This window comes from Malaya genurostris, chromosome 3, assembly GCF_030247185.1.
Source record: "Malaya genurostris strain Urasoe2022 chromosome 3, Malgen_1.1, whole genome shotgun sequence".
Classification (NCBI taxonomy): domain Eukaryota; kingdom Metazoa; phylum Arthropoda; class Insecta; order Diptera; family Culicidae; genus Malaya; species Malaya genurostris.
In genome coordinates, this window is record NC_080572.1 from 115,973,717 (window position 1) to 116,095,612 (window position 121,896).

At 35.6% G+C, this 121,896-nt stretch overlaps 2 protein-coding genes across 8 annotated transcripts; both read left to right on the plus strand.

The window, feature by feature from the left end:
* The first annotated feature begins 50,966 nt into the window (after positions 1–50,966).
* LOC131439245 (zinc finger protein 502-like) lies at positions 50,967–120,626 on the plus strand. 7 transcript variants are annotated; one of them, XM_058610015.1, is made up of 8 exons: positions 50,967–52,203; positions 80,312–80,407; positions 82,080–82,116; positions 103,549–104,097; positions 104,152–104,950; positions 106,084–106,625; positions 106,686–106,790; positions 112,433–120,626. In XM_058610015.1, the coding sequence occupies exons 4-8, from the start codon at positions 103,669–103,671 to the stop codon at positions 112,988–112,990; spliced, it is 2,433 nt and encodes an 810-aa protein (XP_058465998.1). In that variant the 5' UTR covers positions 50,967–52,203; positions 80,312–80,407; positions 82,080–82,116; positions 103,549–103,668; the 3' UTR covers positions 112,991–120,626. The 7 variants fall into 7 exon arrangements, with proteins under 7 accessions (XP_058465998.1, XP_058466001.1, XP_058465997.1 ...); XM_058610018.1 differs by lacking the exon at positions 80,312–80,407 and having other exon boundaries at positions 106,084–106,248; positions 106,336–106,625; XM_058610014.1 differs by lacking the exon at positions 80,312–80,407.
* Positions 84,679–85,577, plus strand: LOC131433944 (gametocyte-specific factor 1 homolog). The gene has a single exon (XM_058600564.1). The coding sequence runs from the start codon at positions 84,945–84,947 to the stop codon at positions 85,575–85,577; it is 633 nt and encodes a 210-aa protein (XP_058456547.1). The 5' UTR covers positions 84,679–84,944.
* Positions 120,627–121,896: the final 1,270 nt, after the last annotated feature.

Genomic DNA, 121,896 nt, shown 5'->3' on the forward strand with positions numbered 1-121,896 from the left:
TGGCACGGAGCGCCGTCTTGTTGGAACCAAATGGTGTCCAAGTCTTCCTCTTCAAGTAACGGGAGGAACCAATCGCTAATCATGGCGCGGTAGCGCTCACCATTGACCGTGGCGGCGGCTCCTGCCTCATTTCAAATAAAAATAACCCAATGATTCCGCAAGAACAAAATCCGCACCAAAACGTCACTCTCTGAGAATGTATCGGCTTCTCTATGATAACGTGTGGGTTTTCCGTCCCCCAGATGCTACAATTTTGCTTATTAACGTACCCGCCGAAATGAAAATGTGCCTCATCCGAGAAGATGATTTTTTGGCAAAAATCGGCGTCTTCTTCAAAGTAAATTGTACTATTTTCACGCGTTTCTTAAGCGTATACGCAACCATTTTCGTTCAGCGGAAGTATAAAACTATTGTTGTAATATGAAGTTCATGTACCGAATTATCGGTAATTTCTATTGATTACCAAAAGTTTTCGTCAACAAAATTACCGAACAACGGAATCGAATCTTCAGGAATCATCCCATCCAAAATTTCTAAATTTCATTTAGAGCCGAATTTCGGTTGCGAAATTACAAGATGAATTACAATAACGCCTCTACGAACAAAGCACATAACGTGCGGTGTTTGAATTCGAACAGGCAATGAAGAAAACAAAAACCAACACTGAAGCTTTGTTTCGAATTTGACACAAATGAACACGAATTTCTAATATCGTTTTTGCTTGAGAAAACCGAAACTGACCCAGGGTAGTTTCATCAAACAAACACTTTTCCCCAAACTGTGTTGATTTCGCACTTAGCAACGGGGGTTTGAGCAAACCTGATATAAAAACCAGGTTCGAAACTGACTCGATTTTCAGTTCAAATACGTTGAAACTAGGTTCGAAACTGGCTTCAAACGAACGGTTTGACAGCAGTTAGAGTGGAAACTGGATTAAGTTTGGCATCAAGCGAAAACGACATAGCCGTGTTGAAGAAATCAGAGTCTCGGTGTAAGTACGAAGGTGCGTTGCCGGTGGTAGATTTTGGTTTAACACGGTGCTAATTGAATGCAATATTATGTGAACTTATATCATGAAAGTTAGTTTACAGCTCTTCTTTTTTCAATATACTTTCAAAACAAAACTGAGCGATTTCTTAAATATACAGTATTGTTCACTGAAAAATCAATGTATTCCAAATTAATTGTCCATCGATCATGCCTTTCTCTATAGAAAGGTAATAGAATTGCTGGAAAATCCGACTTTCGAACGGAGACTCGGAAACCCATGTTATATACCATTCGACTCAGCTCGACGATTCTGTGTGTGCCTGTGTGCATCCTTTCAATGATTTTTTACCGCTCAATTTTCTCGAAGATGGCTGAACCGAAACTTAGGTTTGCTTGACAGCTACTGTTAGGCCAGTAATTAAGTTAGAAGATCAAATGACTGTGATCTATGGTTCCGGAGAAATAATCCGAAATAATCTTAACCGATTTCTAAAAGGAAGGCTCGTTTGGAAACTACTATTGGTTCATTAAACTGGTTTGAAGTTTAAATTGCTGTCACGGTTCCGGTGATATAATGGCATAATAAACGTGAACGTAAAAATTCATTACCGCTCAATTTTCTTGAATATGGATTAACCGATTTCAATAATTTTAAATTCGTTCGAGACTTTCACTTTCTGGAATAATTTTACAGATAAAAAATAAAATGATTTATCAATCACGTCACTTGTACGAATCTATTTCCGACACTTGTCAGCCATATTATCTTCATACTCTACCCGTATCCTGATATTAGTCTCGAACGAGCCTAAAATTATTGGAATCGGTTCTTTTAGAGCGTTCTATGCTCATAAACTTACCATCACTCGAAGAACGCCGCCGGTTTCTTTGTTACAAGTCTTGTGACATATTACCCCTTTCTCAATTAATTATGAGTACATAGTTTCAATCACCAATATTCTGAATTATCATGGGATTGTTAAACAGTGAAGAGATAACAGAGAGTAGGGGAACACATACTGGCATCATTATATGGGTATATGATACGGAAAAATCGAGCCAAATAGTCGTATAAATCTTCAATCAGGCAGGTATGGCTCATTGATGACCAAATGCATTGAATTTGAGTATACCGGATCATCGTTCATGGATACGGAAGTACCGGGAAAATGCTCTTGTGCTCCAAATCGGAAGTCACTACAATTTCTGAGAAACGGTTAGACCGATCTTCCCAAACACATATTTAAATGAAAATTTTTATTCAGATTCGGCTTCCGGTTCCGGAAATACAGGGTAGTGTGTATGGAATTGCAACCTGTCATATAGAACGATGATGCGAAAAACGTAATGATTCTTATAAATTTGGCTCAAAATTGTTTCAATTTACAGGTTATATGAGATGCTGGTCAAACGAACCGATTTCAGCCATACCGGTTCCCAGCTCCTGGTTCCGGAAGTACCGTAAATAGTGGTCAAAAACTCAAAAACGGAACCCTCTTCATTTTATTAGAGAAAGCTAAGCCGATTTGCCCAAACAAAAACTTAAAAAAGGTTTATGTCTATAAAAATAAAATGCATTAGACTTTTGTTCGGATCTGATTCCCGGTTTCAGTAAAACAGTGTGATATATGTTTGAATTTTTAAACCGTCATTTAGAGTGAATGTGAAAAACGAAAAGTTCCCATTAACTTGGATCCAAGCTGTTGAAAAAGCTTTTTTATGCCTAAACGAACTTTTTCGTTCTTATTTAATATTCAATGAAAAGTAATAATAATGAAAACATGAGCTATATGAGAAAGGCATCATTACACTACTAGGTGGATTAAAATAGGTTTGTTTCTCTATCGCAGTTGCAAATGTTTTGTCAATAAATACTATGTAGTGAAATATGATATGTAATGAAACTAGTAAAACAAGTATCTGTATTTTATTTTGAAGCGATCTGTAAAACTTTTAACAATGGCTTAGGTTTAATATATTTCGAAAATATAAGAAAACTGAGAATTTCTGTTGCAGTTTGAAAACTCAAAAAATACAAATTCACTAAATGAAAACAACTTATTCACGGATCGGCATTTTCATGCAATTTTATATAACTCTAGCACATCGTTGTGATGTCGTCACAGCTAAATTAGAAACAAACATCGCTAAATCAAGTTTATGTTCAAGTTTGTCACCACTCTAGGTCCTCCTCGCTTGTAGGGAATTCCTCTTGCGGTCACCATTCGTTCTTGTTCGTTTTCTGCCAATGAACTTCAAATGCTGGTGTGTTGCGTATGAATGCACATATGCATCGGCCGGTTACATGCACGCGTATGCATTCTCAACACGCGCTTCATACTGTTGGTTGGTTATTCGACAGTGTGGCATACAACTTCTTCGCCATCGAAGGACAAGTTGACAGCGGCTTGATTTTAATGGATGGTAATGAGCTTAAAATTAGAACTGACTGTGCGAATAACTCTCCAACGTTGGTGACTATCTACTTACATCTCGTCTTGTAGATGTTAGTTGATAGATGGAGAAAGTGCGAAAATGTTATTTTAAGCAATGGGGTGCTCAGTCAGGCGTATTGTCACGTAACAACTTATTAGTTAGCATGAATATTTTTTAATCACAACGGATTTGAAATTTTGCGATTATAAACAAAACTCAATCAAATCGAATGTCGAAAAATAAAAAATATTGATTTTTGAGTAACTGGTTTTGAGCTAGGGGTTTTTGATTTTGGTCGGTTAGGGGTTGTGGAAATGTAAAAAGCATTAACTTCACGTCTGCTTAGCGGTTTATGTAGAATCGTTAAGTGGGGATAGCAATTCAACATAAACTGCTAACGCAATGATGAGTCGAAAACGAAACGTAAAAATTCGAAAATCTTCCTACAAGTCAGAAGACGAAAAGGGCGAAATCTAAAATAATAATCATCAAATTCTTAAATCCCTAATTTGAAAAGTGTACAGTATTGATCCAAGCGACATCCAATCACCACATTGATTTTTTCTCATTTTTTCTAGTCGAAGCTGTACTTGACAGTTTGTATTTGTTTGTGTGGCAACGACAACCATATGGCCAGAGTGATTTTGATAGCCCCAAATATCCAAAAGGTCGTATAAAAAGGAATGATTTGATTTAAGCTGGTTTCAAAGTTCATGAAAAGCATTCTAAATAATCCGCATTTGAAGAAATTATCCACACAATCCATTATTCATCTATCATCGCGCTATGAACCTAGAGGAATTTATACGGTTGTTGCCAGAGGGCGAGCGTCAAGCTAAGCGCCTAATTTCGCGTGAGCTGATTACATTTGATCAAAGTAAACCTGTAAATGCGATACTTTACAAGCAAAACAAAATGCTGGGAAAATAAATTGAGGGCCACTAATCGTTTTGTTGTTTTTAACAACCGGGTTTTCTCTGCGTGTAACAATACATCGCATCAAATAGTTTTTCATCGTTTCGCGTTCAACCTTTGCCAGAAAAATATGTTTCTTCTCATTCCGATTGCTTCCTCCCTCTATGAAAAAAAAAAAGTCCAACGGAAGTCCTCCGTTGATCCAATACGTTGAACCATTGGTCCGATGAATGTTCAATAAATCATCCAATGGGAGGCCGATTTGGGATCTTCGTTTGGCGATTTTGAAACAGGCCATTGAACCGAGCGCCATTATTTTCGTTCAACAAACCCGGCAGACAGAGGTTCATTGTAGAGCCATTTTCAATATGATGAGTTGGAACCCAGTTGGACTAGTTTTACTGGAGAATTTTGGAAGGTTCTAATTACCTTTTTTTAAATAAACACTACATACCTGTAAAATACTTCCACTTCATTTAGAATAACAACACATTTCCACACTATTTTTTTAGGAAAGAAAACAACAACAAACCGTTCTAACAAACTGAACGAGTATTTTGTTCAGTATGTTGTTCAAAAAACGCTCAACATCCAACAAGACCTTCAGTGGGCTGTTATTAATAATACATCTCTCGTGACCACTGTTGCCAGTCGAGATAGTTATTCATTCTGAAAAGCTTCTCCCCTTATTACATGCGGTTATTTTTCATTCAAATATATTTAGAAAAATGCTATATCAGCCAAAACTATTGCTCTGAATTCAGATGTTTGTTTTGAAGAAAATTAGATGTTTGTTCTGAAGAAAATTTGATCAGATGTTTGTTTTGAAGAAACATGTTTTGACGCAATGGAACAGATTTTCACGAACATGACGATGATCACAAAAATGATTTTTTAGACTTTCGCAAAAATCGCATTTATTTCAAGGCGATTAGTTATGGTTCTTATTTTTATCTATATATTTACGATAAAAATAAAAGCGCATAACATTTTTACATTTAAAAAAGCCTCGAAACTATTAATTAAAATCTAGGATATTCATACTGATTGCATTTAAAACCGACATGACACACACATATTCAAGAAAAATATTATCAATAACTGGTTTGAAAATTTTCTAGAATATAGAATCATTTGAAAAAGATTTAACGCAGGTTTATGCTGATTCTTCACTTTGCTTTGTAAACCTTATGAAGAAAGTCCCACTTGGCAGGAATATGCTCTTATAGCAGGCTTTCGCTGAGTTTGAAGTTTTATTGCGAGATTCATGATGTAGCATTGGAGACAGTTTGAAGTTTTATTGCGAGATTAATGATGTAGCATTGGAGATAGCTACAAGTAGTTATTGATATTACAAATGTTACTTAGAGAAGTAGCAAGAAAAAACTAAAAGGATCAGCCCATTGGGTTGTTCGAGCCATTGATGTGGAACAAGGCAACCAAATATTCTAATGATCTACAATCAAACAGTTCAATCAATCGTCACCTTTTGAATCCGCAATTGCACGCAATTGCACCAACACCGAACATTGTTTGTTTTATAGCAGACGAAATTACACCAATATCCCAAATGTATGCAATTATATCTTTGTACATACTTGCGATACGATTTTGATATTAAAGCTTGTGTTCAAGTTTTGTATGCAAGCAGTTATTTTTATAGCGTTAAGTTTCTCTACCATTCTGCGATTTCGGTTGAAGCGATAAACTTTTTCTCATTATCAATCCAGTTCATCTTATATAAATTATAAATTAATCTTAAGCACTCAAAATTTACCCTGGGGTTGATGTAAATTTCTCAGGCGAAACGGCATATCATGGAATTTCATCCGAACTCGTATGACACAAGATCAGAGCATACCAATTAAAGTTGCAAATCGTTTCATGGCACTTTTTGTCTTGCTGTCTAGTAACAACCTACCTCTAGCATGCTACGCGTAGGACTGAAATGTTGGCTATAATTTCGCTTCTTTTTATAGATTCGCGTGATTCCAATAGCTTCGCTTTCGCATCGATTGACCAATCAGAGCGATGCTTTCCCTTTGATATATCGCTTACTCCTTCAAAACCGTCGTCTATGGCAGGGAAAACTGTTGTGCCGGAGATTTGTAGCAGACAAAATAGGACACTGCTCCCTACTAATCAAAATTTCAATCATTTATAATTGAAAATACGTGGTTTGATACATTCAAGTCGAAACTTAGAAATATTTCTAATCAAATAAAGAAATAATATTAATAATTGATACAAAATAGACTGCGCTGTAGGTGTTTAAAACCTGACCACATTTCTAAGTGTGTTTTTCCTTGAGTTTCTGATTTGCACCCCTATATAGAAAATAAAGCTGTGTTCCACATCAAAAATTTTCAGATACTTTGATTTTTTGGTAGCATAGATTCCAGTTCTCGATTGGAATGTTACACGGATACGACTTTAAGTTCGAAATTCTAGGATGATGCATGTTAAACACTGCAAGCCGCCATCGATAGTAACGGTGCAGGAAATGTAAAACATTTTTAAACGTAAGATACACCGGAAGTCGGATCCGCATGAAATTCAGGAATTACGCATGGGACCGCAGGACCTTTCATTTGAACCTAAGTTTGTGAAAATCGGTCGCGCCATCTATGAGCGCCGTTACATACACACATACGCACATACACACACAGATATTTTGCGTACTCGACGAACTGAGTCGAATCGTATATGGAACTCGGCTCTCCGGCATCGGTTCAAAAGTCGGTTTTCACAGTGATTGCATAACCTTTCTATATGAGAAAGGCAAAACAGGCAAATGGGGAACGTGCCATTTGAGCCAATTTGTTCTGAACTGCAATTGGAAACCAACATTTTCGATCCTCTCAATTCAACATTTTGTTTTAATAATCGTTATAAATCTAAAAAATAATATTTGAGAGTGTGGCTGCTATGGAAAAAGTAAGCTATCAGAGATATAGATTTGTTTCTTTGCATGTTTAAACCATGAATAGAGACATTAGCACTGCTAAAAATTAGTTACTAATAGCATCGGGCATTAGACGTTTTATGTATGTATGTATGTATGTATGTATGCGTGTGTTTGTTTATTAAAAGGATGCGTCTTACTCATTTCAGACCTTCAGGGAGTAACACAAAGCTTCCCCCACGTGACTCAGGTTGGCAATCCACTCCATCATCCAGTCATTTACCCCGATCCACTCTTTGCCCCTCCCCGTTGTCGATATACTTGAGCATAATACAATATAATAAATTAGAATATAATATAATATAATATAATATAATATAATATAATATAATATAATACAATATAATACAGGGTGATTTTTTAAGAGCTTGAGAACTTTTTTAAACAATAAAACGCATAAAATTTGCAAAATCTCATCGGTTCTTTATTTTAAACGTTAGATTGGTACATGACATTTACTTTTTGAAGATAATTTCATTTAAATGTTGACCGCGGCTGCGTCTTAGGTGGTCCATTCGGAAAATCCGCTTTTTTATCGACAAATTTTGTTCAGCGATGAGGCTCATTTCTGGTTGAATGGCTACGTAAATAAGCAAAATTGCCGCATTTGGAGTGAAGAGCAACCAGAAGCCGTTCAAGAACTGCCCATGCATCCCGAAAAATGCACTGTTTGGTGTGGTTTGTACGCTGGTGGAATCATTGGACCGTATTTTTTCAAAGATGCTGTTGGACGCAACGTTACAGTGAATGGCGATCGCTATCGTTCGATGCTAACAAACTTTTTGTTGCCAAAAATGGAAGAACTGAACTTGGTTGACATGTGGTTTCAACAAGATGGCGCTACATGCCACACAGCTCGCGATTCTATGGCCATTTTGAGGGAAAACTTCGGAGAACAATTCATCTCAAGAAATGGACCGGTAAGTTGGCCACCAAGATCATGCGATTTGACGCCTTTAGACTATTTTTGTGGGGCTACGTCAAGTCTAAAGTCTACAGAAATAAGCCAGTAACTATTCCAGCTTTGGAAGACAACATTTCCGAAGAAATTCGGGCTATTCCGGCCGAAATGCTCGAAAAAGTTGCCCAAAATTGGACTTTCCGAATGGACCACCTAAGACGCAGCCGCGGTCAACATTTAAATGAAATTATCTTCAAAAAGTAAATGTCATGTACCAATCTAACGTTTAAAATAAAGAACCGATGAGATTTTGCAAATTTTATGCGTTTTATTGTTTAAAAAAGTTCTCAAGCTCTTAAAAAATCACCCTATATATCACATCCTAATGCAATATAAAACGTGTGAATGTCTGTTGGATATCTGTTCTCTGTGATATAACATAATATAAAATAATAAGATATAATATAGCATTACACAACATATTCTAACAATATACTATAACATAATACAATATAACACAATACCTATACTTATAAAAATATTATAAAGTAATCAAATAGTTTGTATCTCGCATCTCATCCGACACAGTCATGACGGTGAAGTTCTTTCCATCGAAAAGGAAGTATGGCGGAATTTTTTTCCGGGTAACCGGAATTGCGTGAGAGTGGTACGTATGCAACTACGTAAAGCAATTACATCTTAAATTATTTATTATCAAGACGGGATACATCCGTGTAAAACGCTGATTACGTATGAAAATCAACTGGTTACATGTCAGTTTTGTGAACAACCTGCACACTACGGCAAACCTTGAACTGAAACTGCGAAAAATCTTAAAACAAAAACAAGGACCATTGCTCACCAACGGAAACTAGTGAGCGCAGTACTCCTGCTTCACCATCAAACCAACCAGCAACTGCAAATAATGTACAACAAGATACGTCTACAGCAACTAACAACGAGCCCAAGACTGCGAATTACAAGGAAAAACGGAAACCAACAACTATACCACCGATGCGGCAATGGATGACGAGACGAGCCACGAACAAAGTGCCTCCTCAATCATCGCAAGATAAAAATGGAAGCTCCTCTTCCCCTAGAAAAGGGTGACAACGAGATCTAATGGTAAAAAAAATATTTTATCTAATAAAAACATGGCTCAATCGGCCACGTAAAGCTTGTACGCCATTTGGCCTGAATAAATTTTTTTTTATAAAAAAAAGATTATAATATAATATAATACAATGTAATATTATATAATGCAATGCAGTATAATACCACACAACATAAAATATAAGAAGATAATATATGAAATAATATGCTATGATACAATGTATAACAGTTGATGTCGCAGTGTAAGTTATGCTCTTCTTTCGTCACAGTAATGCAGGAAATATAACATTTTTTAATAATAATAATAATAATAATAATAATAATAATAATAATAATAATAACAAACAACAGAACCACATGTTGCAATATACTATGATAAATATTGCACTTTATGATGGGCTTCAAACTACAAGCCATTTCGCACCCTCTCATTCTGCAACTAACGCCTTGATAGCACCTGTATTGACCAAATGCCATCATAGACGCTCGGGGAGGCATGAGATGGGAACTTGTGAGGACTTAGTTATCTCACCTTTTGACGACCAGTCAACGCAAAATTCTACAAGTTACCTAATTATATTCAGTTCGGCAACTGCCGAACATGCTTAACAGGAAGATCATACGAAAAGATAGTGTTAGTGATGAAACTTTTGTTTAGAAAAGTCTTCAATACTTAAGGGATTACATACCTTCCGGATCGAGAAAAGAATCCCAATCTTTTGATTACTCTAGGAAGATTGGAAATGATTTTACTTCGATGAATTGAAAAGCATCGAAAAGCATATGTTTTGCTATGTTCGAAAAAAAATGTTATCGTTATATGTGGAATATTGTAGATTGTACGGCTCCCGCTGCAAAACACTTCTGTTTTGCGTTGAGCACGATATCCCTTAAAAAGTTCTGCGTAAAAATTCAGAACACACTAACTGAATGACATAAGATTGTACTACCAGATGATAGTAAATTATGATTATGTTATCGGCATTACTGTATCCAGGCCAACCTTTTGCTATAACACGCGAAAACAACGTTAATAAAATTTCCCCGAGCTGGACTTCTTGCCACTGCGAGTTAGGCTTTATAATCCTTATAGGTAATACGTGAGCATGATCATTATTATGATCATCGAAATGGGAATAAAATTGATTTAATTTAATCACTATCTCCTGTAACTTTTTCCATGCGTCTACTGCTACGTATCGTATGTTATATGCGAAAATTTCTGCATGCAATCAAGTCTCCTGGTCAGACAAACTCAGACTGTATCACGAAAGAAGTATACGCGTTATAACTAATTATAACGTGGGAAACTATGTTTCCTAAGCCGTTTTTCCCATCCGAATAGATTAGGACAAGCCGATTGGACCAGTAGCACCGAGTCGCGATCGGTTAGATGATGAGAGAAATATTGAAATGAAACCGAAAAGACGTCTAGCCACAGGCGAAGAGTTTTATCTCCGGGCACAGATTGGAAAAGGGTGGACCCGGCGTAACTTGGCACGCTGGTGGCTGTCATCCGTTATCTTTTACTTTGGCATGCTAATAACAATCACTTTATCCCAGTCAGTGCTCAGCTGCGTTCACGGCAATGTGAAGGTGAATGCTGCCAGCAGCAGTCTATTGGCAAATTGATGCATTCAAGATCGATTAAAACCGGTGCGTATGTTATTAGAAAGTGGTAGCATACCTAGAGCGATCAGGCGAAATATCTGAAAGCAAATGATACCGCAGTAGTGATGATATCAAACTTGGAAAAGATTTAACGTGCCAACGATTCGAACTGATAATTATTTTATTTAAATTCACAGTAATCATATTTAACGGATGTGTTTCATTAAGTCGCATTCTACAAACATGATTTGTTCAATAGCTCATGATGAAAATAGATAAGTAATTCCAGAAATTCGTACGGTTGTTGAGTATACCGCATTCTGCAAATAGTGATTTGTACAATTTCTAACCAAACCCTTGCTACAATAAATATATTCAAGCGACGAGCGATTATTCAAAACTATTTAGAAAAGTGAAGGCAGTTTTTTGCAATCACTTTTTTCAAATCCTTCTAACTCGCAAACTGTTAATTGTACAACAATGGTGTTCAAAAGGACTTTGTAGAAAATCAGTTAGACCCATTAGGCAAAAAATTATGAAACACTATCTAATTCCAAATCTAATTTTAGGAAGTTTGAACCTTCAACTACTAATATATTATCGTCAAGTGCGTTCAAGAAGTGTTTATAATAATATACAAAAGTGTTTTTTTTTGCAACTTTCTCCCGCAGGCCAGCAATCAATTCGATCGGGAAAATATGTCGTTGGATGAAAGTGGAAGCTCCTCTCCCGGAGAAAAAGGGTAACTACGAGATAGTATTTAGAATATTTTTTTTAATCGACTCAATCGGCCACGTAAAGCTTGTAAGCAAATAGGTCTAATTAAAAAAAACTACTAACTAATTAGCACCACTAACTACTTTTTGATAAACTGCATTTGTCCCTTAGGAATCAGTACTGAATGATGATCCATTTTCTTCTACTGTATTTTGCTGGTATATTTCGATTCAATACAGATTATGATCAGGAACACTCCAATAACAATATATAATATTCACTGTTAATGGTATTCCCTTTCTCAAGATAGTCAATTTATGTTTTCCATAACACTTTTCAAGCCATTGCTTCGCTTGAACGGTATTTTTCCCATCAAGAAGCAGTGTAAAATTTAAACACGAATTTTTTTATCCATTGTTCTGAAAATAACAAACTAATAAATAGAATATCATGAAGCTGTCTTTTAAAGGTTAGTATAAACTGAAAAAAGGTGACTGCAATAAAACTAGCGCCAACTATGTGTTAGGCCCGGGACTTTTCAGCCCATGTGTTACAAAGCGGTGTATAAACTACTCTAATTGGTTTTAATGAACGATATAACGAAAATAACTCAAAACAATTCTTTTTGACATCAATTCGCCATACGCGTACCAACAAAATAATATTGTGAGAATTTTAAATAACCTCGAAGTCGTCAATTTGGGTTTAATAGTGGATTAAAGCATCAAATTTGAAGCCTTCTCGTCGAACCCATTCCAAAATACACATATGTAGAGATTAGAAACAGTATCGACTATAGTAACCATTGACATCTATTCATCAAGCTAGTTGATGTGCTCTGATTGACTCGTTCAAACAACGGTCACTTCAATCAAATTTATTATAAGTACTTATAAATAGCATATAATAGTGCTTTGCTTGTTTGAGTCTAATATTTTCAAACTTACTGGTTGTTGAATATCGATGATTAGGCTCAGAATTACCGTAATTTTAAACGCTTCTACACGGAACCACCCGCGATCACATTTCAACCAGAATATTAGTTGATTTTCTGAATTCGATTGGTTAAAATTTGGTACAACTAATCGATTGTTGTTTTAACTAAACTGTCATTTTTGTTTTTCGATTAGCAGAAACGATGGTTGAAACAACTAATTTAACTGTTTGAAAAAAAAAATGCTGTCAATTAGTGAGGACACATACCTTTCAAATTCAACAAATATTTTAGTTGAAATAACTGGTGTTGTTATTGAAACAAAGTTCTGTTAGTTGAAAAATAAATCGGTTTTATTTGTTTGTTTGTTTTGAGATCAGTAAAGATCTAAATTCTAAAAAAAAATACTTCTGATTCGATCGGAAATGATTGATGTAGAAAAACGTTTTTAATCAGCAAAAGTGCCCGGAGGGGCGAGTAAATTAGCGAAATTATTAAATTTACCTAAAATGATGCCTTCAAACGGTTGAACTAAAGTTATGCACTGATAATTTTAGTCAATTTATATGAGCTTGTGTGTATCAACCGCTGGGAATTGGAATTTTGCGACGGCAATTCAAACGCGCCTTCAATCGCAGCGCGTTCTGTGCGTTTGAAACCCTTCGCTCCTGTTACTTTTATAAATTAAATTCATGTCAAAAAGCGTTTTATTGCTAATGCATGAACATCATCATCGGTAACAAACAGCTGGAAGTAAAACAGTCTGCAGGAAGTAAATAATGATCGAATTTGAAGCATAAAATTTTTGCGCATACCTGAAAGATTACGAGATGATCATTCATTAACATTTTCTAATTTGTCACCAAATCTTTTTCAACTTAAACAAGGTTAACTTTATCACAACACCGCTGTTAGATAAACACTTGTTATCATAAATTTCTCAAATCGAATGAACACAATTTCACCAAACGCTTTAACCATCGATGTTGTTTTCATTGACATTTTGAAGCGACGCGAACAGATTTCAACTAAAAAAGTTGTTGATTTTGCATTGCAATTATTGTTTTGCTTTCAACTGTCTCCGGCATTTGACAGCATTCAAAACAACATATTTTTCAACTACTTGAATATATGCAAATCAAAAACCATTTTGGTTGAATCAAAAAGAAATTAGTTAAATCAACTATCGCAAAAATCAAAAACTGCGATATCGCAATTTTATGATCGAAGGGTTCTCCGTGTAACTAGATGATTTGAAGATGGACTTATATTATTTCTAGATAAACATTTGATAACGTTCTAAGTTTAAATGCCAATTCCTCTTTGTTTACTTTCTCTTTCAATTATAACGAAATACTTTACGATAGTTTTTTCAGTGCTGATTCAAATATGATAGCATAAGTTATTATTTTGTGCAAATAATTAAAGAAATAAATTACTAAGAATATCGTAATAATTGGCAGCGAAAGTAAACATAGAGAATCTGTCATTTGACCACCCAATCTTATCTTCATCGAGGAATAATACAAATCCATGTTCAAATCACCTAGTTAGAAGCGTATAGAATTACGGTAATTCTGAGCCTAATCTGTTAGTACAGCGTTGTCTGAAACCACATCATTCACCGGTGAACCAATATTAATAGCAAATTGCAGTGCAGTGAACACCCACACAAACGAACACTCATTTGGCATATTCACATACAGAGCCTCACTGCACACCGACCTGATGAATACTCGTCGAGCGGATGTTAATGCCAATATTATGCTTCATAAGACTAGAAATTGATTTAATTAGGGGACAATAATAGCAGCTTAGAGTTTTCCCTGGAATACAGTTCATTGTGTTTAACTATACTTAATGATGAAGAAGTATCTATGATTATCTCTATAACACAGCTTTGAACTGAATCTTAAAAAGAGCTTCTTGAAATAAAATCGACTGGGGTCCGCGTAGAAAAAAAAACCGCAAAACTGAAGGAATTTTTTTTTGATGCCGAAATGCACGAAACATCCAGATCTGCTTTTTTAAAAAAACATCGACTTTTGAACTTCGAAAAATTTTGAGATTTTCGAAATTGCCAGAGTTGACTTAAAAAAAATTCAGAATAACATCAGGTCTCGATGTTTCATGCATTTCTGAGACAAAACAAGAAAACCGGAGAACTTCAAGAATTCGCATGAAAAATGTAACTTCGGAAATCCGTATCAAGAAAAAACTTCGGTGTAATTATAAATTGGCCTGTCAGTTACCGTAGAATCAACAGCTAATCGGTATTCAATATACTCAAACGAACACGGTATGCAGCATACGGAAAATGGCATCCACACACAGCACGAAAGCGAGTATTCAGCGATCGAATAGATGTAACTCAGTATTGTCATCCACTCACTAGACCTGTTTCGTTGGCAGGCAGCCACCGACTAAAGTTAAAAATATAAACTGGCACATATTTATAGATTCCCTTTCGAGCGAACGTTTATACGATGCTGAAGGGAGTGATACTTTTTCTTGCATGACGTAAATCTTCTCTATATCGATCGAATCAGAATTACTTCTAAATGAAATTTGAATCGAGCGAAACCGCCAGCCGTGCGAGAGCAATCAAACGGACGACATCATAATGGCATGTTGTGATTGGATCGTGAAAACGTAGCTCGATTCAAACCAATTTTTCAATAGTATGCTACATATATATAAACAAAACGCGTTATATTTTTACGCGCTCAATTTTCTCATAGATGGCTGAACCGACTTTAACAAACTTATGCTCGTTTGAAAGCTATTATCGGATTATTGATCAAGTTCGAAGACCAAATGGCTGTGACTTTTGGTTCCGGAGATATAAAGGTATAAGTGACGTAACCGACAAAACCCGTTGTTTTTTACCGCTCTTATGTATATAAGGGTGCTAATATTTTGGGATCACCTCTAATTTCGTAAAGCGCTATTGATCAGAAGTGTATGCATCTCGAAAAAGTCCTCATGCATAATTTGAGCTAAATCGGACATGGATAAGGGGTGCTGCCCAGCGGTTGAAGTTTGAAAATTTTCGATCTTGAAAAAGCACCATAGGAATACATTTTTTTGATGCCAAAAATCTTAAAATTCCACGAAACGTCGAGATTTAGTGTTATCTCAAATGTTCTTGAAAAAATCGACTTTCTGAGACTTTTTGATATTTTTACCAAGTCCCAGGAAGTCGATATTTTCAAAAAAAATTTTTTCGAGATGACACTAAATCTCGACGTTTCATGCAATTCTAAGACTTTTGGCATCAAAACTTTTTTCGATTTCGGAAATTGATGGTTTGTATGAAGCCTAACATTGATTGAGCAAAAAAAATGAAACAGAGTTTATATTCATATATTTTTGTTTATGTTGATGAGCTAGCGTTCACACTGTGAAGTACTTTTTCACGCATAATGTAAAGCATTTCTACACGGAGAACCCTTCGATCATAAAATTGCGATATCGCAGTTTTTGATTTTTGCGATAGTTGATTTAACTCATTTCTTTTTGATTCAACCAATATGGTTTTTGATTTGCATATATTCAAGTAGTTGAAAAATATGTTGTTTTGAATGCTGTCAAAGACAGTTGAAAGCAAAACAATAATCGCAATGCAAAATCAACAACTTTTTTAGTTGAAATCTGTTCGCGTCGCTTCAAAATGTCAATGAAAACAACATCGATGGTTAAAGCGTTTGGTGAAATTGTGTTCATTCAATTTGAGAAATCTATGATTCCATAACAAGCGTTTATCTCACAACGGTGTTGTGATAAAGTTAGCCTTGTTTAAGATGAAAAAGATTTGGTGACATATTAGAAAATGTTAATGAATGGTCATCTCGTAATCTTTCAGGTATGCGCAAAAATTTTATGCTTCAAATTCGATCATTGCTTTACTTCCAGCAGACTGTTTTACTTCCTGCTGTTTTATACCGATGATGATGTTCATGCATTAGTAATAAAACGCTTTTTGACATGAATTTAATTCATAAAAGTAACAGGAGCGAAGGGTTTCAAACACACAGAACGCGCTGCGATTGAATAGTGCGTTTGAATTGCCGTCGCAAAATTCTAATTCCCAGCGGTTGATGCACCCAAGTTCATATAAATTGACTAAAATTATCAGTGCATAACCTCAGTTCAACCGTTTGAAGGCATCATCTTTCAACACTCATTTTAGGTAAATTTAATAATTTCGCTAATTTACTCGCCCCTCCGGGCACTTTTGATGATTAAAAACGTTTTTCTACATCAATCATTTTCGATCGAATCAGAAGTATTTTTTTAGAATTTAGATCTTTACTGATCTCGACTTAACATGATCATGATCATACAAAAATCAAAATCACTAAGAGATCAGATCAGTTCTGATTTCGTAATGATAATTTATTCCTTGGTTAAGATCACTTGAAATCAGCAGTGATCGGTGGTTTTCCCAGCCCTAATATAAAATACTGTTTATATTCCAACAACGATATTTATTTCACACCGAACTTATTTCAAATAGATCATGACGTGTATCAGTAAGTGTGATGTTCTCCTTTCCGCGGATATCCACTTATATTCCAGAAACTCGTTCGCGGCCTCTGACTCCACACAAGCCACCGTCCTTACGCACTGTCACCCACTGCTACACGCTAACCCAATCATACTCAATGTGGATATCACATAATTCAGGATACCACAGTAAGTATATTTTGATTATTTTCGCAAATCAATAACATTGTTCGAGTTGATTCAACTATTTGCAATGTCTAAAACAAATAAAACCGATTTGTTTTTTAACTAACAGAATTTTGTTTCAATAACAACACCAGTTATTTCAACTAAAATATTTGTTGAAATTGAAAGGTTTGTGTCCTCACTAATTGACAACATTTTTTTAAAACAGTTAAATTAGTTGTTTCAACCATCGTTTCTGCTAATCTAAAAACAAAAATGACAGTTTAGTTAAAACAACAATCGATTAGTTGTACCAAATTTTAACCAATCGAATTCAGAAAATCAACTAATATTCTGGTTGAAATGGGATCACTGGTGGTTCCGTGTATACTGAGCTAAGCAGAACTGTGCTACCTAATGAAATGCGAGGTGTGAAGTAACGACCAAAACCGTCGGCCGTGTTAGAGGAATCAAGAGGATGACATCGTTATGGCATGCTGTGCTTGGATCATGAAAACATAAGTCAATTCAAATCGATTGTTCAATGGTGTACTATTGAAATAATAAAACAACGTTTAATTATATTAAACCATCAATAAATGACTTAGTTATAAGCGATAACATGACCTACGAGTTGGAACAATTTGTGAGTGAAATTATTTTCATTTTTTAACACACCAAATTCTAAAAGAACCGAATGAAATTCAGAAACTTGATATGGGGCTGTAAGACCTTTCATTTGAATCTATGTTTGTGAAAATTCTATGTTTGTGAAAATTCACCCTGTAATTCCGAAATATTTGTCACACTCACATAAACATGCATACACACATGCACACACTAATGTTTGCTGATCTCAACGAACTGATTCGAATGGGTCCTAGTTCCTGGTTTCGGAAGTGTGACGATTATAATACATCATTTTCATCACACACAAGATTACAATACATCATTCCTCCAAATGCGACGATGCGCAAAAATATGGTAAATTTTTTCTTAATTTGGCTCAACACTTTGTACAATTTTTTTTTTTATTTAGTTGCTGGCCAAATTAACCTATTTCGATAGTTGATAGTTCCCGGTTTCAGAAGTATCGAAAGTAGTAAAAAATTCAGAAAATGGAACAGATTTCATTCTTGTTTTTTCATGGTTAAATGATTTTTTTTAAGAATCCCTTTGTAATATTTTTGAAAATATCAAGAAGGGCATCATCACACCACTAAGTGGATTAATTTGATAATGTAGCTCGTTGGCTTCCAACAGCTTCATCCTAAATTCTCAACGTATCAAGTTGAACATCTTCAATATGAAACCTTCCAGTTCATGCAAAACAAGTACAATTTCCAACACCAATGTTATTTAACCTTGTTACGATCGAGCGACTGAGGAAATTGACTTACAAAAAGATGTTTTCATGGTAGTGAAAATTATGTCGATCACGAATCGAGTGAGAATCTAAAGTGAGTTTGGTACAAGAGCCGTCCTATAAACTAAGGAAACTGAAGTTATTGCCTGTAATTTTGGATGAAAAACAATCAAACACATCATAAATGTCATAAATTACCTAATTAGGGGTTTGCAGTGCAGGTTTATTGCATCCTATCAGATTCGTTCCATACACCGTCTTGTGGGGCGCGCGTTTCAGTTTGTTTCGCACAGTTGTTTAATTTATTACTTTGTGGTTCTTCGAAGTGAGTAGAGACGAAAACGAAAAGTTGTTGCATGTTAAGTGGAATCATGGTCATCTTTAAGATAAACATATTTTTTCAAATTGAATTCAACAGCTAGGTACAATCGTACAGGAACCTATTTGTAAAACTTTGAATGAAGTGTAAGATGATTAATGTCAACTTCTAAATTGCCAAACCTATTTTACTTTGGTTAGTACAGTACTTGCTAGATTAAACAGATTCATATGGAATGCAATCATTCGTGCCGTAAATATCTGATCGATCGGTTGTAAATTCGCGTTTCTCCAATCGTGTATTGAGTTGATTTATTCCGTTATCAAGGTCATTTCATATTCAACTGTGTCTGCATTAGTGCGGTCGAGTGAAACTTTTAAACCCCCGAAAGTCCCTAAAAATCAATCAGAAAAATCACCAAATACTGGATTTGTTAAGTTCTCTGATATCGTGGACTGGATCATGACTGCCTTCAATATTTCAGAACCTCTTAAAATTCTATTAATGGCTTTCATTCCTACAGTTAAAACATTTTTGAAACAGTTCACTGCAAAATGGCCCCTTCTTTCAGCGATCGTATCCTTCGATGGCTAAGTCACCTCCCGAGGTCACGGATACAATCACTGTTATTCAGTGGAATTGCAGAAGTATCATAAAAAATTGACCCTTTCAAAGTATTAGTAAACAATCTAAAATGTGACGCATTTGCATTGTGCGAAACTTGGCTAACTTCTGAAATACCCTTAAACTTCCACGATATTAACATTATTCGCCTGGATCGAGATGATCCCTACGGAGGAAGGGACCTCCCATCGATACCAGGTATTGAAGTTGTCGCATGTCATGTTACAATCAAAGGCTAGGACCTTTGCGTTGCTTCTATTTATATTCCCCCAAGAGCCTCGTTTGGGCATCGGTGGCTTAGTGATATCATAAAGCTCCTTCCCGCACCGACGTTGGTTTTAGGAGACTTTAACTCACACGGTACTATGACAATCTTGAATACGGGAGAAATGACACGGATTCTTGCACCACCAGCAAGACCAAGTGCTCTGGATTTATCCCTTTGCTCGACATCGCTACGGTTGGATTGCAAGTGGAAGGTGATCCCTGATCCCCACGGTAGCGATCATCTACCTATCGTAATTCCAATCGCCTGTGGATTAGGACCATCGGAGACCATCAATGTTTCGTATAACCTCACACGAAATATTGATTGGAAATGCTACGCAAATTTGATATCTGAGAAACTAGAAACAACACAAGAACTTCCTCCGGAGGAAGAGTACACGTTTTTGGCTGGCTTGATTCTCGACTCCGCGATTCAAGCTCAGATGGAACGTGTACTCGGCGCGAAAACTAACATCCGTCCTCCCAATCCGTGGTGGGACAAAGAGTGCTCAGCACTGAACGCGAAAAGAACCTCAGTGTTCAAACAGTTTAGAGCCAATGGAACACCTGATAATTATCGTAATTACGCGACGTTGGACATGCAAATGAAGAACTTAATGAAAGCAAAAAACGCGTTGACAGATTAACAAAAGAAACATCAATGAGCACTCTTTGGAACACAGCCCGACGAATACTCAACAAAAACATCACGAACGAAAGCGAGGAATATTCTAACCGCTGGATATTCGATTTCGCTGAAAAAAAAAGTATGCCCAGACTCTGCTCCGGACCAGAGGATCTTCCGCGCGGCGACATAAAATACAAACGAAACACCGTTTTTGATGGTAGAGTTATCACTTGTGCTCTTATCGTGTAACAATAAAGCTCCGAGGTTAGACAAAATAAAATTCAACTTGTTGAAAAATTTGCCTGACTCTGCCAAAAGACGTCTATTTAATTTATTTAATAAGCTTCTTGAGGATAATATTGTCCCACATGACTGGAGACAAGTAAGAGCTATTGCCTTTCAAAAACTAGGGAAACCAGCCTTCGATCACAATTCGTATCGACCGATTGCTATGATTTCCTGTATCCGGAATTCGTTCGAAAAAATGATTCTGTTTCGTCTAGACAATTGAGTCGAGACAAATAGATTGCTCTCAGGCACATAATTTGGGTTCCACAGAAGCAAAGAAACGAACGATTGTCTAGCGTTGCTCTCAGCCGAAATTCGAATGGCATTTCGTCAACTACTAATGGAATATTTATTTACTAATATACATAATCAACAGACAAAATATGGTCCTAATGATTATTTCTAAGTATATTTAAAAAACTAGTTTTAATTCGACTGCGCGGGACATGGAAATCGAAACCCGTCGAAACAGCATTGAAAGAACGTTGCAATCCAATGATGGCGCCATTGATTCCATAATTAGTGCGGCGTAAAGGCATTCTGAGGAGGTTGTTGTTGCGAAGAGCTCGTGCGCGAACATTTATGTTTATTTGACAAAGAAGTGCTGAACAATCGACATTGTTCAACAAAACGTCGGCGATTAGCAATGCACGGGACAGATCATGTCGCACCTTCAGTGTATCGAGTCCGATAAGCAGTCCGCGGCTTTCATAACTCGGCAACTGATGAGGATTATTCCATGGTAACTGGCGAAGAGCGAAACGAACAAATCTGCGCTGTATTGATTCCATTCTGATATTCCCATTATGGTAAAGCGGGTTCCATACCGCCGAACAATATTCGAGCGTTGAACGTACAAGCGAGCAGTAGAGAGACTTCAAACAGTAGATATCTGTGAAGTGCTTAGCAGTTCTCATTACAAATCCCAGGCAACGTGAAGCTTTTGCAACAATGTACGAGATATGTTGCTTGTAGTTCAGTTGTTCGTCAAGAAAAACCCCAAGGTCCTTGGCACATGTGACTCTATCTATCGTAGATCCTCGGAGACAATAGTCGAAACGTATAGGTGTTCTTTTCCGTGTGAACGTGATGATCGAGCATTTACTGATATTTAATGTCATTCGATTAATCTCGCACCACTCCGAAAAAATTTCACAAAGAAAAAGGCACAAATCTCCAAATATCAAGGGGAACGTGCCATTTGAGCCAATTTGTTCTGAACATCCGCCCGATTTTCACGATCCCCGTCCCTGTCCACCATCTTCATTGGAACTAACAAGATCTTTTTTTTTGTCAATAACTTTTTCGTTCCCCCTTCCCTGTCTTTTCACCATCTCGATGGCAACTAATTAGATCTTTGCCGTTTCAGACATTTCGTTCCCACATCCCCTTTTCACCACGTTTTCCACAATATTTACTTCTCTTTCATTCATCACAAGGCAGGAGGCAAATGGAACACAATATTTGCATCCTTGCCGTAACATGATTCTTAAGAATTTCTAAGTACAAGTTTATTTTATTTTTGGCCATCGGAAGCAACCAATCCAAACACCATCACCACTTCTGGATGCTTGGTCCGAAACTCTAGCTGCTTTAATTCTATCAGTAATCAAATGTCTTTTAACTCCAGCTCATGGTTTTCCTTTTAATTATATATCCCAACTCTTCTTACCGTTGCTTCTGATACATTAGCTTTCTTTGCCATTTTTCTCCTGCTCCGAACGGGATTATGAGTTACTTTCATCTTAATTGATTGTATCAACCCGGGAGTTCTCGCAGATCACTTCCGCTTCCGACCACTTCCAGATTTTCTTGGTACTGTTGGGAGTCCAACTGACGTCTTGACATGAAATACAGTAGCCCTTAAACATTTTACAAGAGCTATGAAACTGACTTCTGGGCGTGATCTAAGAATGTCATCCTTGTCGCACATTTTTCAATAAATCTTCCTTAATAAAAACAAATTCAAATATGCCAATCTGTTTGTAAACAATAACTGACCACTAGAACAATTTTTTTTAAACTAAGGTAGGATTCCTGACGCATACTGTAATATAACTTACTATAATATAATATAATATAATATAATATAATATAATATAATATAATATAATATAATATAATATAATATAATATAATATAATATAATATAATATAATATAATATAATATAATATAATATAATATAATATAACATAATATAATATACGATAACATCATTCATTACAGTACCATATGCACCATTCCATAAGTTCCTCAAATGCCCTGATGTCCTGGTGCTCTCGCTCTAATTGTTTTAGTATTGTGAGTACGTTTATTAGGGAAATGTGGGTGTCCGATTGGCATCCTCCTGTGGATACGTGCTCCCTTACAACACAACACAATTTCTACTGTAATATATGAACAAATGAAATAAATGATAGCATTGTTAACGAATCGCTATTTGAAAAAATAAACAAATAGGGAGGCATGAGAACTTGGAGCACTTAGTTACCTCACCTTTGGACGACCACCAATGTCTTTTGTTAGTTTTGTTTTTGATTGCGAACTACATCATTTCAATTGTAAAATATTATAAAAGCCCAAAAGCGAACTTAATAAAATAATTGAACGGTAAAGTTTTAAAACGCTGTTCCACAAAGGTCAATTTTGCAGTATATTTCTTCTTAAATGGTCGTGATATAAGAAAATTGAAATAAATAAAATCTAATGAAAATATAATGTTTATATAAGTACCCAAGTAGCAACTGTAACTTATTGAATTTTCAAGATGTTTTACAATTGATTTAGAAATGTTATTTATGTTAGATATGCTTAGAAATATATATTAAAATTGGTTGTGCAACTTATCACTGTTAAGTTTCACAATACTACCGAAAAAAATCACTATAGAACAACTTTAAGTACATCTAAAACAATTGTGCAATAAATCACCAACTTGTTAATGTTTCACTAGAGGCTCTAAAAAAATATCACATCGTCATGTAAAACGGGAGTAACTATAACAGTTGTGCAACTTATCAAAAACTTTCCAAACGGCTGTCATAATTGTACCGGAAACAATATACGTCGGAATCGCTATAAATCTCTTGTGGAAGAAGAATTAGTGAAATGATTGATGCTCTCCGCAAGGCAAAAAAGGCTAAGCCGAATTGATAACGTTGCTGTAAAAAATATATTTCTGCAGAGTCCGCATTGTTTTTGCTGCCTCATGAATTTTTAGATCAGTGTGTGCAGTTTTCTTCAGTTTTAGAAGAACATTGATATAAAATTCAAAACTTGCAAAAAAGTGCAAGATTTATCTGTTTGAATTGAACGCAAAACTTGCATACATGAGTTTATTATCATAAAAGTTGCAGGAATACAGTGTTATATACGCAATGAAAACAAAAATCAATCAGATAATTTGTATTCGGTTTTCATCTCGCGAAAAAAGCAGACCTGACTTCACTTTTTAAAGATATTGAATGAAAAGTTAATTTCATAATAGTTACTCCCAAAGTTATACATTACCGCTTGTGCAACTTGTTTTTGCAACTCCAGCACACGGACTTACCAAAATAATACCTACAGTGCGTATCACAAAAGTCGGGCCCGCTAAGATGAACTACTGTATTGTTGTTTAATTCAACTAGAAGATTGAAACTGATAAAAAAAACAAAACGTGGAGCATTTCTTTCCGAAATATTAACATGGTAATGTTTCCTGTTATTTAGATAATATATGTCATTACGTTGGGTGAACCATTTTCTATTCATCTCACTGTTACCATCGATGTCATATTGAAAAATATTCAAGAAAAAAGATTTTTCAGGTTTAATTACACATTAATTTGATCAAAATCGTCTGAGAATTTTAAAGAATGTTTGAATTGTATTTTAAACAACATTTCGATGATTCTCATTAAAAATAATAGACTGTTATTTTCACAGAAATTGATTTAAAATCATCAGAACACATTAATTCAAAAGCGCTTGAAAATTTCGGGCGTACGAAAACATGTTTCACCATAAAAATGCTGTTCGTTGTCGATTTTTCATTTACAAAAACCCAATAGATCAATTCTACAATATGTTGCATTATAATTTTTCATGAATAGAGTATTTAATAAGAGTCATGTTTGTGTTAAGAGCCGTTGTATTGAAAATCAAATGTGAAACTTATTCATTAGTTTGCATGTTTATGTAAACGTCATTCCATTTCTTTTTTACATTACGTAGTAGATTGCACGAGTTTCACAATTGTTTTTTCGCTGATTTTATTACTGTCTTTGTGATGGGATCGACGCATGAGTTTTTGTATCAGTTGCACAATCGTTGTTAATAAATGTTCGTAATAACGGATGAACTTGAAAGTATGTTCAGTAGAAAAATACAGGACAGCAACCTAACATGCTACTTGGGTAGAGCTCATCAAGTTGGTATTATTAATGCAATATTATACTCAGTGCAAACTAATTTGTATATTCAAAACCGCTCATTATTCCACTTCAAATGTGTTACGTGAGCATTATTGTCTTATGAAAAAGCTTGTGTTAACTGAATTATTAATAACGAAGCAAGTGCTAATTTTTCCGCACCAAAACTGATGTTTACTTTAATACAGATTCGTACAAAACCGCATACCGATCCACCATCCCTAGGGAAAAGGCTAAGTGTTGTTTATGAAACAGCCTCAACATCATTAAGGTCACCTTTATCTTACGCAGCCCTTTGAGCCCTTCGATCAAACCACTTCTTACTTCATCGCTTGAAGTTGAAATTGCTCACCAGAGGTAGTTTCGTTTTATTGAAAATCATCAATGCTTGCTACGTACAGCTGAAAGCTGTGGAGCGGATGATTGTTCCGTAAAGTATAAAGTGAGTCTGAATTCGAACCATCCAAAACGGTTTTTTGATACTCCAAAATTAACTGTCGCCGTCTTCCAACAGCCCGAACGATTTATGGTAGGGAATACAACCAGTGGTAATGATTATAATTTTGTTGAAAGTTGCGACCTGCAAAATCTACATTAAATTGTAGGAGCGCTATCGGCTTTTGCCGAAAAATACTCCCGGATGGTAGTTGCGACTATGGACGTAAATAGTAATATTAAAACCAGAGCGTCTGATAATAATAATTACAGGCATTTTAATAAGACATAAATGGAAAACAGAATGCTCGAGGGAGAACCCATGATACAAGTGTTTTATAAGGGGCAAAAGGCCAAAGAGTTCACTGTTTTTAATGCTCTACCGAACTTAACGAACAAACAACACATTGTATTGTATTTAATATTCATTTTTTTTTCGCAAGCTTTGTCATGCAGGCTGGTATTAGATAACTATATCTATCAAAACTTTATCACGTGTTTACTATTAGATTGCTCTGTTTCTTATTATAAACTTATGGAATGTACACATGTTTATCTTTTAAGGCCACTACGTAGTTCAATTAATGTAGTTGTTTTCAGAGATGCACTTCATTTCTGCTACTTCATTCTCCAATCTTTATCCAGCTTGTAACTTTTTTGGGTGCTGATAAAAGTAAAAGTAAGCTCAATACGACTTGAAAAATAAAATAAATAAGCCAGACTTCCTTCTTAAAACATAGATTCTCGTATTTGTTTTTCTGCATCTGTTTGGTTTGAGTATGTTCCTAGTACACCCAAATCTTTATTTGCGAAGCCTTTTTTTGGACCTTTTTTTGCGAACCAAATTATAAATTCCGTAATCCTTTTTAACGAAGTAAATTACAAACAACGTAAACTTTTTTTACGAACCTACTTCGAAAAACCTGTTTTGATCCACCTAGTGGTGTAATGATGCCTTTCTCATATTACTCATTTATCATAAATACTACTATTATTAAAATTCGCAAAAACAGCTTTTCATTGAATAGAAATAAGAAAGTTTGTTCGGACTTAATCTAACGAACTCTACAAATCCTGTTTATCCTGTAGTTCCGGGACCGGTAGTAGTATGTACAACAAATTTAGGAATTCCTTTGAACCTATAAGTTTGTGAAAATCGATGTGGCCATCTTGAAGGAAAGTGAGTGAGACCCTTTTGCAGTTTTAATCACCATTTCCAATTCTTTCAAAACCGGATTCAGATGACCGAAATAGCCGAAGTTGGTTTGTTTGCGAGCAACAAATATGACCTACAAATTGGAACAGTTTTAAACCTAGTTAAACCTAAACTTACTATCTCATGCTTTATTTCGATTAAACCAATTAGACAAAATCTGTCAAACGAAGCGAACCTGCGTTTCTGTTACTTCTGCATATGTAAGTCAAACTAAACAGCATGAATCAGCAGCATAAAACATGTAGTAGGATTATTACTTTTATTATTATTATTTTTGACATTACACCACCGGCACGGTATTACTACACTATTTGCTGTGAAAATTGCATATTTTTTCAAATAAATTTGAATTCAATGACATTCGTTCATTCTTTCAATCGCACTTATCATAGAATAGCTAAAACTTTCATCGACCGCAGCACCGCCTTTTACCAACATCACACACCATTAGCAGAAATCCGTAACCGTTTCGATTCATTCATAGCGTGTACGAAATAGAACAAAGCACGCATCGTTTGTTTTGTGTTTTCTTCTTCTTTCGGTGATGTGTTGTCTTTATATATGGCGATTTGAAAACTTTGACACTCATTGCCCTGTAACTGCGGAACCGGAAGTCGGATCCGGATGAAATTTCACAGTATTTTTAAAGATAATATGAGCTTTAATTCAAATCAAGATATGTGAAAATCGGTTCAAGCATCGCAGGGAAAACGAAGTGAGTTCTATTTTTGGAGTTTTTCTTCACCACTTTCGGTGCTTCCAGAACAGGAAAAGGGGGGACCAGTAGTGCCGAGTTAAGCTTTTATGCTCACAAACTAACATGCTCTGCAAACTAGAAGAATTTATCAGACATTTTTATGGGATTGGTACCTGTTTTTGACCATCGTTTATGAAAAGCTACTAATAAAATTGGTAGTTTTCCACTTATCACGCTTCAGTTCTGGAACCGGAAGTCGGATCCGGATGAAATGTTGTACAAGATTTTAGGAAACTATAAGACCTTTCATTTGAATTTTAGTTTATAAAAACCGGTTGAGCCGTTTAAGAGAAAAATGAGTGCACACTTTTTCACTAATTTTCACATATTACCATGCAACTCCGGAACCGGAAGTCGGATCCAAACAGAATTCAATAGAAGGGGATTGTTAGTCCTTTTGTTTAAATCTAAGTTTGTGAAAATCGGTTAAGCCATCTCTGAAAAAAGTGAGTGCAAGTCGGATCGGAATGAAAATCAATAGCAGGCTATGGGACCATGAGACCTTTCATTTGAATCTTAGTTTGTGAAAATCGGTTCAGCCATTTCCGAGAAAAGAAAGTGCATATTTTTTTGCATACACACACATAAACACACCCACAGACATTTGCTCAGTTCGTCGAGCTGAGTCGAATGGTATATAACATTTTTCCCTCCGGGCCTCGGTTAAAAAGTCGGTTTTCACAGTGATTGCATAGCCTTTCTATATGAGAAAGGCAAAAAGAAGGAGTTTTTTGATACGCTAATATGTGCAATTGCTATATTTATATCTTGTTTTTTTTTTATTTTTTTTTTATTGGTTTCTACTGTAATTTCCATTCGGCTAGCAAGTGCAACTGAATGCTTCTGTGGTTCAGTCGATTAACGGACGTACTTTGTGATCCAAGTCGCCGCTCTCGCAATCAGTTTTAACTTTCTCATGTCATATAGAAAGGCTATACAATCATACATGTCACTCAAATTGATTTTCTCAGAGATGGCTAAACCGATTTTCACAAACTCAGATTCGAATGAAAGGTCTTATAGTTCCATATATCGCTATTGAATTTTATCCCGATCCGACTTCCGGGTCCGAAATTATATGACAATGAGTATCAAAACTTTCAAACTGTCATTCAAAATGAAGCAAAATCGGTACGCATCGATACGCATCGATACGCATCGGTACGTGCTGATACAATAGAAGGAGCACATAACATGATTAGTTAAATTTTGTATAGCGTGCAGAGTTGCCACACTTAAATCTAAATTAACTTGGCATAACTGTTCAAAAATTGAAAAGATTATGGTAGTTTATACAAAAGAAAGTTTTTGATTTTATTCAAGTTTGGTAATATGAGAAAAGCATCATTACACCATTAGGTGGATTAAATATGATTTTTTTTATTTCAATGAATTTCATGTACATGTTCTTGTTGAAACTGAAAAACGATGCTCCGTGAAAACATCATATGAGCTTTTCCGGAACGTATTTGATTATTAGGTGTCAGAAAACGAGGTTTCAGCTTATTCCGAAACTCAAGATGGCGAGTTCCGGTTTATAAATATTTCTTGAAAACCCTTACAATACGGGTGTTTATGCAGGAAATCGAGGTTTGAGGTCGTTTTAATTTTATTTGAAATTCTTACACATGAGTATTTACGGAACTGATTTGATGAGAAGATACCGAAAAACGATCATTTCAAAACCATAGATTGACGACTTCGGGTTTCTCGATATACATTGAAACCCCAAATCTTCCCAAATAAACACCGAACTCCGTGCTCGCAGAATGTCTAGCACTCTTAATATGATTCAAGTGATCTTATTATGATTTATGTGATTGTTAAATCACAGAAATTCACGATAGAAGTGAAAAACTTTCAGTATTTTGTAAATCGTACAATATTGATTCCCTACAGGTTCCGTGACAAACGATTTATTGGTTTAGTGTGCTTGAAATTTCGTGCACGCGATGTTCACCCTTGCAATATGCATATTTTCGTAAAGGATTTGACAAGTACGCAACGAAACATTGTATTTTTTGTTCTATTGATTGAAACCGCCTCAAAAACACTCATATGTTTTAGTCTTCTAATGTCATTTTCGGACATGCATACTTCTAATGCCAGCCCAAATAAATCATATAAGTAATTATGTTTACGTTCCGTCTTTGACACATCAGTGCATAACAGATGCACAACAGTGTACCTAGCAGATCAACAAAAACCGCTAAGCACACGTAAAATTTTTGCTATTTGCGGAACTTTTTTTTGTTTTGCACCGAAACGCAATATCTATACGAAAAAAAAAGACGAATCATAAACATAATCAAAACGGTCATGTTCCTAACACAAAGCTAGGCTTACCCCTGACATATAATAAGGATTTTCAAGGTATAACACTTAGTTGCATATCGCCATCTTGGACATCATCATCTACTAATCAAACCCGTTCCTAAAATCAGTGTTGGTGATTGCCGAAAATTTGACAGAAGCTGCTATATTGCTATATTGTATACAACTCTTCATACTCTGAGTATTTCACGCCCTTAAAAAAATTACAGTCTGATAATGATCGTTGCTGTGTGGAATTTCCCAAGAGAGAATCGCAAGTTGACAATTATAGCAGAAAATCGAATCGATGATTCAACTTGATGATTCTCATACTAGGTTGCAATATTTCAAAACCCTTATACAAAGGTTATATGCACATAGTTAGAATAAGCGGCAATAGTAAAATGATTCTATCGCAATTATCATCTGCCCATACAGAATCGGATCGAGAAACGAGAATAAGCGACCGTTTGTTGCTTCAGAGAGGATCCCCGCAGCAGCTTTGATTCTCAGAAATGTTATCGAGAGGAAATCGCTCTCGCACTGGTGTCTATTCTATGATAAATGAGCCATGCCGGGCTTTGTTGTTGCGATGATATCCGTCTCTCTTTGATGGCACTGATTCAATCGTGTGAAGAGTTGCCAGTGAGCGTTCTTTGATACGATAAAAGCTATCCTTGCCGAAAATACCTGTACAGTAACAGTTATCGAAGAATACACATTAACCAGAAGTCACCATATTGGATTTCCAAATTTTCTGATATATCGTTTTCCACCATGTACATGTAAAACTTGTTCCAAATATACTCATATTGTAGTGATTTTAAAAGAATATCAATAAACCGGAATAAGTTATCTCAAATTTAAACACGACCTCGAACAGTTTTCCAGAATTATCAATTAACCAGATGTCGTCATCTTGGATTTCGGAACGACTTCAAATATAAATCTATAACATATTCTTATCAAATCTTCTCCGGAAACACTCATATTGACGAATTTTGCGCTAAATCGTATTCAGAGTTGGTAGATTTTAATGGAACTTTCTGTATCTTCATGTACATCTTTGAAACAAAAAGTCACTTTGCATACTTTGATTTTCCAAAAATTATCTAGACTGTCTTTTGAAAAGGGTCAAACATTTTTCACAAATCACAAATTTTCATGATTTTCACAAAATTAGGCAAATTTTTGAATAAAAATATTGAAACAATTCTTCATCGGCTTCTTTAGAAACGACTAATTTTGTGAAAATCACTCCTAACATTTTGTTGTAGGATTTATCGATTTTAGACTATAGCCATTTGAAAAAAAATGATACAAATGTTTGACCCTTTTCAAAAGACAGTCTAGATCATTTTTGGAAAAAAAAACAAAGTATGCAAAGTGGCTTTTTGGAACAAAGTCTTCATGTACAGAAAGCTTAATTAAAATCTGGAAGGCTGCTGCCAACATTTTTAGATGGTTTCAAAGAATGTAAATAAACCGGGAGTCGCCATCTTGGATTGTGGAATAGGGGTAAGTAAGGGGTTTTAAGAAATATCCGTAAAGCGGAGGTCATCATTTTGAATTCTGTTACTCAGTTAGTAGCATCTGCCGACCCGCAAATACAAGATACGGAAAATAATACAAACTAACTAAAGATAATATTATTAATTATGTTAGTGCTAGAATTGAGCGTAGAAGAAGTTTAATCAAATGTCAAAACCTTATCCGTACGAATGTCAACAAACCGTTATCTTTCATCTCTGACAATACGAAATATCTATCAGCCCTTTTATAGCGCTCGATATGAAACAGTCAGTTCAACGCCTATCGAACTCACCTCATCCCTCATTTCCTCAGCTACAAGATATCAACAACAACACTCGCTTGCAATCACCACGAATGTTTTCAATTTCGTTCAATGTCCATTTTTACTAGCAGAAGTCAAGGGTTCCGGTAAATGTTCACGGAGACATTAATTTGTTCTCAGTATACATACGGCATTGGATCGAAAAGTAGCGCTAGTAATTCAACTTGAACCGCTAACGCACTGATAAGTCGAGCATGAAAAGTAAATATTTCAAAATAGTTATGTGCAATTAGAGAAAATCTTTACCACAATTAGAATACTGATTAAAACTATCAGACAGCAATCCGGAAATTTGTTTTCATCTGAGACATTAAGTTATGATCATTCAGGGGTACCGGTTTATCCTAAACGCACATGACTAATGTCATATTAAGCGTTTCGCCTTCGGCTCATCAGTGCATTATGTTAGACTGCTTATGTTGGCAGTCAGTATACCGCCAGTTTGTTTTAAGTTGCATCAAATAATTAGATTTCTGCAGATACTGAATCATTTAAAGCAATTGTATTGCCCTTCAAAAGGAATACACTGCCAAATGAAATCGAAATTTGAAAAAAGTGTCATTATCTCATGTTATTTGTTTAATTAGCGGTTCATATTTAACTACGAAACTAAGAAATATGAAAGTTTTCCATCGAATAATAGATCCAATAACTAATGGATTACTGTTACCACGAGTTAATAATACAAATAATTTAAGAGCCCAAAACCGATACTTTCTTTTGGAAAATTTCTCATTGTTAAAAAAAAACCACGACTTGTACATCTTAACACAAACAATCGGACAATTGGGTAAAATATTCAAAACCGTCCTCCATGCAAATCAAATCTACAATAACTTCATTCATCCTAAATTATGTTGTACATTGTTGGGTAGCGCCATTCTTCATTGTACCCCATCATCTCGATCACGATCTACAGCGCAAGCTCAAGACGCGAATTGATTCCTGCGTAATTTATGCTCGACAGTTCATGTCGCTTTTATGCTCCTTTGTTAGTTTTTAATACGAAAGTAAGTGCTTTTTATTAAATAAAAATGGCAAAATAATGATAAGACCTGAGTAAATATTGCGTTTAAATTATGAAGCTTAATGTATTTTCAGTCGCGGAGCACGTTTTTTTGTCTTCATATTTTTGGCTCTCGTAGAGTGGGTCGGTCGCGGGAGGAACGCAGTCGAGTTCAGTTCGATTTAATCATTTCTTCGTTCAGTCCAATGCTCGTAATGCTACATAAGAGAAACATATAAAGGATCCGAGCCGGAGGATAAGAGAGGCTGTACTACTGGCAGCATAGGATACAACCAACGCAAAAGTAATGCGAAGAGAGCTGAGAGCTCGTAGCTTTTTTCGTGGACTTTCGGTATGCGATCAACGTCTCGCGGTTGTCGCACCTTTCATGTCAAGCACGTTGTAAATTAAGTTAACAACTTGCCCGGTAAAAGGTCAATCGAGTATCAATCAATTAAGCGATTTGTTTGATAAGCCTGTCTTTTCTTTACTTCTTTCTTGCTCCGAACTGAAACACAAGAGCTGGAATTAATTTGCCCGAGTTTCCCTAGACTTTAGGACCGAGACATGGCAAGGCGAGCATCCCTCTCGAGGTTCGGTCAGGTTCACAAATTTTCCTTGCACTGACTGTCCATCTGACCAGGGCGTGTTGCTGTTAATCTGTTTTATTTCTTTGGGTTTTTTTTTGCTCGGACATTTATTCAAAAAGGAACTTATTCACACGCAGTGAAAACAACAGCAAATTCATAAAGACCTTCCTTTCACTTATGACCTCCTTTTGACAGGGCCCCAATTGGTCATGTGGTCACATTATTACCGCTGGCCTTTTGTCAGATTGTGGCGACCCTTGATGAAGGGAATGTTGATTTGACCTGCAGGGTTTGTAAAAATGATGTGTGATTTTAGATCCTGGCATGGGGATAATTACAGTACATATACGTAATCGGGCGTTGACAAATTTCACGACTTATAGCAGCGAATTCGTTTATTTTTATGCGTAGTAAATATGTAAGGGCTATTACATCATAATCTATTAAACTACTGCACTGTAAAGATTTTATACCAAGACCTACATCTTTTTGGTAACTGATACCCACTTTGAACTGGTTGATGATACTTCAAATTGTATTGACTGCAAAGGTACATTCTCAAGTGTCGGTAGCCGATCAACAGAGCATAATAGGATGCTCTCAAAATTATAAATGATTATGATATTTTTATCTCATCAAGTTATAGCAAAATGTTTAATTTCCCTTAGAATAGTACAAACACGTTTATCAATCATATTTTTGATTTTCAACACGAGTAATGCTATGCTTCAACAAAGAGCGCGCCAGTAACAAAAACATATTGAAAATACTTTATTAAATTAATAATTTTTCATTTGATTTTGAAATGACGGTCAGAATTTGAGAAAGTTCCTAAGTCCTCAAAAACCTGAACATTCTTTTCAATTGTAAAATTCTGTTTAATCCACCTAGTGGTGTAATGATGCCTTTCTTATATTACTTATATTTTCGTATATCATTAGACGATTTTCTCAAGAATTTTTTTTTGAAGCTTGAATAAAAAATATATATTTATATAAACTTTGCTTTTTAGTTTCGGAACCGGAAGTCGGATCCGGGTATAATTCAATAGCGCTCTATGGGATCATAAGACCTTACATTTGTGAATTTGTTTGTGAAAATCGACTCAGCCATCCATGAGAAAATCAAGTGCATATTTTTGTTACTCACACACAGACATTTTACGATCTCGACGCACTGATTCCCTCCGGGCCTCGGTTCAAAAGTCGGTTGTCACAGTGATTGAATATCCTTTTTATAGGCCACACAAACTTCGGATTTATCGGTTCGGAGGTACCGGAAGTGGTCAAACACTCCCAAATGGAACTAACTCACTTTTCTCCACGAAGAATGATTCGATTTCCTTAAACTTATGCCGTTTTTCATTGAAAAACACTGGTGGTGAAAATTGCTCTGGATTTGCACTTTCAAGCAGAAGTACAATTTTTTAACGGTGTTTTATTCCCATTTCTGCTCTAAAGGGCAAAATCAGAGCAATCCACGCCACCAGTGTTTTTCAATGAAAAACGGCAATAAAATCAAATTAAAGAGCTTGCAATCCTTTATAGAATTGGTAAATTTGATCTGACTACCATTTTCGGGATCAAAGAAGAGAGAGGGAATACTTCTGAGTCGACCTTCTCCGATTTGGATAAACTTTGCACATAGCTTCAGTATGGCAAACCATAAGTTTGAACCGATGGAGAGGTCCATCCGGCTCACGACTGATTTTTAAAAAGGGCGTATGTATTTTTGCATTTCACAAAAATTGCCTTTTTCAAATCGTTAATAGTACAAAAATGGAGTTCAGGAAGAAGTTGTAGGGAATCGATTGGGCACTCTAAAATAAATATACACTGGAAAAATTTTTTGATTTTTTTTCTCCATAATTACAAAATAATCCGAAAAAGTTAAATTAAAAAAGTGTATGGTTTTTATTTTTTTTTTTTATAATTTTTATTTTAAAGCTGTTATTAAAACCTGCAGATTGATGGCTATCCCATCTGTGCCTTTTGAAAAATGAAGAAAATACAGCTAAAACAGTTTACGGGTCTCGTTGTAATTCGGAAACCGTTCATCGTACAAAAATGGCGTCCAAGAACAAGTTGTAGGGAATCAATAGGACACTCTAAAAAATATATACACTGAAAAAAATTTGATTTTTTTCTCAATAATTTCAAAATGAACCAAAAAAATTAAATTAAAAAAAATCCGGATTTGATTTTTTTTTGATAATTTTTATTTTAAAGCTCTTACAAAAACTTACAGATTGATGGTTATCCCACCCGTGCCTTTTGAAAAAATGAAGAAGTTACAGCAAAAACAATTTACAGATATATTGTAGATATAGCAAGCAAATAAACAATTCATGGAAATATAAAAAATGGTGTTAAATATCCATGTATCTCGAGAACAGATACTTTTAGAAGAAAGGATATCATGAACAAGTTTATTGCCTTTAATCTGTAGAATAATATTCTACTGTTTAAATGATCATCTTTCAAAGAGAACTTAAAATTTCGAATATATCTGTAAATTGTTTAAGCTGTAACTTCTTCATTTTTCAAAAGACACGGATGGGATAGCCATCAATCTGGAGGTTTGAATAACAGCTTTAAAAGAAAAATTATCAAAAAAAATCAAAACCATGCTTTTTTAATTGAACTTTTTTGGATTATTTAGTAATTATTGAGAAAAAAATCAAAAATTTTTCTCGGTGTATATTTTGTTAGAGTACCCAATCGATTCCCTGCAACTTCTTCCTGAACGCCATTTTTATACTATTACCGGTTTCCGAGTTACAACGATTTGAAAAAGGCAATTTTGGTGAAATGCAAAAATTCGTACGCCCTTTTTAAAAATCAGTCGTGAGTCGGATTGACCTCTCCATCGGTTCAAAACTTATGGTTTGCCATACTGAAGCCATGTGCAAAGATTCATCCAAATCGGAGAAAGTCGATTCAGATTTTGTCACTTTTTCGTCTACTCATTCCTGGAATTGCTCTGTAATGACTTTTCTTTCCTTTGCTATGCTTTGGTCATGCTTTCAAGATAAGGAGTTATTCTAATTCTCAACTGTATATAATTTAACAAAAGTAGCGTAACTGAAAGTACAATCACCAACACAGGTTTACGAAACTTTGCGCTTTGTTGAAAACTTTCAAATTAGTTAATTATTTAAAATTTGAAGAATTTAAGCCTGGTAAACTCTGACTAATATATACCCATTTGCTGTGATATTACTTCGAGTCGAAGAATCGAATTGAAACTTTTAGAACAGATTTTATCGTTATACCTTCATTCTAGGTAGAATAATCTCAAATTTAATGTGTTAACTTGACTATTGAGATGATGATTAGAACAATCTCTCAAGCTACAGATAACATCTAAAAACTCAGAAAACTAATCTTAATTTTGAATGCCCCTTTTGTATTACCCATCATTTTGCAGATACCTATAACATACGGATCATAGACAGTTTTTTCAAGATTCATGAGATTGCTCATAAATACTCAATATGTACCTAAAACCGTGTCTCCCCAGACTTTGGTACTCTGAAACTAGCATCTCGAATCAGTACGTTGTTCTGTTGCTGATACTACGGTTGGTGCTATTCCTTTCAGAAGAGAAAAATAAAACATCACACAAAGAAAATAGAGTCGAAAATAAAAGAACAACACCACCGTTTGGTCCAAAGCTCAGGTCTGCTAAGCGGAAAAACAAAGTGTTGTTTATCTTTCATTTTCATTGTTGCTAGAGCACTTTCCTCCTGTACAGTGACGGGTATTATTCTTATACTTGGTTGAAGTGTGTGTTTCAACGAAATATAGTAGCAACACGATAGTTGAAAAGGACTTTTCTCGAGATATATTTATTCACATACGTTTTAAATATGTTTAGCTATTTTATTATTCACTATCACAATCTATTATATCTTAATAATTCGTATTTCTTGTCTTTATCTATAGAAAGGTGAAAGATTTGCTTAAAAAACGACTTTCGAACGGGGCCTCGGTCACCCATAAAGTTATATACCATTCTACTCAACTCGACGAGATCGGAAAATGTTTGTGTGTATATGTGTGCTCAATTTTCTCGGAGATAGCTAAAACGATTTCTACAAGATTTACCTCGTTTGAAAGCAACTATTGGACCGTTGATCAAGTTCGAAGATCAAATGGATGTCACTTCTGCAGGCCCGTACCCAGGATTCCGTTTCGGGCCCAAAGTTAATAAAATATTGTTACTAAAGATTGCTGATGTAACTAATTCTCGGTTTCACTTTTATGGGTGTTTCTAATAGACACTTTGAACTTTTCCACTAGAACTGTTATTTCTTTATGTTTACTATGTTTTACTATGTTTACTATCTTGTTATTTTTGTAACACATGACACCCCCCGCTCTGGGTACGTGACTGTGGTATCGTAGATATAACGGTTAACGTTACGTAATCGACAAGCGCGTTTTGTTTTACCGCTCAATTTCCTCAAAGATGGCTGAACCGAATTAACAAGCCTAGACTCGTTTGAAAGTTACTATGGAATTGTGGATCATGTTCGAAGATCAAATATCTGTCACTTTCGGTTCCGAAGATATAATAATATAAGTTACTTAACCGACAAACGCGTCGTTTTCTTTACCACTGACCCGATTTTAACATGTCTAAGCTAGTTTGAAAGCTACTATTGAATTGTGGATCAAATTCGAAAACAAAATGGTTGTCACTTCCTGTTCCGGAGATATAATAGTATAAGTGACGTAACAGCACATTTTGCATCGGCTGAATTTTCTCGAAGATGACTCAACGAATTTAGATAAATTTAGGCTTATTTAAAAACTAACAATGTTGATCAAATTTCAAAGGGTTACGGCGAATGTTTCCGGCTCAAAAGATGTAATAATATATGTGAAGTAACCGACAAATTCCTATTTTTTAATGGCTCCAAAATTTCTCGGAGATGAAAGATTCGATTTTTTCGAGACTTTAACTCATTTGAAAGCTACTTTAGGTTTTTTGATAAGCTCACAATACTAATAGCCGAAGATAGTATCTTTTAAATGTTTTAATGAGATAATTTAAACGGAAAGAAAAAGACATTATCACACCACTAAGTGGATTAAGAAGGGTTTTCTCTATTCTTGTTAGCCGCACCTCACTTGTCATCTCAAGTGCCAATTGATGTCACAACAACTTACGTTATATTACCAGTTAGTTTTCGTTTATAGTCCAATGGACTTTCTTTTCATAGGATCACCAGCGAAAATCTCGCTGTGTTGCAATATTGAGTAGCCATAGTACACAGAAACAAATAAAGAAATTTACACGGCATCTAAATCAGTGGTAACATGGAATAGACATCAGATAAATCGAAAGTTTGGTTGCAAATACGTTATGACGAGTTCACTCGTTGAGAGTTTCACCGGAAGTGTATTCGTACTGACTTTGAAATGTTCATGGAATTTCCCTTGAATGTGCATTTTATGGATTCTGGACCAAGATTCAGAAGCTGAATTCTGCACCGGAACTCTGGACTGTGATCTAAAACGGAATTCTGGACCTGGAACTGGTTTCAGAATCAGGATTCTGGAACTGAATTCTAGACCAGGATTCAGGCACTAAATCTTGGACCTGGAATTGGATTCTGGAACTAAATTCTGTATTTGAAGCCACAGAAGTAAGATTCTTGTGGTGCACGGCAGGAATTTCAATAGCATAGAGTAAAAATTGCATATAGCTGCTCTAGATTGAGTTTTCGCGTTCATGTGCGACGAGTGTTGTATACTGTCGATAGTTTTGTGGTAGTGGTCTGAATCAAAGGTAGCACAGCATTAAGTATGGACTTGATTACGTCGGAGAGGAATTTCCCATCAGAACAAATTCTATATGATGATAAGGTAAACTGATAAACTGATTTCGTAATACACCGAATAATTCGAAATGAAATTAATATTAGATTCTGATACAAACATATACACTAAATTAGGTCAAAATTCACTTATTTGATAATTAGAATATTGGGTCGAACGCAAATGTTGTGAAACCTGCAATAACAGTTATAAATCCGTTAGTGCAAAATTCATAATTGCACCAATAGTTGAATAAAAACAGTTTCTTCTCTTCTTACCAATTATCTCTCAATTTCGGCGACAGTGCTTTCCCCTTACCATTCAACTTATCAGCCAACATGTTTTCAATTAGCACTTTAACTTGAACATGAAGCACATTCTGCATGAATAAACATCGAAAACATGACGCCCAATCGATTAAAATGAGCGCTGAATGATCGAGCGGATTTTTCAAGCTTGCTAGTTGATTTCAAACAATCCATTGCAATCCTAATGGAATTGCTCGGGAAACTTTGAGGAAGGTTGCATTAACGTTATGACTGATCACAAAACAGTGTTATTTTTGATTATAACTATACTCTTAGAAAAAATGAAATATAGGCTTGACGTAAATTCAATCATGCCGTAATTTCATTGCATAGTTCACACCAAATCAAACTGCACAGTATGAAGGTTTGCTGAATCAAAAATGTGATCATAACTGTAACTGCTCTGCACTGACAGAGCTATGTCTATAAACGACAACACAATCATCAAATTCGTAGGCAGGATTACCAGTTATGCAGATATTCAAGAACGCTCCATAGAAAAACTAGCTTCTCGTTGATTTTCTCAACTTTTTATCGGCAACCATATTTGTGCAAAAAGAGTGTGGTTAAGAAACTTAGTCAAGAGTCTACCTATGGAAGCTAGCTGCAATAACATGTAAATAAAATTGTTGTGTCTGTAACGATGTAAACTTCAGATATATTACCTATTATTTTTTATTTAAAAGACATTTTTATTCAGGCCTATTTGCGTACAAGCTTTACGTGGCCGATTGAGCCGATTTTTAAAATTAAAAATATTTTGTATTCGATCTCGTTGTCCCCTTTTTCTAGGGGGAGAGGAGCTTCCATTTCCCTTCTGCGAGGATTAAGGGGCACTTTGTTCGTGGCTCGTCTCGTCGTCCATTGACGCATCGGTGGCATTGTTGATTTCCGTCTTCTTTTCGTTTTCCTTGTTATTCGCAGTCTTGATCTCGTTGCTAGTAACTGTAGAAGCGCCTTGTTGTACATTGGTTGCAGTTGCTGTTTGGTTAGATGGTGAAGGTGATTTTGAAACAGGAGCACTGCATTCACTAGTTTCCGTTGATGAGCGGTTGTCCTTGTTTTTGTTTGTTTTGTTTGTTTTCGTGGTCTCAGTGCAAGGTTTGCCGTAGTGTGCAGGTTGTTCACAAAACTGACATGTAACCAGTTGATTTTCATACGTAATCAGCGTTTTACACGGATGTATTCCATCTTGACCACAAACGATGTAAGATGGAATTGCCTTACGTAGTTGCATACGTACCACTCGCACGCCATTCCGGATACCGGGGAAAAAATTCCGCCATACTTCCCTTTCGATTGAAAGAACTTCACCGTACTGCGACATGTTTTCCCGAACATACCCATCGCTGGTCTGCGGGGGAAGGTCATGCACGCGTACTTCTATTGCATTGTCCACCATGTACACTGGGATTTTATATTTAAAATTGTCATGATCAACACTATGCACCTCGTTGTTAACCGAAGCGAATGCAATTGCATCGCTTTCACGTTTGAACATAATGTACACACAGTTAGACGCCTTGTTGAGATGCTTTCGTTCTTTAAGTAAGATTTCAATTTCATTTGCTGTTGGTCGAACTTTGCAGCGCTTGAAATCAATACAAATAGAATTTGGTCTTGTAGGCCAAGTTTCAGGCTTTGTTAAATCGTATTTGCCCATTTCATAGACACTGTATTGTCTTTGTTTCTGTTGTCTCGACCGTAAACGATTTGCGACTCGGTCTGATGAGATGCGAGCACAAACTAAAATTAACTATTATGAATTTAAGTGAATTAAAAGTGACGTAAAATTACACAATTTGTGTAATTTTACGTCACTGCAAAAGATTTACCCAAAAGTTCCAATTGAAACGATCATATTTCGTCCAGCAAATCATATACTTTCGGAAAGTATTTGAGTAAAGAATTACATCAATAATCAAAATGCATTATAATCATTATCATCATATTAGCTAGGAATGATTGTAATCGATTGTTAAATATAGATGTATAGATCACACAAAATCGGTAGTGATTTTGAGCTAAAATGATTCTTAATTCATGTAAGTTCAATCATTGGATGATTCGATCATCTTTGATCTTGGTGGAGGAAAACCACATATGATCAAGATAAGACATGACATGATCTACGTCAGAAATCGTTAGTTTCTTCTGTGTGTGATATTCAAGCTAAACTGCGTATATTATTCAGCTACATGACATGCTTTATGATTGAACATGTTTTTCTTATCATTATAATTATTGATAATCACAGCATAACACATGGATCAATAAGTCCCGATACTAAAGCAGAGATGGCGCTCGTAGTAAATCAGTAACCACGTCTTTCTAGAGTACTAACCTTTGCTTGGAACGGGTCAAAATTTTAAGTCGATCCGACCAGAAACAGCTGAGTTATCGAGGTTGGAGTAAAGTCGTTTTGTAGTTTGTTTAAAAAATGAAAAAAACCGAGTTTCGTGTTTTGATAAAACATTGTTTTTTAATGGGTAAAAACACCGTGCAAGCGAAACAATGGATTGAAAAATGTTATCCGGACTCTTGTCCATCAAAAGCAACGATTTGTCGGTGGTTCGCCGAGTTTAAACATGGTCGTACCGACACAAATGACGCGGAACGCTCGGGTAGACCTGTGGAAGCCGTTACACCGGAAAATGTGAGTGAAGTGAAAAAAATTATAATGAAAGATCGTAAAGTGAAGCTCCGTGAGATTGCTGAGATGACACAGATATCATATGGAAGTGTATTTTCTATCCTTCTTGAAAAATTGAGCATGAAAAAGGTTTTTTTAAGTGGGTGCCGCGATTGCTTTCGATGGAACAAAAACAGCAACGAGTCACCCTGCCACAAGTCGATGAAAACAATGGCGAAATTGAACGAATTGGGCTTTGATCTGCTTCCCCACCCCCATACTCGCAAGATTTAGCCCCCAATGACTACTGGCTCTTTGCTGATCTTAAAAAAAATGCTCCAGGGAAAAAGATTTGGCTCAAATGAGGAGGTCATCGCTGAAACTGAAGCTTATTTTGAAGCGAAAGATAATTTTTTTTATAAACATGGTATTGAAAAATTGGAAAAACGTTGGAACCATTGTATCACCCTAAAAGGTGATTATGTTGATGAATAAAAAAAATGTTGTTTCCATTGTTAGTCTCGCGACTTATTGATCCATGTGTTATATGTTAATTTTATTTGCTGGTGTTAGTGATATTCAAGGATGGCTTTTATCGTATCAAAGAATGCTCAGTCACAACCTTCCACGATTAAATCAGTGCCATCAAAGAGAATCGGAAATCATCGCAACAACAAAAAAACCGGCATGGTACATTTAACATAGAATAGACACTATTGCGAGAGCGAATTTCTCTCGGTGAACCGTCTGAGAATCAACGGCTAGCACGCTGCTGTGGGGATTCTCTCTGAAGCAACAAACGGTTGCTTATTCTCGTTTCGCGATCCGATTTTGTATGGGCAGTGGATAATTGCGATAGAATCATTTTACTATTGCCGCTTATTCTAACTATGTGCATATAACCTTTGTATAATTTGTGTCTATGAAAATGTATGTGAATGCTCCACACAAGGGTTTTTAAATATTGCAACCTAATATGAGAATCATCAAGTCGAATCATCGATTCGATTTTCTGCGATAATTGTCAACTTGCGATTCTCTCTTGGTAAATTCCACACAGCGGCGATCATTATCAGACTGAATTATCAGACTTTTTTTCTTTAAGGGCCATGAAATACTCAGAGTATGAAGTGGAGCGAAGAAATGTAGAAAAATTCTCTCGAGGTTCATGCATTGAGAGACTCGAATTCTTGTAGCATCTTCTACCGGATTGAAAATGTTGTATACAATATAGATAAAAATCGAGCAGCTTGTGTAAAATTTTCAGCAATCACCAACACTGGTGATATTACTCCGCCAACATGGTATTGCTGAATGAATTTTAAATACATCAAGAAGCACGAAATTTCGTACTTCTTGATGTATTTAAACAAATTTATTTAAACAAACAAACTTTTTGAAATTCTTTCATTCTTTGTGTGATTTAAAATCCACATCTGCTTACTACCTATCATTAGATTTCCGAAAGTTAAAAAATCTTTTGTTGATCACAACAGAAATGATGTCGTGCATTATTCATTTCCGAATTTGCAAGAAGAAGCTTTGACATCAACAAATACACTTTTTCCTATAGAATGTAAACGTTTATTGTGGAGATTTTTTCAGGAAATAGGGCAAAGCAGTACTATAATTAGGCATTCCAAAAATGCGTTCATTGAAAATATTGGACGTCACATTCCAACAACCCTCCCCCCTTCCCCCTGTCTCAAAAGGACACGTTTTGTGAAACACCCCCCTCCCCCTTGCGGCGTGACGTCTTTTATGGACAGCCCCTAAGCATTCTCCTACATACAAGCAGTATCTGATTCTTGTACATAATGAATAATAACGAAGAGATAAAAGGAAAGATTGAGAGTTGCATTGACAATATGCTTCGTCGTATAACAACTGTTTTGGCTGCTAAACTGCCGTTCGGTAAATTTTGACTTTTTGCTACACATATATTTCAAGAAAATAAAATAAAATCTGGCAGTTTGTTCGAAAACTTTTCGAAAAAATATTAAGTCAAATTGTCCCATCTGTAATATTCTTCGCATAACCGTCCCACAGAATTATATTTATGGTACATAGAAATAAACTGTGTTGGCTATAAACCATACTGATATAGATTCATAGCCTTTTAAGTAGAGATTATTTGAGAGTTTTCAAAATATTTTAATTTATCCTTTGGCGCAATCGTTGGCAAAGTCGATGTCTTTTTTCGCTCTTGGTCGATTCCTCGAGCCATATAATATGTAAGACAATTTTAAATTATCAGTTATTGTTTTTTGTTGTTTTTTTAGCAGATTGCAATAGGGGAAGATGGGGTAAAACGACCCCGAGGCATAATGCCCCTCTTGCTTTTCTCAAAAGTTACCAATTTTTTTCACTGAAATTTTAATGAAACTGAAAGTACGCCATAACAACATATCACTAAAAAAATTTGGTAGCGATGGTTCAATCTCATGTCATGTCTGGAGAACTTTAAAAAACAATCATGTCTCTGTTATAAGTAATTTTTGATGTTCGTTCCATAGCAATTTTCTAGGGTGAGGAAAACGATTTTAATTTTGCAACCAGTGAACTTCTTTGCCAATCATTCGGGTTTCTAAAATTAGTTCTAATACAGACGATGCATTTGCAATTTTATAGAAAAGTCGTCAAATTTATCGTCTCATATCTTTGGGGGCAAAACGACCCGAATTGTGTGAGACAAAATGCTCAAGAATTCGCTCAAAAAAAATGAAAAAGTTATAAAATCTACTCTAAAAATGACAGCTACTTTTTGTACAGAGGTATTGTATTGTGTACATATTGAAATGTAATTGACAATCGTTTCTTTTTACTATCTTAAATTATGACCAACTGACTTTAAAAACATAAAGAATCACGCTGAAATAATTGCAAGAAAAATTAATATAGATAAACCGTCATTGGCAGATGGTCTAATATGTAGTGTTTACCATCATTGATATTTTGTGTTATTTAATTGGTTCCCACTTGTTAATATTATCACAAAATCATGATAACAATGATGTATTCTACAAAAGCATACCTTGTCTTTGCCTTTTTCATATATAATGTTTATTCAATCACTTGAAAAATTGACCCGGAGAGCCAAGAGTCCTATGTCATTCGACACAGTTCTTCCAGCTGAGCGATGCCTGTGTGTGTATGTATGTGTGTGAATATATGTCAAATAATGTTTTTCATTTATCTGAGTGATGGCTTGACCGATTTTCACAAATTTGAGCTCAAATTAAAAATCTCATAGTCCCATAGGTTGCGATTGAATTTCATCATGCTTTCATAGAAAAAATGTGTTTAAAATTGCGCACCGTCATTTAGAGCCATTATGCAAAAAAGGGTAAAATTCTTCTTTGAATTTGAAAAGAGTTCGACGAGTATGCTTTAAACATTGCTGTTTTAAGACTTCCACTTTATAGAGGTTATTGCAAATTTTTACAATATCAATAAATTTGGAGCAGGTATGGCGAATAGATCCAAGATGACGACTATCTGAAATGACAATAAGAAATTGAAAACTGATGTTTTAAGACCTAAACCTAAATACCAATTTTCAATTTTCGATTTGTAGATATTCAAGAATTATATTAGTAGCAAAGCCTTAGTATTACATACCTTTTGTGGAATTTAAGTTTCTGTTTTAAAGACTTCGCAGATGATGCATAGCGTACAGAATCATTGCATGGCTGGTGCTACAATCCTACCTACGGTAAGAATCCTTCCAGGTCGGGGCTCGAACATGCGACAACTGGTTTGTAAGACCAGTGCCCTATGCATTGAACCACCAACCCTGGAGGAGTGTATTAAATATCACCCTCTTTTTTTTCACTAAAAAGCAGATATTCACAAGAAAGTCTATTTATGAATATTACTATAGACACTTCTTGAATGCGCTTGACGATGGTATATTAGAAATTAAAGGTTATAAATCCAAAATGACTGTTACTGATTTGTTGATTTTACATTTAATGAGTGAATTCTAAAATTGCATTTTTAATGTTATCACGATCGGTCATATTTCACACACAACACTGTAATTTTTTTTGTTTCGATTATAAAGGTTTTATCCTTGAGGTCATTCGCTTCTTTGAGCCAGAAAAACTTTCTGCGGGAGGTTGGAAATCAAACCCAGGTGGGCTGCGAGAAATCAAACTATTCTCGTCCGCTGAATTCTTCAATAAGATTCAGCTTTAAAACACAACACGACTGCAATCAACTTGCTTTACGTATTCCGAAAAAAGACATTATTCGTATCGTTCTAGATTCATGCTCTCATTCCAACGTTCGTTAATGTTCGAAATAATTCTGTTTCATCCATTTCTTTGTGATAGTTTCACAAAATACATTTAACGATTTGCCCATTGATCGGACTAGATTTTAAACAACCCCAGTGGTTCCTGTAAGGTTTAGAAATTATAACTCTCAAACCGCTCAAGCTCAATAAGTCCATTGAAAACACTACAAAAATCTTTCAAATCAGGGTTAGGTCATACAACTAAAGTAATCCCAGAATACCCAAATAATGAATAATATCTGGTATAGTATTGAAGAAGTAATGTAAGTTTTGTCACATCGTAATCGTAATCACGTGACTAAACCTACGAATTGTTGAAATTTATATTTATTTAGAATTCATACATTTAAATATGTTCATCATAGCTCTCCACGGTGTCAAGCAGTCATCCACACAAAACATCCTCCTCAATTCACTTCAAAGCAGTACCTCTGCTAAACCGCCCAGAATCACCCGCACAGCACCTGCTCATATTGCATCCAGACTGTCGAGTCGTTGTGTGCGTCCTTCCTCTGTTCACGATCACGGCCAAGACTGAAGCGAGGCTGGATTTGCTGGCAGGCGGCAGAAACCGGCACGCGGCGAAGAATAAAATGTCTAAAATAACAAATCGAATGCGCATGGGCAGGAGAAGCGCGTCCAAACGAGCAAAAAAAAAAACTACCAGCTTCGCGGTAGCAGTTGACTATAAAAAATTGACTGATTTTGTTGCACAAAAAGTAGTCGACACAAACGCTTGATAATGTTGGTCAAACCCCGCTCGGCTGCAAACCGAAGATGTGTTGAGATTTGGCATTGAACAAGTGAGCGAGGTGCAAGAAAGTGAGCAAGAGTCAACTCATCCAGGTTACGAGTTGCAAATGCAACTGCTAATCGGAGAGCAATGGAAACTCCCGGTATGCTTCTGACAATCGGCACTCATTTCCCCTCCCTGAAAGGAGACCGAAAGTGAAATGCTGTTATCAAATGTGTAGGTTGGTATCCAGCTTTCAAAGTCTCTACGAAATTTTGAAATTGAAGCTCGATTCAATTAGAACACTTGAACAATCTGAATATATTTTGAACTTCGACAGCAAAACAAAATTTTCTTTGTTTATATGGAATAACCGAACATATAAAACTGTTGCTCTTGACGTCATCTAAAGTCCATCTTTTCATATGTTTTATATGGGTACCTTGTGAGCTTATGACGAGTATAAGACTTTAAATGAAAGGTATATACCTGTGGAACGCAATAACAATGAAATTGTTTTAAAAAAATCTCAGTAAAACTATGAAGAGAAGATTTGAGATTACGACTGTGGAAACCCCAGACCAGTTCCGCAAGGTCGCGAAATCTCACTGTTTTTGAAAAAGTAAGCAGCATATCGGTTGGAGAAAATCGCGCGGATTGGCGCGAATAACTATATGAGAAATTTTTACTAATGCTTAGATGGACTATACACAAAAATGTCAAATGACAAAACGTGGAAGAACAAAAGGTCGAAACACTAAAAGGTCGAGGAAATAAAAGGCCGAGTGCGTCAAATGGTCGAACACAACAAAAGGTCGAATTAACAAAACGTTGAGAATAACAAAAGGTCGAATGCAACAAATAGTCGAATGACCATAAAGTCGAATACACCATAAAGTCGAAAGCAACAGAATCCCGGATACGACGGAAGGACGAATTCTGCCTGTGTAGCATTGCATATATTTGCTGAATGTCAACTGTTAAACTAAATTAATCTACAATGTTAAAAACAGCTTAAGAGTTCAACGGGTATAATAACGTCTAATTTAATGTAATAGCACAATAATGCAAGTTGTTTGTTCCCAAATACTAAACTGTTATTATTATCACTTTACGTAATGTCATTTCACAATTATTGGTTGAAATAAACGGTATCAATCTTCAATTGCTATAATATAAATCACAACAGAAAAGCTATTTTGGAAATATTAGCTCTTCGTCCTGCGTACCTGAACGTATTTAAAATAGCGCTACAGAGCAGAAAAAAAATTTTTTTTGTCATTCAACCTTTGGTTGTTCGACGTTTTAGTATAAAACCCTCAGATGAGACACGCTAGAGGAAAGGTCGTTTGTATCTGTTTGAAATTCAGATAAACTGCGTAATTGAAAGAGTTTCGGATTGTTTCAAATTCATAAGCTAAATTTCCAATCTGAGTAAACTCGCTTCGCTATTTGATGATTTTGATCGCATACATCTGAATCGCAAACACTTAAACACATGGCGTGATCACAAGTTGTTACGGCACGCGAGAATACGACACCTAGCGCTATATTTATATTTTTTATTCAATAATATAATAATATTTTTAGGCACACTGCTCAAGCTCTAAGATGCCAAGGGTATTTTCTAATCTTAAATGACGTCTAACTTAAAACTAGAATAGTATCATTAGACTATGTCATCTTAGATTATCGAAAATCCAGCTTTCAGCTGGCAATCGGCAGTGGTCGATGAATTGAATATTGCATGAGTCTTCCCGATGGCGCTGGTAAATATCTATGCTGGCCGCATTCTTCGGTTCATGTGGATCCGCGGGAAACACCCTCAGGCTACGAAGGCCCGGCGGGTGGCCCGCGTGCTGGTTTTCGACTGGAGCAGTCTTCCGTGGGCGGTGATTATAATTATATTTGTAGATAACCAAATCTTGAACACAAACTCAGCATAAAGTGGCTAACTATCGCGTCTCCGAACACGTCAGCAGGTCAATGCAATAAACTTAATTGAATACATGCAATGCAATAAACTTATGCAATTAAGTTTTGACATTCTGACTATCGATATAATTTATCCGATGCAAACCAAACACAAATCCAAATGAACATCAGTTCGCGTTTTCGAAGTTCATCGCCAGTGCTCGGCGCACGGGTCCAAGAGTTCTTTTTCCATTGACTTGGATGTTTAACTAAACATTCTTCAACTGTTTCATTTTAACAAAATACAAAGAAAACAGATGATTTCTCGAAAGTGTTAGACCATACGTGTCCCATAGAAAAATAAATTGTTTCCATCGATTTAATAGACGATAAACTTTAAACAAGTTTTTCTCGAGGGCACGTTCTAAAAAATACCAAACTCCAACGTTTTCAGTTTACAGCATTCCTAATAGCTCCTAAAAGGTTGTTGGGATCTCTCCAAGGAAGACTACGAAGAGCAAAGTGAAGAAATTTACACTGAATAGCTTCGATGCGTTGGATATCCAGTTGATAATAGGGACCCAGATGACAGATGACAGAAGGATCGTAGCACCAGCCATGCAATGGTTCTGTACACTATGAATCGGCTGCGAAGTTGAAACAGAAGGTCGAATTCCTCTACAGTAATTTAATACCATGGTTATGCTAGATGACAGAAGCGTATTCCAGAATAGAACGAACCAATGTGCTTTCAAGCAATATATGCTTTTTAAGTTCTTTGTGACACAAAAAATAATGTCTGTAGATTGTAGTAATTTTATTTTATTTTGCAAATTATGACACGATAGTTTCGAGACGATACGATAATTTTTTATTTATACTTGTGATTTTTATATTGATTATGATAAGAGCAATTTACGTGATTTTATAATAAAACAAATAAAGTTAGTGTTTACGCGAATTGGCAAATAATACTACGAGTATACTATGAACCTCAAATGTGTTTTTCAGCTATCTTGATGACTAGTATATGTATACGTATAGCTAGTATAACTGAGCAAAACACCCACTGAAATGAATGATAAATGAGAATGAATTTTATAGAAAGCGATAATTTAATGTGGCTTTCATTTTTCTTAGAAAAATCACGATATTCAGTGGTTCGAATGCATTCTCATTACTTTATTTTAAGTCAATCTTCACATACAACCAAATAGTTTGTATGAAGCTATTTAAAAAAAGGTTTTAAAACCAACTATATTCAAAGAAATATTGCATGAATAACGTATTGAGCATATCGGATAGCATTCTCGAAATACGCCTGGATTTATACTAACTAATACAATATGTGTTGCTCGTAGATCACGTCACAAGATGATTGAATAGTTCATGATACCAGAACTATTATACATTATTCATTCACAGAATAAATCATTCCTGAGCTATTTTTCACTCATTTGTGGATTCGGAATTGGAACAGTGGGTATTTGGGAAAAGTCAATAAAATTTTAGCGCTGGATTAACTGATCGTTTTAATATGTTAAATTAAGTGCATTATTGTGGGAAATAATTTTTCAATGAAGAACGGCACTAAACTGCATTTTTCTTTGAGCCATCAAAGCAAAAATGAAATTAACTTTTCACAGTGGATATGGCTTTACTATCGTAAAACAATCAAACACTGTCTTACTCACTTAATGTATCTCAATGCACGGTTACTCAATCCAAATCCTTCCCAACAACATCCCCAGAAATGAGTGGCCGCAATGCAAAAACAAGTCCGGAGAAGGAGAAACGAGCTCCAACGTTTCACACTCATGCTTTTTTAATCCCCGCTGCATATTCTCACGCGGCATGTTCGATGCTCCACCATCGCTCCAAAACGACCATACCAATATTGAAATAGAAAACAGAAAAACAGTTTATAATGTACTCTTTATCCGTTCGGTCGCCGGTCTCCGCAGAAATATTTTGATTTTGTTCTCAATGTGCGCCAAACCAACTTACTGCAAAAAAGAGCCAAGAGTTGGTTATGCTACTCTGAGTTTTTCCTGTATCCTTCTTTTGTGTATTTGAGACAGTTTTCCTCACCATTGCAACCGCCGTCGTATGTGTAGTTTTCTAACACTGTTTTTCCAACGTGACTGATGCATAAAGCGAATTTCCACCAAGAACAAACAAAAAAGATATTTTGTGTGATGAAAAGTTAATGCAAGTGATTTTCTTTTGTTCGAGAATACGCGACTTTCTTTGTCGCGTTTCGAGGCCAATGAAGGACAACAGAACTAGAACGAAATGTTATTTCTAGTGAACCAGGGTAAGCGAAGGTAAAGAGGATCGTGTTCGGACCTCTTCCAAACTAATTTCATGAAGAAAACTGCAGCATTGAATTTGTTATCAAAGAACTGATAGTTGATGAAATAAGTGTGATTTGATTTTCCTCTCTTGTAAGCATGGATGCTGAAGTTTAAACCTTTTACCAAAGGCATACCGACATTGCGTAGAGAAAAAATCATGAAAATGTAAAAAAAAATCATTGGCGAAAACGAAACGGACTTGGCATCAACTTTTTTCGTCTATCAAAAACGGAAGGGCAGCGGCAGCAAGAATGGATTAACATTCAATTCGGTTTATCTTGAGACTGAACTTCGATTATTTTCCAACCCGGAAAAAAGAACTTGCGAGAAAATGTAAATCGGATAAGTGGCGACATTGCGTTGATTTTTATTTCTGAGTTGTATTTTCGGACACATTTGGACCTTCCAAAAAAAAAGCGAGACCAGTTTGGGCGATTTTGTTCAGTTTGAAAGTGAATCATTTCTGCGATCAAAATTAACATAACTTCGGAAAAGTGAAAAATTACATTAAATTTCAAAACAACTTGTAAAAATTGTAAATACAGAAATAGATACAGTGCGTAAATGTTCAGTGTATCATATAAAAGTAATACTATTATACGTTCATAAAAATATTTTGGATGAAAGAATCACGTCCTCATGATTCCGATACAGAAATAAAGGGTTACAATAAACAAATATTTGAATGGTTCTACACTATTGAAGAACCACGAAGCAGAACAAGAAATAATCGATTTTGTGTCTGAGGAAGGCAAATCAGCTGACGACAAGCTCTTGCAAAAAATGGAGACAGAGGTAAGAATGTATTTGCATTTTCAGAATCTGTTTCTCACGCAAGTTTCTACTCGGACGAAAAGTATTTTTGGTTGTTTGTAGAATGAGGTGATTACTCTGCATTAAAAATTATGCTGAAATTTAGTGCGGAATCTAAGTGATGTTTTGGCTGATTTCAAGGTTATTTTGAAATCGCCGCCTAAATCAATGGATCTAGTTGCACGTGAAAGGTCTCCTCTTTAGCCAGAACGCTATGAATGTTTTCAATATCTGATGTTTACTTTTTGAGTTATACAAACTTTTATGTCAAAATATTTAATTTTTGGCAGTATCTGTCACAATTGAGCTTGCAAACAAAATATGTTTCAAGACTTAGGTTCCTGGTAATACCTTTTCAACAAGTCATTGTTACAATCCGTCTACTTTTAACGATTTTTTAGCTAAAATGTCATCTGAAAAATTTTTGTTTGGAATTGTTGTCTAATTTCGATACAATCAAAGTTATCATCCATCCACATATATATAGAAATTTGTCGAATTACATATATTTGTCGAAGGTTGCATATTTTTATGTTCACAAACTAGAAGTTAAAGACAAAAGTATTATATTTATGTACCACTATCTCAAAAATGAAGAAATGTGAAAAAACACAACTGAAATTCACAGAAAAAATATATATTATGATAAAAAAAATATATAATATTTGTCATTTCAGTCTCCACTCATATGAATGAAGCACGAAGCAGTTAATAATGATAAAAAACGTGTAAACATGTATTATTTTCAGACACCGTGATTTTTTTTCCGAAAAAGGTACTCTCGAAATTTAAAAAACCTGTTTTAATCCACCTAGTGGTGTAATCATGCCTTTCTCATATCAATCATACTATCATATATAATACTGTGGTATTCTTCAAAAGTCGGATCCGGATGAAATTCAGGAATTACGTATGGGACTACAAGACTTTTCATTTGAACCTAAGTTTGTGTGCCATCTATGAGAAAAGTTAGAACACATATTTTATTTTTTTGCACATTTTACCTCATAACTCAGGAACAGAAAGTCGGATCCAAATAATGCTCAGGAATTTCGTATGGAACTACAAGACCTTTCATTCGAATCTAAGTTTGTGAAATTCGGTTCAGCCATCTCCGAGAAAAATGAGTGCAAAAAAACTTTACATACACACATACGCACATAAACACACACATACACACACAGACATTTTGCGTACTCGACGAACTGAATCGAATGGTATATGACACTCGGCCCTCCGGGCCTCAGTTCAAAAGTCGGTTTTCACAGTGATTGCATAACCTTTCTATATGAGAAAGGCAAAACGTGCTTAATCCACCTAGCAGTGATATGATACCTTTTTTATCATCCGCATGTATTTTTCGCATGAATATTCTTCGGTGTTTTAGTTCTCATAACATTAGGATTTAAATGACCGTCGTTTCAAGCGGCAATTTAAAGTTCTATTCACTCATTATTCTGTAATGTCGAAACTGCAAATCGGATCGAATTTGAATCTAACCGTGTAATAATCGATTGAACTTTCCATGAGATGTCGAAATAAGTTTTACTTTAGAGTTTACGGTTATTTACGGTACTACCAGAACCGGTATTCAGGAACCAGCATAACGAAAAACGATTCAGATGGCCATAAATTAATATAACGAATAAATGGCAATAGTTTTGAGTCCAACTTTGAAGCTTTTTTGTATTGTCATCTTCTATATCGGTATGAATTTTAAAAACTCATCACTCTGAAATTCCAGAATCGGATAAAATTCATTAATTTTGTATGGGACCACAAATCCTTTAATTTGAATTTTTGTTTTTAAAATTCGATTTGGCTTTTTTTTGAGAAAACGATTGAGCTTTGACAAATGATTTGTTACTGGAACCGGAATTCGAAAATCGGTGAAGCCGAAGTTAGTTAAATTCACTTGAGAAGCTTGATTCAAACTGTTTAAAAATCAGTGTAGACATCTTTGAGAAATCGTAGCGCGAATTAAATTCTTGAATACATTCCGAGTGTAAAACTGAATACCACTAAAACTTAAATAAGTTTATTTGGTTATCGACTATTAAAATCTGCTAACCTGATTAATTTATGCGAAATAGACATTTTTATACTAATCATCCTGTATCACGTAAACCGGAAGTTGAATCTGACTAAAAAGCAAGATGTTTTATAGGATCTTAAGACTTTTCATCTGAAACTTAGATGATTCATAGATTTCATTTGAATCTTAGATCGGTTCAGCCATCTATGAGAAAAATGAGTTACACTATTTTAATATCGTTTGACATATCATCCTGTAGCTCAAGAACCAGAAGTCGGATCCAGACGTAGTTCAGAAACTTTGTTTGGAAGCATATGTCTTTTCGTATGAATCTGAATTTGTAGAAAATGGTTGAGTTATCTCCGAGAAAATTGAGTGAAATTATTTCCAAATAAACATTTGCTAATCTCGACGAACTGATTCGAATGGTATATGGGTGTTATGTTCTGCCAGCATTTCTTGCTGTAAGTAGTTAATATCAATAGATTTATGGAATTGCTTTCAATTCGAAAATGCTGCCATCGTCTGGTTTACATATGCCATATTCGAACGATTATGTTGCAAAAAAAGGAACAGTGCTCAAATCGGTCCGAGCCAAATTGCCATGAAAAAGGATGCTGTACACAGTGTTTTTGGTACTTAGAAACAATTGTATGTAACAGTATACAAATCGTTATTTAGGGGTCAGCCAAATTTTGTTCTAGGGCACATAACCGTTTTTATTATTTTTACGTTTTGTCTTTGACGCATCAGTGCAGAGCAGTTCAAATTGAACTGCTTAGTGCTAAATTTTGTAGCTGTAAAACCTCCGTCCTACCCAGCGAAAGACCGCAATAGGGTAAAACCGGGTCTAAATAAACTTCATAAAATAAAATAAATAAAAAAAACGTTGGGGTCTTGTTTTTTATGTGTAGAAAATGTGGGTAAAATTTGAAAAAATTGGTACAGTAGTTTTTGAATGACGATGGACACGAACTTTCAAAACCTGTTTTCGAGAAAAACGCGTTTAAATTTTTTTGTCTATAAAATCAAAGGAAACTATTTATTACTCAAGGGAGCCCGTAGGGTATAACATTTCAAAAATGAAACATTTCAAGAATGTTTTGTCAAGTTGTTAAGTCGATCGAAACAGAAATCTTGGGCCTGTGTGCCGAGCTCTTACTTCTTCGCAGTATGAGATAAGCAAAAATAAAGGCCCATAACTAGCTGAGTATTGTTCCGATTGGCTTGAAAATTTCACAGAATATTCTTGAAATGTTTTACTATGAGAAAATAATAAATGATTTTTCAAAAGTGTTACACCCTACCCGCCGCTTTAAAAGTACTTAATGAAAGGGTGTAGCCGGGTTTACATATAAAAACTGCCCCTAAACAGAAAAAACATTGATATACGCTGTTCGAAAGGGTTTATATTGGAGATGATTTTCCCAAAATTCTAACCCTTTAACTGCCATATTGGTGGAAAAATCTCCAGAACATGTTAGGAATTATGGGAAACCTTTCTGATTTCTTTCAGAATTTTGCAAAATGTGTTTCATGTGAAAAAAATGTTTATTCGCACTCACAATTTTGGTACCACTCTAGATTTTACATAAAAAATAAATCATTTATAAGTACATTACGCTGTATTTTTTCAGATTTAAAAAAATGCGGACGGGTATAATATCAGACTTCCAAAAAAATCATTCAAAAAACCATGCGCTTCCATCAAATTGTCATCATTCGATGGAGACACATGGTATTTAGTTCTAAAATCATATATCACATGCTCTTAGAACTTGATACCATGCGTTTCCATCTAAAACTTGAGTTCAGGGCTTAAGAAAGATTTTCATTCCTAAAGTTATTTACTCACACCCGTACGTCTGTCTCTATTTAGCTAATAATGATGTAGGGAACCAGTTCGTTTGAACGCAAATGTGAGATTAAAATTTACTACAATGTAATTTTAATCTACCATTTTTGCTATATTTAGTAAAAATTCTAAAGGACAATTAAATTATAATACTTTTGCAGAAAAAAAGTATTCCCAGATACCAAGCGCAAAATCAAGAAAAATTCGAAAATAAGCTAAATCTAAAAAAACTAACAGTTTTAGGGTAAACTGTTCGTTGACGTTCTGTATCACATGGTATGAATAGCCAAGTTGTCTGAAATTCCTTAACAAGACAGCTAAAATCAAACGAATTAAGCTCATAGAGACGGATTAATCAAACTGGGATCAGACTGACAGTAAATCCGTCGAAATAAAAAAAAGACTTTAAAATATAACACTTTCCACAGTTCGTACTCGCATCTCACACGACACAGTCGAAAATCATTTACGGTCGCAAATCATTTACGGTCGAAACAACAGAAACAAAGACAATACAGTACAGTGAACAATAGAGTGTACGGAATGGTCAAATACGATTTAACAAAGCCGGAATCTTGGCCTACAAGACCAAATTCAATTTGTATAGATTTCAAGCGTTGCAAAGTTAGACCAGCAGCAAATGAAATTGAAATCTTACTTAAAGAACGAATGCATCTAGACGCTAATAATGTAACTGAGATTCAATTCAACAAGGCGTCTAACTGTGTGTACATTATGTTTAAACGTGAAAGCGATGCAATTGCATTCGCTTCGGTTAACCACGAGGTGCACAGTGTTGAGTGTGACAACATTGAATACAAAATCCCTGTGCACATGGTGGACAATGCCATAGAGCTACGCGTGCATGACCTTCCCCCGCAGGCCAGCGATAAGTTCGTTCGGGACAATATGTCGCAGTACGGTTGAAGGAATTTTTCCCCGGCATCCGGAATGGCGTGCGAGTGGTACGTATGCAACTACGTAAGGCAATTCCATCTTACATCATTTATGGTCAAGTTGGGACACATCCGTGTAAAACGCTGATTACCTATGAAAATCAGCTGGTTACATGTCAGTTTTGTGAACAACCGGCACACTACAGTAAATCTTGCGCCGAAACTGCGAAAAGGACATCTTCAACCAAAGACAACCGTTCAACAATGAAAACTAGTGAGCGCAGTGCTCCTGTTTCACCATCAAACCAACCAGCAACTGCAACCAATGTACAACAAGGCGCATCTAAAGCAACTAGCAACGAGCTCAAGACTACGAACAACAAGGAAAACGAAACGAAGACGGACACCAACAACAATACAACCGATGAGGCAATGGATGACGAGATGAGCCACGAACAAAGTGCCCCTCAACCCTCGCATACGTACAGCTACGATCGACATGTCATCAGGATAACGGACGACAAACATTTAAGAATGGTTCTTGAATGTGATTCGGAAGACTCAAGAAAAAGAGAAACATTGCGAGCAAGGTGGATCGATCAAATGGAGGGTGACGCACGCAGTATCCCAGTCTTGGAAGGCTGACAAAGAGTGGTCATAGTCTGTATAGAGACGACTTCTAGATACAGAATAGGTGGGCTTGAGCTGATACGTGAGAAAAGTACTCCATGAAACACCAGAAAAAGACCACTAAGTGGAAGCAAATGCGATCCAAATTCGATTTTTATACATAGCAAATCCGTTCGATTTTTATACATAGCTTAATTTCTCATTTATTCTTAGTTAATACATATTTCGATCAAAGCAATAAAACAATACGATTTTCCGTAACTGTTTCATAAACGGGTCCTTTTCAGCAAACAGCAAAAAACTGGAAATATTAAGTTTAAAAGAACATGTTGTTTGTATAGAAAATCGACGATGCCAATTAATACGTTCTTTTTGGATCTTCGGGGCTTGCTGCAGACGCTTCGACACGATTTCTATCTGGTTCATAGTATTTCTTAGGACTGCTAACAGCTAACGTCAAAACCTCCAGACTATGCCCCAAGATGTTTCCATAGATTTCCCATAATTCCTAAAATATTCCTGATTTTTTTTTTCAATTTTTTTGCTAAAGAGGTATTTCAAGAATTCAATATAAAATGACAATCAGAAGAACCACCCTAACTCCACCAATTTGGCAGTTAAAGGGTTAAAATTTTGGGAAAATCATCTCCAATATAAACCCTTTCACACAGCGTATATCAATTTTATTTCTGTTTAGGGGCAGTTTTTATATGCAAACCCGGCTACATCCTTTATTACTGAAATCTTGAAAAATCAATAGAAATCTATCGACATCCATCTAGTGGTGTAATAATGCCTTTCTCTTGTCATCCAAAAAGTCTCATTGAAACATTTTTTATTCAGTAATGATTTTCAACACGAATTTGAGATGATGTTTGAAACAAATTCATCCAGATAGATTCGAATAATTCACGATCATTGGTCACTTACAGAATAAAAACCCAATTTTTCGATGACGTCATATATACGGTTATATCTCCGAAACCGGAAGTATCTGCAATTTGATCTTAAAATTTGATCAATGATCCAATAGTCGCTTTCAAACGAAAGCGAATTGTTGAAATCGGTTCAGCCTTATTCGAAAAAATTGAACAGAAGGAAAAAAGTGCAGTTTGTGTCGGTTGCGTCACTTATATCATTATATCTCTGGAACCAAAAGTAACAGGGGAGACGGGTATATCGTGATGAGTAAATCGACGCCTTTCACGTAGCCCTCCCGGATTGGAATCCCAGCTGCACACACAGGAACAGGAAGTGTTTCTGATCCGAGTGGCGAATGACCTTATGGTTAAAAACTCCAAAATTGAAATTAAAAAAAGTGACAGCCATTTGATTTTCGAATCTAATTCACATATGAAGATTAGCTTTCAAACGAGCCTAATTGTGCGTTTTGTGGGTAATGTCACTTATATCATTTTCTCTACGGTACCAGAAATGACTGCTACTTGATCTTTGAACAACCTAAATCATCTACCTAAAAATAGCTTCAAACGAAATTGCAGAAATAGGTTCAGCCTTCTCCGAGAAAAGTGTGTGGACAGAAAAAAATGGGTTTTTGTCGGTTACGTCACTTATGCCATTATATCTCCGGAACCGGAAATGACAGCTCATAGATCTTTAAAAACTTCATTGATAACCCAAAACTAGCTTTCAAATTAGCATAAGTTTGTTAAAATCGTATTAACTATCTGCAAAAAAACTGAACGAAGAGAGAAATCTTTGAATGTCCCACACACATCCGATCTCGTCGAGCTGAGTCCAATGACATATGACACTAAGGAACTCCGGAGCTAAGTACGATTTAATGAAAAATTCGATAAAAGGTAATAGTTTGGCAGGCAGATCGTGAGTATGACATGCTTTCGTATCCATTCTCGACAACAAATAAGATTACAGCGGACGTTTACGCTCGGAAATATCATAATTCAGTACTACCAAACCTCCATTACGAAGTCTTTTTTATGAAGTAATCGATTTACGTAACACTTTTGACTAACCAAATCCCAAGTAATGTAAACGTTTTGGACGAATGCTATCACCAGTGGCGTACCTAGGAAAATCTGCGTGAGGTGTAAAACTTGATTTGCCGGCCCCATCGTTAGTGGTTTTGTGAGTAAAAATTAAAAGTTTCTTCAACTCCATCTCTGGAGAGATCAGATTGATGAGCAAAAACCTGTTTCAATCCACCTAATGGTGTAATGATGTCTTTCTCATATCAATCATACTGTCATATATAATACTGTGGCATTCTTCAAAATAATTTTCTTCGATTCTTAAAAGAATAACCAAAATTGGTTTGTTTGATCGTCTACTGATAAAAACTAGCAATTGGAGAAGATTTCAGATCGATTTCGAAAACTTTTTACGGGTTTTCCCCCTTTTCAGTGTAGTAAAAAAATTTTAACACACTTTACCCTATGTTCCCGGATCCGTAGGTCGGATCCGGATGAAATTCAGGAATTACGTATGTGATCACAGGACCTGGAAAATCGGTTCAGCCATCTCCGAGGAAAGTTAGTGCAAAAAAACGTTACATATTTGCAATATAGATATTTTAGAAACGGATTTGATGTGTAGATGCCGGAAACCGGATTTTTCAGGTCGTTCCATAATCGAAGATGGGGACCCATGAAAATCGTTACATTTATGTGTATGTAAAAAAATAAGCACTTGATTTTCTCGGATCCCGAGTTGGCGGTTCAATGCATAGGGCACTGGCAGTCGCGTATACAGGGGGGTGTTTTAGGGGTTCAAACCCCCTCCGAAACTCAAAAAAGTATGATATTATGTAAACTCCTTTTTTCAAATAAGTAAAAAATAAAATGAATAATTTTCAGCAAACGACTCCACAATAAAAAAATTTCAAATAATTATATAAAAAGTTCCATTTGTATGGAAATTGATCAACATGTTCTGAAACACCCTCCGAAATTTTTTTCTGGGTATGCGCCTGGGCACTGGTCTTACAAACCAGTTGTCGTATGTTCGAGCCCCAACCTGGAAGGATTCGTAGTGTCAGTAGGATCGTAGCACCAGCAAAGGTTCTGTACACTCTGAATCGGCTGCGAAGTCTGTTGAAACATAAGGTCAAATTCCACTACAGGGATGTAATACCAAGGCTTTGTTTTTTTCATTTTCTCGGAGATGGCAGATTCGATTTTTACAAACATAGAATCGTATGAAAGATCTTACTTTCCCATGGAACGCTATTGAATTTTATTCGGATCCGACTTTCGGTTTTCAAATCACAGGGCGAAAAGCGAAAAAATATGCACTCATTTTATTCAGACATGACAGAACCAATTTTAACAAACTTATACCTAATTGAAAGGCCTTACAATCCCATAGAAAGCTATTTGATTATATCTTGAAACGTCTTCCAATTGCGGAATTACAGAGTGATAAGTAAAAAAGTTTCGATTTTATGGGTATTATTATATACATGGCGACATATAAACGAATAAAACCTTTTTATATAACCATATGATTGTTATTAGTTCCGAAAATAGTGGTAAAAAACTCAAAAACAGAACACACTTCATTTTCTCAGAGATGCCGAAATCGATTTTCATAATTTCAGACTCCAATGAAAGATCCTGCGGTCTCATAAATTGCAGTTGAATTTCACCCGGATCCGACTTTCGGTCCCGGAATTACAGGTTGAAGTGTGTTTAAAATTTCATACCGCTATTTAGAGCGATGATCCAACATACGGAAAAAAATTTCTCGATGTTTCCAAATCTGTTTCGAATTGTACTTTGTTCTAGTTACTGGCCAAATAAACTGATTTCGACTATATCTGTTACAAGTTCCCGATTTCGACTCCGAAAACTGAACTGATTTCATTTGCTCACAGATGTCTAAACTTATTTTCGTAAACTTAGGCTTAAATGAAAGCTGCAGTGGCGTATCTAGGAGTGCGAAGGGGGCAGCCTGTCTGGGCTCAACGTTTTTTTGGGGAAGGCAAATGAATCTTTTTTTTGTTGTCAAATCTCTCCAGAATTTTGCCTCGGGCGTCAATTTTCTTAGCCATTTAACTGCTATTAGATTTGAGTTCGATTTCCCGTTCCGGAATTGCAAGATGAAGTATGTTTCAAATTTCGTCGTTTACATCCACAAAGCAAAGTGCGTAAAAATTCTTCTGAATATTTGTCAAAAACTCCGGAAATAGACTGACTTCATTTTAGCTTTTATTCAAGATTCAGTAGATTTTTTGGGAAGAATATTTATGTGAGAGAGACATCATCACACCACTGGATTAAAACAGGTTTTATCAGGCTAGCAACACTGACAAATACATGCACATGCATGATCGGATTTAGTTGATGTTAAGGATATTGAATAACCGTTAACCTGAAAGCAGTTTGAAATCGTAGAATGATGAATCACTTTTCTAGTAAATATTTTATTATCCGATCATATGTTTAAAAGCGATGAATACGAGTTCCAGAGTATAGAAATACTCTCTACTGACTTTTAAAATCATCACAGTGTCCTACCGTCTAGATATAGAGCATTGAATAATATATTATCATTTCTGTTATTTTCGTTGTTGTTATTAGTCTTCGTTCCTGAAAAGAATTTTGGAATATTTTTTTCGGACTATAGCAATGAACCTGAAGTCGCAGTAGTTATTGATTCTGCTAATTTAATTAATTTTTTGAACATCCGTATGCAACTTTTTTTTCATTTTGGGAAAGAGCAAATTGAACAAACGCAACCGAGTGTCGGTGTCCATCAGGAAAATATTGATTTTACCAACCTCTAGCTGGTTGAATTCATGCGACATGATGAAAAGCAAGGACATCACCGGGACTGAGTTTTTTTTTGTTCTGTTCAACAGCCCCCTCCATACCTATCTATATGTATAACAGATTTCTGCGAGTACTGAAAAACGCTCTGCTTGCTGAACTGGTCCCCCTTTTTCGCGGCCAGTCATTTCTATCTCATTTCAAAGGCCTCCAACATTTTGATAAACTAGCCATAGTGCCCGGGTAGCAATTGCAGGGTAGTGCGGGGCACCACATCTCCATACAATTTCGTGGGTGAAATTTGCAGTCGTGCCATGTGTGAGTGGCAGCGGGAATGGAGTTGGGAAAATAAATATAACAAGCTCCTGGTAGTTTTTTTTTCACGCGAAAACAACGTATGTGCGCAAATATAGCCAAAAAATACGCGCGATAGCCGAATGGCAACTTCACCCTTTAGTTAAAATGATGAATATAGATTGGTTTCGACTCACAATATGCCAATGTTCATTCATATTCAATTTCGCTCGATATTTCGGCTGGAACAAGACACAAAAATTCGATAGCCCAGCCGGGGAAGGGAGCTATTTAGCAAAACGGGTATTATAGAATCTTCGGGAACAATGAACGAATTTCACGAATGGACGTAATTCTGGTGAAATAAGCTTTAACGATTCTGCATTTAACCAACAATACATATTTGGTCAGTTCAGTCAAAGTCCCGTGCATGGATTGAAGTCATTTTTTAATTGGATTGCTCTCAAAAATGTAATAAATGAAATACATAAACACAAAACAAATTTCTTTGAAATTTTATCTACTTACCCTCTATGTAAATAATCGTGTTTCAAAAGATTGTACAAGTTTTTAGGCACACTAATAGTGATAAAAATAGAATTCAGTTCAATCGAACACTCAATTGGAGGCCGCCATCGATGTAAAACTAAATTGGAATGCATTGATTTTTCAATAAATAAAACTGTATTTTATTCGAACGCTTACATTTGCTATAAAAGAATATAGAAAGATAAAGAAATGTAAAAAAATATTCATTTTCTTGCTCCAAGTATGGACTTTGAAGTCTTTCTTTTACTGGTTCCTGATGAAAATATGAGCTAAGTTCATGACGGCTTCATGTCTTAACGAACAAAATTAAATAAATCTCAAATGCATATACATTTATCGTTATTTTTATGTTAGGCCTTCGACTCAACAGTCCAGTTGGTCCACAAATATGCAGGCGAGTAGTTCTAATCTACTGCGATTTTATTCTGTTATCTTATGGAAATAAATGAGTTTTTCTGTCCACAAAGCCTCAGTTATTTAATATCTGTATAAAAACAACTAGTTTATCTCGGAACCATGATCATGAAATAACGGTATTGGTACCTTCCGGCTCGAGAAAAGAAGACCAATCTAAGATGATTCAAATAAATAAATAAATAAATAAATAAGAAGTGTGGAAATGATTTTACTACGATGAATAAAAAAGCATCGAATAGTACATGTTTTATGTATGGCAAATAGAAGTTTTCGTTATATTTGAAAGAGTGTAAATTGCACAGACCCAGCCGCAAAACGATTTTTTTCTGCGGTGAGCACGATATCGCAAACACTAATGAATCGATTCATTCCAAATTTACAGGTGTTGTTCCTAATTACTCTAGCTAGTTCGTGAACGAAGGACTTTGCGAAAAAAAATTTGCGCGGTTGACAATGTTTTTGCCTTTCTCACATAGAAAGGTTATGCAATCACTGTGAAAACCGATTTCATATACCAATCAGACTCTCGAGTACACAAAATGTCTGTATGTGTGTGTATGTGTGTATTACATATACATACATACATACCAGTAAAAAAATTTTGCACTCCCTTCTCTCGGAGACGGCTGAACCGATTTTCATGAACTTTGATTGAAATGAATGTCCCATTCAAAGTTCCTGAACTTTTATTGAATCCGACTTCCGGTTCCGGAATTACAGGGTGATATGTGCAAGAAAATTAAAATAACCGCACTAACTTTTCTTAGAATTGGCTAAACCGATTTTCTCAAACTAAAATTTAAATGAAAGGTATAAATATCCTAATCAAAGTTCCTTCCGGTTGCGAGACTAATGGTTATTTTCAAACCTTGATATAGAGCGTATGGTATGAAAGAAACAAAAAAACAACACCGCCCTTACGTCCAGTGTTCGATTTCGTCAACGCGGTAACTAAAACCAACACCGAAGCGCAGCCGACTTGAACCGACTTCGATGTTACCGGTTCCTGGATTCCGGTTTTTGAAGTACCAACAATTGTAGAACTCACTTCGTTTTCTCAGAGATGGCCTAACCGATCTGAAAATTATTTCATTCTGTAGGTGTTTTGTTTTCTTTTAAGAATCAAAGAAAATTATTCTGAAGAATACCACACTATTAAATATAAAAATATGAGCGATATGAGAAAAATATCACTACCCGCAAAGTGGATTAAAAAATCGATATTACCACTCCGAATACCAAGGGAGTATAAAGTTACAAGGATTACCAAGAGTACCATGAAAAGTGGGAACGCTAATTTTGACTGACTATATCCATTTTTAGACCGATTTCGAAACTTTTTTTACCATTAGAAAAATAAATTCATTCGGAATAAAATCCATTTGAAACGATGGAAAACCGAATATTCTATTCAAAGTTATTATAAAAAGTTCCAACTAAAGTCTGTTTAAGAAAAATAGGAACGCTTACTTTGACTGGTCATATCTCAGCTGTTAGAAGTACGATTTTCAAAATTTGTTTATCATTAGACAGATATGTCTATCATAACTAAAATTTAACAGAAAATTACACTTTGGTAATGAAAATTATGATCAAAAACGTAACCAAAAGTCCAAGTATAAATTATCGAAAACTTCGTATTTTCGACATATCTTTAAACTCAAAGCGATGACATATGCATTTTTATATACACATAGATTGCATTTGACATCAGCTATATGTTTTAGAAGAAATCAATTTCAACTTTACAGAAAATGTTTCAAAAAACTCAATATTTTCACAGAAATTTAGAATATTAGATCAATTCGAAGAATGCTAAATACAGCTAAGCATTTTTGAATACCAATCGATTAAATTTGATACCAGCTATAATGTATAGGAAAAAATAGTTGCAAATTTACCAAAGAAAATCCAAAAATTAAATAATTCACAGAAATTTTAAAATTAAAATAAAATTAAACCTGTTCGACACTTAGCATGAAATTCATATCGAACATTTAGGCATTGTTGATCAGCAATCGATTGAATATTGCTTCAATGAAAATTTTCAATAGAAAATTCTATCATATTTACTAAAAATCTTAAGACATTTTTTTTCAGAAATTATTGAATTTTAGAGTTTTTTGTGACTTAGCTAAACACGCATTCAAGAATGTTCGTGTACCAACCGACTAAATTTACTTTCAACAAAAATTTCAAAGAATTTATACTTTATATTTACCAAAAATCTCAAAAAAAAAGATATTTTCACCGAAGATTTTAAAATTGAAGAAGTTGTAGACACTTACTAATTTGAAAACTTTGCTGGTTTCAATTCGAATATAGCGGTTCTGGAAGCACGGAAAGAGCGTTCAAAAATTTCGATATATAACTCTTATCGATTTCTCAAACAACCTTAGTAACGGTCAACAGAGCCCACGAAACTTGTTCAGAAAGAACTAGGCTTCAGAGATTTCGATTTGATTCAGCCAAAACCGACTTCCGGAAAAACAAGATAATGAATGGTTACTTAGAGGTTAACCAATTTTTGTGCATAGAGGACAGAACCGTTTTTATATACTCTGTATTAACCGATGTTATCAGGCAGTGAGTACAAAACGAAGAGCCACTGAAGAAATATTCATCTATTTTACGGAATGTGTTGCTCGATCGTAACGATCTCGTAACGTAGTAATTGAAGACGATTCAGCCTAGGAAGTCTACGAAAAAAGGGCGAAACACTTTGGACTTTCGTACCCTTTCGATCCAATTGATGTAAACATAGCGATACAAGAACCCAATTGCAACTCCTTATTCCGGAATATTGCATACTAGTGCAATGTAAATATTCTAGAAAAAATACACATCATTAAAGTCTTGAGTGCTGCGTTCGATGATTACCAAAACTGCTTAGGCTTTCGCAGTACCAGCAAAAATCTAGATCATTGTTCATCAGCAGCAACAATCTGGAAATATTTTTCATCTGCCAAATCTAACTAACCAAAATGTTCATTCAAAAGGTTATCTTTGTATAAAAAAGTAATGTGTTAAATGTATGTAAAAAATATGTATAATGGTGTCTGATTTTGGAAGGGGCAAGGGCCCCTTGTGAACCCCCCCTCCCCTCCCTCTGGGTACGTGCCAGATCTGAATAAAAAATAAGTTTTAATTAGACTGTTGCAGGATAAGAGGAAGGCATTATCAAACCACTAGATGGATTAAGATGAGTTTGACTGGTTTCTCACGACATTTCCATTTGCCTTTCACTCACCTAGCTAGAGTGCTGTATAAAAGTATATGTACTAATACCAGTCAAACAGATATGAACTTATATGATTTGATAAATGAACGTACTTTTTGATCCATTGATAGTATTGATAGTGATTGATCTAGTACAGTCGTTTTTTTCGAGATAATTTTTTATAGATAACACCAGATTTATGAATATTTAAGATTTCCGGCAAGAGATGCCTCAGTTTTGCGATTTTTTATGAGAGTTTATTTATTTATTTATTTATTTTATTTATATATATTTTAATCAACAAGTCCTAATGAATTGTCAAAGTCATGCAGTTTTTATGCGATTTTTTATGCGGTGCGTATCCCCAAGTGTTTATAAGGTTTAGCCTACTAGATCACGTAATTATTTTTTTTTCAAAGTTTGATAGAATTCTATACATTTTTTACATCGGTGAATAACAGAACATCAATGAACGATAACACGATAAGCAAATTTATTGCTCCTCAATCAACTGGTTGTTCAACGCTGGAAAGCATATATCTCCCAAGAAAATGACTAACAACGAAATTCAGGGAAAAACGTTCTTACTTTAAGGTTCAAGCACCAAATTAATGCAAACCTTTCTCAATAAATCGAATAATTAGATGGAATGGAAGTGGTCGCGCGAATTGTTAGGTGGATAATATGAAACAAGGCACTTGGGCACTTATTGTAAGTTACTTCCTTTTCATCTGATATATCTGAGTGTGCACCAATAGGTAGGGTTTCGGAACTCGATTCGGCTCTTGTTTTTCATCATTTCAGAATTATTTTTTTCCCATTTCATTTTTTTGTGGTCTTCTGCTTCCATTTTGAGTCATTTGCATACTCTATGACGAGCCTTGATACGTGTAAGAGCGTCCTCCACATCATGGCGTATCATGGGTGTTATGATGGTAGTATTCTACCACCCTCCAAATGTGAGTATGTATGTACATAGGATCGTTCGTGATGCGATTTTGCATACAAATGCGGGTTGAATATATACAAATACATTCCTTGCCTACCTGTCCGTTTCATGCTGTTACAATGAGTGGCACAATTCATTTCACAGAATTTTAACTATTTTATACAAATGGAAAAAAGCTCATAGTTTCGTTTCTGCAAGCACGTTCACTAAATACTACTATCAGCTATGTGATTATTGAATTTGCATAAAAAATTCTCCTGGTAGTGGTAGGTTTGTTAAGTTGGAACATGCGGATGATGCGTTGACGCATGCATTAATATAAATCGAGAGCACATCTCATACCAGACAATGGTTCAGGGGAAATGCACGACGTGTGTGCATATGACCAAACTGATAAATGTAGAATGGAACAATAAAATTTTAATTAGATGCGAAAATCATTTCCGGAAATATCCGTAGATCTCGCACGAGGGTCGTCTCGGTAATAGCAGTTTTGACACCTGAATAAAATTTGGAGAGGTAGGGTGATTTTCATCAAAATAAACGTCAAGTGAGTGTATTGTGTCAAGCGTAGAAACCAATTTCGCAACATTTTTTTCTTTCATTTCTACTTGCATGACATGATACATGATAATTTATGATATTACTTCTAGTAAAAATATGAATTTGTAAGCAAATACCACCCTAATATTTTTTCTCTTTACAAGGAACAGTATTATTCAGTTTATTCAGTCGTGACCTAAGGCACCTGTCATGGAGGGTGCCTTGGGCCATCAGTGTTGAAAAAAATCTAAATTTCGAAAATCGCGATTGAATTTTTTCACAAGTGATTCTCAGTCAAAAAATCATCGATCAGAATACTCACTGCAGAAAATTTTACATGGCAAAAAAACAGTTGTGAAAAGTTCCCTAGCGAACATTCTTCTCGATGATGTTTAAGAAAATAGTTCGCACATTGAATATATCTGATATGATTCTCAAACAGAAGATTTTTGGGAAATGAATGATGACAATACTGCGTTCCGGTTTTCATTCAATTAAATTCATGCTAAATTGCGTTTTATCGACATTATTTTTCAGTTATGACTCAGTTGCGAAATGCTCCAGTACATATTTTTTTGTTGATGAACATATAATAATTAAATCTTGCACGAATCACTTCGGTGTTGAACTGAAGCGTAGTGCAAACTCAGCATCGAAATATCATCGAAGGCTTTTCTCTCTTTCGATTTTCTCCTTAGCTATATTTCTGTGGGTTCTGTGGATTCGTCATCAAATCTCACTGATACAAAAATCACCTGTGAACTTCGAGGATCAGAGTTTTGTGGAAGCTTGTTTCATGAATGATAATCACGTGAGGGATTTTTTCAGTTACTAAGTTTTTCTACGAAAATATCTTGAACTGATTTTTTCACGAGCCATAATGAAATGATCTTTTTTCTGATCATGAAAGGTAAGGTAGTATACTAAACTGACAGAGTGTAGAATTTTTAAATATCTTTCATTTACAGTTTTAAGAAAATGTCAAATGAAAAAGGGCCCTAGGCTGCCGACTCTCCTTTACCTCTGTAATTGGAGGAAGTTGAAAAATATTTGGTGGATTTACCTTATGTAGTCCTACGCCAATAATTCGAACATGAAATTTCCGAAATCGAAAAAAAAATTTGATGCCAAAAGGCTTAGAATTGCATGAAACGTCGAGATTTAGTGTCATCTCGAAAAAAAATTTTTTTTGAAGAAATCGACTTTTTGGGACTAAAAAATATCCGAGCGGTAAAAATAAACGTGTTTTGTCGGTTACGTCACTTATACCATCATATCTCTGGAACCAAAAGTCACAGCCATTTGATCTTTGAACTTGATCAATGGCCCAACAGTAGCTTTCAAACCAGCCCAAGTTTGTTAAAATCGGTTCAGCCATCTCTGAAAAAATTAAACGCGTTCAAATATCTTCGAAAAGTGCACACACATACACACACAGACATTTTCCGATCTCGCCGAACTGAGTCGAATGGTATATAACACTATGGGTCTCCGAGGCTCCGTTCGAAAGTCGGTTTTTCCAGCAATTCTTATACCTTTCTATAGAGAAAGGCAAAAACGCTATCCAATCACTCTGGTTGATTTCAAGTACAGATAGCTGTGTGTCATACCTATACCATTATAATCACATTTCACCGCTGAAAAATACCTTGTCCCATTTTCAACATCGATTATCACTAACCGAAAAATCAACGTTAATTATGATCACTTTAGAGTGTGGGCAAAATTTCATTCCGTTTCATATCACTACAGCGATGTTCCATAAACATGATAATAAAATGATAATCATTCTCACGATTATCGCCAGGCAGCGATTTTCACGGAGCGTGATGGTATTCCATGAGGTGTTTGGTGGTGCAGTAATATCTAAAAAAAATTGCGCGTAATATTTTCTTACATGTTGCGATTCATAATAATTTTCAAGACAATAATAGCAATAGTTAAAATCCTTTTACAAACAATGTTTAATGCGGCGGATTCAAACATACTACCCTATTTAGCCTGATGATCATACACAGAACTAACAGTAGCATAGGATTTTGCTGTGCCGATTCAAAAGGGCCATTCCTAGGCTGCGCCTACTGTGTACCTGCGACTAGCAAATCCTGCGCTTCTATGCATCAAATAGCGTTTTATTGTATTTAATCAATATAGTGCATGGAATTCAATCTATCAGTTGGAATTAAAACGAAATCTTTTGTCTCGGTAATCAATCTTCAGAATGTAATATTTTTGTAATTGAACATATCTGTTGTGTATGTGAAGCTCTAAAAATGAGAGAGATATGACGTTTGGTTCCTGTTGATAAGTATAATAGTTTTGGAATACCAGCGGCACACAGTTGGAAAGACGTGTTTTCAAGAAAAATCGATTAAAGATTTTATTCGTTAAAAATCGTGCCTGGACACGCATCGGAAAAAATCGATATCACTTCTATGAGTATTTTCTAGCAATTTATGCAAAAAATTTTTTTCGGTATTTTGAAAATTGTTCGGTGGAACCTGACCTTAATTTTACTACAGTGATATGGAAATGTGCTTACAATAAATCATTCGTATGTTTTAAAAGTTTGTCTCGAGTCTTGAGCAGTCATTTATTGAACCAATTGATATCATTTTATTTGCAGTTCAAAATTAATCCAAATAACTTTCTATCCGTCAAACTTTGAAATACAGGTTTAGTAAAAATTAACTACTCGATAAAAAATATCTGGTCGACTGTCAAATGTTAACTAAAAACTAAAATAATTCGCAAGATGACAGCATACGCACTTTTTCTCAGTAATTCTCTGTACAATCATTATATCAGACTAATACCTTTATAAAACAATGATCACACTTTGTAAGAAATATTTGAATATTACAAAAGTTGATGAATGAAGTGAATATTACAAAAGTTGACGAAAAATAACAGCTTGAAACAAACAAAATTCTTAACTATTTAATGAAGAATGCACTATGGTCCGAAACGGGAAATTAGCGTGACAAAAATATTTTCACTATTAAATATTAGTTTTTTGTAGTTGATGTCTTCACAAAAGTTGTTTGTAATCAAATGGCGCTCCTTTTGATGAAAAAAGTTACTAGGGTTGTCCTTATTTAGATTGAAATCTGAAATCTATCTTTCTTAATTGAACTCAAAAATGATTTTGTTGTACAATAAAGTTGTAGGTAATTTTATTGCAAGCAACTTTGCTCAAAAAAGCACCTCTCTAGCTCTTCATTTGATCGAGTTACATCAATTTTCCCGAGTAAAAGTAGGGTGGCTCCTGAAAAATCACTTTTTTTGTTCTAACTTTTTTATGAAACGTTCCACCAAAAAGTTGTCTTTAGAAAAATTGTTGAACTAATCATTGCACACAATTTTGCTGAACCAAGCTTTTTCATATGAGCTACCAGTAAAGAGTTATGATTGTTTTTTCATCAAAAACTAGTCATGCTTCAAATATCAATATTCATTAGATGCCAGATCGATAAAAATGTATCCTATGCGGTTCCTGAAAGGTCATAATATAAGTAAAAATTCAAGAGAAAATTGGAAGGGTGTTATTTTTTTAACTTATTTAAATTAGTTTTGAAAATACCTTTCAAAAACTCAAAAACATTACATAACTCTTAAACGCCTTAACGTATCAACATACTTTCTTCAGCAAAATAATAGTATCAAATTAGTTCTACAAATGTTCCATACATTGTTCTTTCGAGAAATGAGACACACAAAAACTACAGCCGAAAATAGATTTTATGTAAGTCAAAGCACTTTCTGAAACCCAAGAAAATCATTAGTTTGTTAAAATGAGTAGAATGTATTTATTCGAACCAAAACTCATTGTGCGTCGTTTTTCGGCTTTTACAGACTATTCGGTACACAAGTGGATGAGAAAGAAGGGCGAGTAGCATAGGCGTCTTGGCACGATGTGAATAAAAATATTTGCAGTTTACTAACTTGCACCAGCTTGTTGGAATGGTTGTCGTGATCATGAAAATTTCTGTTCATAAATTTATCATGGCCAACTAGTTCGGAATAACCATATTACACAGTATCTCTTATCCTCATTTGCTCAAACTCAATTGAAGAAGTTATATTAATAATAAATGAATCAAAATTGTTCTGCAATCTATTTTCGGCTGTAGTTTTTGTGTGTCTCATTTCTCGAAAGAACAATGTATGGAACATTTGTAGAACTAATTTGATAGTATTATTTTGCTGAAGAATGTATGTTGATACGTTAAGGCGTTTAAGAGTTATGTAATGTTTTTGAGTTTTTGAAAGGTATTTTCAAAACTAATTTAAATAAGTTAACAAAATAACACCCTTCCAATTTTCTCTTGAATTTTTACTTATATTATGACCTTTCAGGAACCGCATAGGATACATTTTTATCGATCTGGCATCTAATGAATATTGATATTTGAAGCATGACTAGTTTTTGATGAAAAAACAATCATAACTTTTTACTGGTAGCTCATATGAAAAAGCTTGGTTCAGCAAAATTGTGCGCAATGATTAGTTCAACAACTCTTCTAAAGCAACTTTTCGGTGGAACGTTTCATAAAAAAGTTAGAACAAAAAAAGTGATTTTTCAGGAGCCACCCTACTTTTACTCGGGAAAATTGATGTAACTCGATCAAATGAAGAGCTAGAGAGGTGCTTTTTTGAGCAAAGTTGCTTGCAATAAAATTACCTACAACTTTATTGTACAACAAAATCATTTTTGAGTTCAATTAAGAAAGATAGATTTCAGATTTCAATCTAAATAAGGACAACCCTAGTAACTTTTTTCATCAAAAGGAGCGCCATTTGATTACAAACAACTTTTGTGAAGACATCAACTACAAAAAACTAATATTTAATAGTGAAAACATTTTTGTCACGCTAATTTCCCGTTTCGGACCACTGTGGAATGAATTATTACTTTTTTTTTTAAATCTAATAGTTTTCCTTAAATTTTTGTATTTTATTCATTACTTTTGCACACAGCTGATGTAAATCGCCTAGACAATTAGTTAAATAACTCCTCTGACGGCGAACTACTGTCCATAGTTACTTCGTATTGGTCGGCACTGCATTAAGTACTCCTTTTTAATATTTTTCCAATGATTTTCGATCGAATTGACATCAGGCGACTGTACGGACGTTCGAAGTTATTTTTCTTAAACCAAGCTTTCGCTCATCCATTGGAATAGTTCGGAAGATTCTATTTCAAGGACTTGTCTCTGAGGTTTTCTCACGGAGTTCACTGCATCCGTGAAATCTGAGCTACGGAGAAAAGGTTCTACAGGAAGAGGTGCATCACCATACCCCAGTTTTGATGTCACCGTTTTTAATCAATTTTATGGTGTATTGTGGTAGAAGTTAAGTGTCAAAATGGCCAAGCATTCACTGCAAGTTAATGAACAGTACATAACACTTTACTGAACAAAAAACATTACGCTGCTGTTATTCCGAATAGCACTGTATTGTACTCTCGGAATTATAACTATCAATTTCAGATCTTGAGAGAGGGGACCGCACAAGGTGACCTGCTAGAAATTTATTTTGAAAGTGATTGTACCTAAGCGCTGAATGTTTCATAGCATATAGTAATAAGGAAGGCATGAAAATAAACTATTCTGAGATAGTCCCCCTAAAACCGCCGTCGGAAATCACATCGCTTTGGGCTTACTCGTTTTCTCTTTTTTTTATTTTTCAACTAAGGTATAATTCAACTATTAATTAAAATTGACCTACCCCCATTATAGTGTTATGAACCAACCACTATCATAAATGAAAACCCAATAAAATGGGTACAAAAAGCTTCAAGATTTTGAATTATTATAAAAACAATTCAGTAATACCGGTTTTGTGAACAACTCCTGTCTATACACTTGCCTTTTTGCCTTGCAGTACTTCGCGAACGATTCTTTTTCTCATTTATAATGACAGCGATGACTGATGCGAAAATAATTTTAAAGTTGATTAACAACATCTCAGAAACGGAAATGCTCACACAGGACGTCTTGAGTTTGGAGACAACGGGGTAATACAATCATCTTGTGCAATGATAAAAACTTGCGTCGTGCGTTTTAGAAAGATGCCAATAGTCTGAATAAATAAATTTCGAAACAAACGTGCGATCATTTGATGTTTTTTTCTTGTATTTTTAACGCCTATTAACATGCTTTCTTCCCTCACTCCTTTTCGATCATGTGAGGCGAATCGAGGATGTATGTAATTGCAACAACAGTGGAAACAACAAACCAGTAACGCCGTGAAGGAAAACCAAGAATCCCATAAAAAACACAACGAACAATAAATTCTTTTGCATGCACTTTGCGTTACCACTACCCGCAAAAAAAAGTGTGATCCAAAGTGTCTCGTCATCATCTTTTACGACTAAGATTGCATTTTACAGATTGTATACAAATTTGTGATATGGCTTTCCGGACCATCGAATGGATTTTATTTCGATATTTTATCCTTGGAATTTGATAGCGTTTATCGCTCAAAACTTCCGAAGCAAACCAAGCTTTAAACAGTATGACATTTCGGCACTATGATATAGCACGAATTGATTTCTCGAATACTATATACCTTATTTATCATTTCACTTTGCACCTTTGGATTTTACTTATATCGACATGAATAATTTGCTTGCTGCTGTGCGACTCCAGAAATGGCACATCCGAAATCAGATGAAGTAAAAATGTAACATTTCACCATCACCCCAAACTTAATTCTATTGAGAAGTGATGGAACGCAAAACGTATTGTGGTAGGGTATGAGAGGATATCCTCCACAAGTCGATGCATCACACGTCTTGTCTCTGCACTTGAGGATTCAACGTCTGAACATCAGACAGAGCCCACCTACACCAAGCAGATACGGATTCTCACATTCATTCGTCGTATTCTCATTGTCCTCCAAACAAACACATAGAGGCAAATTGGTCAAACCCAAGACAACATGAAATGTCGCGACATTTTCAAATAGCAGTCCTTTATTGGTGGCAACTGACGGAAGTGACGAAAATTTGTGACGATGCTTTCCTAATAACGTATTCCTTTTCTTCGACAGAATACTTTCCCAGCTAGAGTAAAATTAGTGTTGAATTGCATCAACCGTGCGATACAACGAAGCACACATAAAAAATAATAAGGAAAAATAATGCTCTCTTTCTGAGAGGATGATTGCATTTGTATGCTGTCTCAAAGATCGCTCAAGGGTGAGCTTGCGAAGAGAGAAATTTTGCACTGTTCAGTGAGGAATTGATGACCTCCCCCTACCAAACAATTGAGTGACTGCGATTGAGTTCTTCCAAACTTTGGTAGCTCTCCCACGAAACAACGTTTTTGGCAACATGTTATATTGCCTCTTATCATTCTAGTCCAATAATGTATCTCATTCGTTAACATTTAATGTTTAATGTTTAATGTTTCTAGGAGCACTAACATGTCAAGTACTTTAAAAGCTTAGCACATAAATATGAAGTGTATCGTCATGTTGCAAGTGCGAGTTTAATCACATTTCATTCTTAAGTGCGGACATGTGGATATAGAATGCTTTGAACATAGGACTATAGTGTGTAACTTATGACATAAATTAATGTTATAACTGTCAGTTTGAAGTGTCACCTTATTGATGTATATATTTATGCTCAATAATCTTTATATTCTCTGACAAATGGCTACATGAATCTTCGTTCTAAATTGCAAATGTAAATCACTTCAAATTTCATTTAAATAAAATCAATTGTTTTGCAAACAGCAGATTGATTCTAATTGTATTGCACTTAACATTCAATTGGTTTCACACTTCCATTTTAGCTGAGCTTACACTTAATTCTTGCGCAGAATAAATGCATAAAAACTTGTTCATAAAATGTCATCATTTGAAAATAAAATTAATTAAAAAAAATAATTAAAATAATTCGCTAAACATAGTTTATTCGATTGAAGTTATACGATTTAATTTATATTCTATATATTGTAAAACGATAACTATCACCATCGTTGTCAGACACAAATCCCCTGAATTAATTGAGCGATTTTGTTTGGCCTTCCCCAATTCCATTACCTGAAATCACAAACATTAGTTGAATCATGCAAATAAGAAAAAAAATATTTCGTGATGTTTTCAAAAGACTGCTCTAGCAAGAGACAGTTTTCCTTTGTATATTTTCTCTCCCGATTGCTGCGGCATGATCATATTTTTCTACTAATTTTCCAATAATAAATCGACAATTTAAATTTTCGTTTTATAAACAGAGTTAAGATGAGCAAATAAACAAAGACAATCACTTGCTGAATCGTTTTTCATCAAAATTCACCGCCAATTTGATTCACTCACCGAGGAGTCACTAGCGTGTGTTCTAGTAAGTTCTAGAAACTCGAACCGAACCTGTACCCGACGGGTTTTGATCGGATACGAGTAAAATTTTTACTGCTCATTCGGGTTCGGGTCCGGTTCGGGTATAAGAATCTCTATACCCGACCATCTCTAACCGGTATTTAGGGACCGTTTATAAACCATGTAGACCACAAGCTGGAACTTTTTAACCCCATCGTACACCTTCGTAGACTTTACCAAACAAAGACTTTTATGAAGTCCCACCCCTCTCCGAAAAGAGTTTTCGTGGTTTCTGAATGGCCCTCACGGAAGCGGAAGCCGCATCCGGACGAAATTCTTTTTTCATACTTTTCATTTGTATCTAAGTTTGTGAGCACCCGGTTTCTGAAAAATTGGAGCGATTTCCGGTACGGAGCACCCGATCACTTATTCGGTACTTCCGGAACTGGAAACGATGATTCAATACATCCAAAATCAATGTATTTGATTATCAACTAATTAAAACTCCCTAATTGAAAAATTATGCCGCTTGTTGAAAGCATTTTGCACAATTTTTCACGCTCTTTAATTTGATACTTTTATACTGTAGTTCCGCAACTAGAAGTCATATTCGGATAAAATTCAATAAGATTCTATGAAATTATATAGACGTTTCAATTGAATCTAAGCTTGAGAAAACTGGTCCTTCGGTCTGTGAGAAAATCGAGTGCACTTTTTTATATTTTATATTTTTCGGATGCGGATGAAATTCAATAGCAGGCAGTGGAGCTACCTGGCCTCTCATTTGAATTTAAGTACAAAAAATTGGTTTAGCGGTCGCAGAGATAATCGAGTGAATTTTTTGCCTTTCTCATATAGAAAGGTTATGCAATCACTTGAAAAACCGACCAATGAAAATTGGCCCGGAGGGCCAAGTGTCATATACCATTCGACTCAGTTCATCGAGCTGATCAATGTCTCTGTGTTTGTATGTATGTGTGTGTATGTACGTGTGTGTATGTGTCAAATAATCTCACTAGGTTTTCTCGGAGATGGCTGAACCGATTTCCACAAACTTAGATTCAAATGAAAGGTCTCGTGGTCCCATACGGAATTCCTGAATTTCATTCGGATCCGACTTCCGGTTCCAGAGTTATAGGGTAAAGTGTGTTCAATATTGTACACCGTCACTTAATCCGGCGAAACAAAAATCGTAAAAAAATTTCTAAGCTGGTCTGAAAACTACACAAATCGATAGTCATTATCAGTAGGAAACTAAACAAACCGATTTCGGCTATCCTGGTTCCCGGTATCCGGTTCCGGAAGTACCGGAAATAGTGGATATACATAGCAAAATAGATCTCACTCACTTTTCTCAGCGATGTTTTGACCGATTTCCACAAACTTAGATTCAAATGAAAGGTCTTCCGGTCCCATACGGAATTCCCGAATTTCATCCGGATCCGACTTCCGGTTCCGGAATTATAGGGTAAAGTGTTTTCAATATTGTACACCGTCACTTAAACCGGCGAAACAAAAAACGTAAAAAAATTTCTAAACTGGTCTCAAAACTACACAAATCGATAGTCATTATCAGTAGGCAACTAAACAAATCGATTCCGGCTATCCTGGTTTCCGGTATCCGGTTCAGGAAGTACCGGAAATAGTGGTCATATATACCAAAATGGATCTCACTCACTTTTCGAGAAGAGTTTGTGTGTCATGTTAGTTGGTGGCCGTACGAACCGACTTTGATTATACCGGTTCTCGGGTTCCTGTGCCGGAAGTGCATATAATAGTGAACCCATTTCCCCCCAAGGATAACTTACGTAATCAAAGCACTGTTTTATTCTGTATGTTATGCATAAACAATCTCTTGATTTCTTTCAAAAATCGAAGAGAAAAATTTTGAATAGAATACCACAATATTATATGTACATGAGAAAGGCATCATTACACCACTAGGTGGATTTAAACATGTTTTTTCTTTTTTTTTTGCACCCTATTACTTCCGAACAACAAGTTTAATCCGGATAAAACTCAATGGTAGGCTATGGGAGCATTTAATTTGAACCTAGTTTGGGAAAGTCGGTCCCACCATCTCCGCGAAAATCGCATTTTGTTACATACAAACATACATACGCAAACACAGATATTGGGCGTACTCGGGAAGTGAGTCGATTAGTATATGACACTCGGCCCTCCGTACTTCGGATCAAAAGTTTGATTTCACAATGGTTGCATATCCTTTCTACATGAGAAAGGCAGAAACTGATCAAGAGTATGCCCGAAGTTGTAATTCATGTATCAATAATGGTTACGATTTCATGGCCTAATAAAATGGTAGCATAAACTTTTTGTACCCTGAGGTCTTTTTTATGCGGTTTTTACGAGGATTTTTCATGCGGATTTCCGAAGTTGCGCGATTTCTACGCGAATTTCCGAAGTTACGCGGTTTTCTTGTTTTGTCTTAAAAATGCATGAAACGTCGAGATCTGGTGTTATCCAGATTTTTATAAAGTCTTTAGATTTATTGCAAAAACAATTTTTTTATTACACCAGATCTCGACTTTTCAATCAATTCTAAGACATTTGGCATCAAAAAAAATTATCGATTTCGAAATTTTCAAAATTCCAAATTCGATTTTACGAAAAAAAATTTTTTTTGGGATTATACCAGATCTAGACGTTTCATGCATTTCTAAGACATTTGGCATCAACAAAAAAAAATTCATTTTACGGTTATGTTTTACGCGGATTTCCGAAATTACGCGGTCTCAAATTCTCTAAGTCGATTTTTGAAAAAAAAACATTTGGGGTTACACTATATCTGAACGTTTCATGCATTTCTAAGATATTTGGCTTACAAAAGTTTTTATACTTTTGCGTTTTTTAAGCGGATTTCCGAAGTTACGCGATTTTTTTACGCGGATTTTCGAAGTTACGCGTTTTTTTTGTGCTGATTTCCAAAGGTTACGCGAATTATTTTTGCGCTATGTTTTTACGCGATACGTATCCCCCGCGTAAAAAGAGACTTCAGTGTATGTCCTTACATGCAAAAAAAGAAAATACGAATCTGTACACTTTTTTCTAACTTGACTCCGTAAACGGATGTAAACGCTGTAATTTTCTGATATCAGCCAAATCTAAATATTACAAAAGCAGTATTATTTAAAGAATTATTCACATCGGTAACACTATTATTTCGTAGAATATTTCTGCTATGCAAGTTTGGCATTTGTCGTTTGCTGCAAAATACGAATAAGCTGAATATATCATTAGGCTGCTTTTCGATGTGAGATTTTGTGTCGACTAAATAAGCATTTAGCTGAATTAAACGTTTAATACTCGGTTGCTATTTAGCAACTAACTTTTAGCAGTGGAAAAGTGCTTCATGGATTCAACATACAAAGAAACAAAGCCATATCATTGGCATATTATTTTTTCATAATAGTCACTCTACGAACATAACTCGCGATTCAGCAGTACGCTCCGAATTAAAATATTATTTTATAGATTTATAACTACAATTAAACCAAAATATTGCATTGGGAGGATGAGAGTTTCCAATCGTAGATTATAAAATTAGTAGATTAGAAAAAAATATTTCTTATTTTGCTTTTTTTTCTATTCCGACATTTCAGGGGGCATAATGCAACATTTTTGTGTGGCATAATGTGTCTAAAACCTCTGAATGGTTGTGAGACATTTTATACTGCGGCTGAGCCATTGTGTCTAAGGTAAATAAAAAACCTGTTTTAATCCACCTAGTGGTGTAATGATGTCTTTCTCATTTTCATTTTCTCCTGTATATTACAGCAGAAATTCCCCGAAATACTACAATTTAAAAAAGTTCAGAAAATAGTTTCGAAGAATTCTTCTGTTGCATAATACACTACATTTGAATTTAAGTTAGTGAAAATCTATTCAATCATATGTGAGAAAGTGAAGTGAGCTCCATTCTATCATATTTGATTATTATTGCCGGTACTTCCGGAACTGAAAGCTAGTTTCGGTTCATTCGACCATGCACCAATATGACTTACACATTTTTTTACGATTCTCTATGGCGATTTGAATTTTGGAAAAAAATGTACCGGTAGTTGGTAGTTGGAATTCAGCAAATCATTTATGGGATTTTCAATGGTTTATTTGGTTACAGAGACTCATGGTCTGCAAACTGGAGAAAATCACCAGCCAATATAAAGAAGTAGCTTATAAACAAAGTATTCCTGAAATTGACATTTTCATACTGAGCACCTTATCTCCGGAACCAGGAGTTTGATCCGAATGAAAATTGGAATATTCTTATGGCATCTTAAGCACTTCAATCTCCGAGAAAAGTGAGCGACATTATTTTCACATTTTTGGTGCATTATTTTCACATTTTTATGCATATCACCCTGTAATTCCGGAACTGGAAGTCGGACTAAATGAAATTCAGGAACTTTGTATGAGACCATGAGACCTTTCATTTGAATACAAGTTTGTGAAAATCGGTTACGCCATCTCTGAGGAAAGTGAGTGACATTATTTTCACATTTTTGGGGCATATCACCCTGTAATTCCGGAACCGGAAGTCGGATCTAAATGAAATTCAGAAACTTTGTATGAGACCATGAGACCTTTCATTTGAATATAAGTATGTGAAAATCGGTTACGCCATCTCCGATAAAAGTGAGTGATATTATTTTCACATTTTTGGGGTATATCACCCTGTAACTACGGAACCGGAAATCGAATCCAAATGAAATTCAGGAACTTTGTATGGGACCATGAGACCTTTCATTTGAATATAAATATGTGAAAATCGGTTTACCCATCTCTGAGAAAAGTGAGTGACATTATTTTCACATTTTTGGTGCATATCACCCTGTTATTCCGGAAGCGGAAGTTGGATCCAAATGACACACACACACACACACACACACACACACACACACACACACACACACACACACACACACACACACACACACACACACACACACACACACACACACACACACACACACACACACACACACACACACACACACATTTGCTCAGCTCGTCGAGCCTCGGTTCAAAAGTCGTTTTTTGCAGTTATTGTATAGCCTTTCTATATGAGAAAGACAAAACTGAGAATGTGGTTATTTTGAAAAATGTGTTTTTTTCAATCAATTTTTGTCACTTTTACCAAAATTATTAAAAATTATGTTTCTCAACTGTATTGCGATGAAATGCTCACATTCTCGAAGAAAACATATATACTTTCATAAAGAAATATCTCATTATTATCTTAAGGGAGGCATATCATAACACTTTATCCTACTGTCAATCGATAATGGCGCCTAGACCAATGTCATGTAAAAAAAAATCTCATTTCCGCTATAGCTAAACAATCTAATGCAAAACCTTTTTAAATTACAGAAACTACTGATGTCGAGTTCGACTCATTTGAAATAAAGTAAGTATCACAGTATGAATTTCGGACAAAGCATCGAAGAAAGGAAAACCAGCTATACGATTGCTCTTCTTTCGAAACCAATGAGGTCCACCACAATAACACTGATCTTGGACAACAATATTCTCGGCTCAGAAATTCGATACAGCGCGAAAGTTGTTGCATTGAATATTTATAGATACCGTCCGCATCTTCTGTCTCATTCGTATTACTTCTTCGCACGTAAATTTACTTCCTCGCTTTAGTATTTCATGCAGATCTCGAATAACTTAATATTTATTTGCCATGTTTTACTTGCAATATTCTTGTCTTCAACGGATTCTTTTTACCTTCTCGTCTTTAGATATCCCGCCTACGCTTTCATGCTTGCATGATTTCATTCATAAATATTGTTTTTCTTTGACGTTGGCGGCGACGGCGCCACAACGATGAAATAATTGCAGTCAATTATGAATGTTCTAAGTACTTCTCTAACATACGGAATACATTCTGTTATGTACAAATGAATGTAGCAAAAATTGGTAAACAGATTGAGTTTTACACGTTCCACTCGAAATACAGGAATAGTGATCATCTCTATTCTTCCCACATTTGCCTTTTGAGACCCAAGTGAAAATCGTTGATCCCACGAATGTTTTCAGAATAAATACACCATCCATCAACTTGGTTGAAAAACCAGACCAAGGTTAATATTTGTCGTCGAAAGGTATGTGTATATGTAGTCTAATGGGCACAAACAACTTGATGGCGATAGAAGAAATTCCCGCGAAGATAGATTATCTTAAATCTCATACCGTTCTGGCATACATTAACGATTTTTGGTTTTGTAAATATAAAAATGTATGAATATGTGAATGCTGTGTATGTAAAATTTATAAATTTTCTCAATGAAAACTGAACACATTTTGGCTCAAGTGGAAAGTATAAAATCTCCATTATTTCGTTTTAAAGTTCTTAATAATCAAAACCAACTAATAAAGCTAACCTGTCCTTTTTGTTATGTTCCTAAAAATTACAAATATCGTTTGCATTGCTTATGTAGAACGACTATGCATTCACTGTGAAAACCGAATAGGAAAATTAATACTTCGACATGTCTGATTTAATCAGCATTTTAATTAACTAAAGAAGAATTAAAATGCTGATTAAATCAGATTTTGCATTGTTGTTTAAAAATATATATCAAAATTCAGTAGAATCTATTGAAAAGAATGCCTGCAGTGTCGAAAATTGTCACGTATTTTAATGAAAGAACCCATTCCGAAAATCACCTCTTCGGTTTTTACTGTCTCATTCGTAAATGATCACTTTCAAAACAAATGAAGAGAGTAGAAGCATAACCGCCTTTCATTTCAACATGAGACGATATTTTGTCAGCAAGGAAATTCAGTCGAATTTCAATTTCTTTGATTTATTTTTCAATACAATGAAAATCTGTACAAAGTTGTGCAGCTGAGAGTGACGTTTATTTTTCATAATTTTCATCTATTTTGAGTCGAAAAAAATTTTTTTTATTTACTCTGTATTTGTCTGGTTGAAATTGGATAAAGTGAAAACATTTTCTATTTTATTTTAATCTTCACATTATATTTTAATTTGCTGATAGCTATTCGTAACAAAATCCATATGTGACTCATATTTATTGAAATTGAAATATGTAACTGATGTTTCTTACTTCATCATGTAAAACTGTTTTTGAATACGTCAAATGTAACATCAGTATCGTATAGTTGTACCCGATCAGATGGTAATAACAGAATTATAACAACTGGAGTAATTTATTTCAGAAGAATTTTGTAACAAATTTTGAAATATGTTTGGCTGGTAAGATGTTAAAATAACAAAACTTGTAACAAAAAAGACTCTAGCGGGAACAAAATCGTAACAGATTTTGGAACGTTTGTATAACAATCATTATTGAATTTGATAAAAGTACAGAAATCCGAAAGCAGAAATTTGTAACAATAGTTGTAATAAATAGATAGCAAATTTGAAACAGACAAACTATATCCCAGTTAATTTTTAGCATCGTTTCAATCCAAAATGTTGTGATCTGATTTCTTCTTTTAGATTTTGGAAATTCTGATCATTATATTTCGATATAAAGCTACGGAAGAACTCATTTTTTCAATTAATGAACTTCATCATGAGTTTTGCAAATGAAAATAAAACATCATAACTGGTTTTGTTATTATATTGTTATCATAAGTTTTAACTTTCAACTGTTTTCTTTCGTTAAATATCTCAAAATAACACAAATTGTTATACATATCAACTGTTGATATACTTATGTTATGATTTTGTTATGCGCATCTGATCGGGTATAGTTGCCTAATGTAGATGGTACTGCGTGCTCAATACACTTTGTGTTTCGAGTCTACTTATGCTGATCACGGGGGGCTGCAGAATTTGGTACGCCGAAAAATGTAGAGTATCAATCACGATTCTTCAAAGACCATATATTGATGGGCGACAAACCATGAATTTATATGAGCTCGAGATAAAGAAACAGTTGACTGTACGGGTGTTTTTTAAGACGACCTAATAACTTAAGGTTTGGGAACAGATAAAAGTTCGAGGAGGCCAAAGCCATCCTAAATACGTATACTTACCTGTGATAAAAAGCAACCAATACACACAGTAATAGTGTACCTAACATTATAATTACCTGTATTCAGGGGTAGAAAATAATAAATCATCCTAAATACCAATAAGGACACCATCTACCTGGTTTATTGAATATAAAATGAAGTCACTGCTTCTAGTGCATCAGTAAAAATTATCAGGTGCAAGCATATGCATATATTAAATCTTAAAAGTAAATAGTAACAATGCCGGAGTTAGTTGAGTTTGTGGAGTGTCCATATAATCGTTCCCATCGAATCATGCCACACGTCATGCCTAAACATTTGTTCAAGTGTCGAAAAAATTACCCTTCAGTAAAGTTAGCAAACTGTCCGTTCAACACTGTGCATCAGATACCGTTTCCGGAAATGAAACTTCACACCGAAACCTGTCCGGATCGAGCATCTTTCGAACTGTACAAGTACTGCATATCCAACTTTCCATCCAATCGAACCAAAACGAATCGAGAGCTAAAATCTCGACTAATCTATCCCGATCAAGGAAAGCATGCTCAACAAGAGCGATCGAGGGATTCTGTTCCGGAGTTGGTTTATCACAATGCAGCACCTTCCAAGATGACGGGAAAAACACTCCTCGATGACGACGAGTGTTGGGACGATTGTAATGTACCAGCTTACAATCCCCAAGAGTACTGCAAAAATGCCAAGGTTATTCGCAAAGCGACGCTGATGAAGCCATCAGAGAAGAAAGAATTCTACCGCGACGAACGACGCCGATTTAAAGAAATTGACCGTCAGCTGGAAAAGAAGTCGCAGCTTGCCGATGAGGATTTGAATCACATAGTGTCATCGTTTTCACGAAAAGTGAAAATTAATTGAACATATTATATTTAATTGTACAATACTTCTATGATTTGTAATATAATAATTTTAGAGTTAACAAAATATATAAATAAAGGTTTAACATTGCCTAAAATAATGCTCGCAGGAAGGATTCCCGACCTGGAAGGTGTCTGTAGAATCGTATGCCAGAATGTAATACTCTGCCTATGCTTAAAGATAATTATTCATCTTTGAAAAATTTGGCATTCATAACTCGAAAAATAAGCATCCTATCTCAAAAACATTCAATAGTGTTCAGGGTGACTGGGAGACCTTTCATTTGTGACTAGTTTTATGTAAATCGGTCCAGTCATCTCTGAGATCTCGACCTATTTGTTGACAACACACATACAGACACACACACGGACTTTTGCTCAGTTCTTCGAGCTGAATCGATTGCCTCCGGGCCTCGGAATTTTTTTTTAAAGTTTGAGTAAAAATAAAACAATTTTACAAGTTTGAGTAAAAATAAAACAATTTCAATTTTCAGAATCATTCATTGAGTTTACCTCTCGTGTTGTATTTTTTTCTGACTGAAGTACTGCTGAAAATTGCAACGCTTGGAATAGCATTCCCCTACTTGCTCATCGAATATCTCGGCTTTGAAGACTTATATCGTGACAAAATCTAGATAATTTAATTTAGATACGATTAGTACATAAAAACATATACTTTGTCGCGATGAAAATTAAGTCTTATATTTTTCTGTGAAACAGTCAGTTTTAATGCGTCCGCCATTTCATTTGCTTTAGTTTGCTGGTAGCGTTCGAAAAAAAATAGTGGAGAGGAGAGAAACAAAATCGACTCAATAAGGTTCCTAAACACAAAGACGCAAAGGGAAGTGAGGGAGGCACTTGGTCGATACAAAATCCATACGCGACCCACTGTCCTCAGGACCTAAGACATGTCTGAGAAAACGGATTGAGGTCAATTTTGGAGCTATACATCTTTATTACTGGTACTTCCGGGATCGCAATATGAATTACCAGTATTACCGACGCGAGTAACAAGACCTGTGAACTATATAAGTCTTCTGTCAAGTTATATGAAATTAGCTTATCTTCACTTCAAACTCTTCAAACTGAATTGTTTCAGCTCATCTTCCAGTTATTCAGGACCCGGTTTTCGGATTCAGAAGAAGATCAAGTTTTAATGGGATTGTAAAAAATTTCATTTGAATCTTTGTATAGCCCTATTGTATGAGAAAGCAAAATCCGAGCTTTTGATATTGCACACGAGGTCTGACATTCCTGTTTGAACTCTACTATTGATACCAAAATTTGTTTGGTAACTGGGCTCTTAACTATCATGTAATGATCATAATGAATTATTCGCCAATATGTATATAGGGCATTCGGCACGTAAAAAAACAATGCACTCCGTTGCAAAACAAAAAGTGTTCTGTAAGTAGCAGAAACTTTACGTCTGCTTAGCGGTTCAAATTGAACTGCCGAGTTTAGCACTAAGCAGTTCAATTTGAACTGCTCTGCATTGATGAGTCAAAGACAAAACGTAAAAATAATAAAAACGGTTATGTGCCCTAGCACAAAATTTGGCTAACCCCCAATTGATCATTAAAACTTCCTTAATCTGCTTACCAGCAATAAAAACTAAAATTGCATTCAAAAAGCTTTCCCGAGAAATGAATTGAGCAATTTCGATGACTGTAATGAATAAGCCTAAATGTTTCACACACGCTGTCAATCTCAAGAAGGCCGCCGATTGCATTGGACCTTTACATGAATGACACCAAAATGGAAAATTTGTCAATGCTCTTTGTTGACGAGGCCCGTAATAAGCTGAAATTGTCATGTGGGCAATCGTAAAATGTAAAGCTTAACAGCGCACTGATGGCGTGAAGATCATGGCGGATACCTCTGATGAGTATACAACCACTCCGTTCCTTGTATGTCCTGATATATAAATTTCTCCTGACAGCCGAATCGTGGTAATTATGTATCTTGATTAATGTTTTCCACTCCACCTCCGTTGATCGTGCCGTTCTCACCCGTTGCAGTTCGGTATCCTTTCGTTAAACCTTTTGGATTAAGTTATTTCTCGGTCAGAGTGCAGGTACGAGCTTTCAAACGTGAGTAGCCGAAAGTAGAGGAAATTGTTTGCGAGAAAAAACAGGTTCACACGCACTTCGTACTGATCCGAGCATGATAAAAACACTTAATCGCAGACGAGTGGCGCAGGATTAATTGGGCGGTAAGTTCAATCGACCTTCTTAACACACAGTTGGTATCATGAATAAGCGACACATGGGAAGAACGTTCGACAGGTTCTGATATGCAAATCATTACTGTTCTACCCATGTTGCGCCTCAGTCGTCAGTCCCCAAGTACAAGTGCGCTTTTGTGTCCTCAAATAAAATGTTTTGTACCTACCGTCGGTGGTCCAGATTATACGGCGCATGAGATTCTAGCACTAACCAAGCAACTATGCTGAATACAGAATAATTGTCAGCAAAGTCTGATGGATTCCGCTTTAGAATGTAGTGTCCTGATTTTGTTTTGCATCATTTGTATTCCACGTGAATGTAAAAAGATATTTGGTAGAGTATTCGATTGATCGGTTAAAACACAAAATTGTGCAGCAAGTTTTCTTGGAGATTTGAACATACAATCACTGAGCAATATAAGACTGGACAATATGCTAGAAGAACATATTTAAGGATGATTTATTAATTTTAGTTGGTTTGAAGTAAAGTCGCCATAACTAGGTTCAGTTTTTGAAATGACTGAGTGGAAACATATACTGGAGAAGCCAAATGACTGAGTAGAAACATATACTGGAGAAGCCAAATAAATGAGAAACTCACAGAAAAGATGATTTTTGAAGGGTGGATGGCTTAGGGTGACGAAATGGTAACGCGTATGCACGGAATGTATAAGAACGCAGGTTCGAGTTCTGTCTCTGAGTGTATCTTTTTCCAAAATAACGAAACGACGTAAATAACGATTTACGTAACTTCTATTAGTATTTTTTCAGCGTGATAGAAACCTTTGTTTTAATGAGCAATGGGTATGGAATGTTGTCGTGAACTGCTTTTTATCTCCGGAAAACTGCTTCCTTAATCAAAAACTGTAGCTAACCATTTTAGTAGGAAATTTAAATTAACAATAAAATAATGTACGCAATTTTCCATGAAACATTAACGGAAAATTGATCATAAATGACATTTATTTGAGAGTACATAATTGATAAAATAAAATGTTTTAAATTCAACTTGAACAGATTTAGTGCAGACTAAATCATTACGAATTTATAAATTTTCTTCCAAGAAATAATTTACTATATTTTTTTAACAGAACAAGATCCAATCATGATTTCATGATCAAAACGATTGATATCATGAACAATAACACATCTTTAATTAAAATTTTCATGATTTCAATCATATTGCCATTAAATTTCATGAGAAGCCATGGTTCATGATTTCATAAATGAAAAATCATGGTACCGGCAATAGATTTTTACCCGTGTAGGGTCAGATAGATTTTCTGGTCCGAAGAGACGAATGACCTGAAGGTGTTAAAACCTCTTTAATTGTAACAAAAAATAATAGATGATGGCTACCGATTGGAATACTTGTGAGCCAGTTTACAAATTCTTTTTCGTGCCACTACAAGTGATGGTATGGAATTTTCACACTATTCAGCCTGTAGTTCCAGAACCGGAAGTCGGATAAGGATGAAACTCAGGAATATACTAAATGATCATGAGAACTTTCATGTCATCTCCGAGAAAAAACATTTTCCTTTTTAACCCCATAGTTCCGGATCCGGAAATTAAATCAGAACAAAACAAAATTTTTATGGGACCAGAATATCTTATATTTGAATCTAAGTTTGTGAAAAACGGTTCAGCCATCTCCAAGAAATGTTGGTACACTTATTTTCACATTTTTTTTTTACCTTTCACTCCATAATTCTAGAACCGGAAGTCAGATTCAAATAAAATTCTGGAATTTTGTATGAGATCACAAGACCTTTCATTTGAATCTATGTTTGTGAAAATAGGTTCAGCCATCTTCGAGAAAAGTTAGTACAAAAAATCGTTACATACACACACAGACATTTTGCGTCCTCGACAAACTGAGTCGAATGATATATGACACTCGGCTCAAAAGTCGGTTTTCACAGTGATTGCATAACCTTTCTATATGAGAAAGGCAAAACACGCCCCTCAAAATGAAATTGTTATACATATCTGTCTGAAATTTCCGAAACCGGAAGTCGTATCCGGATGAAATTTGGTAGGGTTATATTTGGTTGTAAGTTGTCATTCGAATCTAGGCTTGTGAAAATTGGATGAGCAGTCTCTGGAAAAATAGATTGCCCGTTTCTTTTTGCACATGTTTACCCCGTAACTCCCGAAGGGGAAGTCGGATCCACATGAAATTCAATAGCATCCTATGGAACTATAAGGCCTTTAATTTGAATCCTAGTTGAATAAAATCAGTTGAGCGGTCTCTGAGAAATTCTAGTGCACTTATATTTTTTTTGCACAATTCACCCCGTCACTCACGAACCGGAAATCAGATCCGGGTAAAATTAAAATAGCATCCTATGGTATCAAGAGACCTTTCATTTGAATCTAAGTTTGTGACATTTTGCGTCCTCGACGAACTGAGTCGAATGATATATGACACTCGGCTCAAAAGTCGGTTTTCACAGTGATTGCATAGCCTTTCTATACGAGAAATGCAAAACACATTCAAGCTCACAAAAACTTCAGTTTAATTCCGCGTAAACTTTCTCGCTGCCTTAAAGTAAATGTGAAACTGTTGGGCACTTAAAAGTACTGAACAATTTCATTGATTATTACAGCATCATTCATAAAAGCAGCGTATTAAAATTGATTTTTTTTTCTCTCATGGTCTTGAACTGGAAGTGCACTTTTTGTCACATACACACTCAGACATTTTGCAATTTCGACGAACTGATTCGAATGGTATATACCACTCGACCCTACGGACAACCGTTCAAAAGTCGTTGTTCATAGAGATTGCATAACTTTTTCTGTTATGTGAAGTGAAACCACCATCGATTCATGCAATCACCATCTTACTATGCTTGTAACCAAAGAGCAAACAAACGGGGTTAGACGAATATGTAAACAGAAACACTTACACGCATCGCGTGGGAAAATTATGCTCTTTTAACCATAATACCCTGTTCATGAATGAAGTATATCGCTATATATGGTTGAACCCGCCTGTTTGTTTGGGAAGGGCGCTTCAGGCTCGCCACAAGTATAATATAATATAATATAATATAATATAATATAATATAATATAATATAATATAATATAATATAATATAATATAATATAATATAATATAATATAATAAAATATAATAAAATATAATATAATATAATATAATATAATATAATATAATATAATGTAATATAATATAATATAATATCATTCAGTAAAAAGCATTCAAGCAGAGAGGTTGTGTTTCAATTATACTGGCTCGTGAGTAAACGGCTGCTTCCGAGACAACTCTAAGCTACAGGTAGAAAACCTACCGGTGCTAATTGCAAAGGCAATATTCGGGGCGTTTCCCGACTGGAAAGCTTAACATTGACATTCTTCTTCATTTGACATTTTTAAAAAAATCAAATTATAATAAATATTTTAAAATCTGTTCATAAGACAGATTTTACACGTGAAATACATAATTGTATGAACTCTTTTAGTGTTGTAGCACGTTTAATCTGTCTGGGCATCGAATTGAACAAATTTATTCCTTTGTACCGTAGCGAACTCTGTGATCTGCCTAATAGAAAGTTTGGTGTTCTTACAGCTGATGCATTTCTGGTATTATATCTATGTAAATCACTTCCTCTCTCTACTCGATCACACAAATATCGAGGCAGCATACCATTCATTAATTTAAAAATTAACACCATTGTTAAGTAATGAATTCTTTGTTTGTTCGAAAGCCATTGTAATGCACTCAGCAGAAAAGTAGAGGAAGTGTATCTATTACATTTAAGTATCAATCGCATGACTTTTTGCAGTCGCTGTGATTTGTGTACTATTACCAAAAAACAGAATGTATGGACAGAAGTCAATGTGTGGCGAAATGATTGATTTATACAGAAGAAACTTAATACTCCCAATAGCTAGAACTTTTTTGAAGCAGTTATCAGCTCAATGGCCAGTTCTCTCAGGTTTTGTATCATTTGATAGATAATTTATTATCCGCCGCCAATGATTCAATCACTGTCCTGCAGTGGAATTGTCGAAGCATCATGCCAAAACTTGATTTATTTAAAGTTTTGTTGCATAGTCAAAAATGTGATATATTTGCTTTGTGCGAATCATGGCTTACATCAAACATAGCTTTAAATTTTAATGACTTTAACATTATACTCTCCGTATGCTTTTAGGAATTAAGAAATATTTTTCCTTTTATAGATTAAACATTCCTTCTACTTCTAGTATAGAAGTGTTTGCTTGTCAAGCAAACATTAAAGGAAAAGACATTTGTATAACTTCGGTTTATATTCTCCAAGAGCACAAGCTGGATCATCTTTAATATATAATATTTGCGACAATTTTAGCATGAATGGTATTAAACATGGATAGTAGACCCGGATCCCAAGACCTCCTGAACGTCCAAGTGCATTAGATTTAGCTCTTTGCTCGACTTCAATTCGACTAGATTTCTCTTGAAAAGTACTTCTTGATTTACATGGTAGCGATCATCAACCAATCATCGGCTCAATTAACAGCAACAAATGCATTGATACACGGAACGCCCGAAATTAGCTCTGCGCCTAATTCGTATTACTGTTTTTGAATTAGTTGATTTTAACAACAAAATTTTCAAAATAACTATAAAATTAGTTAAAATTGAGAATTTACTTTCCTGAAAAAACCTCTTATTTTTAGAGAATGTATTTAGTTGGCGAATATCCTGGACACATACCAGCAATATTTCAATCCAACACGAAATTCTCATTGACAACTAATTTTGTTTTTAAAATCAGAAAATTTGTTACTATTTATCTATCACCGTCATTACTGAAGGACAGCACAAACAAAACAAAAATGAAATGGGTTTTATTAACAAGTTTATTAGCTAAAATCTCATGAGAAGTGTCAAAGCAAAACAAACCATTAAAAAGCTAAAAAGGACAGTCTTGTTGAAACTGCTTGCGAATTGTTTAGATGTTTTTCGCATGTGTTACGATATATCGATATATAAATTTCCGAGTTGTAAAAATGACGTAAACTCTTATTGAAAAGTGCATTTATTCAGAATTTGTGCGCATTTGAAACGATTGTGCGTAATAACGTAATAACACGGAACAGTGAAGTAAGTTTCGAATGTTGCACTCTAATTCTTTATGTCAAATGATGTTTTTTGTATCTTCCAACCTTCCGGGCTACGCCGTCCGGTGTACTACTTGTATTCGGTTTTTGTTTTCCGAGTGCTCGAAGTTTTCAGTGAGAGAGTCGATTTCGCGAAATTAAATGAAGAAAACAGCGATTTAGAAGAAAAAATTTCAAAAATAAGTTTATGTTTCGTTTATGTCTCCATCGTATTTATACCATTATCCATCGTCATTCAAAAACTACTGCACTATTTTTTTTTCAAATTTTGCACACACTTTCTACATATAAAAAACCAGACCCCAACGTTTTCCTTTTCGTTGTTTGTTACTATGGGGAGGTTTTACAGCAACAAAATGGCCGATTTTTTCGTGAAAAATCGTACTTTTGAATTTAAACAACCCCCAAAATTTCGAAAAAAATAACAAAAAAATAAACAGAAACGTTGGGGTTTAGAAATACTTCTGCTGCATTGTTTTGTTCATTTCTGATTAGTCTGCGCTGAGATACAGTGGACACCGCAAATTATGATTTTCAAGGGTCATCAAAAATGTCTCTTCACCGACTTATTTCTCAATATTTTCTACGAAAAAATTAAAAAATCTTGTTCGAATGATGCTTTTTAACATACAAAATATTTGCATTTATTGTGTTGAATTATAGTTCTGAAAAAAAATTCGCAAAAATGATGATTTTTTCATCATTTAGACCCTTTTTATGACAGTATATTTTAACCATATGTCACAGGAAATCAACCCTTCAAGATATATTCCTATCCGTGTCAGCCTCCTAAATGTCCCTGACTCAACTTTATTTTTCGACATATCCATGCAGCGCGAAGTGCGTGGAATCCCGAATCACCTACGTTTGATAGAAATCCGAAAAATATTTTCAAGTAAGTTGGCTCAATATCTCTGAGAAAATATTTTACACGGACGGATCGCGAATTAAAGAGGTGACAGGGTTTGGTATGTTCAACAATAATGTTTCGGCCTCATTTAGGCTTCAAGAACCTGCATCTGTTTATATAGCAGTTCATTATAGTTTGAGTGTTATAGTTACATTATCTCAAAGCCATTATTTTTTCTTCACAGATAGTCTGAGTGCAATTGAAGCCATTGGCTCAAATGCTGCTGTCAAAAATGAACCGTTTTTTTTGGCAAAATAAAACAATACCTGAATGATTCATTGAATAATAATTATCTAATCACTATAGTCTGGTCCCGGCTCATTGCTTCATGTCAGGCAGTGAAAGAGCCGATATTTTAGCCAAACGTGATGCTATTGAGGGTGAAATTTATGAGAGACAGAATGCTTTCAACAAATTTTATAGTGCGTCTCGCCAAAGAACACTTGCCAGCTGGCAAGCTTCTTGGGATAAAGATGATCTGGATTGGTGGATGCACTCAATTATTCCTAAAATATCGACAAAGGCATGGTTCAGGGGACTGGATGGGAGTATGGATTTCATTCGTGTGATAACGAAACTGATGTCCAATCACTACACGTTAGATGCACATCTCCTTCGAATTGGACTTTCCGAGACTAATCATTGTGCTTGTGGCGAAGGTTACCGCGATATTGATCATGTCGTTTGGACATGCGTGGAGTATCGTGATGTCAAATATAAACTAATAAATTCCTTGCGTACTCAAGGTAGACTATCCAATGACCTAGTTCGCGACATCCTTGCTTGTTGTGACCTTCCTTACATTAAACTTCTTTTCTAATGGGGATATTATGGTGGCAATTAACAAGTTGAAATCTTTTACATCGGCAGGGCTGAAAAGATGTACAAGATGTGAAAAGATGTAAAAGATGTAAAAGATGTTCTTTTGTACTGGAAAAAATCATTCATGTTTCCTGTCTTAAAAAAGGAGACAAACAAAATGTTACAAATTTCCGAGATATAACTTCACTCTGTGACGTATCTAGGCAGCTTGAGATTATAGTTAGAGATGTCCTATCTCGTGAAACAAAGTTATATATCTCGAAAGATCAACTGACACAATTTTGTTCTCATTGTATTAAACATATGGAAAATTGGATCACAAGTAGACACAATATACACGGAAATCAAAGCTGCGTTTGACCATGTAAATCATACACTCTTACTAGCAAAACTTGAGCGTTTAGGAGAATCATCAAATTTCTCTGTGTGGCTTAAATCATACCTCGTAGGCCGTGTTCTGTCTGTAAAGCTTGGAAATGTTGAGTCATACAACTTTAATATTTTGTCGGGTGTTCCTCAAGGAATCAACCTTGATCCATTACTATTTTCGTTTTTTTTCAGTGACGTTTTTTTCGTCGTACCAACAAAATGCAGACTTATGTATGCGGATGATTTGAAATTATTTCTTGTGGTGCGATCAATAGCAGATTACGAGGAATTTCAACGGTACTTATACAATTTCTGTAATTGGTGCAATCTCAACCTCTTGACTATAACTGCACAGTAAAAAATAATGAAATTTACCGGTGACGTAAATCCGCATATGACTCAAATCATAAGAACGTAATTCGTAAAATTACTGAATTTTACAAGAATGATTTACATATGTGTCGAACATACACTACTTTTACAGCAGACGAGTACATTTATTTGCTTCAACACTTGAAAATATGTCAGAATGCATTAAATATGTTTTAGATCTAATGTAAAAATGAGTCATTTTTGACGCTCGTATATGTCGGTCTTAGAAGACGTAAATTTACACGATATTTTCTAGGTGCGTGTGTCTAAATGCTCTGTGATATCTTTTATACGTAAGGAAAGTTCAATACTTTGGAACTACAGTATCTTTGGTGAAACACTTGAAAGAGTATTAGTCTTCAAAAATCACGGCGTGCATCTTGATTCTCAACTTTCCTTTAGACATCATTACGCTCATATAATAGCTCAAGCAAATAAAAACCTTGGTTTCATTGTAAGGATCGTCAAAGAGTTTAACTATCCGTACTGGTTGCGACATTATATTATTCGCAAGTTCGGTCTGTCCTCGAAACATCAGTACATATTTGGAGCCCATATGTGAACGTCTGGATCAATAGAGTCGAAGCAGTACAAGCACGTTTCCTCCGATTTGCTCTTAGATCTCTGCCCTGGCGTAATACGTTAAAATTTTCTCTCGAATACATGTGAAAAAGTAGAAAAGATTATGGGTTTTTGCGCGCATTTGAAGATTGCTGATTTTCAAATGGGCTTTTCCCATCCATACAATATTTCATGCAGACCAACATAGGTCAGATGGAAAATAAATGCATAATTAAATCAATAATATAATATAATATAATATAATATAATATATTATAATATAATATAATATAATATAATATAATATAATATAATATAATATAATATAATATAATATAATATAATATAATATAATATAATATAATATAATATAATATAATATAATATAATATAATATAATATAATATAATATAATATAATATAATATAATATAATATAATATAATATAATATAATATAATATAATATAATATAATATAATATAATATAATATAACATAATATAATATTATACAATATAATATAATATAATACCTTCTATTTCTGCTACTAACGCATAAGGTTGATGTCAGAGTGAACGCGGAACGCGGAGCGAGGCGTAGTGATTCAATGCGAAGTGCTATTTGCGCATCGCATTCACTCTGACAGGTTTGCTTTGATCAAATGTAACTATAGCTCATACGCGCGTCCAGACGCTGACTGCTACCTAAGGCGATAGCACTCAGTCGATTCCGTTCTATTGTCCAATCGTCATCATAGACACACGAAGAGGCATGAGAAAGAAACTTGTGAGAACTCCGACGACCAGAGATTGCAGAAACATTTCCTTTTAAAAACTACAAGGATCAGCCCCATAGGGTTGTTCGGGCCATTGAGGCAACAAAAATTTCTAATGATCGACATTTGCTCGAGAGTCTGCTTAGATTGATCTTTATTAGGAACCAACACCCAACACACCAATTCAGAATATAGACTATGTTTGTTTAGATTTGTATTTGTTTTGTGGCCGACGAAACTACATCAATATCCCAAATGTATTCAATTATATCTTTGTACATACTTACGATACGAACTTCGATATTTAAGCTTTTCTTCGCCAAGCTTGTGTTCAAGTTTTGTATGCAAGCAATTATTTTCATAGCGTTAAGGTTATCTACCATTCTGCGATTTCGATTGAAGCGATAAACTTTTTCTCATTATCAATCGAGTTCATCTTATATAAATTAGAAATTAATCTTAAGCACTCAAAATGTACCCTGGGGTAGTTTCTCAGGCGAAACGACATAACATGAATCTTCATCCGAGCTTGCATAACACAAGATCAGAGCATACCAATTATAGCTTCTAATCGTTTTATGGCACTTGTCTTGCTGTCTAGAAACAGCCTACCTGTAGCATGCTACGCGTAAGACTGAAATGTTAGCTATAATTTTGCTTCTATTGATAGATTCGCGAACTTCCAACAGTTTCACTTTTGCATCGATTGACCAATCAGAGCGATGCTTTCCCTTAGATATATCGCTTACTCCTTCAAAATCGTCGTCTATGGCAGCGACATTCGGTATGCCGGAGATTTTTAACAGACAAAATAGTACATTGCGCGTTACTACTCAAAATTTCAATAATTCATAATTGAGAATACGTGGCTTGATGCATTCAAATCGAAACTTAGAAATATTTCCAATCAAACGATGAAATAATATTATTAATTGATACAAAATAGACTGAGCTGTAAGTGTTTAAAACCTGACCACATTTCTACATGTATTTTTCCTTGAGTTTCTGATTTGCACCCCTATATAGAAAATAAAGATGTGTTCCACATAAAAAAAAGCCACAACTTCGGAAGAAAGCAAGGGGTGCGCTTTACTTCAACTTCCCGTATATGGAACACATTTCTTCAATTAAATTCGTGTACAATTTGTCAAATCTCACATCGTTCTCAATATATTTTTTACCAAAACATTGATTAACGCAACGATGAATTGATGAATCATCATATTGACGCTCTTTCCCTATAAAGTCAGCAGAGCATTCGAAGTTCACACACAGTAGGAATCTTTACCAACCGGAATATTTTTCAAAGAGTTCCCCCTTCCTGCACTATCCCGCACATTATCTCAATCAACAATGAAAACGCACGATTTATCATCCGAACTTATCCACCTTTTACCTGTAGTGTTCGTTGTGAAAAATATTTCATTAATTACGAACTGTTTCATTATTTCGGACGATGGATGTCGAAACATAATAATGTGTTTTTCATTTGCTGTCACATAATATGACTTGCATAGATCAACATGCACATGTTCGATGCAATTTACTCAACGAATCGGGACAATAAAAGCATACCAAAGCCACCAAGCCGGGGCCGTTTCACTTGTTCCATCGTGCTATATGAATCGTTTGCAATAACGATATTCCCTCTTCTCCGAATATAATTTCACTAACATCGGTGTTCTGAGCGATTTCGCATATACTCACTTCATTAACGAACAGTTATGTACATTTCACACGTTAGTATGCAAAGATGTTGCACTCATCAATACTACGGCATAAGGTTCCTAGTATGATGGATTGTTTCAATATTTCAATTTAGTATCATATTTGTGCATTTTTTAATGTGATATGATTTATCTGTACTATCATCGACATATTACATATCATGACCACTTATAAGAATATTGCGGACATACTTTTGATCATAGTGGAACGATAATAGGAAAACAATAAAAAGAAAAAATATATCTCTAGAACAAGCACATTAACGTGGAGCAATCTTCAAGAATGAACAAAAATTGCTTAATACCGGAATGATATTATTAATATCAACGTAGAGAGATCGTGTTTTCGAAAAAGTCGTTGGCGAGATTTCGAGTAAGTCGTTCTTGAAATTTATGAGATTCTACTGAGTCTGAAAAATATCCGGTATGTTATCACAAAATGAAAAATCTACTAACTATTTGTCACAGACATAAAAAAAACCAGCACTGGTCTCATAGCAGTCAAAAATATGTTGTTCCAGTCAGCGCCGCTTTTACGTATTAACGGGCCCGGGGGCAAGATTTATATGTGTGCCCCTAACTAACTGAATGAACTTTTTGCTCGATTGGTCCCGTCAAGGGCCACTAAAACCTTGGGCCTGAGGGCTCGTATCCCCACTGCCCCTCTGTAAAAGCGACCCTGGTTCCAGTAGAACCTGTGTGTTTACGTCTTTGTGTTACGTGAGGTTTAACTTGCAGTTCCCTTTTAACTACTACGTAATGACTCATCGAAGACAAAACATAAAAATAATATTATGAAAGTCATAAAAAAACATAAAATTCAGAAAATTCTGCACCAAACAAACCATTAAAAACATGCTGTACATAGTAATATTTTACGCAATATTTACTTTGAATTGAAGAATTCGATCGAAACATTTTCATGTTTCCAAAAATGAAACAAGATATTTCGCGTACACCTAGATTTCACGCTCATTCCAACCTTCCACAAATACAATCTATGGTATGACGAGCCACTTCCGCATATTACATTTTCACATCACATACAATATGTCGGAACATTGCATATGCCTGTACATTTCAAATATTTAAATATTCAAAAGATACACATAAACTTCAATCACTTTCTACGTTTGCATGGTTGTTCTGTGATGAGCACTGGATTGTCCATCGGCGTGAAAACTGGTATGTTTCTATCATCAGTTACGAAACCGACTAGAATATGATTCATTTTTCGCTCAGAAGGGTTGTTACTTGTTTTATAGAGAACCATTAATCTAAATGTTGTGTACAAATCAAAAATTTATCGCTCAGATTTTTTGTTCCGGAAACGACTCATGTTGAAACGAAACCATTGAAATGATCCGAAGCTAATTCCAATTCTTATTTCAACACCTATAATTATTATCTGGTAAATTGGTTCGGTTTTCCTTTCGCTGTAACGATACGAAACCTTGAGCATTTGTTACACAGAATAGGTTTATCATTTTAAATTAGTGGTTTCCAAATTTTTCTGGTCGAATGCCCATTTTGAATGGAATATTTGTTCTAATGTCCACCAAGTAGAAAAAAATTATTAAATTTCACCGGCAATCGAATAATCATTTTACAGTTAACGCGAGATTAAAATATAAAACATATAGAGATGGCACAAAAAATAATTTTCTTCCTAATCCTAACGCGGTGGAAATTAAATGTTAATTCAAGATCCTGTCGATCAAACATTGGGTAAGCAAAATTGAAGTCAAAATTGTCTTTTCGTTGGGTAATAGAGAAAAGTTCTGCCTTAGGTATGTTTTCTTGTGACAACATTGTGAATTTTTTATCAGGTTCTCGCCCAAAAGTAATTTTTCGATTCATTTATGGTTTCGGTTTTACTTCTGTAAGAAACAAAAACGAAAACATTTGAAATCCAACGATTATTTACGACTCATAAGGTTCCACGGAGAAAATAAAGACAAAAATTAAGTTTTGAGGATAAAAATGTGAATGATTGTGTGTATTACTTATGTTAGAATTTGGTTCTATGATTGTTAGGAAAACTCGCAAGTCCTCTCACTCAAAAATAATCAATATCTATATCTGTATTCTGGTCCTAAACACTGGATCTGGTTATCGAACAAGGTTTTTGGATTAGAATACTGAATCTGAACAGAATTCAATACTTGAATTCGGAACATGGATCTGGATTCTAGACCGAAATTGTGAGCCTGAAATCCTGACAGAGACCTTAACCTAGATTCTAAATCTAAACCTGAATTCGAAACATAGGCTTGGGCATGGATTCTGGACCAGAATTCTGATTTTCGAACTTTTGTCAGGACGTGAATTCTGTGTCTGGGTTCTTAACCAGTATTTTGTCCTTGGTCTGTAAATTTGGACTGGATTCTGAACCTGAGTTCTCTAGAATTCCTAAATGATAAACATGAACCTGACTTATTAACAATAAATTCTAAACCTAGAACAGGATTCTGAGGCCCAGGGCCCGACGAGTTTTCTGGATCTTAATACTTAAACTGGACATGGATTTTGAGCTAGAATTCTAACAGAAAAATTCTGAAGCTGAAGCAGAAATCTGAACTTGGAGCATGGATTTGGATTCTAGACCTGACTTGAGCTACTAACGTAGATTTTGAGTCTATATCTGGACCAAGATTCTGGACCTGCATTCTGGATTCTAAACAAGATTTTTACTCCAATAATTTGACATGCACCAGAATCGTAAACTTAGAACTTGACCCTGATTTTGAATTCTGAGTCTGATCCTGAATTCAGGAACAGAATTCTGGACTTGGATTCTAGGTCCAAATTTTGTAGCATGGTTATGGACTTTAGTTCTGAATCTGAGTTCTGTACCTGCATTCTGGTTAAAGAATCTGACCTTGGATCTAAATTCTGACCCCGAACCAGTATTCTCTGCTTAGATTCAGAACCTGGACCTGAATGGAGTAACTTGATCTAACCTCTGAATGTGAATTTGAGATCTGAGTGCAGAATCTGAATTCTGAGCCTAAATTCGGGACTTCGATTATGGACCAGAATTCTTAGTCTGGACCTGGAGTCTGGAACGAGATGCTGGACCTCAACTCTTGACCTATGGATTCTGGAAAATAATTCTCAACCTGGACTTGGACTTTGGTTCTGTGCCAAAATTCTGATCCCGAATATGGATTCAGGACCGGAACTCCTGACAGAGTTTTGGAACCTGAAAATAGATCCTGAACCTTGACTCTGCACCAGAATTCTGTACCTAGTTTCAGAACATGGACCTGGATTCCTGAGCAGAAAACGGAGTCTGAATTCTGGGCCTGAATTTTGTACCTGGATTAGCAAAGCCCACTATTTGCGACTCATTGCCCACCAGTTGTCAATTTTGAGATTATTACCCACTAAAAATGAGCTAGAGCCCACCAGTCGGCTGTACGAACCACTTTGGGAATCACTGTTTGAAATTGTATGTAAATATAATGAATTCAGAATCATACAACTCCGTTTTTTTCTAAGACATTCGCATCTTGGCTATTGTTATTGTGTTTTGTCAGCGAAAATATCACTGTGGAACATTTTATTCCCTCTACTGTTTTTATCAATTTATTTGTAGACAGTTTATTGGCCGTTTCCATCCAAAGCCTAAATGTGCAATTTACTACTAAGCTTAAAAGTATTTTAGTAACGGAATTACCATGTGATCAGCAAAGGATGGGATGATGATTCTTCTTGTTTACAACACTTTGACAAATTCGAGGCAACTGTTCTTTGGCGGCTTAAGGCAATAATAATCAAAACTCGAAGGCGAATTTAATGTGGAAAAGTAGTCAAAAATAGATGGTATAAAGAAGTAATTGGCAAAATATTGTATACTAAGAAGAGCGTATTCCACACGATTATCGCAATATAGAATCGAGAAAGGATAGCAATTTTGTGACTAAGCAATAATTCAATAGTAGATACAACACTCAACACACGAAAAAGTCGCACATCCTCAAATCACCCGAAAAATCCAAATGTATATCATGTGTACCAGCTAAAGAACTAAAGAACTGATCTTCCATTGAAGCGATCCAGTCGTGGAATCATTTTTCCACATCTTCATAAGGCATCCATGAAAACAAATGATAGGGACGGAAGGGACCAAGTCTGGGGTGTATGGCGTGTGGGGCAAAAGTTCCCATTTGAGTTCAGAATTGATGTTTTTGACCGCTTTCGCTGTGTAATGCGGGATCGTTCTCATTCTGGAAAATGACTCTCTCATGTCTTGTGGAACATTTTTGTCGTTTTACGAACAATGCATGAATCAATTTAATTTATAGTTTCTCTTGGTTCGAGACGCTTATAGTACGATTCCATCAAATATGCAGCAACGTTTTCTTTACGAAACGAGTAAGTTTTGCATTTAATGTCAAGGGTTGGCCAGGGTCGACCCCTTTTTTCTCGCGCTTGAGATTCTCAAAATTAATCCATTTCTCATCTTGTATCATGATCCGCTTCAGAAAACTCTTTGTTTCATGTCGAAAAAGCAAAATTTTGCTCATTCGTTTTCGTTTTTTCTGTAGTCTATCCTTCAGCTCATGAGCAACCCGTTTTCACACTTTCGGAATATTTCTTATGACATGTAATCAGAAATGGCTTTGCAATGAACATACAACATCTCCCCCATTTGTTTTTGGATTTGTGTATAATCTTCGTCCAATAATCCCAAATAATTATTTGGGTTGACCTGTGCGTTTTTTCCATAATAAGTTTCAAATTTTTAATAGTTTAAACCAACGTTCCTAAGTCGCGACCGATAAAGCAGTATTTTTTTTTAATTAAGTAATGAACCAACACTTCCCGTACTATACTATAAATTATGCAATAATTTCAACATTTTCACTTCACTAAATGTATATATGAAACTACAATAAAAATAAGATACCATATTTTCTACTGTGAGTTAATCGCTGTTTGCAGATCTCTTGAAAAAATCCCGAAATATAAACTGTCCAACCTGGTTCACAAACGTTTATATATAGTCCCAATATATACAATCATTCTCAATACAAGAACACATTTTAATCATACTTTTTTTATTTCCAGATTATCTTTTGAGTGCAATAAAATAAGAAAATGAGTCGTTGAACTGAATACGTCTGGCTAGCTTGATTCCCCGGTTATACGAAAAATCTTCAATAGCATATCAGTACAAATCCCAACAATATGGCTATCAACTTCTCAGCATCATTCGCGGCTTGCCTAGCAGCGGGCCTGAAAGTTCCAAGACAGATTATGTACTGCATTTCTCAAGACACACCCTACGTTCTCTACAAAGATTCTCAGGAAGTAGCAGAGCGAACAGCTGCTCTCAGCGGTCAATGGGGCGGTGAAATCTATCCGACCTTGCAGCAAAACTCGCAAAACCATATTCCACCTCAAACTAATGGTGCGCATCAAATTTCCGTTCCCAGTGGTGCACCACAGCAACAAGCTCAGCAACCTCAACAGCCAACCCCAAATAGTCCTTCTAACGGCCACCATGAAGGCAGATCGCGACAACCGGGCGAACAAGCCAATGGCCAACTAAACAGTCCAGCAACAAGCCCATACCCTCAGAATAACACCGCAGAAATGGATGAGCGAATAATAAAGGTGAGCACTGAATCATCCACGTCTCTTTGCGTATACTAATTCCTTTTTCATTAGGTCCAAAATATGCAGCAAAATGTCCATCAGCAACAAAATGGTCAAATAGGTCAAGTACAGACGAGTGGACAAATCGACTCACCATCTCAAAACATCGAACATGCAAACCAACAGCCTAATCAGAACAGTCAAAATCAACAAAACCAAACATCCCAATCTCAGCAACAAAACAATGCATCGGGATCTAACCAACAGCAGTGCTATCCTGATTCTGCACAATCCGAAATAAATTATTACACACAACGTCATCATGGGCCCCAGGGATCTATGTTACCACCACCTGCATTCACCCCTCTGCATCATTATTTGAACAAATCCGGTGTTTTGTCTGGAATGCCTGCTGGTCTGGAACAAGGAAATCCCATAGAGCAATACGCCATGCCAGATCTTATCCACAGTAACCAAATTCACCACACATCATCCAATGGAACGCACAAAACCAAAGGATCTGATCTCCGGCTCTTCAAATGCCTAACCTGTGGAAAGGACTTCAAGCAAAAAAGCACTCTTCTTCAACACGAGCGCATACATACGGATTCTAGACCCTACGGGTGCCCAGCTGTTGAGTGCGGCAAGCGGTTCCGTCAACAATCGCATCTAACACAGCACCTCAGAATACATGCAAACGAAAAACCGTTCGTATGCCCGTTCTGTCAGCGGGCATTCCGACAGCGAGCCATACTGAACCAGCACATCCGAATTCACTCAGGTGATAAGCCGTTCGGTTGTCCGTATCCAGAATGTGGAAAAAAATTCCGTCAAAAGGCCATTTTGAATCAACACGTGCGCACCCACCAAGGCGAGCGATCGATTATTGATTATCTATACTCCTAGGTTTACTATTACTCCCGATTCCGTTATTAAGTATATTTGGTAATCCAATACAGTTCGCGATTTTCCAAATTTTCCAAACGCTTCTGTACGGTTTATCCTATTATTGTTATTATTTTTTTTATTCGCGAAGTGTACGAATATACAAACAATACGAATACCACAAACTGAACAAAAACAACAACCTATACGAAAAACACGAACTATACAAACCGTACAGGTAAAGCTTGTCCACGCTAAATTTCAGACACTAAAATAATAGCAGCGAAAACAATTTACACATAATTCAACAAAACCGGTTGTTTATCTCAAAATAATAGTTATATGTTATGAACAGTTGATTAAGATGTATAAAATTCTTTCTGTAAAATTTTAGAACTTTCTGTGGTATACCCGCTATTAGGTTCCGTATGGTATCAGATACGCTAGCGGTGACGATTCTCCATCATCTCTAGAAATCATCGGTACCATTTAGTTTCTTCTTAGTTTCAAAAAAATTCCGCTTAACTAGAGCCCAGTACTTGCCTATTATTGTGAACCTTGTGCCATTTCCGGACGGATTTCGCATTGTGACAAGAGACCAAATCAGGCTAAAACAGAACTAGAGAGTCACGGGTTCTGATAGATGGACAAGAAACTTTTAGATTTACGATCACAACTACATATGTCAAATCAAATAGTCCATCGGGAATTTTGACACCTTCTTTATTCAAAAATGCTCGGCAACGTTTTTGCAAATATTTCAAAACTGACCCAGAAAAAAAGTGTTCGAAGTTTAACGTGGACAGGCTTCATCACAGTTTAGTACAGCCATAAAATCAAAAAAAAAGTATTTGAAAAATTAACAATCCTAAAGCGCCATTTAATTGCTTTAAATATTGTTCACTAACATCATTTGGTTGTTGCTTATTATAAACGTCGACGTAAGTTAACACGGGTGCAAAAAATAACTCAATTCCATTTATGTTACCGTCAATTTGAAAAGAAAGGTTTTGTTTAAATTGGCCCAAATTACTCGCAACAAAATTCCAAATTCTTGCATATAATCATGAAATTCTACAAAATGCAACATACGTAATCGTACCTACGAATATTTTACAGACGTTTCGCCTCATCTAATATTTAAAAATGGCCCCCACGCCACACTATGGCCTCAAGATGTACCGTACCCGCCGGAACAAGAGGGCCAACCGAAGGATGAACAAGCTTTCGGTGATGAAGCCTCCCAAGGAACTCCAGAGTCTCGAGGGTGTTTTTCACCAGAAGGTAATCTTCAGTACCCATCGTACTTCAAGGATACGAAAAGTGTGAATCACTCTATCTTCGGAAACAATCTTCCATATTTGAACAAAGCTCCGGGAGGTAAATCCATGCTGCAGGATGTGATTCAGCACGGTCGATCTGCCGGAATGCCATTGTACGTGCGATGTCCTATCTGTCAGAAGGAATTTAAACAGAAAAGCACACTGCTTCAGCATGGTTGTATTCATATTGAATCACGACCGTATCCGTGTCCGGAATGTGGGAAACGTTTCCGACAGCAGTCGCATCTTACTCAGCATCTCAGAATTCATACCAACGAGAAACCATTTGGGTGTCCATACTGTCCACGCTTCTTCAGACAACGAACGATACTGAATCAGGCAAGGAAATACAGAAAAACATTGAATTCGTAACACTAATTATTAATCATACTATTGCAGCATATACGTATACACACAGGCGAAAAACCATACAAATGCGCTCAATGTGGTAAAGATTTTCGACAAAAGGCAATACTCGACCAGCACACTAGAACCCACCAGGTAGTTGTAAAATTATGATTTATATTATTCTCTAGTACTAGTTGACAACATCAATCGAATGGATTAAGATACCCATCTAACTAATTTATAAATTCATTACTATTGAGCACATTAGCTCATTTTCAATTTTGTATTGGCTTTTTGTATCGAGACTCAATGCCTTGTCTTAATTTTCGGCCTATTGTGACAAATTGGTATGAAATTCGTCATTTCGTTAGGTGGATTCTAAAAATTCTTACGCTGTCTTCGGAAGAGACTGTTTTCAGTATTTTCTGAAGGATTTAATGAAATCTGCTGCCTTGACATGTTTCCGCAAATATGCCTAAGTTTCAATTGGTCTCATTTAGGGACAGTAAGGAGGGTTCATCTTTTTGGGGACGAATTCGACTACGTTGATTTTGTACCAGGCTACCTTGCCCTTCACTAGACCCTGTCAGCTTGGAGGGAAAACAATCTTCAGTTCAGCAACGCCATCGCACGGCATCACATTAAACATTTCATGTCAATTTTATGGGTGCGCTGTGCTACTATTTTGGCGCGCACGAATTAGACATTTTTCTCTCCTACTTTTATGTACGAGATTCGATGCAAACTCGTCTGAGGACACCATGCTCGCAAAAAAGGATGTTGCCAATGATTTGTTCGGGAAATGTGAGAGCTGAATATCTTGGTAATATGATGTCTTCGCCTTCACGTAACGCACTGATGCCAATCCCAACAAAATAGTACCGGATTATGATGTTTTCGGGTCATGGGCAGTAGGCCCGATCGAAAAAAAAACCCATCCGCTGTCATGGTATCTGTTGTCATAAATAAAATCGACAGCATTCCACACTCACATTACCCTTTTACCGATTTTTTCAGCACCTTTTTTACACCTTAGCAGCATCTTAAATACTTTGTCCATAACGAAACGTGTCATCCGAAAGCGTCTAGTAATAAAATTCTACGTAAGATTTATCATCCATGATTACGCATGCTAATTTTCCAGTGGATTTTCGTATAATTTACGGACCCTTGACTAGATAGATATGGCTTGTTTTTCCCTTCTTTTTTTCTGTTTCTCTTTCTTGAAAGTCCTCAAGTGATTTCGTGTCTTTTCTCGATCGACGGTACTCTTCGAGGTTCTCAGCTTTGTGGCCACATCTCATACGGACTCAATCAGCAGGTCATAATAGGATTATATCAAAACGTTATCTGCTTTTTATACAAAGTTCTGTTATTTTAACTACTAACGAGACCCAATTTATAGTAGATTTTTTACCAAAGTTGGTATCTGTTATAACCTTGTTAATTGATTACTGATCGGAAAAGCGGTCTTTCTAAGGATGAAAGCAGGCGAAATTTTTTCGTCCAGGTTTTGAATCACATGACTATTTCTATGTCCAGATTTTTGTTTACTACATACTTCCGAATAGTGTTACGATCTGCTTCGATGTTCACAACTATCATTCACGGAGAAATGCATCGCATTTTAGTGAATGCACCGGCACTTCAGATTGTTCTGGTACTTCATCTTCGTCCTTCTGGTTGGCGTCAACTCTCTTGAGATGACGCCGATTGAACTTTGGTTATATTGCCAGTTAATTCTCGTTTATAGTTCAATGTACCTTCTCTTCACTTGACTACCAGCGAAAACCTCGCTGTGTTGCAACATAAAGCCACCAAAGTACGGATAAAAAAGGTTTCTTTCTCGCAAAATACTCGTATTTTCACCCCACTAACACGAGACGACGGGCTTACTCGTTAATAGTTTCACCGAAAGTCAATTTAAGGTGCAAGACACTTTGCAAGCGTATGAGTAATGTCAACAACGTGTGCGTAAAAACGAATTCCTGCGCTCCTTTTTTCTGATTTTAATCACTAAACCTTCATTATGGTTGAAAAATAAACCAATTAGTTCATTCTGCTTAAAATTGCAATTCAAGAAAAGCGAAAATCTTAGTCTAAAACACTTCCGTTTTCCTGAAAAATGTCTCAAGAAAAATTATTTCAGTTTCAGCTTACTTCCACTAATACATTTGATTAGCAACAAACACATTCCTATGTGGATTTTCTCTTGCAGAAATTATTGCGATATAAAGATTTATAAAGATAAAGATGGTACCATCTAAAAGTAAACCCGCAAAATAGGAACTTTTAATTTAACACGCGAAAGAATAAACAGAACATATTAGTAACAGAAAATATTTAGTTTTGTTTATTTTGCGTATCGTCATTGATTCATGAGTGCAGATCAGTTCAAAATGAACTGCTTAGTGCTAAACTCGGCAGTTCAATTAGAACCGCTGAGCAAACGTAAACTTTCTGCTACTTACAGAACACTTTTTGTTTTGCAACGGAGTGCAATGTCTTTTCTGACGTGCCGAACGAAAACATGTTTTCGACTATTTCTGGCCGATGCAAGTACGGTCATTTAGGGGTTAGCCAAATTTTTTGCTAGTACATAACCGTTTTTATTATTTTATTTTAATTATTTTGATCTGCACTGATGAGCCCAAGCCGAAACGAAAAAATAATAAAAACGGTTATGTGCCCTAGCACAAAATTTGGCTAACCCCTTAATGAAAAAATAAAAAAGATTGTTTGAAACTCGTTCAAGCCACTTTGATAAACTGGTTGCACTGCATATATGAATAGATCTATGATATGTGTGCATGTGCAGCTCAGCCATAGCCAAAGCAGAGAAAAAGTCAACGCCGGAGAGCTCGGATCGGTCGGATCGGCCTAATGCGGATAGCCTTTAACTGGTCAAAAGCGGGAAACCTACTTGCAGCAAATCTAAGGGACCCTGTCAGAGTACAAGCAAAAAATCTGCTTAGCTCTTTCTCTGACAGGGTCCCTTTGATTTGCTGTGAGTACATTACTCGATTTGATCAGCACCAAGTTCGGCTCAACTTCTCGCACCCACTCTGTTTGCAGCCTCATGTACGATTCAGACGGTCCGCCTTCTTCCGTCACCTTCACCGGATGGTCAGCTTCCGTCATTACGTTCACACGCTCCGTCCGTCAAGACGTTCCGTGATGGTGACGTTACGTGTGAATGTCTCCATAAGAATGCATGTAATTAATGTTGACGGTGACGTACATAAGACCTAAAAAAACACGAGACAGCTGGCTTCTTACTCTTATTTTGTTTGCTTTCCATGGGCCCTGCTGAATTATTAACGCGAGCTGCCTTGTCTTGTCTTAACCTAAGACGTACAGATTGACATGTAAACTATAATACACACTAATCATCAACTGTTGAAGCCTTAGTTGGTGATTCAATGCATATGGCGCTGGTCATGTGTTCTAGTCCCGACCTGGAAGGATTCATAATATCAATAGGGTCGTAATATACCAGTCATGCAACTTTTTTTTTTCGATTATAGAGGTTTTAACCTTGAGGTCATTCATCTCTTCGAGCCAGAAAAAGCTTCTGACCCTATGTGCGGGGTTGGGAATCAAACCCAGGTGGGCTGCGTGAAAGGCATCGATTTACCCATCACACTATACCTGTCCCCTAGTCATGCAACTGTACGCCATGAATCGGCTGCGAAGTCTGTTGAAACAGAAAGGTCGAATTCCACAAAATGAATGAAATGCCAAGACTATGTTTATCAGCGGTTTTCAGCCGCACCATGATCACAGATGCACCAAAATTTTATCTCCAGCATACCTATCCTTGGCGGATAACGATGTTACTTATCATTTTTTCAATGTCGCAGGCAAAGAATGATGCTATCTTTGGTACAATTACAGATACCCGCGGTTAAAAACAAGTAGCGCGGTTTTCAAAACTTCATGGATTTTTGCATACTTATCAAATACAACATCTGCTATACACTGAAGTCTTTTTTTATGCGAATTTACGTACCGCGTAACTCTGAAAATTCGCATATAAAAACCGCATAACTCTGAAACTTCGCATCAAAAAACCGCATAACTCTGAAACTTCACATTAAAAAAAACCGCAGAAGGAAAACCGCATAAAACTGAAAATTCGCATAAAAAAGTCGCGTAAAAAAAACCGCATAAAAAAGACCTCAGTGTATATGTTTTATGTTGTTCAAATAATTTTCACAGGTTTCATTTAACGATATTCTTGTGTAGTTGTGTAAATATGTTTATTTCTATTTTCAAATCATACTGAGAACTAATCACATCTCTTCAATATATATTTTAACAATTGGTTCATTCGCGTCTATGCCAAAAACTCCAACTTTTGCTGAGCACCTTTTAAAATGAAATTGTTGCGTTCTTCCATAAATTGCGCCGAAAATTGATTCAATTCCAAACCCAAACATTTCGAAAAGACCTAACTATACCTTTTCCATCTCTTGATCTATACTGCAACAAACTTCAGTTTTCCTCTACAACATAAAAAAAAATAAAAAATCTAATATTCCTTATTTATAAAAAAAAGATTTTCAAATATTATTCCCGAAGTAGAATATAATTACAATACGATTGTTGTTCTTCATACATTCCATTGAATCAAACTAACCGTTCATAAGATAAATGTTTTTTTTGTTTTTTTTTTCAAAGATATATTTATTAAGGTACAATGCGGTTAGCTTTATGATGGACATTTCCTTATAATTATTTGAAATGGATGGAGGGAAACATTCATTGCTACATAATGGTAGTGGCCACATGCTTGTTCATGTGGGTCCGCAGGAAACACCCCCGGGTCTCGAAGATCCGGCGGGTGACCCGCGTGGTACTCATCAACGGGAGTAGTCGCGCACCATCGCGTTGAAAACTTATGGGAATCATCCAGGTGACGTGGAAACGTATCAAAGGTTGCCGCATCCTTCTGTGGGTCCGCTGAAAACACCCCCAATTCTAGAAATAAAGTGTAAATTTAGTTTAGATTACAGTTTCAAAGGGTTCCGCGAAATGAGTTTGGGAACCACTGCTCTACGGCATTAACGAACCACACTGAGCGCGAATCACTTCGATACTGATTCGCGTTGAAGGGTTTTTACTTTGAAACGAACACACACATTAGTGCGAAATTCCGGTGATACCTATATATAAGAAATTGTCATCTCTGTCAGAAATAATATACGAAATTAGACATTCGGCTCGTTATTGATTTACATTTCGACCACCAATTATCACAACCGTAGGATGTCTAAAATCTGTTTAAAATCGATTGTGCTATAGATGTTTAATACAGTTTTATTTTCCGTATTCGCACCCCCATGTTGACGTAGTCCTACGTCAAAACAAAGACGTATTCCTACGTCAAAAAATGGTCGGTTCCTGAGGATCCGCTCATGAGTAGAATGTTCCACTTTCACGCAATAATTTCACTCTCCGTAGGGTTAGAATTTTTCCCTGTTTCGAGAGATGAATGACCACAAGATCAGAATTTCTAATATCGTAATAAATGAATAAAATAATGCTTTGAGTAAAGCGTATCTGGGTTTCTCTATTACCAAGTGGCGTATCTGGGGAGAGGGCGTAGGCGATTTTTTTACTCACTAAACAAACGATGGAGGTGGTAAATCTCTTATTTTGCCCCGGGCGCCAAATTTCCTCGGCACGCCACTACTATTACCATATCTGTGACAATGCTGTTTTTTTAATCTTTCAATAAAGATACTCTTAAAATATGAAATTAACAAATATTGTAACATTTATTCTTATTTCAGGGAGACCGGCCCTTTTGTTGTCCCATGCCAAACTGTCGAAGACGATTTGCAACCGAGCAGGAAGTAAAAAAACACATCGACAATCACATGAATCCACATTCATCAAAATCTCGCAAATTAGCGACAATGGCTGCGTTGAACAATAATAATAATAACAATAACAACAACAATAATAATAACACAAACAACAACAACAACCATGCTACTGTGGAGCAAAAGGTTTCGCCCGCGTTCTTGATGGACAAACAAAATAATCTCATACAGCGTATGGGCCCTGTAAAACACGAACTGTACTTTCCGCAGTGCTACGGTTCACCATTCAATCAACCATTCTTAGCAAGCACAGCAGTTGTATCTACAAATCCAAACACAGCCCCCGGCAACACTACCCACGGAACCGTTCCATCTGGTGTTGTACCGCCTACTTCCTCCACAAGCAGCAGCACAACAGGGCCAAATGTCAACCAACAGCATACACATACATCCGCGGCGGTAACGGCAGGTCCTACTCCAATAGCAGCGGTCATAGCGACCCCGCAAGCAGTAGTCGCCCAGTGACATCCGCTGGAGGGTCAGTATCCTCAGTCAACACTACCAACCCACATTGGCCCGCCGGCTTTGATAGCGATTCACCACTGAAAAGATACGACATCAAAGCATGTTCTGTTGGGAGGCCGGTACCTGCGGCCACTTCGTTAAAGTCTAAACCTAGATCTCCCGAACTGCGGTTTCTGTCAATGATAAAATAATCTACAGACTATACACGTAAAATACGATCAGATTCTAGACCATAAGTGCAGATTTTTTACTTTCGCGACACGATAGTAATCGCATCAGACCATTAACGGAAACCACAATATGAGCGCTTACACATCCTCTAGTCCATGTAGGAAGATTTTTCTAACCTAGACCACACTCCTGTATACATTCAGAAAATTTCGATTAAAATCCAGAAAAAATATGCACGCATTCGGTTGAATATTCTATAAAACAGCTGAACAGTGTTCTACAGTACAGTTTAAAATCATAATTCCTTCTGGCTGAATTTGAAGCGAGAGCTCACTTCAAATGGATCGTTACTCTTAATTCTTCAGATCATAAATTACCAATTGCATACAAATTAACTCATGTTCGCGAAAACCCCATATTTCCTTTAAAACAATAATCTGTCAAACTATTTTCTATCGAAAATCGATTGAGTAAAAAACGGTCTGAATCTGAAAACAGAACGAACTTACGTTGAAATTAAAGGTATTTCAATGTGAGGTTTTCGATATCCTGTGGAAAACGTCAGATACTGAAAATTTTCTCTAGGAAAGTGGGGGTACCCCCTATTGAAACATTACTATAAGTTTCATGCATGATTACCTTCAATCAATAGTCTTTCACATAAATACAAACAAATTCACGCAGTATCCATTGAAAAATACAAAAGAGATCTGGTATTTCAAAACCCTTAGATTTTTTTTCAATGAAATATGTTCGGGATAAAACGTAAAAACATGAAAAATTTACATTTTACATTATGGGTAGATGAGGTAAAACGTACACACATTCCTTGCTTATCTCAGAAAATAACAGATTTGAATTAAACGTGGAGACGATTTTAATCATGTAGCCAGTGAATTTCTGTGCCAATACATAGTTTTTAGAAGTTGCGAAACAGATGATTTTTAAGGTGTTGGAATTAATCTTCCAATGTCATATGCCATTCGATTCAGCTCGACGAACTGAGCAAATGTTTGTGTGTGAGTATGTGTGTGTGAATTCTATGTATCAATTATTTATCATGAAGATATGTGCTTCTGTGGTTCAGTTGATTAGCTGACGTCCTTTGTGATCTAATGTTTCTCGGTTCAAGTCACGCTGTTGCTATCGATCTTTTGTTTTTTATTTCATTCAATTTCAAATTTTCAAATCACAAAATTTTACATGTTCTTGAATATAAATTTGCGTGAAATAGGACGCTCCATTTATGTGTATCGTATAAGATGTAAAATCACAAGATTTGTTCGAACTAAAAAGAAATCGAAAATTATTGATTTTCTCTCAAAGGAGATCCGTGTTTTTTTTACCGGATTACAAAATGAAATTTTGCCGCCCTGATTTTTTATATGGTGATTCTGTAACGCTCTCATTGGACGTGCTCTGGTATGACAGTTCGTGTCGTTGTTGATTTTCAATTTTGTTTCAAATGCATATTCCAGTTCGTCTGTAACTTGGTTCGATATCATTGTAAAAGAACACGTATCCACCGGGCGGCGCTAATCGAGCACACATAACTTTTTACTAAATAAATTGTATTGACGCTTTATTTAGTGTATGTATGGTCAACTTTCGATGAAAATTAGGATTGCCGCTTTAATCGACTCAGTCACAGAAGCACATAATTGATACATACAAACCCATACATCAGCACTTGGTAGCCGACTGCAAATTACACTTGGAGCCAGAGATCGTCCCGGGTTGGCGGTTCAATGCATAGGACGCTGGTCTTACAAGCCAGTTGTCGTATGTTCGAGCCCCGACCTGGAAGGATTCTTAGTGTCAGTAGGATCCATAGTACTAGCCATGCAATGATTCTGTACACTTAGAATCGGCTGCGAAGTCTGTTGAAACAGAAAGGCCAAATTCCACAAAAGGAATGTAATGCCAGGACTTTGCTTTGCTTTGCCAGAGATGTCTATCTCCTCTGTGCGATGAAGAGCAAGTATAATTTCTCCCCTCGAGCTCCTCTCTTTCACACATCTACACCACTGTTGTATAGAGTATGCACGCATCATGAGAGCGCGAGCTTATTCTCTTTCGGCACTAGCACTGGATCACACCAAAGTGCTAGTGCAAAGCTCTCAAATTCTCTGAGGTGCACGCAGATATCCTCACCGAAGTGTACATGCCAGTGAGAACTCTGGTGTACGGTTCGCATAAGAGAAGCGTGGATTACGCATATACAGCAATTTATCGTTAAAATTTCACTTTTCCTTGCTGTGAAAACGATTTTCATAGCAAAACCAGCACTATCTTCTATAAATTAAAAAAAAAAACAAATCACAGAAGTGGTCTCTCACTAGCACGCACAAGTGATCACTTGGGTGTATTTAAGCTAGATTGCGTGAGAGCGATTCGTGCGAAGAGAATGTGATTCACTCGCGTCAGCTTCTTCAAACACAATCACACATTCAAAGTCTGTCTATTCGATACTGAGAATTGAATTTCTAATATCGTAATAAATGAATAAAATAATGCTTTGAGTAAAGCGTATCTGGGTTTCTCTATTACCAAGTGGCGTATCTGGGGAGAGGGCATATTCCAGTTCGTCTGTAACTTGGTTCGATATCATTGTAAAAGAACACGTATCCACCGGGCGGCGCTAATCGAGCACACATAACTTTTTACTAAATAAATTGTATTGACGCTTTATTTAGTGTATGTATGGTCAACTTTCGATGAAAATTAGGATTGCCGCTTTAATCGACTCAGTCACAGAAGCACATAATTGATACATACAAACCCATACATCAGCACTTGGTAGCCGACTGCAAATTACACTTGGAGCCAGAGATCGTCCCGGGTTGGCGGTTCAATGCATAGGACGCTGGTCTTACAAGCCAGTTGTCGTATGTTCGAGCCCCGACCTGGAAGGATTCTTAGTGTCAGTAGGATCCATAGTACTAGCCATGCAATGATTCTGTACACTTAGAATCGGCTGCGAAGTCTGTTGAAACAGAAAGGCCAAATTCCACAAAAGGAATGTAATGCCAGGACTTTGCTTTGCTTTGCCAGAGATGTCTATCTCCTCTGTGCGATGAAGAGCAAGTATAATTTCTCCCCTCGAGCTCCTCTCTTTCACACATCTACACCACTGTTGTATAGAGTATGCACGCATCATGAGAGCGCGAGTTTATTCTCTTTCGGCACTAGCACTGGATCACACCAAAGTGCTAGTGCAAAGCTCTCAAATTCTCTGAGGTGCACGCAGATATCCTCACCGAAGTGTACATGCCAGTGAGAACTCTGGTGTACGGTTCGCATAAGAGAAGCGTGGATTACGCATATACAGCAATTTATCGTTAAAATTTCACTTTTCCTTGCTGTGAAAACGATTTTCATAGCAAAACCAGCACTATCTTCTATAAATTAAAAAAAAAACAAATCACAGAAGTGGTCTCTCACTAGCACGCACAAGTGATCACTTGGGTGTATTTAAGCTAGATTGCGTGAGAGCGATTCGTGCGAAGAGAATGTGATTCACTCGCGTCAGCTTCTTCAAACACAATCACACATTCAAAGTCTGTCTATTCGATACTGAGAAGAAGTGTGCTCTCCTTTTTGTGTGGTGTTCGCTAGCTGCATTCCCAGTATATACATAAATCTTACACCAGCGTGTATCACTCTAGTGAAATGCCATCACTGCTAGGAGCCTGTAAAATTCCGCACGACTGGAAGTTTCCGTCATTTGGCAAATTAAGTTGCTATGAATTGCATAGCTTGTAGATTTATGTCACCTGTAAAAATCATAATTTTTTTTCTGTGTGCTTTGACATACGTTCCAAAGTATCCAAATTCATATTGAAAGAAGAAGCATAACATTTCAGTACATCCTGTGATTGACATTTCAGTTATCAAATTCTACTGTTCATCTATAATTTTGAACTAACTTCAAGAGCAACTAATAACGATTTAACTAAGTTTTAATTGACAGAGCTACGAATGAAGAACTGAGTGCCGCCCGTTCAGTGCGTCCGTGCAGTATACACCCAAGTAGCAATTAGAACTTGTTAAAATTGGCATGTTTCACCATTGCTACAGAACGGTTATTTTTGTTGGATATGTAAGACAAGTGATTTCATGTGTTTTTGTAACCAATGTTAAAATCATTCATATTACTGCTTGTGTAACTAACTCAAAAACCTGAAAGGATTATGTTCCAGATCAGTTTTATTACCTGACTGTATAATATGTTCATTTGAACAGTTTCATATCCAGTTTCTCTCAACAAATATAACTGAAACATATGAAACATTTCAAACAAGAAACTTGTTGCACATCATACAAGAAAAGTGCGCTTTTCTTATCACACAATCGTTGCGAGAGTAGTTAAGAAATACAATACAAAAACAATGTTTGCTACTTGGGCATTCAGTTTCAATTGAACGAAATGAAAATATACGGCACTTGGAATACTTGATAACAGCTGATGCGGACGTATTGAGCTCATCTCAATTCCTGTAAAAATCTCAACGATTGAGCACGTCGTCTTGTATCAGGGCGGAGATAATTTGAACATTTCGCGAAGATAAAAAAATAATTTTTGTCCGTACATTGACAACTAGATGCTGCAACACAACAAAGTAGAAAGAAAATCAATTGGACTATAAATGAAAATTAACTAGTAATGTCGACCAAGTTGCTCAGCCAATCGGGAACCAGAAGAGCTCACCTCAACCACGACTAAAATGATCAATTAGTACATAAAGCAACGGAAGTGTGCTAGACTAACCAATTTCAATTCACGAAGAGAGACATGACAGAAATAGAAACCAAAGACTGATTCGGCTAGAGATGCGCTTTTCCGTTTTGAATTGTACGTATACGAAAAAAAAACTTTGAAAGATCGTAAAAAATTTGCACTTAGGTAAAAATAAATTTATTTAAGTGCGAAGTTGTTACAGAAAAAAAGTAAATTTAAGTCATGGACATGTACACTAACCTTTTATTTTCGAAGCTAGTGTTTGAAGCATTTTATTGTATGTTTACCTTTGAAAGGAAAATTGAATAATATTACATATTACTAAAATAAAGGCTCGAACCGTATTCTATACATGTATGGAAAGCAGTTGTTACCAGTACGATAAATGCCAAATTTATGAAGTAACAAAGTTTTGATTTTATCAAACTGTAAACTTAGCTGGTCCCAATATAAATTATGCTCGAACCACTCCTGGGCAATTTGAGATAATTATAACGTTTAAGACAAAAGAGTGCCTAGCTGTTGTACATTAGGAATTTTCCACCCGTTTCCTTACTAGTATGAAACACGAATGTAAATTCCACTTTAAAGTCCAAACAAAAGAAAAACAACCGACATGAAATATACCTCTACAATAAAACGAAAAATAAATGACAGAATACTACTGTAAATGAAAAACAATGCTAATTAAACATAGAGCGACCGAAGCAACAAAACATAGATATATAACTTCCACAACAACAAAACAGATGGTGCTATTTTTATTAAACTTTTTTAACAGTGGAAATTTAATTAAGTACTTAACAGAACAGAAATAGTTAATTAATAATTAAAATCGATCGCATAAACGAAACAATAGAGTAATACAATCCAAGCAAACAACAAGCAAGCGAACAATAGGAGAATTAAGTTTTACAAACTCATACACACCAACCAACAATAGCTAAAACAGTAAACAAACTAGAACAATATGAAATGGAACACTAATTGTTATATCTATATTACAGTTAAATCCAGCCAACAATGGAGAAATGCATAGTCAGAACATTATTGAAAACAGGAACAGAAACTACAATCAAATATTTACCCACAATTTCATTTTTTAACTCGCATATACAAATCAGATTATAAGATGGCAAACAAACGTCATTGTAATATATGGATTTTTCTTAGACTTTTTTTTACAGAAAGCGCTTGTTTCATGTGCCACAGAAAAACATTTTATTTACGCTAACTGAATCGTTTCTACTCATACTCGCAAACTGCACGCATACTAGCCGGTATTAACGTTACCGGGCGTCGGAAACAATTATTTACAGGTGATAACTACTGCGAACATACGTCTTCAAACCAATTAATGGTAAGCCAATGTAATAGAAACAAACAACCTCACATACATACACACAGCAGGACGCATAGTGGTATTTGCTTTCGGTGCGCTCAATCACACACATACTTGAGTGTATTCCGTAACTCGAAGGAAACGGTTGGCGAATTATAGTTTGTAAGAAAATAGTCTTGCCATAGGAAACAACATTTAATCTTATTGAGCATAAAATAAGAATTTACAAACAAGTAATGAAATATTTTTTTGTAAACATTGCAACATATTGATCTATTCAAAAATCATGACAGGAACAAAGAGAATAAAGCATCAGATTAACGTAAATCCGTTGCATATTGAATTCCTTCTGCCATAGCATGGAACGAAATTACATATCTTTTATTTTACTACTAGAAGTACATCCGTTACTTAACTTGTATAATAAAAAGAATCTTAAAAGGATATAGAAAGATAAAAAGATAGTATACAAATGAAATGGATTGACTAAACAGAAAATTTTGAGTATTCTCACATTTTCAACCAAGTTGATTTACTTTACTTAATTTTCTTGCTCGCATTAAAAGACGCCAGGCAAAATAACACGAAAAACGAACCCGAATTCGAATGATGAAAAAAGACTAAAGACTCGTGATATCTGACTTTTAGGCCAATTTAAAAATATGTACTTCTAGAAAGCCAAGGATTATCATCTTAGCGAACGTACGGATGAACTGCGGAACAAGGCCGCATAATCTAATATGGACTGAGTGTAACATATTTCCCAAGAAACTTTTTTATGTTTCATTTTATTTACATTCTAAAATCTCCCCAAATCATTGCTAGAAATTAGACGTAATGTCAAAAATAAAAACTAAATCTGTGATAAGAAAATGCTCTAAATTAATGTTTTAATTTAACGTCTCGGATTACTGTTTTTAAAGATTAGTTATAGTTTTCGTTGATGTTGTAAACAAAACAAGAAACATTTTAGGACAAATTTATATATACCAAAAAAATGTATCGCGAGTCAGAAAAATAGTATTTTGGAACGACCAACACTGTTTAGGAAAAGTTTAGGCATAAAAAGCAAAGAAAATACTTATCAAGTCAAATGCATTTGTTCCCTAGGTTGATCGACATTTTTTTTCTTTTTGTATTATAACAGAATTTTTCCTTCTGCACTAGAACGGCACGTGCCATAGAATAATAAAAAATTTGGTTTTTCATATATGTAATTGATTTACAGTGCAAAATGCATATATAACGTTTTGTTATGCAATAAACATAATCTAATCATAAGTATAACGAAATCTCTAATTCTAAGCAATACATTTGTATGCCCCTTAGAGATGAAGATATATAAGAATAAAGCAAAGCATAATTATTCTTTTTGGATGAAACAGAGTATTTTTTCGCAGCACAAAACGATTTTGAACTAATCATACTGCCATAAAACATTTGCATATACTAATACACTAATATTGCACCAATGGAAACACAAATCATTTACGATAAAATTTATATAAAAATATCACCTGATTCTATGATTTTTTCTTTCTACGCAATGCATAGTACTATCGATTTAGTTAATGAAATTATTTTCAATTTGTATATCTATTTCCGAGCTCGGTAATATACCAATTGTGGAATGCTTATCCTAGGGTAAGCATGAGAAATTTTCCTTATAGAACCGTTGGTACAAGTTGGAATGGAAGAAAAAGGTTTTATTTTAATTGATTTAATTAATTCATTCTGGTTTCAAAAATTCAGCAAACGATCATAAACCTATTCGAGTTTCATTATATTAAAGCATGTGTCCGGTTGAACAAAATGAATCTCTGAACTTGACCACAACTCCATTTTTAGATAATTATTCGAGCTCCTTTCACGGAAAATCAAATACCAATTATACCATCGACCCTCTGTTAGGTACACTTGTTACGTCTTTGCCCAACATAAAACTCCTTGAATCTCCTCTAAGGTTAATGTATTTTTTGCATTCACCAAGAATTATTAATTCTCGTCCAATTCGACCAATGTCACCTGATATGCTTCTGCTAGGGACTCTTGCTACATATTCTCCCACATGGAATTACCCTTACGACCACTTTCAAAAAGCTAGCAATATCTGTGTCAAGTTTGGTTGAAATCAGTCGGGTTAATCCGAAGATATGCTGGATCATATGAAACTTTTTTGTGTACGCCAAGAGAACGCAAAATACACTAATGTATCACACTACCAATAAATATCTGTGTATGTGTGCGTGTGTACTTTTCACTATACTGGCACGCAAGCACACACAAACAAGTTCAAGTAACTCTGATAGAATCACATTCATATATAGCAACGCTGTATTCTATACCTTTACTCACCTTTACGAAATGTATCAATTTGATACATAGGATCAAAACTGTGACTTTTTGCCTTTCTCATATAGAAAGGTTATGCAATCACTGTGACTTCTCGTTCCCATTCGACTCAGTTCGTCGAGTACGCAAAATATCTGTGTGTATGTGTTCTGTGTACATGTGCGTATGTGTGTATGTAATGTTTTTTGCACTAACTTTTCTCGGTGATGGCTTAACCGATTTTCACAAACTTAGATTCAAATAAAATATCTTCAGGTCCCATAGAAAATTCCCGTATTTCATCTTAATACGACTTCCGGT

Bases quoted from the DNA above. Each gene is read 5' to 3' on its own strand.
- LOC131433944 (XM_058600564.1), top strand. From the start codon at position 84,945: ATGCCGGAGTTAGTTGAGTTTGTGGAGTGTCCATATAATCGTTCCCAT.
- LOC131439245 (XM_058610015.1), top strand. From the start codon at position 103,669: ATGGCTATCAACTTCTCAGCATCATTCGCGGCTTGCCTAGCAGCGGGC. The intron at 104,951-106,083 runs GCGAGCGATCGA...AATATTTTACAG, and splicing joins ACACGTGCGCACCCACCAAG to ACGTTTCGCCTCATCTAATA. The intron at 106,791-112,432 runs GTTGTAAAATTA...TTCTTATTTCAG, and splicing joins ACACTAGAACCCACCAGGTA to GGAGACCGGCCCTTTTGTTG.